The sequence below is a fragment of the Schistocerca cancellata genome, chromosome 1 (genome assembly GCF_023864275.1).
Source record: "Schistocerca cancellata isolate TAMUIC-IGC-003103 chromosome 1, iqSchCanc2.1, whole genome shotgun sequence".
Classification (NCBI taxonomy): Eukaryota; Metazoa; Arthropoda; class Insecta; order Orthoptera; family Acrididae; genus Schistocerca; species Schistocerca cancellata.
In genome coordinates this window covers 119,752,187-119,896,365 of record NC_064626.1, presented here as the reverse complement: position 1 = coordinate 119,896,365, position 144,179 = coordinate 119,752,187, and the positions used below count along the sequence as shown (strand labels likewise).

Genomic DNA, 144,179 nt, shown 5'->3' with positions numbered 1-144,179 from the left:
CGATCTTGCGGGCACTGGAGCACATGAGACATTCTTCCTCTCCTAAATTTCTTGTCTGTTCCGATTCACTCAGTGCCCTTCACTCATTGCAACGTTTGTATCCGGCAGACAAAATTGTCCAGACCATCCAGGATGCCCTCCTCCGACTACAGCGACTGGGGAAGGTTGTAGCTTTTTGCTGGGTTCTGGGGCATGTCGGCATTGCTGGGAATGAAAGGGCAGATCTCGCAGCCAAGGAGGCATGTCTCGATCCACAAGTATCTCAGTGTGCTATCCCCTTGCACGCACTCACCTCGCTGTTGAGCTCACGGGTCATGCGTCGGTGGGAGGATGAGTGGCTGGAAGTGACTGACAATAAGCTCCGTATAGTCAAGCCCACAACGCGTGTGTGGTGTACTTCCTTTCAGCCCCATCGACGGGACGAGGTTCTCCTCACTCGGCTTCGAATAGGCCACAGCCCTATGACGCATGGCTTCCTTCTCCGGCGAGAGGACCCTCCAATGTGTGGTGCTTGTGGCGTCCAGGTCACTGTGCGCCACGTTTTATTGGATTGCGTTTTATTTTCTGACCAGCGGGTCGCGGCTGACTTGCCAGCGGACCTGCCATCTCTTTTAGGCAACACTCGGACGAATGCGGTTTAAGTTTTAAAGTTCTGTGCCCTGTCAAATGTTTTTACAAAGATTTTAGGGAGAGGATTTTAATTTACTCACTGTGTGACAAGCTCGCCCATATTTTATGTAAGTGGCCAGCCAATAACAATTTCCTGTGACATTTTTGTTGCTATGTTTCCCCTTTCCTTAGGTTTTACTTTCTTATGTAGCATTTTCCTTCTTTTCCTGCTTTCTTTGAGTGTGTGCTTTAGTTTTCTTAGGTCTGTCCACATTCGTTCCTTTTAATGTGTGTCAGGGCGCTGATGACCTCGATGTTGAGCGCCCATAAGCCCCAAAACACCACCACACACCATCCAGTGGAGTGAGGGCTACAGCGAGATCAGAGAGAAGCTCTATTCCGTCGCAAAACCTCGGAAGTCGATCGCGGCGACCGACACTTACAAGGTCAGAGCAGAGTGCATAGAGGACCATGCGAAACTCGTGCAACTCTGTGAGACCGAGAAATGGAACTGCTTCACGCAGAGCACGGAGCAGCTGAAGCAGCTGAAGTTCGTCTTTCGTCACCTGCCGCTGAAGATGGAACCGGCGTTCCTTCTGCGGCAGCTGGAGGAACTCGGCTTCCAGACCCGCCACGTCGGCCTGATGAGGTCGCCCAGGACCTACAGGGACATGCCCTTGTTCCTTGTGGCTTTAGTCGACAATGTCGACAACCGGAAAATTTTTGAGGTTGAAAACATTGCCGACTTCGACGTGAAAGTCGAGCCACTCCGCGCGAAAGGCAGACGAGCTCAGTGCTTCAACTGCCAGCGCATGGACCACGTGGCAAAGTTTTGCAGGATGCCTGTGCGCTGCTGCAAGTGCGCCGAGGAGCACCCGTCGCGGGACTGCCCCAAGAAGAAGGAAGACCGACCGACGTGCCGCAACTGTAACGGGGACTGTGGTGTCACCGCCAGACACCACACTTGCTAGGTGGTAGCCTTTAAATCGGCCGCGGTCCATTAGTATACGTCGGACCCGCGTGTCACCACTGTCAGTGATTGCAGACCGAGCGCCACCACACGGCAGGTCTAGAGAGACGTCCTAGCACTCGCCCCAGTTGTACAGCCGACTTTGCTAGAGATGGAACTGACAAATTACGCTCTCATTTGCCGAGACGATAGTTAGCATAGCCTTCAGCTACGTCAATTGCTACGACCTAGCAAGGCGCCAATTATCCTTTGCTATGTATCGTGTGAAGCATGTACCATCAGACCGATGTACACCAATTATGGATTAAAGTTAAGTATTCCAGCAGCAACGTACCTTATTGGCTATATTAATTACATTCTCCTGTTCCAGACCTCACGCCAACCTGCGTGGGCTTAAACGCGTGCCTTTCGGCATCCTCGCATAGTGACTTGGCTGTCTTGCCAAGTCACAACAGGGACCACGTCGCCTGTTACCGGGGATGCGCCGCATTCGAGAGCGGGAAACGCGCCAGCCGCGTAAACGTGAGCCGCAGCTTCGCGGACGTCGCCAAGGGGAAGCCGAGAGGCCACGGCCGCTCGCAGGGGAGGCCGCACCGGCACCGCAGCCGACGCAGCTACCCTCTCCCGCGGCACCGCCTGCAGTCGGGGAGGTTGGCCTGCCGGCGCCCGCGGCTGTAGGGAGGGTTGCCGCCCGCGCAGGGCGTTCCCAGCACGCCGCTCCGCTGCCGACTGCGAGAAACGTCGCGAAGGAGTCCTACCTTCCCGAAACGGCGTAGGAAGACGCCACCGAGCTGGCCGCGCTTCTGCAGTCGCTCAACCAGCTGATGACTCAGCTACCGGTCCTCGTGGGAGCAGTGACGGCGGCCCTCCAGGCCACCGCCGGGAGAAGTCAGCCTTAAAATGGATAACGACCATATTTATGGGTTAACCATTTGCACGTTCGACGCTCGGGGTCTCCACCCCCAGCAGGGCGAATTTCGCCATTTCCTACGGGACGAGGCGGTCGACATCTACCTTGTGCAGGAGACCTTTCTCAAACCCGAGGTCGACGTGCGAGCAGCAAATTTTTGCTGCTACCGAGATGACAGAACCACCCACGGGGGCGGCACTGCCATCTACGTGAAGAAGTCACTGCGCCACCACCGGGTTCAACTGCCGGCGCTCAACGCGCTGGAAGCGACAGGAGTGGCCGTCAACGCCACCGCCGGAAAGATTCTTTTCGTGTCGGTGTATCGGCAGGCTAGCAGACCGCTAGACGAAGCCGACTTCGACGTCCTGCTGTCGATGGAGGGGCGATCTTTCATTGCCGGGGATTTCAATGCGAAACACACCGAATGGAACTCGCGAACTGTTAGCCGCAGCGGACGCCGCCTCTCCCGCACAAAGCGAGGTGGCGCAGTGGTTAGACTCTGGACTCACATTCGGGAGGACTACGGTTCAATCCCGCGTCCGGGCATCCTGATTCAGGTTTTCCGTGATTTCCCTAAATCGCTCCAGGCAAATGCCAGGATGGTTCCTTTGAAAGGGCACGGCCGACTTCCTTCCCCGTCCTTCCCTAATCCAATGAGACTGATGACCTCGCTGTCTGGCCTCTGTCCCCAAAGAACCCAACCCCAACCCCTTTCCCGCGTTGTTCACCGCAACGGCGCGATCACCGTGGGGCCGTTTCACTCCACGAACTTCCCTGCACGGGGACAACCGGAAGTGCTCGATATTGCTCTTCTGAAGGGCATCGGGCATTTCGCGACCACCGAGACGCGTAACGTCCTCTCCTCCGACCACGTACCGGTCATTTTTGGTCTCGACGTGGCCGGAGCTTCTCTTCCAGAGAGCCGTCCGAGCTATCGCAGGCTCGACGCCGAGCGCTTTCTGACGAAAGCCCTCGAACTGCTCGAGGTCGCGCCAAACCCAGCCGTGGTAGGGACAGACGCCGCCCTAGCATTCTTCACCCGAAGAATACTCCGAGCAGCGGAGGAAGCCACGCCGAGACGTCGCCAAGGACCAGAGGCTTCTCGCGACAGCTACCGCGCCCTATCCTGGACGCGATCACCGACAAGAACCGACTGTTTCGTGAATGGCAGCTCACTCGCCAACCAGACACGAAGAGCCGCTTAAACAGCATGAGATGGGAAATTAAGGCATCAGTCGAGCAACACCGGAACCAGGAATGGGAAGACCTTGTGTCTACCCTCAATCCTGAGGATGGCAGTGCACGGAGGGTGGTAAAGCGTAAAGTCCTTCCTACGCCGGCGACAGCGATTACCGCCTTTACAGGTCGGGAACGACTTCGCCAGCGACCCCGACGCGAAAGAAAGCGTCCTGGCTGACGCATTTGCAGCGAACTTCACACCGGTGGCCGACGTCATCGACGACGACCACATACGGCGGGTCCACGAGCAACTACCAACCTTCCACGCCGCAAGGGAGGAAGGCGACGTTATCGAGCCGATAACGGAGGAGGAAGTTGCTGTGCAGCTTCGCTCGCTGAACCCCGATGGCGTCACAAACCTCCTGCCGAAGAACCTTCCGCCGGGCTTGCACCGGCAACTTGCCGATGTTTTCAACGAGATTCTCCGATCAGGTGTCTACCCCTCTGCGTGCAAACACGCGGAGGTCGTGGCCATTCTGAAATCCGGCAAGGACCCACGCCACGCAACGAGCTACCGACCTATCAGCCTACTCCCGACCCTCTGTAAAGTTTTCGAGAGGCTGCACGCGAGAAGACTGATGCGACACGTCACCCAGGAGGGCATCATCCCGGACGAGCAGTTCGTGTTCCGAGAAGAACATGCCACTTCCCACCAGCTCTTGCGGGTGGTAGAACCGGCGATGAGGGCACTGGAAACAAGGGAATTCTTTGGCGCAGTGTTCCTCGACGTCTCCCGAGCGTTTGATTCGGTGTGGCACGACGGTCTCGAGTTCAAACTTTTTGAACAAGGGATACCGACGTCCCACATGACGCTGCTGCGGTCGTATCTGTCCGAACGAACCATCCACGTGAGGGCTGACGACGGTACATCCACAGACCGGCAGATACGTGCAGGGGTGCCGCAGGGGTCGGTTCTCGGCCCCTCGCTGTACTCCCTGTGCACTACCGACGCGCCGAAAGTGGCAGGAGTCGAACTGGCGCTGTATGCTGATGTTACAGCCCTGTTCACTCGCAGCATGAACGCCCAAGTGCTGAGAGACCGCCTCCAACGCGGGTACGACGCCTTTGGCTCGTGGGCAACAAAGTGGCGGCTGAAATTCACGCCACAAAGAGCCAGGCAGTCGTCTTCACCCGAAGACTTCTGCCGCCAGGGCTTACGCCAGTCGAAATCCTGGGAGAACCTATCCCATGGAGTGGGACGGCGAAATACCTAGGGGTTACCCTAGACCGCAGGCTCACCTGGAAGCATCACATCCGTGATGTGAAAGGGAGAGCAATAGGACGCCTTCGCGCCCTGTATCCGCTGCTAAACCCGCAGTCGTCATTGCCACCGCAACAGGGCATCACGCTTTACCCAACATCGGTTCGCCCGCTGTTAGAGTATGCGGCCGTGGTCTGGGGGAAAGCCGCAGATGCTCACATTGTGACTCTGCAGCGGATACAGAACCTCCCCCTGAAGGCTGGTATGCATCTTCCGAGGCGCTTCTTGACGCTCCAACTCCACGAGGTCACCGGGATCCTGCCTCTCTGAGACAGGTTCCGCGCCATCGCCAGGAAGTTCTACGAGAAGACGGGACGCTCCCGCAACCGGCTCATCCTTGGACTGGGCCAACAACCTCATCACAGGCTAACCACGCGTTGGCCTGACCTGCTGAGGGATTAAGTTTTACTAATCCCTCAACAGAGTGTGTCTTTCTCTTTTTCGGGTTACACCAGCTAGGACCAATCAACAAGAGTGGTAATATATCTTTCTCTCTTTTACAGGAACCGCAGGAATGACAAATTTTGTCTAAACTGCACCACCTCGAGCCAAGGATAGGCTCGTCTTTTCAGCGTCAGCGTAAACTGCGGCGACACTCAGACATCTCGCAGGTCGTTTCGCCCTACATACAATAGGCGAAACTCGACCAACGTCAGTTGTTACGCCTATTGTACGAACCACTCAGAGTTCAGGGAAGTGCAGCCGCCAGCCGGAAGTGCCGTGTACCGCGTTCTAATATGCTTGTCTCCCACAGGCCACCCAGGGAAGTAATCCAACATGTTTAGAAATCAAGTGAAAAGTATTTTTTTGAGCTCTCAGTACAAATACTCTCATTACAATAAACTTATTTGGCCTGTTACTACCGTGCAATGGCATAGAAGATAAATAAAATTGATGAAAATGAGAGGAGACATGCAAAAGAGGGCATGGAACCTCTCATGTTCACAAGTGTATAGAAAACAGAAAGCGGCCACCTTCTTGTAGCGCTCTTAGTTGAATATTTCCTCACCATTTGACCTATCGTGTCAACGCCACCTTTAGTCCCACTGTGATATAAATTTGTAGTTTTTTTTTTTCTTAGTGTCAGTAGGTGAACCAATTGCAGCGTTATAATGTTGAGATGATAAAAACAGCAGGTTTATTTTGGGTTTTTCACGGGGGATATAAGAAACAATTGTGATTGGATTATTTTCAGTACTTGTATTACTGAAAGTAAATTTACTAGAATATAATTCTCGTCTTAAGATATCTTTCAGTTCTTGACGTATATGTTTCCTATTAGTTTGTATGTTCCCACGAGACTTAGCTTGTGATTCCTCCATAGATTTGCGGCCAAATCAATTGAAGCGTAATATCTGTCGGTGGTGAGATTTCGCCCTGAATTATGTATAGGAACCACCAGGCGTTTGATCACAGCTGCAGCGGAATTTGATTGTTGTGTACGATCGTTTCTTTTCCCAGCATAAGGCTCCATGCTGATGACATATCTGGCTTTAGTGTCTGTGAGCTACCGTATTTACCAGGTTTTTGCTTCATGAAGACCTTGAAGGAGCACCTGCCTCGGAACAGTGACAACATTTCATCAATAACAGCGTGCATCCCAATAGAATAATATTTTGGCAGTAATTCATTCATTTTAAAAAACTTCTCGTATTGCAACAAACTTTCACGTTTGCTGCGATCGCTTCACGACTCTCTGTCATCAAATCTTACTATTTTACTAAGTGTTTGGAATCTGGTTCGGCTCATGGGAGGCAGTATAAACAAACCTTCCTGAAGTATAGGACCATAAATCTGTAACAGATGGCTTACTGCCGTTTTGCTTCCCCATAATAATAAGTAGACCTGTATATGCCAAGAATTCAAATCTGTTGTCTTTGGTATTTTCTGCCTCAGTGCCTCTTCATTGGTATGCTTTAGAATTATGTTGACAATTTCTGGAGACAAAAACTTTTCAAATGATTCTCTTATTGTTCCTACTTTACCTTTGTCTCCTATGCCTTCTCTTTCTGTCACTATGTTTCGCGCTACTCGTCTTATAATTTTAGGAGGTTTGGAGCTATAAATTTTTTCCAGTGCTTGTAACATACAGGATATTTCAAAATGAACATACCGGTTTTAAGGCGTGGTAACATTTATTACGTTCAACTTACTGTAAATAATACACCAAATGAAAGAGCAACTGAAACAGTTTTGTTTGTATACCTGTGCGTAATGGGAAGAGATTGGCATGACAGAGTGACTGAAAAACGTGTTGAACGAGTGCGAGTCTTTCACACATAGCCCAGAGAAATATCCCCGCAGAAAGTTTATGGGCCCCTCTTTTTCGGTGAATCAACTGTAACTGGTGTTTCTTATCTTGATGAGCTACAGCTATGGCCCGTGCCTCAATGGGAAGAAGCTGAACACATCTTTATTTGGGAGCAAGATAGTGCGGTCTCACTGGCATAACTCAGTACGCGACTGGTTAAACGACGTTGTATCCGACTGGTGGATTGGGTGCAAGGTGCCGGATGACACAGCATTTTATGCACGACCTCCACGTTCACACACGATCATGTGTATGTGTCTCCGATACCAGCTGATCTATCCGACTTTAGAAACAGTGTTATTTGCAGCAGTTACTCCTCATACATTGATCAAGGTTTCGGAACAACTCGCCTATCGACTTGATGTGTGATCAGTGTTCACACTGAATAATTTGTAAGAAAAACTTTTTGTGTTTCTCTTTCGTTTAGTGTAGTATTTTTAACTGTAAGGTGAGCTTAATATGTGCTACAAAGCCTTAAAACCCGCATACTCATTCTGAAACACCCTGTACTTGTCACTAACCTCGCAAGCTGCGTCGTCATCAGCTTCAGGTGCCTATAGTTCATCTTTAGCGTCTGTAGGTACTCTATCACGGGCCACATCCTCGTGCACAACACATTCCTTTTCAAGTTCACTCACTAATCGTCAGTTTCGTCAAATTCAATTTGAAAATCTGTAGATTCTTCCAAAACATGTGATATTTCTCTGTCAATAAGTGACTGTCGACACATTTTCAATCACAGCTGTGTCTAACACTGGACTAAGTGCCACTGAACAGAAAAAAATAAAGAAGCAAAGAGAAATGAATCATTGTTGAGGCCATTGTTGCTGTCAACTCAGAGAAATATAATGTCCATGTGTTCTAAAGTCACGTAATGCTATTATTTGTGGAGTAAGACGACCGTTGTGGGAAGTCGCATCTAATATCGGTGGAGGGAGGGGGGGGGGGGAGGGGGACGGGGACGGACGCACTTTATAACCATCTCCCTTAAACTTAAATTTTCCAATTAAGCTTAAAGGAAAAATGTAAAACAATCATAGAATCCACAAAAAGACTTCGTTAAAGAAAATAAATATTTTTTTACAACATTTAAAAAAGTAAAGTACCTGAGTAGATTTCAATATTTTCAGAAGGTGGGCATAAAGAACCCCTCCCCCACCCCCACTTGGTATTGCGAGAGTTCCTTGTTGTTGTGGTCTTCAGTCCTGAGACTGGTTTGATGCAGCTCTCCATGCTAATCTACCCTGTGCAAGCTTCTTCATCTCCCAATATGTACTGCAGCCTACATCCTTCTGATCTGTTTAGTGTATTCATCTCTTGGTCTCCCTCTACGATTTTTACACTCCACGCTGCCCTCCAATACTAAATTGGTGATCCCTTGATGCCTCAGAACATGTCCTACCAACCGATCCCTTCTTCTTGTCAAGTTGTGCCACAAACTCCTCTTCTCCCCAATCCTATTCAATACTTCCTCATTAGTTATGTGATCTACCCATCTAATCTTCAGCATTCTTCTGTAGCACCACATTTCGAAGGCCTCTATTCTCTTCTTGTCCAAACTATTTATCGTCCATGATTCACTTCAATACAAATACTTTCAGAAACGACTTCCTGACATTTAAATCTATACTTGATGTTAACAAATTTCTCTTCTTCCTTGCCATTGCCAGTCTACATTTTATATTCTCTCTACTTCGACCATCATCAGTTATTTTGCTCCCCAAATAGCAAAACTCCTTTACTACTTTAAGTGTTTCATTTTCTAATCTAATTCCCTCAGCATCACCTGACTTAATTCGACTACATTCCATTATCCTTGTTTTGCTTTTGTTGATGTTCATCTTATATCCTCCCTTCAAGACCCTGTCCATTCCGTTCATCTGCTCCTTTGCTGTCTCTGCCACAATTACAATGTCATCGGCGAACCTCAAGGTTTTTATTTCTTCTCCATGGATTTTAAAACCTACTCCGAATTTTTCTTTTGTTTCCTTTACTGTTTGCTCAATATACAGATTGAATAACATGGGGGAGAGGCTACAACCCTGTCTCACTCCCTTCCCAACCACTGCTTCCCTTTCATGTCCCTCGACTCTTATAACTGCCATCTGGTTTCTGTACAAATTGTAAATAGCCTTTCGCTCCTTATATTTTACCCCTGCCACCTTCAGAATTTGAAAGAGATTATTCCAGTCAACATTGTCAAAAGCTTTCTCCAAGTCTACAAATGCTAGAAACGTAGGTTTGCCGTTTCTTAATCTAGCTTCTAAGATAAGTTGTAGGGTCAGTATTGCCTCACGTGTTCCCATATTTCTACGGAATCCAAACTGATCTTCCCCGAGGTCAGCTTCTACCAGTTTTTCCATTCTTCTGTACAGAATTCGCGTTAGTATTTTGCAGCCGTGACTTATTAAACTGATAGTTCGCTAATTTTCACATTTGTCAACACCTGCTTCCTTTGGGATTGGAATTATTATATTCTTCTTTAAGTCTGAGGGTATTTCGCCTGTCTCATACATCTTGCTCACCAGATGGTAGAGTTTTGTCAGGACTGGCTCTCCCAAGGCTGTCAGTAGTTCTAATGGAAAGTTGTCTACTCCTGGGGTCTTGTTTCGACTTAGGTCTTTCAGTGCTCTATCAAATTCTTCACGCAGTATCATATCTCCCATTTCATCTTCATCTACATCCTCTTCCATTTCTATAATATTGTCCTCAAGAACATCGCCCTTGTATAGTCCCTCTATATACTCCTTCCACCTTTTTGCTTTCCCTTCTTTGCTTAGAACTGGGTTTCCATCTGAACCCTCGATATTCATACAAGTGGTTCTCTTTTCTCCAAAGGTCTCTTTAATTTTCCTGTAGGCAGTATCTATCTTACCCCTAGTGAGGTAAGCCTCTACATCCTTACATTTGCTCTCTAGCCATGCCTGCTTAGCCATTTTGCACTTCCTGTCACTCTCATTTTTGAGACGTTTGTATTCCTTTTTGCCTGCTTCATTTACTGCATTTTTATATTTTCTCCTTTCATCGATTAAATTCAGTATTTCTTCTGTCACCCAAGGATTTCTACTAGCCCTCGTTTTTTTACCTACTTGATCCTTTGCTGCCTTCACCACTTCATCCCCCAAAGCTATCCATTCTTCTTCTACTGTATTTCTTTCCCCCATTCTTGTCAATTGCTCCTTTATGCTCTTCCTGAAACTCTCTACAACCTCTGGTTCTTTCAGTTTATCCAGGTCCCATCTCCTCAAATTCCCACCTTTTTGCAGTTTCTTCAGTTTTAATCTACAGTTCATAACCAATAGATTGTGGTCAGAGTCCACATCTGCCCCTGGAAATGTCTTACAATTTAAAACCTGGTTCCTAAATCTCTGTCTTATCATTATATAATCTATCTGATATCTTCTAGTATCTCCAGGGTTCTTCCATGTATACAACCTTCTTTCATGATTCTTGAACCAAGTGTTAGCTATGATTAAGTTATGCTCTGCGCAAAATTCTACCAGGCGGCTTCCTCTTTCATTTCTTAGCCCCAATCCATATTCACCTACTATGCCGGCCGAAGTGGCCGTGCGGTTAAAGGAATCGCAACACCGCTACGGTCGCAGGTTCGAATCCTGCCTCGGGCATGGATGTTTGTGATGTCCTTAGGTTAGTTAGGTTTAACTAGTTCTAAGTTCTAGGGGACTAATGACCTCAGCAGTTGAGTCCCATAGTGCTCAGAGCCATTTGAACCATTTAGAGCCACCTACTATGCTTCCTTCTCTCCCTTTACCTACTCTCGAATTCCAATCACCCATGATTATTAAATTTTCGTCTCCCTTCACTACCTGAATAATTTCTTTTATCTCATCATACATTTCATCAATTTCTTCGTCATCTGCAGAGCTAGTTGGCATATAAACTTGTAGAATTGTTGTAGGCGTGGGCTTCGTGTCTATCTTGGCCACAATAATGCGTTCACTATGTTGTTTGTAGTAGCTTACCCGAACTCCTATTTTTTTTATTCATTATTAAACCTACTCCTGCATTACCCCTATTTGATTTTGTATTTATAACCCTGTATTCACCTGACCAAAAGTCTTGTTCCTCCTGCAACCGCACTTCGCTAATTCCCACTATATCTAACTTTAACCTATCCATTTCCCTTTTTAAATTTTCTAACCTACCTGCCCGATTAAGGGATCTGACATTCCACGCTCCGACCCGTAGAACGCCAGTTTTCTTTCTCCTGATAACGACGTCCTCCTGAGTAGTCCCCGCCCGGACTAACCCTCCGTTAATCGCTCGAATATTCGTGACATAGTCACTCACGCGGATGACTAGTGGCACCCACAAAGCAAGCGGTCTACTTGTACACTTTGAACTGTCTTTATGACTGGTTTTATTATTTTTTATTAAATCTAAATACAATACATTTAATATTTGTAGACAGTATAGTATATTCTAACGTTTGAAATAATTTGACCATTCGAAGAACAATATATTCAGCTGAATTACTGACATTACATGGTCCCTCTTGTTGCTTACCGACGTACGGCTCTAAATTCAAAGTGTAAGCTGTTTTTACATCATCCAAAGCAAACACTTTTAACCCATACTTTGCTAGGAATATATTGCCCGAACGGGCAGTTTTCTCTAAATGCCAAAAGCTATTCGTCATTAGTAAGATATTCACTAGGTGAAAAATATTTTTGGCATTTGTTCGTGAATAGTTCAAGTACCTCTGTGATAGCTATGGTAGCAGCCAACTTGTCAATCTCTCTGCAAACACCTCTATCACGGATATTATCAAACCACCGACATCTTAACAGAAATCTGACTCGGTATTCATATATGCATAAATAACATGATTTCTATTACATTATTTACAGCTTTTTCAGGGTTTTCATATTAACTTTTGAAATGTGGGCTTTTTAAAACTGCCATTTTGTGAAAATCTGTAGCAGAATTGTTTCTGAAGATTCCTAGTGCTTTTTTGTATTTGCAAAGTGGACGAGTGACTAAAGATCTTAGAGCCACAAACACTTGCCTCCATTAACTGGACCAGAAAATAGCACGCAACGCAAACAATATGCACCGTTCTGTTGTTGGCTACAGACTAGCCTAGAGTATTCCTTTAGCCAATCAGAACGAAACTTTCTTTTTTGTCCATCTTCTGTCTGCTCCGGATATTCATAATTACGAGGCTGTTCTGAAGACTCCATCAGATGTTTATACTTTTCCTCATCACTGAGTACTTTTCCTACCACATAACAAATATCCAAAGATTTTTCAGCGCAAGCAGTTGATGTACAAGCCACTTCCACTGACACAGGTTCCGGTTCTGTAACAACAGCAAACAAAAACTACAACTTACCTAACCTAACCTATATATATATATATATATATATATATATATATATATATATATATATATATATACCGGTATAATTAAACAGATTAACTTGTACTATGGATATATAATTAAACTATTGGCATGTTTGATTTTTATAGATTTTTGCAGCTAATAAATTGTTTTTTCACGTTTAATTCACAAATCCCGTAAACTGTGAGGCAGTGGTGTCGTGAACTTACGTCTGGTATCCTTGGTTAGATTCGTCTTCTTCCGCCATAAGTATTTATCTCTTGACCATGTGTATGACACATTAGTTCTTTATCGGACTTCCTCTTCCGATGTACGCCGCTTGTTGACGTGGCACTGAGATAATGCGCGGAAGAAAGGAAAACTATCGTGGTTTTTCACAAGAACGAACTTTCAGACTTAGTATATTCATAGGATTATTATTCAGACAACACATTGATTCACAAGAACAACGCCTTCTCGCCACGAGAACTACAGACAGAGCCCCTCTAATGAATGACAAAAAAAAACTGAATGAAATTTTTAGCATTTGATATTCGCCTTCCGGCGTAGCAAAATATATGTTTATCGACGCTTACAACGGCCGCGCTAATGATTATTATCATTGGTTTTAAATTTTTGTCATAGCTTGTTGGGGTTTTTCCTTATGTACGTATACATAGGCCAGTATCATTTAAGGGTTTAAAATAAAACTCATTAATACGAAGCTTTTCTTCTATTATGGGACAAACTTGAAATCAGCTAGTCCCTGTAACAATTACATGCAAACTAACCTATTCGACCAAATGTATGAAACAGCTGATTTTTCGCTATTTTGAAGTTGGTCCCACAGTAAACGTTGTTCTTATTGATGAGTGCATTAACCCATTAAAAGATTATTTACCGATTTTAGGTGAATAACGCGGTATAAAAGTATGAAATTCGCGGCAACACCTGCATTCGCACGAAGAAAGTTAGTTTGAAAATAACATGTTCTTGTTCTGAGTATAACTAAGATTTTCTCAATTCATTAATCTTATTTTCGAACTAATATCCTAGATATGTTTTGGGATCTAAGTGGTTAATTTTCTTTGTATAGCATATGTAGGGGCAAAAACTTTTTATTAATGATTCTGTTAGCACAACTTAGTTATTTAACAGCTTACACGGATCCTCTGTTTTGGGTTCAAAATGTTATTAACCAGATGCAAATTTGAAAGAATCATCTTGGAAAATATTTAAATACGCCTAACTGGATTAATCAGAAAACACTGAATAAAGCATTTCTGCAGTGTAACAGTTGTCTTTGATTCGCGTTATTTCAATGTGCGTTCCAAGCTCTAACCGCTGGTCTGTAGTTCTTGTTACCGCAGGTTCTACGGAGAAGCATCGCGTTATCACATGAGCGTGGAATTTTAAGGGGTTCTGCTCCTTTGACAGTCTGGTAAAAATCACTATTCAACTGTTGGCGAGTTGAAGAACGCAAAAATCCAATTATATGTTTCCCTAACTAAAAAGTCCAGATTTCCTGGAGCGTATCACTTGCAGCAGAAGTAGCAAGTTGAACTGAACTCTTGCACAAATCAGTTTATTTAAGTGATGACATGACATGATCGAACAATGCGTGGAAACAATTACTGCAAGGGAACTCTGAGCTTGATTCACTTCTGAGTACTCTTTCACGGTTTTGAAAGGTACTTTCTTTTTACGTGACTGTGGCTTATTGCGGCAGAACACGCTAACAAAATACTACGGCAAAATTTACAATATGCTCTTGTCTCATCGCCTTGAATTCTTTCTAGCCAGTCTATAAATTTACTATCGCGTAGCGATTCTACACGAAATTTCTGGGTATACTGTCCCTTTACTTTACATATGTTTAGCACAAAAACAATAGCAAGTGATTTAAGAGACACCACATTACCACTAGCACTACAGGTATGCACTGTGCATGCAATTGCAGATTTATTGATCCTAAAGCGCATAACACTGCGGCCACAAAACCACACGGAAACGATGACAAAATACCGTGTATTATTAATTCTTAGGTGATATAATTTTAAGAGGTACTAGACATTAGCTAATTGTTTTTGCTGTATGTAGAATGGCTCAAGTGATTTCAAAAAATAATTTTACCACAAACCACCCAAATCATTTTAAAATCCACCATACTCCGCACCAGCCAGTAGATACAAAATCTGCACACTAGACAGGTACTCAAAACCACCAAATTCGGTGGGAAAAATCACTAACTTCGCAATAGTTATCCAGAGTTCAGACCACAGCCACCCACACCACACTGACCGAAAGATCAACAAATTCAACCCAATAAAAAAAATTAAAAAAAATATAAACTAACGAACATCTACTTGTCTACGTTTCGATGTCATTTTTTTGAAAATCTGACAAATACAAACAAAAAGCACAATTAAAAACCATTTGAACAGCGCATTCTATTGTGTCTGATTCGACAAACCATACGACAATTCACCATGTGTACAGCAGTGCGGCCCGCGCAGTCGCAAACCGCACACTCGTATCGGGCGGGCGGGTGGCGTTTTGTTGGGATTGTTTGGGGGAAGAGACCAAACTGCGAGGTCATCGGTCTCATTGGATTAGGGAAGGACGGGGAAGGAAATCGGCCGTGCCCTTTCAAAGGAACCATCCCGGCATTTGCCTGGAGCGATTTAGGGAAGTCACGGAAAACCTAAATCAGGATAGCCGGACGCGGGATTGAACCGTCGTCCTCCAGAATGCGAGTCCAGTGTGCTAACCACTGAGGGCGGTGGCGGTGGCAGTTGTGTGCGTGTATGTACCTGCCTACCGAATGGGTGGCGCGCGATTTAAAAACTAGCCACATAAGCACCTTCGTGGAGAAATGTAGAATTTGAAAACATACTACACCTACTTATAATGGATTACTTAACAAGAGATGAAAATTGTCTGTAGATAGTATAGAACTAAGACAGTAGGATAATATCAAGTTTTATTTGACATTTATCACGGGTGCAATCAGATGATTCTGAGGGGGGGGGGGGGGGGAGAGACTTGATCCTCTTACCACCCCCCAGTCCTGAATCCGCTGCTGTGCACGTGTATGTGAGTGTAACTCTTAAACAGCTTCTGAATCGATTGATCGATCGAAATGGGACTCACAGCATTTGAAAGGTATTTACTAAACTTAGGTTTCTTGAAAATTTCAACAAATCGATGGAGTAAGTTTTGAAAAAATACAAAAATGAAAATTAAAAGAATAATTTTTTAAAAATATCTTTCAAACGGCTCAGCTGATTGACTCCCAAATCTAATCAGCACTTAATGCCCCTAATCAGATCAAAATCGGTTGATTCGGACAAACGTTATCGCCCTTCAAGAATTTTCAAAAAAGTGGTTTTTCGAAGTAAATTTAAGATATCCTGAACAACTGACTTTTTTGTAAGGACACTATTTATAGTACTAAAGATACCGCGTCTAACGCCGTCAAAATCGGTTAATTCAGTTAGAAGATATTGCTACAAAGGTTTTCACAAAAGTGCCTCTTCAAAATAGCTTTCAAGTATATTTTTGAGGAGACATTACTTTTTTATACGAAGAAAACATCGACTGCCACAATTCAGTTAATCGATCGGTAAATATTGTTTTTTTTTAATTAAAAAGCGGTATTATTATTTTCCGAGCTCAAGGAGCTCGAAAACGAACAAAAAATTTCCAATTTTTGAGCTCGAAAATAGCGGGAAGCTTCAGAGGTTTTAAATTTTTTTCTGTTTCATTTCTCTCTATGAACTATTTTACATGCAGGTCGTAAACCAAGGAATAGTAGGTAGAGTAGAGCGTCCGCACAGGCTAGGGCGCGGCTGGCAAACGCCATCTCGGCTACATGGCCAGTCCGATCCTGTATAAAGTTACTTGTTGCACTGGAGAGCCAAAGAAACTGGTACATCTGCCTAATACCGTGTAGGGCCCCAGCGAGCGAGCGGAAGTGCCGCAACATGACGTGCATGGACTCGACTAATGTCTGAAGCAGTGCTGGAGGGAACTGACACCATGAATCCTGCAGGGCCGTTCATAAATCCGTAAGAGTACGAGGGGGTGGAGATCTCTTCTGAGCAGCACGTTACAAGGCATCCCAGATATGCTCAATAATGTTCATGTCTGGGGAGTCTGGTGGCTAGCGGAAGTGCTTAAACTCAGAAGAGTGTTCCTGGAGCCACTCTGTAGCAATTCTGGACGTGTGGGGTGTCGCATTGTCCTGCAGGAATTGTCCAAGTCCGCCGGAATGCACAATGGACATGAGTGGATCCAGGTGATTAGACAGGATGCTTATGTACGTGTCACCTGTCAGAGTCGTATCTGGACATATAAGGGGTCCAATATCACTCCAACTGACCATGCTCCACACCATTATAGAGCCACAACCAGCTTGAACATTCCGCTGCTGATGGTCCATGGATTCATGAGCTTGTCTCCACACCCATACACGTCCATCCGCCGGATGCAATTTGAAACGAGACTCCAGTCATCACACTCCAATGTCGGTGCTGACGAGCCCAGGCGAGGCGTAAAGCTTTGTGTCGTGCAGTCATCAAAGGTAAACGAGTAGGCCCTTGGCTCCGAAAGTCCGTATTGATGATGTTTCGTTAAATGGTTCACACGCTGAAACTTGTTGATGGCCCAGCATTGAAATCTGCAGCAATTTGCGGCAAGGTTGTACTTCTGTCACGTTGAATGATTCCTTTCAGTCTTCGTTGGTTCGTTCTTACAGGATCTTTTTCCGGTTGCAACGATGTCGGAGATTTTATGTTTTATCGGATTCCTGATATTCTCACTTGTGATATTGTCGTACAGTTTTTTAGCGCTGTAAACTGAAATTTTTCTGTTTTGAGTTCGCTCTGAGAGGTTAGCTTCAACGCTTAATCGCAGTCGTGAGTACTTCTCACTTAAGTACAGTCGTCCGGTCCCGTGAACTGCGTTTGGGAGGCGGGAAAAACACGAAAAAACCATTATCTAGCTCTAGTTTCTGCATTTAGTACTACATATTTACTCTTCAGTTATACAGAAATGGTAATATATGTACAAAATATTGTTTTGGTGCTGTGGAAAAGGCCTATTCATATTGCACTCGAAATTCTGATCAATATTTACAGTGGCACATATCGAAATACACTGAAGAGCCAAGGAAAATGGTACACCTACCTAACATCGTGTAGGTCCCCCGCGAGCATGGATTCATGAGCTTGTCTCCATACCCATACATGTCCATCAGCCGGATGCAATTTGAAACTAGACTCGTCCGACCAGGCAACATGTTTCCAGTCACAACAGTCTGATGGTTCAAATGGCTCTGACCACTATGGGGCTTAACATCAGTCCCCCAGAACTTAGAAGTACTTAACAACAGTCTGATGTGTGGGAATCTTTTGACACTTCGAAATTAAACACATATCAAGTTTGTATTTGCCACACACTTCTTTATTTCAAACATATTGCTCTTATCAAATTAACTGTAGCAACTATTAGACAAAGTTCCAAAATTTGCTTAACCAACTTTCATTAAATAAAACAATATTTATAAAATTATTATTAATAAAATATAACTGCCATAACTAAACCTCACATACTGTTTTTCGTGTAATTCACAACATTACTCTAAAACTACTTCCATAACAAATGGGGTGCATTAAGTCCAACAAATATAGATCTTTCAAAATTTGCCTAGCCAACTTTCACATAATTAAAACAATACTCATAAAACCACAATTAATCAAATCACAAACATGCTTCACTTAACATAGAAACTGGTTTTCATGTAACTCAGGATCCAGCAAAGAACATTAATCCAATTAAGTCCAATAAGCTCAGATCTTTCCAAAATTGGTCTTAAAATTTCTGACAATTTAACAATATTATAATACATTCAATATAATAATAACATATGAAATCGCCTTAACATGGGTCCATCCCAAGTTTATGATAAATTGGTTATGGAAGCGAGCAATCCGAAAGGTTCTAACAGATGCAGGAGATGCACGGACCAGAAGGTGAAATAAAAATATAGTCAACTTTGATCAACAAGTAACCTTGCGGAAAACCACAATGCTCCACCGGCAAGATGGAAATGCCGCACGTTAACAACGTAACTATAGACACCGAGCCAGGTCCTTAATTTTCACTCTTCCACCGTAATACCCTGATCGGAGCTTGCGCGCGTCGACCACCGCCAATTATCTGGAACATAAACACGTCAGTGGCAGACAACATTCTGACACAACAGATACACAAGGATATTAACCCAACAGTTATCAATAAACTTTAATTCTACGTGGCAGAAATGAACCTTAGGAGACTTAACATATGTGACAGTGGCTCTTAAGATTTGATTAGGCAACCTCTAAAACAACAAATAAAATAATAAAATAGAAAAGGAATTAGGGAAAATATTTCGGCCCGCTTCTGAACGCCAGGCACAAACTTACGTACCACTTGGTATGCATTAAATACGGCTTCATGCTTATTGATTGTGCGCCACTAGCACTCCCTTTAACTACCGTCAACATATCAGGCAGCAAGATCAAGGGTAACTGAAACAGCCAAGTTAGTTTTCAGTGCACAGGGGTATCCAATTATCATAAACAGAGCCCATGGATGAACACTTCAACGGCTCCATTTCATTGACTTTGAATCACATGCAGGAGACAAGAAGGAAATGTGTCTTTCACATATCCAAGAAACCCCAATCACCGCCTGCACCTCTGTCACATAGAATGATTCTCTTCAGGCATCGTTGACCCTGTTCTTTCAGGATCTTTTACCAGTCACGGCGATGTCGGAGATTTGATGTTTTACGAGATTCCCAATATTCACGGTACACTCGTGAAATTGTCGCACGGGAAAATCCACACTTCATCGCTACCTCGGAGAAGCTGTGTCCCATCGCTCTTGCGCCGACTGTAACACCACGTTCAGGTTCACTTAAATCTTGATAACCTGCCATTGACCGGCCGAGGTGGCCGAGCGATTCTAGGCGCTACAGTCTGGAACCGTGCGACCGCTAGGTCGCAGGTTCGAATCTTGCCTCAGGCATGGATGTGTGTGATGTCCTTAGGTTAGCTAGGTTTCAGTAGTTCTAAGTTCTAGGGGACTGATGACCTCAGAAGTCCCATAGTGCTCAGAGCCATTTGAACCATAACCTGCCATTTTAGCAGCAGTAACCGATCTAATAACTGCGGCGCCAGGCACTTGTATGATACAGGTGTTGCCGACCACAGGGCCGTATTCTGCCCATTTACATATCTCTGTATTTGAATACGCATGCCTATACCAGTTTCTTTGGCGCTTCAGTGTATTTAAGTGTAGTTCCTTACTTGAAACTTGGTTGTTGAAGGTTACTGATGAACAGGTACTATCAGTGTTAAAATTAATGAGTATTCTCGACAGTGAATTACACAGAAAAAAATCTGCAAAACTGAAAGAGACCACATTTTGCGTCACCTCTCACACTCTGCAGACACACCTTACTTGAACGTTCCAAACATATTGGGACCGTGCACTTGCGAAACAAACAGCTTGTCTTACTCTTACTTTTTGGTGGACAAATGCGACATATCTTCCTTCTATCCAAGCAAGTTTGTTGTTTCATTTCCTAGATTCAACCAACAGAAAATCTCAGCTCTAGTGGAAGGTGTTTGTTCTCTATTCTTTCGCGCAGTGAAGGTTTGATCAGTTCTTTCGCCAGAGCTGTATAAAGTTCATTCTAATAAGTACAGTTAGCACTCATAACAAGAACACGGAAAAACACAGTCATGCGCCAGCGTCGTGTACGGCAGCTTGAACAATATTTACCACTCTTTTCAATCTACAGTATCAACACTGCCCTTTGTGTTGTCATAGGGGGCTATAGTTACAGATTTTTCATTTTCCCCATCATCTTCTACAGAGTGATCCAGTGTTGATATTATAATTACTGATCTTCCTTTTCTTAGATGCGTGGGAAATCAGCGTGATGTGTTTGGTAAATGCGTACAGCATTGTTCCAACTTAACATCCACGGGAAGGCAACAAAGACGCCGAAATTCTCTTACGGTCCTTTCAGATTGTTCCCAGTATGGTTAAACCATTTTTCCGTAGTACGTCTGCAAGTTCTATTGACACATACCATGTATCTGCGTTAATTTTTCGATTGCTATGTGCTATTGGCTTGCACAGTCAGAGGACAGCCTGAGTGGGAACGGCGTATTTGTTCTCGTCTGGCGTTAAGTCCTGGTCCATCGGAACCTTTTCCTAAGTAGAGACAGGTGTCGAAGACATAATTACTCTTACAACCGGCGAGGCATTGAAGCTTCAGGTCGTACTTCGCCTGTTTAGATGGAATATAAATTCTGAACTTACAGCGTCCTCTAAAGCCGATTCGCATTTCATCAATTGTAGCATTAGCCCCAAGAATATAGAACTGCTGTGAATTTTTATTGAAAATATATAGAATGTTTGTTATACACTACTGGCCATTAAAAGAAGATGACGTGCTACAGACGCTAAATTTAACTGAGAAGAAGAAGATGCTGTGATATGCAAATGATTAGCTTTTCAGAGCATTCACACAAGGTTGGCGCCGGTGGCGACACCTACAACGTGCTGACATGAGGAAAGTTTCCAACCGATTTCTCATACACAAACAGCAGTTGACCGGCGTTGCCTGGTGAAACGTTGTTGTGATGCCTCGTGTAGGGAGGAGAAATGCGTACCATCACGTTTCCGACTTTGATAAAGGTCGGATTGTAGCCTATCGCGATTGCGGTTTATCGTATCGCGACATTGCTGCTCGCGTTGGACGAGATCCAATGACTGTTAGCAGAATATGGAATCGGTGGGTTCAGAAGGGTAATACGGAACGCCGTGCTGGATCCCAACGGCCTCGTGTCACTTGCAGTCGAGATAACAGGCATCTTATCCGCATGGCTGTAACGGATCGTGCAGCCACGTCTCGATCCCTGAGTCAACAGATGGGAACGTTTGCAAGACAACAACCATCTGCACGAACAGTTCGACGACGTTTGCAGCAGCATGGACTATCAGCTCGGAGACCATGACTGCGGTTACCCTTGACGCTGCCGGCCGGAGTAGCCGAGCGGTCCTAGGCGCTACAGTCTGGAACCGCACGACCGCTACGATCGCAGGTTCGAATCCTGCCTCTGGCATGGATGTGTGTGCTGTCCTTAGGTTAGTTAGGTTTAAGTAGTTCTAAGTTCTAGGGGACTGATGACCTCAGAAGTTAAGTCCCATAGTGCTCAGAGCCATCTGAACCCTTGACGCTGCATCACAGACAGGAGCGCCTGCGATGGTGTACTGAACGACGAACCTGGGTGCACGAATGGCAAAACGTCACTTTTTCGGATGAATCCAGGTTATGTTTACAGCATCATGATGGTCGCATCCATGTTTGGCGACACCGCGATGAATGCACATTGGAAGCGTGTATTCGTTATCGCCATACTGGCGTATCACCCGGCGTGATGGTATGGGGTGCCATTGGTTACACGTCTCGGTCACCTCTTGTTCGCATTGACGGCACTTGGAACAGTGGACGCTACATTTCAGATGTGTTACGACCTGTGGCTCTTCCCTTCATTCGATACCTGCGAAACCCTGCATTTCAGCAGGATAATGCATGACCGCATGTTGCAGGCTCTGTATGGGCCTTTCTGGATACAGAAAATGTTCGACTGCTGCCCTGGCCAGCACATTCTCCAGATCTCTCACCAATTGAAAACGTCTGGTCAGTGGTGGCCGAGGAACTGGCTCGTCACAATGGGTCAGTCACTACTCTTGATGAACTGTGGTATCGCGTTGAAGCTGCATGGGCAGCTGTATGTGTACACGCCATCCAAGCTCTGTTTGACTCAATGCGCAGGCGTATCAAGGCCGTTGTTACGGCCGGAGGTGGTTGTTCTGGGTATTGATTTTTCAGGATCCATGCACCCAAATTGCGTGAAAATGTAATCACATGTCAGTTCTAGTATAATATATTTGTCCAATGAATACCCGTTTATCACCTGCACTTCTTCTTGGTGTAGCAATTTTAATGGCCAGTAGCGTAGCAACTGCAGGATCAGAAAGCTTACGTAACTCCTTGTCGTCAAGGTTGCAATACCTCAGGCAGTTGAGAATTGCAGCAAAGCTTGCTGATGAAGGTGATACGGAAAATATCACGGCCAATCGCATCGGCACAAAAGAGAGAACGTATGTCTTCGTTACTCGCGTTGATTACAGTAGTGTAGATTAGAAGGCCGATACAACTCTTCACTTCAGACATTGTACAGGGTCCGACTTGTGTTCTCTGCGTATTCCTGCACTTTCTTCGAATTTTTTCAAGTTTTTTATTTGCCCATGTGAGTAAGCATCACTGACAATGTAGCTCCAAGCGGTGAGTGGGTTGACCTGTGATTGTGTTCTGAAATAGTATCGAAGTGTTGGTATCATCAATATATTACGAGCTGCAATTCTGATATTCCTGTTTCGTTCTACTACCGACCACCTGGACCTTGCTATAGAAGTATTTCTAGCACGTTCCTCATCTTCTCGCTTTCTGATTCTCCTTCAACCGTTTCCTCGACACTTTCACGCTCGCCAGACACGCTGGATTCCGTATCATGTTCACTGTGAATAAAATCACCATCCCCTACGGCAGAAAATTCAAAGCCGGATATGTCACTCCCTACTTCATCGATAATTCTTGAAAGCCTTTCTTTAAATTACGGATCGTCTGCTCTCACATACGATGGACCAGGTTTACCTGACACAGTTCCAGAGTTATTGTCACCCCCAATGCGAAGAACTAAGCAAACAAACAAACTCAACGAACAAGAATAATATTGTCCGTCATCGACTTACGCCAAAACAGTCGTGCGATTCCCTGAACGTTGTTCGAGCGAAACGAGAGCAAAAATAGCACTTTCGATAATGGCTACCATTGCAACAAGCAGCAGACTGCTAGTATGGAAGCTGCTGGGCTTTTCGGATACATTGTGCATCACGAGGCTGCACATCGTTCAGTCATTGGGCACTTAAAATCGCTGTAGGCAGAGAATCTCGCATTACAGTCATACCTCGCGGCGGCCGCTTCCAGCATTGTTCCGCATTACACATGGACAAACAGTACTTGTGAAGTGGCTCTCCGTGTTCGTGTGTAATCTTCAGCCGAGCTGTAGCTGGCGGCCGACGTAGCAACGCTCTTGCAGTGACAGACGTCAACTATCAAGTAATTTTAATCGGACTATTGCGTTTTTGTTCGAATACGGAGAACGGAAGCACCGTTCCAGCTCACGTTATTTGTTACGACTATTCGAGGCACTTTCATTTGTTTATAAATTGGAATTTTGATTTGTTGGTTCAAAACTTGGATGTCGAGGAGAGAGACTTAATTGTGTGTAGTTGTACGACCTTGTTTCTTTTCTCTTGTCTATTACAGCCATAAAGTGCTAGGTAAGGCTTCTCGATTCGATTGTAATTGTCTTTAATTGTATCTTTATTTACACTTACAGCGTTTTTCTTCATGTAGTGTCGCATTTCTCTATCCTACATGATTTTACAATGAAATGAGCATACTTAAATGCATATCGCGTTTTCGGTTTTTCCACTTTTCTTTCCAATTATCAGTTATTCCCTATTATTTCCCTTACTTTCTTTTGTGCGACACCGGGACATTGCGCTAATCTCAATAGTTAGCCACTCGTGCAGTATAAGGTCGTAAAAACGGTTGGACAACTCGCATGTGATTGTATCCGTGCATTCTGAATCTAATGACTGAATCTTGATTAGAGAAATAACGCTTCGAACATAGAAAAACCCGTATAAATAAATATTATTTTCTTCCGTGAAACTGAAGGTAGCGAGATTTTGAAAGAAATGCGTAGTTCATTGCAACTGACACTATAGAAAATCTCAAAAATTTCGAGCAGCTGTCGCTAATGTTGGTCAGCCTGGTACACTCTGCTTGGTACAGTCACTGTGGCGTTGTGATGACAGTTGTGTCATGTGAAGTATCAATGATGGGTGACGCATAGATTTGTTTGTGTTGTTTGCACAGTAGCCTGTGATGTTCTTACATGTGATTTTGTGAGTGTTTACCATTACTTTATGACGTGCAGTTGAAATTCTCTGTTAAGAATGGCGCAATTAAATATTTTAAACAGCGTTATAAACTGCAATACTTCTGTGCTGAACATTGATGAAGCATGCCTCGTCGTGAATTCTGCAGCGGAGAACAACATTCAGCTTTGGGCTCAATCTGAAGAATGTGTTTCGGTAAGATAAAAGTATTAAACAACATTACTTCACATATACTCTTGAACGACAGAAAACCGTTTGAGTTAAATTACAAAATTGTTCGCTGCATGCTGTGGATGCCACATTGTGCCTTGATTAAACTGTTGCTGAGTCATCACCACCTCGTAAATAATGCTATGAAGAACAACAGTAGCAACTGCGCAGTGAAAGACAAACGGGCTTTTGTTCACTATTTGACAAAACAAACACAAACGAATATTTATCTTGTGCAGCACAAGAAAAACAAAAGTGTCAGGTTCTAACTATCACTGTTATAATTTCGAAGTACCTTACCCACTCAAGAAAAACGAAAGCTTAAAAGAATAATGTTATTTCATTTCAAATATAGCTAACTGTGAGCTATCCAGAAATACAATATTGTAAATACGCTATTATTTGATGCTTAAAAAAATGTGCCAATAGAACTTAAAATTATCGAAGAATCAAATAGCTCAAATGCCTCAATTCAAATGAAAACTTTTGGGATACTGGTATAGGAGAGAACTTATTAAACTTGCACAGAAAATTGTAATATAAATAATTGTAAAATAGAGACAAACTAATTGTGACATGGTTACAGATGTTTTTATCAACCCAAAGGTTGATCTCTACACCACAGTGCCTTACTGGACATAGCTGTATTGGGGATAGTATCTCTCACCTTCCTCTGACCTTTAAACTGACTTATTCACCCAGTTATAGAGATATTTCCAGTTTAATGTGGATTCCAGAACACTGTGCAATTCGCCAGTTTCCACATAACAACCACTGCTAGCAGTGAAAAAAGTAATAAGTGACTGATTAAAATTCTACAGGGATTGAATTCATGACCCTCAGATTTGTAGTTTGACACAAAATCACTGCTACCCTGAGACTGACTGGAAATACTTGTTCATCAATAAGAGAGATATTCTGTTTATGTTGGTAGTTGAGAAGACAATTGATATTAAAGGATTCCTATTCAGTTATATATTCCTGTGGATTATAAACAAGATCTCTGCCAGCGCATTGTCCACTTATGACAACATATTGTTGTACCTAGATGAGATGTAGAAGAAGGCACAAGCATGTAAACTTTATTAGGTAATGAAAAATGCTGCTGTCCAGTTAGGTATTTGAATGTTGATGGCTTCACTTCTTTTATATCATTTGTTTACATTAGCCAGTAGGGTGATTGGTATGACAAGGCTGGGTGAGAAAAGGTTGTTAAGTCAGCCATCCTACATGTTTTGTGTGTATCACCAATCAGAGTTCTCTTCAGTACCTACCTCATTAGATTTGATATTTGTTTCCTGCATGATGTGTCGGGGTTGCTAATACAAAATTTAATCTGTCATTTAACACTACTAAACTATAAGCCAGTGTTGGGCTGGAAAAAATGAATCTTCTAAGAACTAGCACACAAGCGTCAGTTTCACATTTGTGACAACCGAGGAGATCAACCAGGGAAGATTCCGTATCCAGTCCTGACATTTGCTTCATGTTGTTGTTGTTGTTGTTGTTGTCTTCAGTCCTGAGACTGGTTTGATGCAGCTCTCCATGCTACTCTATCCTGTGCAAGCTTCTTCATCTCCCAGTACCTACTGCAACCTACATCCTTCTGAATCTGCTTAGTATATTCATCTCTTGGTCTCCCCCTGCGATTTTCACCCTCCACGCTGCCTTCCAATACTAAATTGGTGATCCCTTGATGCCTCAGAACATGTCCTACCAACCGATCCCTTCTTCTGGTCAAGTTGTGCCACAAACTTATCTTCTCCCCAATCCTATTCAATACTTCCTCATTAGTTATGTGATCTACCCATCTAATCTTCAGCATTCTTCTGTAGCACCACATTTCAAAAGCTTCTATTCTCTTCTTGTCCAACTATTTACCGTCCATGTTTCACTTCCATACATGGCTACACTCCATACAAATACTTTCAGAAATGACTTCCTGACACTTAAATCTATACTCGATGTTAACAAATTTCTCTTCTTCAGAAACGCTTTCCTTGCCATTGCCAGTCTACATTTTATATCCTCTCTACTTCGACCATCATCAGTTATTTTGCTCCCCAAATAGCAAAACTCCTTTACTACTTTAAGTGTCTCATTTCCTAATCTAATACCCTCAACATCACCCGACTTAATTCGACTACATTCCATTATCCTCGTTTTGCTTTTGTTGATGTTCATCTTATATCCTCCCTTCAAGACACCATCCATTCCGTTCAACTGCTCTTCCAAGTCCTTTGCTGTCTCTGACAGACTTACAATGTCATCGGCGAACCTCAAAGTTTTTATTTCTTCTCCATGGATTTTAATACCTACTCCAAAATTTTCTTTTGTTTCCTTTACTGCTTGCTCAATATACAGATTGAATAACATTGGGGAGAGGCTACAACCCTGTCTCACTCCCTTCCCAACCGCTGCTTCCCTCTCATGCCCCTCGACTCTTATAACTGCCATCTGGTTTCTGTACAAATTGTAAATAGCCTTTTGCTCCCTGTATTTTACCCCTGCCACCTTCAGAATTTGAAAGAGAGTATTCCAGTCAACATTGTCAAAAGCTTTCTCTAAGTCTACAAATGCTAGAAACGTAGGTTTGCCTTTCCTTAATCTTTCTTCTAAGATAAGTCGTAAGGTCAGTATTGCCTCACGTGTTCCAGTATTTCTACGGAATCCAAACTGATCTTCCCCGAGGTCGGCTTCTACTAGTTTTTCCATTCGTCTGTAAAGAATTTGTGTTAGTATTTTGCAGCTGTGGCTTATTAAACTGATTGTTCGGTAATTTTCACATCTGTCAACACCTGCTTTCTTTGGGATTGGAATTATTACATTCTTCTTGAAGTCTGAGGGTATTTCGCCTGTTTCATACATCTTGCTCACCAGATGGTAGAGTTTTGTCAGGACTGGCTCTCCCAAGGCCGTCAGTAGTTCCAATGGAATGTTGTCTACTCCGGGGTCCTTGTTTCGACTCAGGTCTTTCAGTGCTCTGTCAAACTCTTCACGCAGTATAGTATCTCCCATTTCATCTTCATCTACATCCTCTTCCATTTCCATAATATTGTCCTCAAGTACATCGCCCTTGTATAGACCCTCTATATACTCCTTCCACCTTTCTGCTTTCCCTTCTTTGCTTAGAACTGGGTTTCCATCTGAGCTCTTGATGTTCATACAAGTGGTTCTCTTATCTCCAAAGGTCTCTTTAATTTTCCTGTTGGCAGTATCTATCTTACCCCTAGTGAGATAAGCCTCTACATCCTTACATTTGTCCTCTAGCCATCCCTGCTTAGCCATTCTGCACTTCCTGTCGATCTCATTTTTGAGACGTTTGTATTCCTTTTTGCCTGCTTCATTTACTGCATTTTTATATTTTCTCCTTTCATCAATTAAATTCAATATTTCTTCTGTTACCCAAGGATTTCTACTAGCCCTCGTCTTTTTATCTACTTGATACTTTGCTGCCTTCACCACTTCATCCCTCAAAGCTACCCATTCTTCTTCTACAGTATTTCTTTCCCCCATTCCTTTCAATTGTTCCCTTATGCTCTCCTTGAAACTCTGTACAACCTCTGGTTCTTTCAGTTTATCCAGGTCCCATCTCCTTAAATTCCCACCTTTTTGCAGTTTCTTCAGTTTTAATCTACAGATCATAACCAGTAGATTGTGGTCAGAGTCCACATCTGCCCCTGGAAATGTCTTACAATTTAAAACCTGGTTCCTAAATCTCTGTCTTACCATTATATAATCTATCTGATACCTTTTAGTATCTCCAGGGTTCTTCCATGTATACAACCTTCTATCATGATTCTTAAACCAAGTGTTAGCTATGATTAAGTTGTGCTCTGTGCAAAATTCTACCAGGCGGCTTCCTCTCTCATTTCTTAGCCCCAATCCATATTCACCTACTACGTTTCCTTCTCTCCCTTTTCCTACACTCGAATTCCAGTCACCCATGACTATTAAATTTTCATCTCCCTTCACTATCTGAATAATTTCTTTTATTTCATCATACATTTCTACAATTTCTTCGTCATCTGCAGAGCTAGTTGGCATATAAACTTGTACTACTGTAGTAGGTGTGGGCTTTGTATCTATCTTGGCCACAATAATGCGTTCACTGTGCTGTTTGTAGTAGCTTACCCGCATTCCCATTTTCCTATTCATTATTATACCTACTCCTGCATTACCCCTATTTGACTTTGTGTTTATAACCCTGTAGTCACCTGACCAGAAGTCTTGTTCCTCCTGCCACCGAACTTCACTAATTCCCACTATATCTAACTTTAACCTATCCATTTCCCTTTTTAAATTTTCTAACCTACCTGCCCGATTAAGGGATCTGACATTCCACGCTTCGATCTGTAGAACGCCAGTTTTCTTTCTCCTGATAATGACGTCCTCTTGAGTAGTCCCCGCCCGGAGATCCGAATGGGGGACTATTTTACCTCCGGAATATTTTACCCAAGAAGATGCCATCATCATTTAATCATACAGTAAAGCTGCATGCCCTCGGGAAAAATTACGGCCATAGTTTCCCCTTGCTTTCAGCCGTTCGCAGTACCAGCACAGCAAGGCCGTTTTGGTTATTGTTACAAGGCCAGATCAGTCAATCATCCAGACTGTTGCCCCTGCAACTACTGAAAAGGCTGCTGCCCCTCTTCAGGAACCACACGTTTGTCTGGCCTCTCAACAGATACCCCTCCGTTGTGGTTGTACCTACGGTACGGCTATCTGTATCGCTGAGGCACGCAAGCCTCCCCACCAACGGCAAGGTCCATAGTTCATGGGGGGGGGGGGGGGGGTGTTAATAGCCATAAAGAAAATATTTTGTTGAGTCACATAGAGGAGAAAAAAATATGGATTGCTGCTCTCTGAGCCAAATTGCATGCAGTATTCTGAGTCACTTTGCTTCCTCCTTGACTAAATGTATTATGGGTAAGCCAGAGATCGTTGTTGTTGTTGTTGTTTTGGTGGTGGTGGTGTGGTCTTCAGTACAAAGACTAGTTTGATACATCTCTCAATGGTAATCTGTCCAATTTTAAACCTCACTGCATAACTACCACCACCTACATTCATTTGAACTTGCTTACTGTATTCAAGCCTTGTTCCCCCTCTGCAGTTTGCACCACCACACACTTCCGTGCATTACCAAACTCTGTATATCTTGATGCCTTAGGATGTGCCCCATTATTCAGTCACTTTTTTTAGTCATGTTGTACCGTAAATTTCCCTTTTCCCCATTCCGGTTCAGTATCTCATCATTTGTTTTTGATATACCCATCTAATCTTCATCATTTATTTGTAGCACCACATTTCAAAATCTTCTATCTTCTACTTGCCTGAATTGTCCATTGCCTGCATTTCTCTTCCATATGAGGGTACACTCCAGACAAATGCCTTCAGGAAAGACTTCCTAATACTTACATGTACATTAGATGTTAACAAATTCCTGGTTTGCAGAAGTGCTTTTCGTGCTATTGTACCGAGCGAGGTGGCGCAGTGGTTAGACACTGGACTTGCATTCAGGAGGACGATGGTTCAATCCCACGTCCGACCATCCTGATTTAGGTTTTCCGTGATTTCCCTAAATCGCTCCAGGCAAATGCCGGGATGGTTCCTTTCAAAGGACACAGCCGACTTCCTTCCCCGTCCTTCCCTAATCTGATGAGACCGATGACCTCGCTGTCTGGTCTGCTTCCCCAAAACAACCCAACCCAACCAACATGCTATTTGTCAGTCTGCGTTCTGTATCTGACTGCTTTAGCTATCATCAGTTACTTTGCTGTCAAAATAGCAAAACTCGTCTATTACTTTTTGTGTCTCATTTCCTAATCCAATTTCCTCACCATCACCCAACTTACTTCTGCTACATGTCATTATTCTTGTTTTAATTTTATTGATCTTCATCTTATTATCTCTTTTCAGGACACTGTCTGTTTCATTGAAGTGCCCTCCCAAGTTCGTCACCATCTCTAACTCTGACTGTGGGATATAGTAGGGTTATCAGAAGTGAGCCTAAGAATTATGGCCAATAGAATTAAAGTTGGGGCCTTTTTGTTTTATTGGAGAGAGACAGAGCATGGAGGAAATTTACTTGTTTATTAAAAAACAAGGAATTTAAAAATAGTACTACAGATATTGAAGAAAGTTCAGATCAACTAGCAAGTATTTTGTTAACAATAAACAACAGTTTCTATGTAAATCATTCAGGTCTGCTCCAATATGTTTTGTGATAGGGAAGTAGAAGACCTCAATAAAGAGTTGAAGAAACAGATAAATGGCACAAAATCCTATTATGTAATGATGATGTAGAATTTTTGTTCTATAATAGGATTAATACTGATGACCAGCTCTTCAGTGAGAAAAATCAGTTGTGTTATCAAAACTGACAGGGGTCATTAGTAGAGTGTACAGCAACATGCAGGCTATGTTCTCAACATATTTTCCCAGATGAAACCACACTGAAAGTGGTCATGACCGGGACTAAATGCGATTAAAAATGGAACTGACTATATTTTATCAAAAAATAAAGCAATTATATGTGATGTGGCAGTCCTTCGCCACTGTAGAATTTCAATTGATTATAGCACAGAAATGTGCGTAGTGAAAACAGATACAAAGCTGGGAACAACCTAACTTTGCAGACAGGAAATTTCAAATTATTTTTATGGGAATTTATTTAGCAAGATTGAGATATGCAAGATACGTATGATAGCATATTCATGATCTCATACACACACATATGAAAGGGGTTATTATTTATTGGAAGTAGCAAAATTTGTTACAGGAAAACAGAAGAACAAAGATGTCAGCTAAAAAACGTAGGTATTGAAGAGAACAAGAGTTTAAAGGGAAAAATAGTAGGAAATTGGTAAAATGTGCTGGATAACCAAATTGTCTTTGAGGGAATGTGAGAATATACAACAAAAATTTGGCAAAACAAACATGTGAAAACTTGTGTTGCCTTGACAGAATATATTAACGGTTAACACTTATGTTTATGCCTGGAGGTGGTGATCTATAAAACTAATGCCTAATAAACCTTAAACGAAGTCCACAATTTAAATAAATGACAACTAACAGTACAATCAAATATGAAAACATATCTAGACTGAAATAACTACAACACACACACACACACACACACACACACACACACACACACACCATGATACCCATCTCGAAAATTGCTACATATGAACTTCAACTATCAACTACTGAACCAAACCACAAAATCATAAAAAGACCACTCCAACATGAATTTTGATACCCACATCCCAGAGAAAATTTTTACTTAAACAAACACACTACACTTCTTACACTGAAGAAAACAAGAACAGAAAAACATACTTACCATCCATATTCTGGTGACAAAGAAATCACACATACACACTAAAACGAAAAACAAAATAACAATTACTGAACCAGGAACCTCCAAATATTGTCATGCTGATGCCACCACATCGACTCATCCATGGTGTGAGAAGCAGTGTCTTCATTCATGAGGCCATATAACTAGAGAAATTTAATTATAACAGCCATATTGTTGCCCATAGCAGCAACTAACGAACAAGTAGTAGATTTTGCATCTGATCTGTACCCAGTATCAAACAAAAACACAAAAATTAAATCTCAGATTATTAACAGTACAACAATCTAACGATTCCAAAAGTAATAGCCAATAACTAATGACATCAAAGAAACTTGCTGACAGGCCAACAAAAACAAACTCCCAAAACACCAAATAGCACACAAGTTAAGCTCACTACTGTACTAACATAGCTCACAAACAATTTAGTAACACAAACATCCCTGGATAGAGTGTGCAGCCACTTGCTCCACCTCGCCATCTGCAAACACAATCCATTTCAAAGATGCCCTGCCACAGTAATGTCACACAACACAGTTACATCACAGGTTAATGCCCCAACAGATTGTCATGGAGTTTTTGTCCTTGTATGCAGGAAAATTTGAATAACACACAGCATTTTTCCATTGTTAACAAAGCGTGCTACTAAAAATTAATTTTATTTGCTAATTAAGTGTTATAAAGAAAATATTTCACTGTATAGTCTGCAACAAATATATTGGCTATTGTACACCTGCGCAAGGACTGGCTAATAGTATGGTATGACAAAAATCTTGATTGCTGCCATAATCTTCCAATACTGGCAATATTATCTTGACGTAGTCTTTCCTCACTGTTTCACAGATTCCTTTATGAAGCAGAGCTTTCAAGGATGGCAAAATGAGTCAGGTTATACATTAACAGCAGAGACCCCCTGCGGGTTCGGGGGTTAGAATAGGCCCGCGGTATTCCTGCCTGTCGTAAGAGGCGACTAAAAGGAGTCTCACATGTTTCGGCCTTATGTGATGGTCCCCTCTCGGGTTTGACCTCCATCTTTCTAAATTATTCCGAAGAGCGAGCCAATTGGGGAAGGGCGCCTTACATGGTGCACTGTATCCGTCGTGCAATTAGACCTTTAGCCGGCTTTCACGTCGTTGCAATGGTGTCCCGCTCATTTTCGATCTTTAGGGCGGGGATACGTCCCTGGGTGCGATTACCACGCTGCCCTCTGCAGTGTTTCTTTTAACTGCGACGACGACCTTGGACAGTTTTGCACCTAAGATCCAGCACGGTAGCCAGTCCGTTGTGGTGGGGCCGCCATGTACTCTCTTGGTTGTAGCCCCCTGACAACACAGGGATCGCTCTACTGATGCCTGCGCCGTTAACTCCCCACGTATGCCAAGGAGTAGATGCCTATCCTCCTGGGGTATCAGGACTCCCGGCAACGGCCATCCTGCCAGGTGGCCTTTGCTGTGGCTGGGTGGCGCCCGTGGGGAGGGCCCTTGGTCGGAGTAGGTGGCATCAGGGCGGATAACCCGCAATGAAGCGTGGTACATCATCTCTCGCTGGCGGCCAGCCGCCAGCAGTCTCTAAGCGTTCTCGGGCTCAATTTAATGCTCAGAAGTACGATCCGAAAACGTTCCCCTCCCTGGCCACGCCGTGGGAAGAGCGTAAGTCCCAGGATGGAGGTAACAGTTATTCGCCCCGATTCTTAGTTTGCACGAGAGCTGATGGGGAGTCTTTTCTCTCCACAAAGCCTCAGTTCTTCGTCGAGCATTTAGAGGACAAGTTTGGGGAGGTGGAGGGCTTGTCTAAAATGCGCTCTGGCTCAGTACTGATACAAACGGCATCCTCCGCCCAGTCACGCAGGTTACTTGCTTGTGACAAGTTGGGGGATGTTAACGTTACTATTACTCCACATAAGAGTTTAAATGTGGTCCAGGGTGTTATTTTCCATAGGGACCTCCTTTTGCAGTCTGATGACGAGCTGCGCGCCAACTTAGAACGTAGAGGTGTTCATTTCGTCCGGCGCGTTCATCGGGGTCCGAGGGACAATCAGGTTGCTACCGGTGCCTTCATCTTGGCCTTCGAGGGTGATACGTTACCGGAAAAGGTCAAGGTGATGGTCTACCGATGTGACGTCAAGCCCTATATCCCTCCCCCGATGCGGTGCTTCAAGTGCTGGAAGTTCGGCCATATGTCTTCCCGCTGCACTTCCAGCCTCACATGTCGAGATTGCGGACGCCCATCTCATCCCGATACTCCATGTGCCCCGCCTCCCATCTGCGTCAACTGCGGGGAGCACCATTCACCTTGCTCGCCAGACTGCAGAATATTCCAGAAAGAGCGCAAAATCATGGAATATAAGACCCTGGACCGACTGACTTATACTGAGGCCAAACGGAAATACGACTGATTACATCCAATGCGAATGACAACTTCCTACGCCGCTGCTACAACACCTGTGCTAGCCCCATCAGTTTCGCGCCTTCCGGCCGGATCGACGAGTGGTACAACTCCTCCTGCCCCCTTGCCAGTGGGGGGCTCTACCCACCGGGTTGCTCCTGTGCCACCTACCTCAGGAGCAACACCATCCCCCCCATCGGGGACGTCGGTCCCCGCTTCTAAGCCGGAGAAGTGTCCAACTTCTTCGGCTTCTCACGCTCGCAAGGGGTCCCTTGGGTCCCTCCCTTCCCAGGTTTCCACCGGCGGGAAGGCTGACGATCGACAGTGGCGTAAGTGCCCACAATCTGCAGGTCGAAGGGCTTCCCGATCCTCCTCAGTCCCGGAGACTGAATCGGTGAAGCCCTCCCAGCCAGTTAAACCCAAGGAGCAGCATGAGAAATCAAAGAAGAGCAGCTCTAAGCCCAAGGAACGCGCGGTGGTAGCCACCCCATCGCAACCTTCTCGCTCTGCGTCTGAGGACGAGATGGAGATTCTGGCGTCCGCTGAGGACCTCGATCTCGCCGGTCCCTCAGACGCCGTGAATAGCAATAGCACTAGCACGGGTGCTCAATCGGAGGCAGCAGGTGACCCAGCGGCGTAATCTGCCGTCCCAGTCCCGGCACGCCTTTCTCAGCCATGGACAAAACCATCCTCCAGTGGAACTGCAGCGGTTTTTTCCACCATCTAGCTGAGCTCCGCCAACTTATCAGCCTTCACCCTTTCCTCTGCATTGCTCTGCAGGAAACTTGGTTTCCAGCAATGCGCACCCCCGCCCTCCGTGGCTATCAGGGTTATTATAAGAACCGAGCAGCTTATGAAAGGGTGTCTGGTGGCGTCTGCATCTATGTCCTTAACTCTCTTCACAGCAAGTCTGTCCCTCTACAAACAGCTTTAGAGGCTGTCGCTGTTAGGGTGTGGACGCCGCAGGCTCTTACCGTCTGCAGTCTTTACCTTCCACCGGAGGGTGATGTCGCGCAGCATGTCCTGGCTGCACTGATAGCCCAATTGCCGCCACCTTTCTTATTACTGGGCGACTTTAACGCCAATAACCCTCTGTGGGGTGGGTCAGTGGCAACAGGTCGAGGCGCCACCGTTGAGCATTTACTGTCGCAGCTCGATCTCTCGATTTTGAATGATGGTGCCTCCACACACTTCAGTGTGGCGCATGGCACCTACTCCGCCATTGACCTTTCAATCTGTAGCCCTAGCCTCTTACCATCTGTCCACTGGAGTGTGCATGACGACCTGTGTGGTAGTGACCACTTTCCGATTTTTCTGTCACTACCACAGCGTCACTCTTCTGGGCGCCCTAGCAGATGGGCTATGAATAAGGCTGACTGGGACTTGTTCTCCTCCACTGCCGCTATTGAGCCTCTCTCAACTGATGCCATTGATGCGGTGGTTACATCGGTCACCGCCGGCATCGTCACTGCCGCCGAGTCTGCCATTCCCCGTTCTTCTGGGTGCCCTCGGCGGAGGGCTGTGCCTTGGTGGTCGCCTGAGATCGCTGAAGCGATTAAAGATCGCCGGCGGGCGCCCCAGCGTCACAAGCGACATCCCTCCATGGACCACCTTATCGCCTTCAAACGGCTGCGTGCGCGGGCCCGCCTCCTTATCCGCCAAGGCAAGAAGGAGTGCTGGGAGCGGTATGTGTCCACCATTGGACTCCATGTCACTCCATCGCAGGTCTGGGCCAAGATTCGACGGGTCTTTGGCTATCGGACCCCTGCCAGCGTCCCTGCGCTCTCACTGAATGGAGCAGTTTGTACTGACTCCGACGTCATTGCAAACCGCTTAGCAGAGCATTTTGCTATGAGTTCCGCTTCTGCGACTTACCCCCAGGCCTTCCGCTCCATTAAAGAGCGGATGGAACGTCGGAGCCTTTCTTTTCGCACCAACGCTTCTGAACCCTACAACGCTCCATTCAGAGAGTGGGAATTTCAGAGTGCCCTTGCCGCTTGCCCTGATACCGCTCCCGGGCCAGATCGCATCCACTGTCAGATGCTGCAACACCTTTCAGTGGACTGCAAGCGACGCCTCCTCGACCTTTACAACCGTCTCTGGGTCGAGGGTGAGTTTCCGTCGCAATGGCGGGAAAGTATTGTCATCCCCATTTTGAAACCTGGAAAGAACCCTCTGGAGGTGGACAGCTACCGTCCCATTAGTCTCACCAACGTTCTTTGCAAGTTGCTTGAACGGATGGTGAGCCGGCGCTTAAATTGGGTGCTGGAGTCTCGGGGCCTTCTGGCTCCGTCTCAGGGTGGGTTCCGTAAAGGCCGCTCCGCCACCGACAATCTGGTGAGCCTTGAGTCGGCCATCCGTACAGCCTTTGCCCGCCGTCAGCACCTGGTCGCTGTCTTTTTCGACATGCGGAAGGCGTACGATACGACATGGCGTCATCACATCCTTTCTACGCTTCATGGATGGGGTCTTCGGGGCCCTCTGCCGATCTTTATCAGAAATTTTCTGTCGTATCGTACCTTCCGCGTGCAAGTCGCGGCCTCGTATAGTTCCTCCCTCGTCCAGGAGAACGGGGTACCCCAGGGCTCTGTCCTCAGTGTCTGCCTGTTTTTAATTGCAATAACGGTCTCGCTGCGGCAGTAGGAAATTCTGTCTCCGCTTCCCTGTATGCTGACGACTTCTGTCTTTACTATAGTTCTATTAGCATTGCAGCAGCTGAACGTCAGCTACAGGGCACAAGGCGCAGTCTTGGGCTGTAGCGCGTGGTTTTCAGTTTTCGGCTGCCAAGACCCGTGTTATGCATTTCTGCCGGCACCGAACGGTCCATCCTGAGCCGCGGCTTTATCTTGCCGACGAACTTCTTGCTGTGGTGGAGACCCACAGGTTTTTGGGTGTCCTTTTTGATGCCCGGTTGACTTGGCTGCCTCATATCAGGCAGCTTAAACAAGCGTGTTGGCGGCATCTCAACGCCCTGCGTTGTTTGAGCCACACCCGCTGGGGCGCCGACCGATCTACCCTGTTGCGGCTCTACCAGGCGTTAATCCAGTCTCGCCTGGATTATGGGTGCCTAGCTTATGGCTCAGCATCCCCATCTGCGTTGCGGGTGCTGGACCCAATTCTCCACAGCGGGATACGCCTTGCCACTGGTGCTTTCTGCACCAGTCCTGTGGACAGCGTCCTAGTGGAGGCAGGTGTACCTCCACTGCGGTTCCGACGCCAACGTTTGCTGGCCGCTTATGCTGCCTATGTTTTTAGCTTGCCCGGGCATCCAAATTATCGTGTCCTGTTCCCGCAGTCAGTCGCCCATCTGCCAGACCGTCGGCCCCGGTCGGGTTGTCCGATCGCCGTACGCATCAAGGAGCTTCTCTGCGGGCTTGGGTTTTTCCCAGTTCCACCTCCTTTCCGGGCGCCTCTGCGTACACCCCCGTGGTGTGTTCCTCGCCCTTGCCTTCGGCTCGACTTGGCACAGGGCTCGAAGGACTCGGTCTCTCCAGAGGCCTTCCACCGCCGCTTTTATTCCATCCTGGCCACGTATCAGGGCTCTGGAATTGTTTACACCGACGGTTCGATGGTTGCTGGTCATGTCGGGTATGCGCTAACTCTAGAGGACCATTCCGAACAACGGTCCTTGGCGGCTGGCTGCAGCGTTTACACTGCTGAGCTAGTCGCCATCTTTCGTGCCCTAGAGTATATCCGCTCCTGCTCAGGTGAGTCCTTCGTTATCTGTAGCGATTCCCTGAGCGGTTTACGAGCTCTCGACCAGTGTTTTCCTCGTTCTCGTCTGGTGATGGCTATCCATGAGTCCCTGCATACTCTTGCGCGTTGCGGCCGCTCTGTGGTCTTTGTGTGGACCCCCGGTCATGTCGGTATCCCGGGCAATGAACATGCTGACCGCCTGGCGAAAGAGGCCACGAGTAAACAGTCTCTGGACGTTGGCCTCCCAGAGACTGATTTGCGGGCAGTCCTCCACCGAAAAGTTTTTGCGCTTTGGGACGCTGAATGGCGCAATCGGATCATGCCCAATAAACTCCGTGCCATCAAGGAGACGACGACTGTGTGGCGGTCATCCCTGCGAGCCAACTGCAGGGACTCTGTCGTCCTTTGTCGGCTCCGCATTGGCCACTCCCACCTGACACACAGTTATTTACTGCGCCGGGAGGACCCTCCTGTATGTCGCTGCGGGGCGGCTTTGACAGTGGCCCACATTTTGTTGGCCTGCCCCCTTTTAGCTGTGGTCAGGCAGACATTTGCGCTGCCTGATACGCTCCCTGCCCTCTTATGTGATGACCCTGGTATGGCTGCCTTAGTTTTCCGTTTTATTCGGGCAGGGGGTTTTTATTATTTACTCTGAGTGTTTGTTCTGTTCTTTTGTGTTGATTCTGGCCATTGGCCTACGATTTTACGCTGAGTTTTTAATGTGTTCTCGGTGGTTGGCTTTTCCTTTTTATCTCTATGGTCGGCCAACCACTGTCACACTCTGTGTGATTTTAATTTGTTTCGTCTGATCTTTGTAGGAGTATTTCTTGTCCCGTGTCGTCTGACGTCTTTCCTGTTGTTCGTTTTTTATTCTCTTTGGGTGGTTTTACTTTTTTTTTGGAAAAAGGGACCGATGACCGTCGCAGTCTGGTCTCTTTAATCCCCCCCAAACCAACCAACCAACCAACCATTAACAGCAGAGCAGTCACAGCAGGCAATTTTTTTTAAGTATGCTAACGACAAATGGTGACTAGTGCTAACCCAATCACAGTTACAGGCATAGGAATTACTTCTAGATTACTATATACTGGGAGAAAAGCATGTACCTGAAAAATACCAGTGTCACTTTTTATATCTAATACTGCATATTAAGTATTTGTGTAACTGTACTGAGTTCAGACACCACTGAGGGCTATGTACAGTACATAATGGAAAAATTTAGTAAATGTTTAGCATGAAAATTAGTGTTTGCCAGGATTTATGTCCTCAAGTCTAAATATCCAGAGAGATTTTAGATGTGGCTACAATACGTTATTTGACCTTCTTGTAAGAGGTAAACAAATTCGATGACTGTCACATTCCTAGCACCGATAATCAGGTCACTAATGTTACAGAAGTTATTCTTACAGCCGTGGAACGTTCAATACCTTGCACCTCCGATTTGCCCCATCGCCCCCCAGCTCCTTGGTGGAATGAGGCATGCCATGACACAATATGGGAGTGGAGACATGCTCTTCGTGTTTTCTGCCACCATCCTACTTTGTCCAACTGTATCTGCTATAAGCAGTTACATATGTGTTGCCATCGCATCATCCGTGATAGCAAGAAGGCCAGCTGGGACTTCTGTACTAGCTCTTTTAACACCTTCACTCCCTCCTCAGAAGTTTGGAGTTGAATTACAGGGTTATCTGGCACACCTAGTTTCTCCCCGATATCTGGTCTCACTGTTCCATTGGGTCAACACTTTGCTGAGATTTAGACCTCTTCAAATTACCCGCCAGCGTTTCTCCCGAAGAAACGTGCAGCGGAAGTGCGACCTCTTGTTTTCTCCTCTCAAAATAGCGAAAGCGGGAACTCCAGCACATACTCTCTTCTTCTGGCTCTTCTGCCCCAGGACCGGATGGTGTCCACATCCAAATGCTGATGCATTTATCATGCCATAGTCTGCGCTACCTCCTTCGCCTTTATAATTGAATTTGGACTTTTCCCGGAAGATTGTGGGAAGCAATCGTCGTTCCTGTTCCCAAACCTGGAAAGTACAAACATCCCTCTAGCTATCGCCCCATATCTGTCACAAGTAGTGTATGTAAGGTCTTGGAACATATGGTGAATTGCCGTTTAGCCTGGTGGCTGCAGTCCCGAAGCCTTTTAACACCTGCCCAATGCAGTTTCCGAAAGCATCGTTCTGCAGTTGACCATCTTGTTGCTCTCTGCATTTATTTTATGAACAATTTTCTCAGGAAACGCCAAACGCTAGCAATATTTTTTGATCTGGAGAGAGCATACGATACCTGTTGGAGGACAGGCATCCTCTGCACACTGTTCTCTTGAGGCTTTCGAGTCGGCTACCCCCCCTTTTTTTTTTGTACATTTAAAGTGCAGATTAACACTACTGTCCCCCGTATTTTCTCCCAAGAAAATGGGGTGCCCCAGGGCTCCGAGCTAAGTGTTGTCCTGTTTGCTATCACCATAAATCCAATTATGGATTGTCTCCTTCCCGATGTCTCGGGCTCCCTCTTTGTCGACGATTTTCTCATCTATTACAGCTCTCAATGGACCTGCCTTCTTGAATGACGTCTTCAAGGATGTCTCGATCGCCTCCGCTCTTGGAGCATCGAAACCGGCTTCCGATTTTCTCCCAGTAAGACCATCTCTTTAAATTTTTGGCATTGTACAGAGTTTCCTCTGCCTTCCCTACATCTAGGCCCTGTTAACCTTCCATTCGTGGAAATAATTAAATTCGTGGGACTTATGTTTTACAGAAAACTGTGCTGGTCCTCCCACGTTTCCTGTCTTCCTGCTCGCTGTCTGCAATCCATCAACACCCTCTGTGTTCCTCCTGGGGAGCAGACCGAGTGATTCTTCTCCGCCTATATCGTGCCTTAGTGCACTCAAAATTGGACTATGGAAGCATAGTTTACTCCTCTGCACGGCCGTCTATTCTTCGGCATCTTGACTCTGTTCACCACTGTGGATTGCATTTAGTATCTGGAGCTTTCTACACCAGCCCCATGGAAAGCCTTTATGCTGAGACTGCTGAACTTCTGCTGTCCAATTGGCGAGCTGTCCTTCTGAGCCGTTACACTAGCCATCTGCCTTCAATGCCTGCTAATCTGGCCCATGACCTTTTTTTCGATGCCTCCTTGGATTTAGGGTATGCAGGCCGCCCTTCCTCTCTACTACCACCGGGAGTCCACTTGCATCAACTGCTACATCCTCTTTCCTTCCACTTTCCTAAAACTATCTTGACAACTGAGGGTACAGCACCACCTTGGTTCCACCCCCAGACCTGCCTGCTCCGTGACCTTTGTCAGCTTCCCAAGGATGGTACCCCTTTCTCTTGTTTATCATCGGGCATTTGGTGTTGAGAGTGCCTGTATTGTTGGCAACACCCCTAATAGATTTCAGCTTTCCGACCAGTGTTCGGTTTTTACTGCGGAGCTTTACGCTGTTCTCCAGGGTGTCCAATACATCCGTCGCCATCAGCAGATACAGTATATTATATGCTCAGATTAACTCAGCTCTCTCCTCAGCCTCCAAGCTCTTTACCATGTCCACCCTCTGGTCCACCAGATTCAGGACTGCCTCCACATGGGGGGCGTCTCTGTGGCATTCCTCTGGATCCCAGGACACGTTGGTATCCGTGGAAACGAGGCGGCCGATATAGCGGCCAAGGCTGCAGTCTCTCTTCCTCAGCCTGCTGTTCATATGGTTCCCTTCACCGATCTGCAGAGTGTTTTATGTCGTCGTGTTGCTTTTTTATGGCATGCGCATTGGTCTACACTTCCCGATAATAAATTGTGGGACATGAAAGCTCTTCCCTGTGCTTAGACCTCTTCCTCCCAAACTCGTCATCGGGAGGAGGTAATTTTAACTAGACTCCAGATAGGGCACTGTCTTTTTAGCCATCAACATCTTTTAAGTGGCAATCCGCCCCTGCTTTGTCCCCACTGCTCTCAACTGTGGATGGTGAGACACATTTTACTTCAGTGCCCCTATTTTACTCTGCTACACGCCTGTTTACAGCTGTCACCTGATATATCTTCCATTTTAGCAGATGACACGCACTCAGCCGATCACCTTCTCCAGTTTATCAGTGTCAGTGAGATGACGTCGGTCATACGAAGCTCTTTTTGGGAAAAACAACCCCCCCCCCCCCCCCCCCTCCTTCTATAGTGGTTTTCTAAGCTCTCCTTCTGTTTTTCAGTTTCCCACTTTTTGAGTTTCGCTCCCATTGGTAGCAGTTTTGCGCCCTAAAACCATAAGAAAAAGGTACTAAATATTTAAACTGCTTGAATGGTACCTTACCTTGGTACTAGACCTCTTCCATCTCCTCCCACTACTAAATATTTTGTTGTACTTATATTTATTCTAAGCCCACTTTGTTCAAGTCCATCCAGTAACTACTTTATCATAAATTTGACATACCCTCCACTTTGAGCTATAGTACTTGATCATTGGCAAATTATGAGTAGACAGTTTCATGCTGGAGAGGAATACTCATATCTCCGATTGGCTGATTCCACTGCTCCAATATATAGCCTACGTATTTTAAACAGAGTTAGCAACATGTTGTAGCCCTGCCTTTGTCCTGTCGGTGTTTGAATGGGCCTTTAAACTTTCCCCATGCGCTTCTTCTGAAGTCACAAATATTGTATGTGCTTCATGACCCTTAGAATATACCCTCTCACTTATTTTTCTAAGGCTAAAAATATGATCCCTGCAAGATTGCCCAGCTGTGAAACCTGCTTGGTCCCTTAACATCTTTCCCCTTGATCTCATTTCCCAACCTGTTTTTTAGTACAGTGTTAAAACATCTGCTGATAGATGCCATAGTACTAATTCCCCACAATTGCTTGGGTGCTTCTTGTTTCCTTTTTTGTAGGTAGCACATATGTGTGGGGTCGACAGAAGCGTCCGATCCCACGCGTCGGCTTTGACCTGTGACGTGTGGGTGCTGTCGTGTGTGACGTCATGATGGCGCGGAGTTTGGTGTGTGAGTGTGGCGTGTTTGTAGATGTCGTCGTGTTGTGGTTTGTTGTGCTCTGGTAGTATGTTCAGGGTTTTCGTTTGTGTGGTGTAATGGGCTCAGTTTGCTTTTGCTCATTATCCAGAATTTTTAGTGTGTCGGCTGTGTTTGTTGTGGAACTCGTTTTAATGAGTTAACGATTTTGTGCGAAGGTTAATTTAGTGTTGTTCACTGTACATCGTGTGGTAATTTTAGTAAAATTAATCGGTTGTGTTTTTGTTCAGGAATGGATGTGATGGAAAAAATTAACAGCGTGCAGGTCAAGGGAAGTGTTCGATCCCAATGTGTGGTTGTGTGCATATTGGTATCGGGAGATGTTTTTGAGCTATATAGGCCAAGGCCAATGGAAGTGTTTGATCCTAATTTATGGGGTCAGGAGCTGCTGTTGAGCTATATAGGTCAAGGGAAGTGTCCGATTCCAGATGATATTGTATTTAATGGTATTTGGGGAGTCTTGTGATGTCGGTTTTTTCGTCGTTTTGTGTGGTTTTGTATGGAGGTGGGTGTCTAAATTTGTTTATATTTAGTTTGCCCCCCACCCAAAAACACCCCATTTCCCGCGCTTGTCCCGTTAGTGTCATTAGGCTTTTGTGGAAAGTGTGTGTGTTTGTTTTTCGATGTATTTTTGTCCTCATCATGTGTATGTACCGACTTTATATGCGCCATATTGGAATCGTGGTTTATGGTCGTTTCCGCCATATTTGTGACGTCATGGGTCAAAGCAGACGGACGGGATTGTATGCTTCTGTATTTCCTATGTGTGATACACACCACTCTCTCGAAAATAATCAGTTTTTAAAAATATAAGTAATTGAGTAGAAAAGAATGTACTCACCAAGCAGCAGCAGGAGAACACATATATAAAAGGTATTACAGTTTGCAAACTTTCGAAGCCAGTGGCTCCTTCTGGCAGAAGAGTTGGAAGGGAAGGAAGAGGGGGAAGGAAAAGACTGCCGAAGTTCAAGAAAAGAGGTAGAGCTAGCTTAAGTCACCCAGAAAACCCTGGTCATTGTGACTTTTGCGATGTTTACCCCGTTTCCTAAACCTCATCAGTTCTTTTCCTTCAACCCTCTTCTTTCCCCTTCAATCTTTCTCCCAGAAAACTGGCTCTGAAAGTTTGCGAACTGTAATACCTTTTGTAAGTGTGTTCTCCTACTGCTTCTGCTTCGTGAGTAGATTCTTTACCTATCCAATTACTTATATTTACACCACTCTGTTGACATTTCCTCTCCTGATTGAACAATTTACTTATAAGTCTCAGCATTTGAGGTGTTCTATATTTTCAGAATTCTGTCACAACTCCTGCCAGTGCATTTGCCTTTCCATTTCTTGCTTTTTTTCAATACCTCTTTTACTCCTTTAATATGGGCTCTGTATTACTTAGCTTACTGCTTTCGTTATAGACTTCTATCACCTGGTTCCTTTTTCTTTCTACCAGAAGTTCTTCATAGTGCTTTTCCCACTGTCCAAGAAATATAGGTCATTTTGTAGGTGTGGGACTGCTAGCCATTTTGAACTTCCACACCTCTGCTGATGTCCTACATCCAAACAAATGCTCTATTACCCCACATACTCTTTCCCATGCCTCTTCCCTACACTTTATTGTTGGTTTTGTAGCTCTAAGCATTGTACCTATCCAAGTCCTCTTCATAAAATGTATTTGCAACTGTGAATCATGACAACCATCAGCTGTGGAATGGTATGATGACAATTAAAATTTGTGCTGGACCGAGACGAGAACCCGGATTTCCCGCTTATCGCAAGCGGACGCCTTATCATTTGGCTATCCATGCATGACTCATGGCGAGACGCAAACTTTCATGTGTCATCAATGATGTGTCTACAACCTGGACTTGTACATCCATTATGTATATTCCTGTACAGGTCATGCATGCATTTCCATAGGAACTGTACATCATAATCAGAATAACACAGGCACTGCAATATCGTATTCCAAGTCCTCTTTATTCCCTGAAGTTCACCATTTGTGACATAGTTTCTTCTTTTCCTCAGTCACCTTCAACAACTCCATGGTCATCACTCCATTCTTACTCTTTTTCCCTTTCCCTTTCTGAAGCTGCCCCCCTGGCGTCCTTAACAGACTGTTTGAGGAAACATTATACACTGGTGTCCAAAACAAAAATTTTGTAAGTTTGCATTTATTTTGCCACTAAACAGTATAAACAGGTGATAGCAAAGTAGAAACAATGTAAAGAATACAAAATGTAAACAACTGCAATATGCATAATGGTAGACAAAAATGCTCTTAATTTTTTTCAGCTTAATGGATTTGCACACTCATTTCGACAACTGGTTAATGTGCTCAGTATGGGGTGTGACCACCTCTGGCAGCAGTACAGGCTTGATGACAATGGAGCATGCTGTGAATGGTGTCATCGGTCTCTTGTTGAGGCAGGAATTCCCATTCATCATGTAGAGCGGCTCGCAGTCTTGAAGAGTGGTTGGTGGATGCTGATGTGATGCAAGCAGTCTCCGTAGTGCATCCCAGACATTCTCTATTGGATTCAAATTGGGAGAATGAGCAGGCCAAGCTATGCGTGCGGTATCTTCCATTTTCAAGAAAACATCAACCACCCGTACAGCATTATCGTCCATCAAAACGAAGTCTGGGCCCACGGCTTCTCTCAACATCTGCAAATGAGGTCCCAAGATCTTGTCACAATACATGACAGCAGTTGAACCTTGCTGTTCCCCTGTACAATTTCTTGAAGGTCGGTTTGAGTGGTCAATGTAAATCCTGCCCATATAATTAGGGATCCTCCTCGATATCGGTCTCTTTTTCACAATGTTTGGGTTTTGAAATCTTGTTCCACATTCCCTCCATATGCGAGTCCATTGAGAATCACTATCCAGACTAAATCGGGATTCATCTGTGAACACAGCCTTGGTTCACTGTTTGACCACGCAGGTGTCATGTTGATGACTTCACACTATACGTTCCCTTCTGTGAAAATGCCTCAGAAGTAGACATACAGCAGGTCTCCAATAATAAAGGCTACTCTGCTGAAGCCTTCTGCACACCATTTGCATCGATAAAACACGTCCAGTTGATGTTGCGAGCTCACATGACAGTTGCCGTTGCAGTACTAAGGCGTTACTGTTGTGGCCTTACAGCCAAATAATGGTCCTCTCTTCTGAAGTGACATGTGGTCGGCTCTGCTTTGGTCTTCGGAATACAGTTTCGGTTTGTATACACTGTCATCACATACAAGAAACAACAAAACGATTCGCACTAAGCCCTTGGGCCACATCAGTTTGTGAGTGTCCTGCTTCCTTTCTTTCTGTGGTCCTCCACTGCAGAGTGTCTGGTAGGCATCTTCTCAGTCCTATACTGCACCATGTGTGACTGTACACAGTGATTGTGGATGTGGGGCTACCCAGCAAACACTACTTTGTTTCATAGGTGCCCTGATGTCATCATTGGCATGGGTGTCTGTTGACTGGAATGTCATCATTCAGGCAGAAAACAATTGTACAGACATCTGGTTGACAGTTTGTATGATTATATCGTGAATTAGATGCAAGTCAGGGAAATTGTAGTTTGTTGCTTTAATTTTGGACACCAGTCTTGTTATTGATGCTTCAGTCCTCCACTACTGTATCCAGTTTGTGATTTAATCTTTGCTGATACAGACTTTTCACACTTTTTTCTTGTAATAGATGTATCATAATTTGGCGTCCTCTGGGGTTGTACTTCCAACCTCATTAACCTTCTTTGCCTGTTTTGTCTTGATCTTAATTGAAAAAGCAGTTTTTAAAGTAATAATCAGAGACACGCTGTTCCTGTTTCTGGCCTTATATCTTGTACTTTAATCTCCCATGGTCTTTGCACTATTACACAGTCTATAACTGATTTGAGGTTCCTTGATGGCTTAACCCAGATGTATTTATGAATTCCTTTGCACTGAAATTGACCATTTCTGTACTTTACAGGAGTTAATAAACCTCCTACTGTTGTTATTCTCTATATCCTCCCCCCACAGACCATGAATGTCCTCAAGTAATCTTTTTCCAATTTGTCCATTTAAGTCTCCCATCATTACGAATTCACGTCTATCTGGACATTCATCGACCACTTCTTGTAAGTCATTGAAAAAGTCTTTTTTTCTTCTTCTCAGGGGCAACTTAATTAAGCCAATACACCCCCCATTAATTCCAGTTTTATTCCATGAATTTTTATTTTTACACTTATTATTCTTGCATTCACTTTCTTCTAGTTAATTATTCCTTGTTTGCATTTTCTTCTTGTAAGAACTATTGCCAATGATTTTGCTCTTTCAGTTTTTTCCACTCCTCTCCACTCCAATACAGAATATAGTCTCAAATCACTTCTTTTCCTTTTTACATAATATTTGATAAAGTGAACATCCACAAGTGAATAAAAGTCTGCTTTAGTTGCCAATAATTTCTTAATTTATTCTACGGTCAGTTTTGAGGCATAAAGCTTCAGCTTCAGGTGCCACCAAATAATTTTGGGAACATAACTGTGTATTGATTAAGTCAGTCTGTCATGGGGCTCACACAAATGTCAAACAAATGCGTGATAGTCGGGACAGTATGACATGGAAGTGAGTAGTGCCTGCACTAGTCACTTCTGCATTGTGCTGTCCACGTGGTCACTGTGGTTATTGGTCCTCTGCTCCCATGTGTCTTTTTGACTTAGGTGTGACACCTGTCTTTTTGACTTAGGTGTGACTCCCAATGACTAGCTGACTCAGTTGCCACACATTTATGTTCCCATAATTATTTAGTGGCTTTATGCTTTGAAATCAGCTGAATAAAATATCTTTCTTTTTTCAGTACTTCCATATAATTCTCAAGTATTCCTTCCTATACATGTTAATTCCACATTCCATAAATCAGAATCATTGCTCTTAATCAGAGTCGATGCCTTTTAATTCATCCAGTTTCCTTTCATTTTCTTTGGAAAACATAGCAGAACCTGTTTTAACCTAGAGGACCTGGATTTTTTTTTTTTTTTTTTTTGTTTTGTTTTTTTTTCTCGCGGTGGACTCCCCAAGGGCTTCTACTTTTGGGTCACCTCCCCCACCCCACCACCCTATGTTGTTATGTGAAGAAAGGAGAGCTTGGGATTGGATAAGGAAAAGATGGAACAGTGTGACACACTCTGTGTCCGGCTCCTCTGATAGAGGCCTGTCCAGCATAGGAAACCATGTCTGGTATGACACATTTGTAGGATTTGTCAACCTGAAAAAAAACATTTGATAGTGTAAAATGGCGCAAGATGTTTGAGATTCTGAGAAAAGTAGGGATGAGGTATAGGGAAAGATGAGTAATATATAATATGTACAAGAACCAGGAGGGGACAGTAAGAGTGGGAGACCAAGAACGAAGGGCTCAGGTTAAAAATGTATAAGACTGGGATGCAGTCTTTCACCTGTACTGTTTAATCTACACATTGAAGAAGCAATGATAAAAATCAAAGATTGATTCAAGTGTGAGATTAAAATTCATGGTCAAAGGGTATCAATGATAAGATTCACTGATGACATAGCTATCCTTAATAGAAGTGAAGAAGACTTACGGGATCAGTTGAGAGTAATGGTTACAGAATATTGATTGAGAATAAACTGAAGAAAGGCAAATGCAATGAGAAGTAGCAGAAACAAGTACAGCGAGAAACTTAGCATAAGAATTGGGGATCACAAAGTAGACGAAGTCAAGGAATTGTGCTATTTAAGAAGCAAAATAACTCATGATGGATGGTTCAAGGAGGACATAAAAAATAGACTAGCACTGGCAAAAATCACGTTCCTGACCAAGAGGAGTATACTAGTATCGTTTGTAGACTTTAATGTGCGGAAAAAGTTTCTGAGAGTGTGTGTTTGGAGCAGAACATTGCATGGTAGTGAAAGATGGACTGTTTGCTGTTAAGACACCAGGAGATGACTTCCATTGTATTATAGGAATCTTTAGAACATAAAAACTGTAGGAGAAGACAGAGATTGGATTGCATCCAGCAAATAATTGTGGATATAGATAGAAAGTGTTTCTCTGAGATGAAAAGGCTGGCATAGGAGGGGAACTCGGGGCAGGGGGCACATCAAATCTGTCAGAAGACAGTTGAAGGGGGGGGGGGGGGGGGGCAGAGGGAACCATACTTGTATGATCAGCACAAACATAGTTTCTGAAAAGTCCTCCAAAGTTCCCAGTACATCAATTGTGTGGCCCAAAGAGAGGAGCATTCCAAATGCTGAATCTTGTGCCATTCCAGTGTTTAAAGTTTCCCTACTCTGAATTCTAATACATTATCATTTAGTTTCCCCAGCAGAATTTTATGATCTAACAGTCAAAGGTCATGGAAAGATCACAGAAGGGCTAACAGAGCAATTTGTGTTTGTTTCGTTCTATTGGAATTGAATTTGTGAGACTGCACATTATATTCTCAGTCGACAAGTCTTTACAGAACCCAAACTGTGCTATTGTTAAAAGGCTATACTCAGAAAGATTGTTCAGCATTCTGTTGGAAACTACTTTCTCAAAATTTTTGAGAACAGAGTAAAAATTGAGATTGGTCTCTAATTAGAAGTCGGTTGCTTGTCTCTACTTTTGTATATTGGTGTTACTACTACTTACTTCAGTCTCCCAATAAATAGACGTTGACTCTTGGAAATTAGTTGTGTATGTAACTTCTTACTGTAAACATTGAGATTTAGATCATGCTGTGTAATGGACAATGCATTAGTCACACCTCTGTATGATTGCCCCAGTCTGTTGATCGACACCTGTATGCCTACATTTACACTTTCTATGGAACGTTTCATCCAGGGCATGTAATATCACTCAAAGAGTGGCATAATACTCACATTTGTGTGAGGACCTTTCCATTGTGTGTGTGTGATGCCATCCTTAAATTGAAAGTCTTCAGATTTTTTACTTGTTCAACTTTCTCAAGTACCATTTCATTTCGGTTTCATAGAATGAACATTAGCTCTCTTCTTTTATAAATATGTGTTACGGTTTTTTCTTTTATTTTTTCTTTTTTTTTTTTTATGTGGTCTAATCCTTGTGAATTTCCTCACTGAAGATGGGTGGAACAAAATTTATATCTGTCTGTTGCCCACAGATAAGGAAAGACTGTCACCCATGAAACAGTCCCAAGTGCCTTCTCTCATGTCCACAATGCTTGCAAAATATTTGTTTTGCGATGTTTCTTGGCAGACACACTGATGTCCATCTTAGGAAGCAAGTAATCTGATTTATAGGGAAATTCTCGTCATTAGCCAGCAGTGATTGAGTTTTGATTCTGCATAATAAATTAATTTTTTTCTGTCAGTGCACTGTTGCTAACATTGGTGTGCTTTTAAAACTTCATACATACCGGTAGCACTTCCTGTTGAACTGTTGTCATATGTGTGGATCAAATTGCTCCCAGTTTTCTTTACACAGGAAGCCATTTCATTGTGGCTTGTTGACTGGACTACCACCATGATATTTTAAGTTCAACACAAAGCATGGTGGCATATTGGTTAAGACACTAGACTTACACTAAGGAGGAACAGAGTGAAATCCTTGTCCAGCCATCATGAGTTAGATTTTCCATTGTTTCCCTAAATTATGTATTGCAAACACTGGGGTGATTCCTTAAAAGAACAATGGCCATTTTCTTTTCTTTCCTTGTTCAACTGAGACAAAACTGCATCTCTAATGACCTCAGCATCAGTGAGATGTTAAACTCTGATCTCTCCTTTTTACTTCAGGAATCTCATCTATGAGGGTCGCTACAAAAGAAATGCACACTATTTTTTTTAAAGCCATCTTTTGTTCTGCATGTTTCAAAGTTTTACAGTGTGTAGATACATCCTTAGGAACAATATTTTCATTTCTCCACATAATTTCCATCCCTCTCAACTGCCTTACGCCATCTTGGACAAGCATCTGTATACACACACGGTAAAATTCTGGACCAACCTGTTGGAGCCACTGTTTGGCAGCGTGCACTAGGGAGTCATCATCTTCAAACCTTCTTCCGCGAAGAGAGTACCTCAGTTTCCCAAGGAGATGATAGTCACATGGAGCCAGGTCAGGACTGTAAGGCGGGTGTTTCAGTGTTGTCCATCCGAGTTTTGTGATCGCTTCCATGGTTTTTTGACTGACATGTGGCCATGCATTGTCATGCAACATCAAAACATCCTGTTTTTGCTGATGTGGTCGAACATGATCAGACGAGCTTGAAGTTTCTTCAGTGTCATCACATATGCATCAGGATTTATGGTGGTTCCACTTGGCATGATGTCCACAAGCAATAGTCCTTTGGAAAGCGAAAAACACAGTAGCCATAACTTTTCCAGCAGAAGGTGTGGTTTTGAATTTTTTTTCCTTGGGTGAATTTGCATGATGCCACTCCATTGATTGCCTCTTCGTCTCTGGTGAAAAATGATGGAGCCATGTCTCATCACCTGTCACAGTTCTTCCAAGAAATTCATCTCCACCATTATCGTACTGCTCCAAAAGTTTGCTGCTTACCATTTTTCTTGTTTCTTTGTGAGCCTCTGTCAACATCCTGGGAACCTACCTAGCACAAACCTTTTTTAACGCCAACACTTTCGGTATTCTGCAAACACTTCCTTCCCCTATCCCAACGTAGTGTGACGATTCGTTCACTGTGATGCGTCTGTCAGCAGTCACCAATTCGTTAACTCTCTGCACATTGTCTGGAGTTGTGTGAAGTACGAGGCCTGCTGCTGCGAGGATAATCCTCAATATTGCCATGCCTGCTTTCATCACGTAACCTGCTTGCCCACCGACTAACTATACTGCGATCAACAGCAGCATCTCCATACACCTTTTTCAACCTCTTCTGGATGTTTCCCACTGTCTCGTTTTCACAGCACAGGAATTCTATGACAGTGCGTTGCCTCTGATGAACGTCAAGTGTAGCAGCCACCATGAAGACATGCTGTGATGGCCCCACTCACGGGAACAGGTTGAACTAAGTTTGAAAACAAGTGGGAAGGATGTATCTACACACTGTAAAACTTTCACACATGCAGAATGAAAACTGTATTTTTACAAAAATAGTGTGCATTTCCTTTGGAGTGACCATCGTAGGATGTAATGATTACGATGTGCTTCTAAAGGTGTATAATTCTCACTTGTATTTTTTGAAAGGAAGATGGACTCATTGTGAAAAAGTAGTTGTTTTGGTATTAAGGTCTTCAGAAAAAGATTATTGTTGATTTCTGTATGTTTTTTCTGTATGTGTTTTGATTTCCACCTTTCAATACTTCATGCATTCTAAATAATATTTTTTCATAGGACAGCAATTACGGAATAGTATGAAATTATTCTTACCGCCATGAAGACAGTGAAAAGTAAGTAGATTAGATGAGATTCAGTTTTCGTTCCATAGACCCAAAAAATGAGGAGATTCTCGTGGGTGTGGAACATGTCAGAAAGTATAACATGAAAAACATAAAACATCTGACTATAATACTCACTACTGTTATCATTTGTCAAGAGATTGTCAAAATAGGTGAATACAATACAGTAAACTGGAACAGCTTATATTTACAGAATTAATACGCTGTCAGAATGAAACATTATTATGCACTATTAATAAATTTATCAAACGTAAAATAGCTAATCTTGACTCTTGTGACCAAGTGCTGTCGAAACTGAAACCTGACAGACATTTTTACTTAAACTGGCCTAACAGTCTCTGTTGCAATATTCATTCATAGAGTAGAAGTAGTTGCTTATTAAAAAGTCTTTCAAACTCAGTTTAAGCTGTTCTTTTTCTGAAACCAAGTGTTTCACTTATAGTGAAATAGACTTACTTCTTTGAGCAGCTGAGCTGTATAGCCAGTCTATGCCATCTTATTGTCTATCTGGATATTACATTCAGAGTGTGACCAAGTCCGTTGAAGTCTGTTTAACAACTTGCCATGCATTACACTAAAGTCTCACTAATATGGCCCTCAGTAGTCCGGCCTCTCAGTAAGCCGGCACACATCCAGCCTCTAGTCATTCAACCTGAAATGGTGCCTACAGTAATGAAATTTCGTCTGCAACAGTGTTCAACATTCCTGTACACTTCGAAATTGTGGCTTTCCTTACAGGTCATTGTCATGGCTTCTAAAGGGAAACACATTATGCTAGACCTCAAGCACAAACTCAGAATTGGATATAAACTGAACTGAGATTCTTCGCAGGAAACCATTGTTGCTGGCAACGGTGTTGGATGAGCAACTATTTACGACCAAACTTCAGCATAAAAGAGGTAATCATAACGTCACAGGAAAGCTATGATCTAACTGATGAAGAAGAGGACATAGGGGGAGAGAACATGAGAATATCTCAAACTGCTGGTGCTGAAGTTAGAGACATCTTCCTGGAGTACATTGACCAACAATCAGAAACGTGGCAGTAACTATGAAATGCTCTTAAAGCCCATTGTGTGATAAAGCACACTACCATCACGTATCATCATGGTGACAACTAAAACTTTGGGACATATTTAATAGTGAATGACAGGTGATACTAACATGCATGTACACACTCAAGGACTAAGTTTTCTGTAAAAATGGATGTATCATTTGATTTGATAAAGTACAATCCCTATGTGTTTATACAAAATTTTAGACACACTCAACAATCTGGCACTTCCACTAAACCGGCACCCATATGTGCGAGGATTGGCCTATTTAGCAAGAGTCTAGTGTATTTTTAAAACTGAGCAAGAGGCATAGGTAAACTGTTAAATACTGAATAATTTGTCTTGTTTTCTAAAGCATCATTTGTGCACTATATTGTGGTTGCGCTAATCATGGTATGTATACCACCTACTACACACAGATCGACATTAACCTTCTCGTTTAGACAAGTGCAGAACATCCACATGCAAAAATGAAATCCTCTGGAATGTTGTTTATTTCACCCCTTCATAACCCAGTGTTAAACCACTACCTACTCTCTTGCTGAGACTCTGGTTCCTGTTGCTATGGTAAAGTCTTGCTAAACAAATAGCTTACCTGTCTTGTTATAGCATTATGCTTTTACGGAAAACATGCAAATGCAAAGGTTAACAACTAGGATAGATTGGTACTAACCACAAAGAGGTGGTGTTGAAAGGCAGACAGCTTCATTCAAATGTAGACTATTTGGTCAGTGTCAGCGTGCGCACAAGCACGCGCTTGTTGTCGTCTGTGAGTGCTGTTTCTTGATATGATGAAGGATTGGTCATAAAAGCTGAAAATATCCAACAATCTACATTTGAATGTGGCTGTGTGATGCTGAACACCTTCTCTATTTAAGGAACAGCAATCTCTCTTAATTCATATTGTTATTGTTATTTATTCTGGATATTCTATTGTTTGATAAGCAAAGATTAATGTGTATTGCATAGTTCATTTATAATTTTATCATGCAACTGAATGTAGACTTTTCTATAGTCAAACAAATGGTGATGCTGAACTCGCAAGGTCTTTAAAATTTAATTAATCCTTACTGCATTTAAGAATGTCTTAGAAATGTAAAAGAAATCATACTTATGTTCTTTTCTTTTCAGTGTGACTATCAGCCTTGGTACACAGTTGGGGCATTAGAAAATGCTTCATTTACAGTGAAAACAACATTTCCTCTTTTATTGCGTTACTCTTTCAATGCCTCCAAATGGTGTTTGTAAGTACAAATATTTCTGCCATACTAGTAGTTTTCTCCATGTAGGAGATTGCTGACTGTCTTAATTTGAATGGTCTGGATGCAACTATTGCAGGAGGAATGTTACATTCAAAGAGTATGGTGTATATGGGTGGAATATATCTGATGATGCTTGCAGTGACTTATACATTATAAAGAAGCCTGACTCACAGTTTCTTCGTATGTATATATGATACAAATGATTCAGTAGTGTGAAATATTTTCATATTTGCATCATAACTGTTTGTCTAAATATGTTATGTAAAGTTATTAAATTATGTTTCTATTCTCTTTCATAATTTTTATTTTCATAGTTTTTATTCAGTCATGGTTCAGTTATTTTTATTTCTTACAGCACTCATTGTGGCTGTCTGTTTGCTGCTGCTTCTTAGTATAATATCTTACGCATCAGCTACAGTTGTGGAATCAGGATGGTTTACAAACCTATGGAGGAGGAATCTCTCCTTCACAGAGCTAGAAAATGTTAGTATGAAAACTATTTATCAATTATTTGTGTACATTTTTACTTTACTGAGTAGCATTGTAATTGTAGAAAATGATCTTTTAGAAAAAAAAGTGAAAGGTATTAAACACATTGTTATCTTTTTGTTTGCTGCTGACATTGGAGGTATATGCCCTACATCCTGAAAAGTTCAAATGCTGTGTGTAATGAAACAGTTTCCTTCATTGGAAGCTGTGTTTGCATTTAGAATCAAAGAACTATTTTTGTCTTGCTCATATATATGATAGCCTGAATAATCAAGATATCAGTGTAAAAGGACCACATCTTTTCCTTTCATTTGTGCCTTTAATGACAGCTTCCTATATGTAAACTACAACACTGCTTCAAAAATTTCTGTGAACCTGTACAATGGAGGAATATTAAATGATAATGTCCTATGTGAAATTAATTTCATTCCCAAGTCCCTGTATCATCTCTCTTCTCATTCAACATTTCGTGAATTGTTCTTAATGTGTTATTTATTTCCTTCTTTTCAACTATCTGTCAGCACACTGTTTGTTGTGTGATTTTTGCCATTACATTCATTTAAATAACTATTCATTTTCACGATATTTTACCCCACTGAAGTATTTGACATTTTGTTAGAGCTGTATTATGCCCCTGTTGTAGTGTATTAAGCTATTGCAGTCCTGTTGTGTATGTTGTAATGCACCCATGCATCCTGCCAGGCATTTCCCAGGAGGAAATGGAAAGACAAGATAGAATGTGAAGTTGTTGAAGTCATATTTGCTTGTTTACTGATAGCTAAAGTGTTGATTCACTGAATCTTGCTCTAGACATACTAAAAACCACTTACTAATGCGATGATTGACTGAAAGTTGATCTAGACATACTAAAAATCGTGTACTATACATGAAAATGCTGAGCCCATAGTAACTTCATTTAATTTACCGAAAGAGCAATCTGTTATTTTGACTGTTGTATAGGATGTTAGGCATAGATGGTGTCAGTTAGCACAGTTAGTTTCAGCTAGGTCGTATTGTAGACGTGCTGGATGTTGGCTAATCCTTCGGAGATAGTATTTTACTTGCAGCATTTCAAGCCAAACTGAGGTAATGTGTGGAGAGGGAAAGATTATAATGATGTAGGAAAGATTAGTAACTTCTGTGTGATCTTCTTTCACATGTCTAATGCTCTTTGAAACAAGTTTTCATTCCTTACATTAGTATACCCTACAAGTAAACAGCTGTCTATCTTGTTTGAAAATTAATGTTTAATCCCATTTACGGGCTCGTAAGCAGCCACTTACCATATTTACAATGTTGTTCAACAGTCTTCTGCTTGTTTTGGTTCCTTTCCTTGACTGTGTGTGTGTGTGTGTGTGTGTGTGTGTGTGTGTGTGTGTGTGTGTGTTTTTTTCAAGCCTCATTTGCTCCTGCTTAACTGTCACTTCCCCAGTTCCTTAAGTGTATCTTATAAGCACACTGTAGAAAAGAATTTACCAAGACCAGAAGACATCACGCTAGTACTATGTAACACCACCCCTGGCCTTCAAAATGTTTTCTAATTGGTAAGGAAGAGGGTTGTCAAGTTTCTTTAGATACGTCATTTTTCAGTTGAAGTCACTCATTTATAATTATGCCCTGTAGAGCTAGGAAATTGCTGAGATATTGATTGTTACATTTCACTTGCTGTTCCAAATAGAGCCAGATTTTTTATATTGGGTTAAGGTTGGTTGATTTAGTGAGTCAGTCAAGGTGCAGTAGGATGCTTAAGTGTTCATTGAACCAGGAACATGTGCTTGCACACCTATGAACACACATTTTGTCATTTTGGAAGATGGGTGTGTCAACAAATACTCATTGTGAAGATGTTGAAGAAAGGGCAACTTTTTGTGGCTGAGAAAATACACATTCACAGTGACCTAAATGAGTTGGAGCGGGTCATAGAACAAAAACATTTCCAAAGCATCTCAGAATCACCTTCAGTCTTGAACTACCTCCACACATTGTGAGTTAATTGTCTCATTGGGCCATCAGTACAATCAGTGTCTTACATAATTAAAAAACAGGACAAATTGATGGCTTTTCAGACAACACCCCATGCTTCCATTCACTCACTGCCCAGTTTTTGTGTTGTTAGGCCCATTGAAGACTTGTAACTGTATGTGTAGCTTTCAGCAATGGTCTGACTCCCTGTACATTGCATGGTATTGCCTTTGCTTTGTTTGCTCACAAACTACTTGAGATGGCCCTGAATTCACTGCAGTAGCAATTCTTGTTGAGTTTGAACTGTGACTAATACACCATTCTTATAGACATGTTGGACAGTTCACATTGATAAGCCAACAAATTAGTTAATTTCATTCACATTGTGGCCATGGGCACATTCAAACACAATAGCTCCTTACTATCATTCTGTCACGTCTCCACAGTTATCAATCTTAATGTTTTGATTCCATGTAATTGATTGTCATGTACACACGCTTTTCACCGTCAAGATGTATGCTAGTGTTGTAGTGGTGAGAGTCACGTGACCGGCTGAGTGAGGTGGCACAGTTGTTAGCGCACTGCCTAACAAGGGCATGACCGACTTCCTTCCCCATCGTTCCCTAATGTGATGGGACCAATTACTTCGCTATTCGGTCCCCTCCCTGAAAACCAACCACCCAACCAATCAACCAGCCAAGTTACATGACCACCTCCTACCAGTTCTGCACCATCTGTTGTGCTCCAGAGTATGCATTGTACTGTTTCAAGGTGGAGATTAATATTTAATTGCACAAACTTCATTTTAAACTGCCTCTTGTATATTCTCTGATATATATTTCACCATCAACAAAGCAACCGGTTTAAGTACAACCAGTTCATGCACTTTATTACCTGCAAGTGTTTTGTGCATTTCGTACACTCTCTATTTGAACAGTCATTTTCTCATTTAATCATTGAATGTTGGTGAGTTGGTATCTGCACATTCGTGACAACATCACTTCGCTATACAGTTGGCACTCACACTTCATGGGCTGACATTGGCTCAGTGATAGCCAGGGAAAAAGAACTCCATGGAAGGGAAATGAACTTGCCATGTGAATCGATCTGTAGGAAGCAGATAGACTGAACCCTCATAGAGATCAGCATGGGAAGAATTCAGTGCACAGCTGGTACATATGACTAACAGCACTCTGCACAACACACAGCATGATACATTAGCTGAGGTCCATGGTGGTTGAACTCTAAATAAGTGCTAGCCCGCCTGTCCTGCTGCCACCTGCAGCAGGTCTGCCCATACTACGTTGTCGTGTGCACCCTCCCATGGCAGGCTTCTGCACTGTTCGCACCAGCTTGGCTGCCTCCATCGTGCGTCTGCTGGGAGAGATAGTAACTCCCTCCCCTCTGAAAAGGCCACATAGAGCCGGAAGAGACTAGCCTTGGGCCGAGACCACCAACACAGAACTGGAGAAGTCCCTGGAAAAGCTGGCAGTGGACCAATCGTGCAGAGAGTTAACTCCGACGACACTGGCCTCACCCAAATGGGCATGGGTGCTGTGGCAGTGGGAGTCCACTGGTAGCAGTGGAAATTATGGCACCTCCATCGATGATGGGGTGGGGAGGCAGAGGAAGAGGAGGAGGAGGGTGGATCCAAATCCATGAGCTCCAGATTGGCAGGCACAAGTGTGGGCTCCATTGGGAGCTGCTGTTGTTGGTGACAGGAGACAGCAGAGAACATGGAGCGACAACATGAAAGCATGTCGCTGTGAGCAGGAGCGCTCACCTGGAACAATGTCATGACCCAACCTGCAGACCAGGAGACTACTGTAGTGATGTTCCAACAGGTTGTAGGTGGAGCTGATTGGCATGGCGGGTCAGTTGCTCCCACCAACATCAACCACAAACCACTTCCAACCTTTGTTGCTCACCATGACACCCAGCAGCCAACCCTGCCACCTGTCAAAAGACTGGGCACAAATGGCAGCTCTGGGAGGAAAACAGAGCGGTCCACAGTTGGTATGCGACTCAGGGTGCAGGAAACCCAGGAGAGCCTGCAGCTGGCATCTGTGCAAATGTGCTGCTAGACTGCCCCCTCAACTGGCATTGCACAGTATGTAGCCAGAAAGCTCAACAATGCATAATCACGTCAAGCGACGGACACAGATATCTTCATTTGGGCTTTAAATGTAAGCACAAAGTACTCCACCTCCAAGTTAGAAATGGGTGAAATTGAGTGGTGATCAGATGTTGTATACCACCGCAAACGGAACAGTCCTCAAACTGCTGTGACACAAACTGCCAACTGTTGTTGATACCAGGGCCCTTGGAAATCCCTCAATGGCAAGAGTAACCAGCAGTGAGTGAACTGTGGCAGTCAATGCTGTGCACATAGCAGCTGGAGTATGTGAGGATGCAATGCCAGGGGGATGACAACATGGCAGCATCGTTTGTCTGTGACGGTATGAACCCCCAGGGCAATGTTGAGCCAATCATGGAAAAGGGAAAATGGACACTACACTGGGCCTACACCTGAAGAAATGTACTCCAGCCAAACCAACTTGACTGCTGAAATGATACTCTGGAAAAGCAGGTCAGGGTCCATGGGGGTCACGACTTCACGTGTCGTCAACAGAAAGTTTGACAGATTTTGCTGCAAGGTCTCATCCAGTGCGAACACAAGAGTTCTCGACTGATTGAACTCTGGATTGGGCTCCATCGGCAGCTGTGATGGCACTTCGGCATTGACCCCTTGGGAAGTGGCAAGGTAATGAATGTTGTCACAGTAGATACTGAGAAAGAGGGCCTAGTGCAGCAACCAGTGGATAGTCATATCCAGCTGCTTATAATGAGGGGTCAAATAATAAACCAATGATTAGTGAGCAGTGATGAGCAGGATCTTCACCCCATACTCAAGATGTGGAAATCCTTAAGCCCGAAAATAATAGCTAGCGCCTCCTCTTCCACCTGTGAATAATTATACTGTGCGGCAGAAAGTGTCTTTGATGCTTTGAAGAAACTTTTAATAGCTAAGATTGCACTCAGTAGTAGTTATTCCTGATGACCAGTTTCATTTGTTAAGACTGTCAACTTCTGATCTTTCAAAAAGTTGGTGTTATAAGTGCTGCTCCATTATGACTGTATCACACATGTCATGTCAACATTATAGTTGATAGTATATGTGAGGTTATCAAAAAGTAATGAAAATTTTCGTTTTCTGTATTTATTCATCATCAACTTTGTCGTCTTCAAAGTAATCCCCCTCAGATATAATACCCTTGTGCAGTGCTTTTTCCAGTCTTGGAAGTGCTTCTGGAACTCATTTTTCATTATAGTGTTCAGCTCCATCAATGATTTTGTTACTATGTCATTAATGGTGGCAAAATGTCATCTTTCCATGGTTCCCATCAGTCTTGGAAATAGAAAGAAGTCGCAGGGGGTCATGTTCGACAAATATGGTGGCTGAGGCAGATTAACAGTCTTGTTTTTGCCAAAAAATCATGAACCATTGAGGTGTGAGGGGAGCATTATAGTGCTGCAATTTCCATTACTGGTTTTGCCACAGTTCTGGGTCATTCCATGTCAGTTCAACCATGGGCTCCAGCTCATAGTCTCAGGTTTAACTGAAATTAAGTACACTAATTCTACCATGTGTGGACCACTCATGTACAAAGTATCAGTTTCCCCTGCCAGTTAGTTCCAGAATTATGACTTGTGAAAGAAGGTGGTGTGGCCCGGAAATTGCAACCTGCATCTAGCAATCTATCTTGAGACCCAAATTCAGGTCTTAATAACTTTGGAACTATTCCACACAGTCCAGTGAAATTTTTACAACCCAGTAACATCCATTTAGAGAACACACTCCATGAATCAAAACGCCAACAACATATTTCTGAGGGAAAATAAAAAATTCCAAAATGTGATTTAAAAAAATGTAATACATTAAAAGGTATTTATTGTAGGTGCCCTCTGTGCCAAATATAATTCACTCAAAAAGGGTATAAATTTTTTGTGGTAAGCTTAATGTGCCCTAAACACACACAGAACTCATCATGCCCATATCAGTCACAAAAACTGAGTTACATGCACACGAAAATACAAAAATTTGAAAAATTACCTGAAAAACATGGATTTTCTAAGTGTGGTAGCACAAAAGGGACAAGTGGTATCCAAGCCAAATTTTACACACTGTGTAAGTAGACCATAATGATATATATCTCAGAATTTCAGCATGTTATTGCAAGACATTTGTGTACAATGGAAGTTTACAGATGTATTTGGTTTGGGGTTTAAGGGCGCTCAACTACTGAGGTCATTAGTGAGATGTATTTGGTGATGTGGCCATTGTTCCACAACACAATTTTGTAAAAACATATCGTAAACTGTTCTGCCTCTTCTTATTCTCTCCCACAACTGTTTAATCACTAAGCAACAACATATAGACAGATTAACACAACCTATCATTAATGTTTACTGCACCTTAACTGCTAAAAACCAGTTGATTCTGCTTCGAAAAGTAGTTCTCCCTCGCTTTAGCTAGTATACTCTGTACATTGAGCGGCAAATTGTACTGTCTTCCTGACACTGTGGTAGGAACTGGAACTGTCGTAAGAATATGTTCAAAAGGAATTCAACACCTGTCTGCCAAACATGGCCAATGAAATGATCTCGCTGGTCCTGCTGGTGCCATGAAGTTCACAAATACATCACCTTCTGGTTCACAGCACTCTGAAACATATCCTAAATACCATTTGTCATCATAAACAGCGATAACATAGCAACCTGGTTGTATGTTGCTGTTTTTGCTTCTGAATCCTGAGTCAGACACACTGTGAAGACACATGTTGTGCATGAACCTATAGTTATAACCGGACAATCTACTCATCTGCACATTGTCAGAGTCCGCTGGAGAGAAGTGATGATGGCTCCTTGTGCCTGCAACAGGGTGTTCTAGTCTGCGTTTTAGCAACTCTTCGACTGATTTCACCTCATCTTGCGAAACATAGAATGATTATTTGCCAGAGATATTTTTCTGTACCCAGGTAAATAATTGAAGAGGTGTTAGAATGTGACCTTCTGTAGGGTGCTGCAGACTAGCTCGTGATGCCATGCACTTAATGGTAGCACCAATACAATCACATACATTTTTACCATGACTTGTTGCGAAAAAATTCCATTCTGCATGAATCTGAAAATCATGGTAATGCATGCATAAATTTTTGAGATTTTCACAGTTTCTTTACTGACTAGCTGCCCCATCACTGAAGTATTTCGCAAAATGTTGCAATGGCATCATGAATTAAACAGTCTCTAAAAACGCACAGGTTCATGACAGACACATCACCTGATTCACCTCTATAATAAATAGCAAATGGCTGGAGAGTTGCTTTACTGTTGTCCCAATGATATCCTTGGATGGCATCTTGAACTATAAATGTATAATTTTCAGAAAAGTCTAGTATTACTATAATTTCATCTTGTTTCAAATTATCCTTACAAAACTGGAAATAAGGCGATTGTGCTGTTGCTGTGAAGTTGTGTGTGGTCAGTTTGTCTGTTTTTTTGACAACACATTTCAACAAAATCTTCCACTGTATTTTGCTTTGTTTCAAGACTTGCGCATCCACGTGTGTCCATTGTTTATAAGAAAAAAGTTCATCATCATCATCCATAAAGAGTTCACCATACAGTTTGTTATTCATGTGTTCTGCAAGATTTGCCTTACCAGGACACTTTTCACACCTGTGTATCAGGCACTGGTAGGAACTGATGTCACACACTAGCAGCTTTATTGCACCTTTATAACCCAAACCAGAATCCTTTATAGCAGCAAACATCAGTTTAGTATTTTTATGGGTCTCACATACACAAACATTGTGTGTGCCCCTTGCACTTACAGGCACAACCCATTTTGACCGAAGATTGGTAATGGGATACTTTCCTTTGAATTCTACATATAGTTCTGATATGTTGCATAGCAACAGTCTTTTTTGCATCTGTACACATACATTTCCATTTTCACCATTACATAGTCTTTTTTTTCCAGGCATTATTCGGCTGTAGCCATTATTTTCATAAAACTCCGACACTAGCACCTTTATTTCTGAACTCAGTTGCTTACCCTGAGCCTGCTGAAATTGTGGAAGCACTCCTTGGGTTGCTTTTATTTTCCTAGCTTGCTTTACCATATATGTAGAAACATTGAATTTCTTTGCAGTGTAAACACCTGGAAGGTGCAAGGCTAAGAATAGCTACTTTTTTTCTGGCGTTTCAAATCGTGCACAATTTTGTCCAAATCAGAGCATTTCTGGCATGATTTCTGTTCCTTTGAAGCAGATAGTTCTTCCTCTGCCACCATTAGTGTGTCAGCTACTTTGTGTTCTAATTCCATTTGAGCTTCTTGTAGTTTTCTTCTACCATAGCTAGTCCTGTCTCTTTTCCCAACTTTGTGTGTCTTCATGGGAGACAAACCAAGAGCAGTCACTGAAGTATTTAATTGCTCATCCGCTGTGGTTGTAGGTGGCTGATACTCTTCGTCACTGTCACGTAAATTATCAGAATATTCTTCATTTTTTAGCAGTGTAACACACCTGGAACATAACTTTTGTCCTGGCTTCATGTTAAGTCCCATGCACTGATACACTTTCAATACTGATTTTATATCAATTTCTCTGAGGCTACACTTCACTGTCTTCTTATGAATCCAAAATGGATCAAAACAACTTCTTTGTAGGAAAGAATACTTATCCAGAAACACTTTCATATGATGATAACAAACACTAAAGTTTCCTGGAACTGTACTTCTTGTGCCCACAGGTTGTATCCCGCATCTCCATAGCAACAAATCGTGGTCCGATTCATCCAGATCATGCAGTACAAAGCGAATGCCACATTTTGTTCAATATGTTGTTTTATGACATTCAGATGCTTTTGCTCTACCAACACTGCAACTTGTTTGAACAAAAGCACCACTAGTACACTCTTCTGCCTCCATACTGACTTTCCACAACAGTACTGACCAGTCTGAACTAGAATCTTAAAAACATGAATAACCTGTAATTGTTGCTTGTTTCCTTTGTTGTTCCTGCCTAACAATGACTCATTCTGTCCCTGAAAACTACCATTGTTTAACTTTCTGTTGCCTAATGGTTCCCAACAATTTTTGCAGCTTGAACTGAAACAAGCTGTCTGCATCATCACTATTACTTGCTAAATTGTGTTAAAAGAAACGTAACCAAATACATCTCTGTCAACTTTTATTGTACACAAATACCTTGCAATAACAAGTTGAAATTTTGCCACATATTATATTATGATCTACTTATACAGTGTTTGAAATTTGGCTTGTATATCACTTGTCCCTTTTGTGCTACCACACTTAGAAAATCCGTGTTTTTCAGGTAATTTTTCAAATTTTTGTATTTTCGTGTGCATGTAACTCTGTTTGTATGACTGATTACATTTTTTTAAATCACATTTTGGAATTTTTTATTTTCCCTCAGAAATATGTTGTTGGTGTTTTGATTCATGGAGTGTGCTCTCTAGGTGGATGTTACTGAGTTTTAAAAATTTCACTGGACTGTGCAGAATAGTTCCAAAGTTGTTAAGACCTGAAGTTGGGTCTCAAGATAGATTGCCAGATGCGGGTTGCAATTTCCGGGTCACGCCACCTTCTTTCACAACCCATAATTCTGGAACTAATTGGCTGGAGAACTTAAAATTTTGTACATGAGTGTTCCACACTTGGTAGCATTGGTGTGCTAAATTTCAGCCAAATCTGAGACTATCAGCTGGAACATTTTCTCAAATTGGTTAATTGACATGGAATGACCCTTCTGGATGTTTTATTTGGGGTGCTAGTACACCCCTAAGGCAGGAACTCGTGATGCTTAAGCCCACTGTAATCAATGAAAACAATGAGGAGAACCTACAAATGTGATTGAACTTGTCAAATGGTTTTTGGTTGTGGCTCTTCAAGCAGTTTCCATTGGGTCTATTGAACCTTGGTTTCGATGTCGTACCCATATAACCATACAGCCATGTTTTGTCACCTGTTATAACCTTCTTTAGAAGTTCTGGATCACTGTCGACTTCATTCAGCAATTCCTGATTGATGTCTACACAATGTCATTTCTGGTGGAAAGTGACCAGTTTCAAAATAAACTTTTCTCCTACAAGTTTCATGTCCGAAACATCTGAAAAAATTGCTTGACATGAGCCAAAGGATATGCCAGCGTCATCAACAATGTCTCTGATCATAATTTGGCACTTTTCCAGAACCATTTTCTTTACTACTTCCACAGTGTCATCAGTAATTGGTGTGGTAGTACATTCAGGGTAGTCATCACCTTCAATGAATTCTCGACACTTTTTGAAACATTTATACCCCATTTTTCAAGCAAAATTTGATACAAATTTTTTGAGCTATCTTTTCCAAAAAACTCATAAACACGCTCATAAACACACACAACCTTTTTGAACAGCTGAAAATGCAAACACACATTAGGAACAGGTGTACCAACCACATAAAAAAAAGAAAAACACCCTTTAAAAATCAGAGGTATAAAGCCTGTAAAATTAAAAATTCCCATTACTTTTTGATCAAACCTCATAGCACATTCCACATAGGTTTGTTAAAAACAAAAACAGATTTGTCACCAACAAAAAAGTATACTGTTAAAAAAACACCTTACCTAACAAGTGATGTCCACGCACATGCATTCCACTGATGCTTGTTCAGATGTTGAATTGTGCAGCAGTGCAGATTTGTGCACACTTTTACATTTACAGAACAAGTTAAATGTAGCAGGGATTCACATTCTTTGAAGTACAGAGTTCAACTGTTTTTATTGTTAACAAACCCATGTGGAATGTGTTATATACTATCCACTAGAATGTCAATATGGCATGTGTGATACAGCCATAATGGAATAGGATGTATAACAAGTTTTTTGAAGTTCAGAAAATGACAGTCTTAACTGTTGAAACTGGTCATCAGGAATAAATAGTATTTAAAGTGATCTTGATTGTTAAAGGTTTCTTTGAAGCCAATACAGATCACCTTCCAGTCTGTAATTAATCAGAAATTTCAATCATCTTTGATGCATAAGTAATGGGCTGTTCGGTGCTATCTGGGTTCTGATGGGACAGGATGGTACCAAGGCCATACTCAGACACATCACAGGCCACAGTTGAAGGTTTACCAAGTGTAATGGAAGCCAGACAGGGAGCGGAGCACAAACACTGCTTGAGAGATTGAAAAGCTCATTTACAGTCTGCAGACCGGACAAATGTACAGCCCTTCTGGTGAAGCCAGTTAAGAGGACTGCAGACATGCATGGCCTTGGGAATGAACTGAGCATAATACAAAATCTTTCCCAAAGAAGACTGGAGTTCCTTAAGGTTCATGGATGCTGGTAGGTTGACAATGGCTGAGATATGCTTGTCTGTGGGGACTAGACCATTTTTACTAGGCACATGACCCAAAAAATACAGGTTCAGGGTGAAAATCTGCACATCTCCGGCTTGCCATGAAGACCATTCTGCAGGTCTTGGAAAAAAAAAAAACTGACTAAAAAGTTTTGTAAATGCTGCTCCTGAGCAGAGCCTGTTACCCAGAAGTCATCCAGATAATTGACGCAACAAGGAATGTCCTGGACTGCAGATACCATCGGTAAATTCCCGGCACAGAAAATAATCGAAATGGCAAGTGATGAAACTGGTAAAACCCAAAAGAGATATTGAGGCCCGGGAAAGTCCAAGAAACTGTGTCTAGTGGCAACTGCAAGATGATGCAGGAAAAATAATGCGCCCCCTCACCACACCCCTTCGCATTAATAACTTTAACAACCTTGCCTGCTGTGGAATGGGTTACAAATCTTTGATACATTAGGCATTGACCATTTGTTTAAAATTATCACAGTGGAGCATGACACTGTTGGGCTTCTGAATCGCCATCAAAGGAGTGGCCCATTGGTGTGATGGAGTAGGAGAAATGACTCACTGGTCCAGCCAACACTGCAACTCAGCCTTACCTTGTCACACGTGATGATGAAAATGGGGTGGGGCACAAAAACTGGGTACCACAAATGACGTAAGAGAAACATGTGCCTCAAAATTTTCTGCTCGGTCCAAAGTGCTCTGTTGTAGGTTATAGGACTGCTGTAAGGAGTCCAAATCCTGAAAAGATGTGGGTTGAGTCACTAAATGCACTTTGTCAATGATCTGGAAGCAAAAAACAGATGATGTGTTGAGCCCAAAAATGTTTTGTGGCAATGGTGAATTGACTACTGCCAAGGCAAGTTGTCAGTCCACATTCTTATAATGCACAGAAATGGACATTTGCCTCCGCAAAGCAATACGCTGTTCACTATAAGCAACCTTATGGAGCGGCTGTTGTAACTTGGGACATCCCAATAGCCTGTACATATCTGAGTTAGATGGCTGAGTGTTGCTTCTGTGTGTACCTGAAATTTTATCACTACCAATGTTAGCATAATACCCCGAGGGAATGTGTGCGGGGTGTCAGAGGCAACCCTAGAGTCCACATTAAATGTTTGGACATCTGAAGACTGACTACAGCCCTTGGAGTGTCACAAACATTTGCCCAATGACCGATCCACTCGCACACCTCACATGGTGCCTGCAGGTGTGGGCAATCTCTGCGAATGTGCAACAAATGACAATCGGAGCAGGACCGGTTGCTCACCCAACAGGAGGAAGAAGAACCATGCCAAGGACCCAAAACACGGCTGCTGGTGGGAATTACGACACTGCGAGTGGCACAAACTCGATAAGCTCAGTACAGGTGAGGACAGGCAGCACCGAAATGGCATTGCACCAGGACACGTGGCGACTCAGAAGTTGGTGAGGCTATTTGTGATATTATTCATGGCTCCAGGGTTTTGTTAACATGCACACCCAATTGTGCCACTTCCAATTATCAGGAAGGAAGCCCTTGCCACCACCGTAAGTTCATGTGTATCACAATTTGGGCAACGTCGGCTAAAGAAGGGTCAGTCAAGGTCAACACCTTAGTTTGCACCTCGTGGTCGGGAGTAAACCTGACAGTCAAGTCCTGAATTAGTGGGCCTGCTTAAGAAGTACCACATTTGGGATACTCAAAACGACACTTGTGTGAGAGGCCATGTAAATCTGTTATCCAGGCTGCATACAGCTGCCTGGGGTGCTTGTGGTGCTGGTTAAACTGCAACTGCATCGCCGCCGCCGCCGCCGCCGCCACCACCACCACCACCACCACCACCACCACCACCCACCACCACCACCACCACATCACATGGGTTTGACGACCAAAATATTGCGTAAGCAACTGACAAAGCTCACCAAAGGAAAGTTTTTCAGGCTCATTGGATGGCTTAAAATTGTGGAGAACTTTGTATAAGCCTGCATTGCTGGGCAACAATAAGGCAGCCATATATACTGGATGTTCAATACAGTTTACCTGGATGTACAGTAGGTAATTCTCCCATCTTCCCATCGAGTCATTGAAACCAGCAAACGGAGTCAGGGGTGGCACATGGTACAATAGACACATGCGTCTCCCCCCCCCCACCCCCACCCCCCCCCCTACCCCATACTCAACCAGCCTGCATTGTGGTTTACCTGCATCTGCACCTGCTCCTGTTGCTGCTGCTGGTTCTTCTGTAGTTGCAACTATGCCTGCCAGCACTGCAGAAATGTCAGCCCCATGGTGGCCCTAGTAAAGGGAAAAGAAAATATAGGGGGATGGGGGGTCACATGCATAAGAATGTCCTTTATCACCACGTTAAAATCTTCACAGGCATGACAATGCCACTTCACTACATAGTTGGCATAGATACTTTATGGACCGAAGGTGGCTCGATGATAGCCAGGGAACAGAACCCTGTGAGAGGGAAATGAACTCACATAGTGAGTCGATCTACGAGGAAGCAGGCAGTTTGAACCTGTGTAGAGATAAGGATAGGAAAAAGTCGGCATGTGGCTGGTGTGGACAATTAACAGCTATGCACTTGGCACAACACGTGACGTATGATAGACTAGGTGATGTCTGTGGTGGTCAAACTCTTAAGTAAGCTCTGGCCCACCCGGCATACTGCAGTATGCAGGCAAACACCTCTGCCAGCAGATCTGTTCATACCGTGTGTCACAAGCACCCTCCGTGGCAAGATTCCACACTACTATGCTGTGCTGTCCACGCCAGCTCGCCTGCCTCCATCATGATGTCTGCTTGCGTGGATATTAAAGGTGAGGTAGTGCTACAGCTCTCGGGCATCATATTGAAATTTGTTCTGTTTCACTACATTACCATGAAAAACAAAACAAAACAAAAAAAGTGTGCAAATACATTTGATGCCATAACCATTTCCATTCTGAACTGTTCACTGTCTCATTTCAAAAAGAAAATGTTACTTTTTCTTAACAGTATCTCACTGTATGTGTTTATGTTGTTCTAATAGAAATTTTGCAAATATCATTTTGAATCACCATGAAATAGTAAGTCTCTTGGATTAAAAATGGGTTATAAATTATATCTGCAACTTGGATGTATGTGTGGGATGGTCTAAGAGGTTTTTTTAAATTTTGTTTAGGACCTTGGTAGCCCAAACCCTGGTGATGCACCTCCAATCATAAGAAATGAGGTACTGCAAATAATCCGTCGACAGAATAGGGTTGCATCTGTAGACATCTTCCGAGGGTAAGTGAATATTCTTCACATCACTAACTAAAGAAATAAACTTTCATGCTACTATACACGCACTGCAAAGTAATTATTTGTTTAAAAAGATGAAAAATTACAGTCATTGGTAAAAGTGTTATAACCTTAAAATCACCAATAATTGCGTGGATATTCAAACACACTCACTTAGAAACAATAGCTGGTTACATGATAACAACTCGGTATCTCTTATTCGACTGCCGTGCTGTGACATGCGGCTGGCGCCGTTCGTAGCTAGGTGGCGCTCCCGCGCTCAGCCGAGTTGCGGAGCGCCTCTATCGCCATTTGCGCGTACTGTCGTGGTGGCACTGTTAAATGTCGTGGCACCGTCACAACACTTCCCCCCCGCCCCCCCCCCCCCTTGAAAAAAAAAAAAAAAAAAAAAAAAAAAAAAAGAACACTCACTTCCTTGGAGACATGGACAGTGCGGAGACATCCATGGCCTCTTGTGAGGCCCCGAGAAGATCCCGCGGAGAGACATGAGAGTATGGTCGAAAATGTCCAGGACAGAAGCTCGTGTATGGAACGTGCCTCTGGACGAGATGATGGGTGAAAACTCCGGAGCAGCATCCATAGGTGTCGTGGACCTGGGGGTGTGCTCCAGTGAGATGGGTCCCGGAGAAGGTGGCGTCGAGACTGGGGCCGGTTCCGGTGTACTCGGAAATGGTAGTGACGGCGGCTGCATCAACACGTACGGTAGATCGGCAGCAGCGACAGGACTGGCTTCTCGGGCTGGTGGAGGCGAAGGAAGGGGCGGTGGCACCGGCGTGGCCACCACTCGTGGGCGCATCTGGTCATAATGGCGAACAACCATGCCGTCGTCCGTACGTATTTCACAAAGCCGGCGGCTGCGAAGAGCCTTGACCACTCCTGGAATCCATTTAGGGCAAGATCCATACCCTCGTACCCACACGTCGGCACCCACCGAGTATTTTCCCGCACTAGGGGACACAGCACAAGGCCTGACAGGGTGAAGCAGGTGCTGTAGAGCGTGCGGTTGGCGGCCATGCAAGAATTCAGCAGGGCTGCGATCACCCAGAGGCGTGAAGCGATAAGGACTCAGAAATTGCAGCAGAGCGTCATCTGTGGAAAAATCACTAAGGAATTTTTTCATCTGGCTTTTGAAAGTGCGGACAAGGTGCTCGACTTCCCCATTCGATTGCGGATGGAAGGGCGGTGCTGTAACATGATGAATCCCTTGTCCAGTGCAAAAATCATGGAAAGCCTGCGAAGAGAACTGAGGGCCATTGTCCGTGATGATCGTGGATGGAATACCTTCTAGCACAAAGATTTTGGACAAAGCCAGCGTCGTTGCCGCAGTGGTGGGCGACGGACATCGAACAACAAACAAAACTTCGAGAAGGCGTCAATCAACAGTAGCCAATAAGTACAGAGGAAGGGGCCGGCAAAGTCAGCGTGCACCCATTCCCATGGCTGCGCCAGATCAGGCCACGGAGAGGGCATTGTACGAGGTGCAGCCAGTTGTTGAGCACACTGACCACACGCAGCAACCATGTGGGCGATGCCCGAATCAATACCGGGCCAATAAACGTGCCTGCAGGTCTACATCTACATCTCATCTACATTTATACTCCGCAAGCCACCCAACGGTGTGTGGCGGAGGGCACTTTACGTGCCACTGTCATTATCTCCCTTTCCTGTTCCAGTCGCGTATGGTTCGCGGGAAGAACGACTGTCTGAAAGCCTCTGTGCGCGCTCTAATCTCTCTAATTTTACATTCGTGATCTCCTCGGGAGGTATAAGTAGGGGGAAGCAATATATTCGATACCTCATCCAGAAACGCACCCTCTCGAAACCTGGCGAGCAAGCTACACCGCGATGCAGAGCGCCACTCTTGCAGAGTCTGCCACTTGAGTTTGTTAAACATCTCCGTAACGCTATCACGGTTACCAAATAACCCTGTGACGAAACGCGCCGCTCTTCTTTGGATCTTCTCTATCTCCTCCGTCAACCCGATCTGGTACGGATCCCACACTGATGAGCAATACTCAAGTATAGGTCGAACGAGTGTTTTGTAAGCCACCTCCTTTGTTGATGGACTACATTTTCTAAGGACTCTCCCAATGAATCTCAACCTGGTACCTGCCTTACCAACAATTAATTTTATATGATCATTCCACTTCAAATCGTTCCGCACGCATACTCCCAGATATTTTACAGAAGTAACTGCTACCAGTGTTTGTTCCGCTATCATATAATCATACAATAAAGGATCCTTCTTTCTATGTATTCGCAATACATTACATTTGTCTATGTTAAGGGTCATTTGCCACTCCCTGCACCAAGTGCCTATCCGCTGCAGATCTTCCTGCATTTCGCTACAATTTTCTAATGCTGCAACTTCTCTGTATACTACAGCATCATCCGCGAAAAGCCGCATGGAACTTCCGACACTATCTACTAGGTCATTTATATATATTGTGAAAAGCAATGGTCCCATAACACTCCCCTGTGGCACGCCAGAGGTTACTTTAACGTCTGTAGATGTCTCTCCATTGAGAACAACATGCTGTGTTCTGTTTGCTAAAAACTCTTCAATCCAGCCACACAGCTGGTCTGATATTCCGTAGGCTCTTACTTTGTTTATCAGGCGACAGTGCGGAACTGTATCGAACGCCTTCCGGAAGTCAAGGAAAATGGCATCTACCTGGGAGCCTGTATCTAATATTTTCTGGGTCTCATGAACAAATAAAGCGAGTTGGGTTTCACACGATCGCTGTTTCCGGAATCCATGTTGATTCCTACATAGTAGATTCTGAGTTTCCAAAAACGACATGATACTCGAGCAAAAGACATGTTCTAAAATTCTACAACAGATCGACGTCAGAGAGATAGGTCTATAGTTTTGCGCATCTGCTCGACGACCCTTCTTGAAGACTGGGACTACCTGTGCTCTTTTCCAATCATTTGGAACCTTCTGTTCCTCTAGAGACTTGCGGTACACGGCTGTTAGAAGGGGGGCAAGTTCTTTCGCGTACTCTGTGTAGAATCGAATTGGTATCCCGTCAGGTCCAGTGGACTTTCCTCTGTTGAGTGATTCCAGTTGCTTTTCTATTCCTTGGACACTTATTTCAATGTCAGCCATTTTTTCGTTGGTGCGAGGATTTAGAGAAGGAACTGCAGTGCGGTCTTCCTCTGTGAAACAGCTTTGGAAAAAGGTGTTTAGTATTTCAGCTTTACGCTTGTCATCCTCTGTTTCAATGCCATCATCATCCCGGAGTGTCTGGACATGATGTTTCGAGCCACTTACTGATTTAACGTAAGACCAGAACTTCCTAGGATTTTCTGTCAAGTCGGTACCTAGTATTTTACTTTCGAATTCACTGAACGCTTCACGCATAGCCCTCCTTACGCTAACTTTGACATCGTTTAGCTTCTGTTTGTCTGAGAGGTTTTGGCTGCGTTTAAACTTGGAGTGAAGCTCTCTTTGCTTTCGCAGTAGTTTCCTAACTTTGTTGTTGTACCACGGTGGGTTTTTCCCGTCCCTCACAGTTTTGCTCGGCACGTACCTGTCTAAAACGCATTTTACGATTGCCTTGAACTTTTTCCATAAACACTCAACATTGTCAGTGTCGGAACAGAAATTTTCGTTTTGATCTGTTAGGTAGTCTGAAATCTGCCTTCTATTACTCTTGCTAAACAGATAAACCTTCCTCCCTTTTTTTATATTCCTATTAACTTCCATATTCAGGGATGCTGCAACGGCCTTATGATCACTGATTCCCTGTTCTGCACTTACAGAGTCGAAAAGTTCGGATCTGTTTGTTATCAGTAGGTCCAATATGTTATCTCCACGAGTCGGTTCTCTGTTTAATTGCTCGAGGTAATTTTCGGATAGTGCACTCAGTATAATGTCAGGTCAGGGACTTAGTCCGAGAAATCCCCCAATGGCCTTCATGCAACAGTTTGAGAACAACTTTGCGAAGAGAGGCTGGCACCACGACCCGTGGAGATGCGCCATCCGTGGCCAGAAGAACAACACCATCATGAACAGACAGACGAAGGCGCAAGGCATGGTAGTTGCAAAGGGGATCCGATGCCCGGCCCTTGGTCCTGTCCGGCCAACCCCGTTGAACAAAACCGATCACCTGACGCAGGACCGGGTCCCACACAGTAGCCGACGCGACCTGTGAACCTGTAAGTGGAAACCCTCGACTGCATGACATTCTTCCTCATCAATGTGGAAACAGAGTAGTTCATCGTGATTGAAAACCGGGTCGGGGCCCATCGGCAATCACGACAATGTGTCAGCGTTGGCGTGCTGGGCCGTGGGGCGATAGTGAATCTCATAGTGAAAACGAGACAAGTATACGGCCCAACATTGCAGGCGGTGAGCTGCCTTATCTGGAAGCGACGCCGATGGGCTGAACAGAGAGACCAGCGGCTTGTGGTCGGTGATGAGGTGAAACTTAGAACCATACAAAAAAACGCTGAACTTTTTTAGAGCATAAATGACAGCAAGCGCCTCCTTTTCGATTTGAGAGTAACGCCGTTGCGCATCGTTGAGGGTCTTGGAAGCATAGGCGATGGGTCGTTCCGACCCATCCTCATATCAATGGGCGAGAACAGCCCCTAGGCCATACTGTGACGCATCAGTCGCCAGAACCAAGTGCTGACCCAGACGGAATGTGGCAAGACAAGATACCGACTGCAAATGAGCCTTCAGGCGGACAAAAGCCTGCTCACACTCGTCGGACCAACAGAAAGGGACATTCTTGCGTAACAGCTGATGCAGAGGATGAGCTACCGCCGCCGCGGATGGAATGAATTTGTGATAACAAGCAATCTTGCCTAGAAACGTCTGAAGTTCTTTGACCATAGACCGCCGGGGTAGAGCATTAATGGCCGCAACGTGCTGGACGTATACCCTCACAGGACAAGTGGAAACCAAGATACACAATGGAGGGTTGGAAGAACTGTGACTTGTCCAGATTGCATTTCAACCCCGCCGAATGCGAAACCCGAAACAGTGAATGCAAATTGCGAAGGTGCTCCTCAGTGGAGGCCCCCGTGACAACAATGTCATCCAGATAGTTTATGCAGCTGGGAACGGAAGCCATGAGCTGTTCCAAAAACCGCTGAAAAATGGCCGGCGTGCTAGCGATGCCAAATGGTAACTGCTGGTACTGATACAACCCACAAGGAGTGTTGATGACGAGAAATTCCTTGGAAGAAGCATCCAACGGCAACTGATGGTACGCCTCCGATAAGTCAAGTTTGGAAAAGAACTGGCCCCCAGCGAGCTAGGTAAATAACTCCTCAGGACAGGGAAGAGGATAAGTGTCAATGAGGCTCTGAGCATTGATGGTGGCTTTAAAATCACCACACAATCGCAGACTCCCGTTTGGTTTAGAAACCACCACAATGGGCGATGCCCATTCGCTGGAGGTAACAGGAAGGAGAATCCCTGAAGCTGTTAACCTGTCTATCTCAGACTTGACAGGTGCACGCAACGCCACCGGAATAGCGTGTGCCCGGAAAAACTTAGGGCGATCTGTAGGTTTAAGAGTAATGTGGGCTTCAAAATCCTTGACACGACCCAGACCAGCAGAGAACATGGACGAAAATTCAGAACACAATCCATCCAGCTGTTGATACAGAATATCCTCAGATATGAGGTGCACATCATCATCAATGGAGAACCCGAACAACTGGAAAGCATCATAACTGAACAGGTTTTCAGTGCCCGTATGATCCACCACATAAAACGTGAGAGGCCTAACAACAGACTTGTAGGCAGTGGAAGCATCAAACTGGCCAATGATAGGAATTTTCTGTTTATTATAAGTTCTCAGATTTCGTGTAACTGGAGACAAGGGAGGGGAGCCCAACTCCAAATACGTGCAAGAATTAATGAGAGTTACTGCAGAGCCAGTGTCCACTTGCATGCGAATGTCTTTATCCAGAACACGAACAGTAACAAACAACTTATTTGTTTGACAAAGCACACAGTTAACATCCATGTCAGATGCCTCGTCCTCGTCGACAGGAACTTTAGGGGACTGACACACAGAAGCAATGTGGCCTTTTTTCCTACATGAATTACATGTGGCCCAACATTTTGGACACGCGGCCCTGTCATGCTGTACGAAACAACGTGGATGAGAAGGAAGTGCGGAACGAACCTGCTTCTGTGTTTGCTGTTTTCGCTGCGAGCGTTGTGGCCCAACGCGACGTTGTTTACACGAGTGAACCGCCGCCACATCTTCGTTCTCCTTTGTAACAGGCAAATTGTCTGTGTCGAAAGTTGACTGTACACAGGGTGTATACGACCTGGGACAACCGGGAAATCCGGGAAAAACCCGGGAATTTTTTCATCTGGGAGAAAACCGGGAAAAACCTGGGAATTTTTCGGAATTCCGGGAATTTTTCATTGTTTTAGCTTTCTGTTAAATTTTTGTAATTTTGGTTGCAGAATTGATTCTCTAGCTAAGAATGGTATTGTATCCTGGCTACTGGAGAACTGCAGCAATAAAATATAAACGAGAGGGAAAAAAATAAAACTTTAGTGGCAAAGGAAATGTGCAATTTAGGACAATAAACACCGTGCACGCACAAGTGTTTGCAGATAGCAAAAATATGTCAAAGGCCGTAGTGCGCAGGCTGTAATTCTAAGTAACAATAAACTACTTGCTATGAGCATGACGTAATAACTGTTCACATTAGGTTCGTTTGACCAGTTGCCAGCGGTCTGTTGCGCATGCGCATTTGACTCGCGTATAAGCAGTACCTTCTCCCGCTTCCTGCTACTTGAAGTTTGGCTGTTAGCTGTATCGGTAGTAGCAGCAAGCAGCCAGATGCAAACGAGAAAAATTTTTCTCGCGCGCCCTAGCTGCCAGATTCGCGCGTGCACAGAGTTGTCAGAGTTGTAGTGGGGAAGGGGTTAGTCCTACGTAACCCGTGTTTACATTAAGTGATTTCGATGCTTCTCTTCGTGTACAGCTCCCACGTCAAATGAAAACAAAACAGATTTCTGTGGCCGGAAGCTATCAAGTGAATTAAAATACATTCACATAATTACGGAGGGCAAAAATATATTATTAATTTCAGTTTCTGATTTTATTTTCTTTCCAAGTTAGTAGCAGTCAAGCATTAATCGCCTTGCAGAAGAATGAAGTTATTTTTGCAAGTTTGCTAAAGAAATTCCGCTGAGGCAATCATTTTATTTGAAACGAAGTGTTTCATTCTACAGTATTGGCTAGTTCCCACTGTTTGCTGAATTTCAAGTGCACGTTATCATCTTCTGCCATGTATGGCATTACGCCATAATAAAGAACCAAAGATGAGATTGTAGAGTACTGGTACTCCAAGTAAATTTACATCCCAAAAACCACACTGAAAAGCTTAATATCAGATGGGACCTACTTCATTGTGAATCTGGAAAAAGCCAGTTTGCACTTCAAGCCGAATTATGCATTTTAGTATGGTTTACGAAATTTCGATGCTCGTTGGAGTATCCTCTGATGCCCTGTTTCTTTTATGGTGCAATGTAAGCTCTCTTAGTGCTTTATACACACGAACATGCGGGCTTCCTACACCACTGCAGTTGCACACCCACAATAATGCGTTTTCTGGAGCTCTCTGGCAACTGGTAAATCGAACCTATTTCTAACAGTATTGTGAACGGTGGTTAGAAAAGCATTACTTTCAAAGGAAATTTCTTTTCACGCACAATGAATTATGTTACGTGTGAGAAAGTGGGATGGATATCTAAATCACAGAGCGTTCGAAACTGAACAGTTTGAGACCAGCCACTTACAAGAATTTCGAGCCGAGGCATTTATGTCATAATTTTAAATTTGCTGGCACATTTGTGTGATGTATCTTAAAGTATAACACACGCAAAAAAAGATAAATATTACATGTGAAAGTTTAACTTCTATTGTAGCGTGTTAATCTTAGAGAGCAATATTATATGTGAAAGCTTAGCTTTTCTTGTAGATATACGGTACTGTATACATTAATGTAAACCGTTAACTTTTCCTCTTGTGTGTTCGCGCTATGTAACCAGTAATCTTGCTTTGGCTGACTATAACACGTGTCCTATGCTATGAATAGCTGCTGTCATCGGCTGGCGAGATCCTTGTGGCTCACTTACAAAAGGACATCGCAACCTCGGTTGCAACGTTCCGGAAACTAACGCGCTGTGTTTGGTGAAATTCGAATTTATACTTTCGTAATATGAGTTTTATTAAAAGTCTCTCCAAAACTTCTCTGCTCCCCCCCCCTTCCCCCCCCCCCCCCCTGCCCCCCACAGCTGCACTTTCTGACTCCTCACAAAATACCTCCCAGGATGATGGATTTGCTAGCTTAATATCAAGATTGTCTTTGGCAAGGGCTCTGATATTTTGCTCATTGTCGTTTCCTTCTGGCAAAGTTGAATAGTCTTCTTACCTTCTTCTTTAGCAATTCCAGATTATTGATCAACCAATCTACATTCCTGTTTGTGCACTTCTTGGTGACTGGATAGTTTTTTAAGTATGAGTTTACAGTGGCAGACATCACTTCATCTGCCATTTTCTCAAGGTGCATGGGATTTCTTACCAAAGTTTTAACTTCAGATAAGTGTGAGTATAAGTCTTCGCTATATGAGTCCAAGTCTATTTTTCTAAGATTCCTATAGACCATGGTCAGTTTAACACCCATTTCTAATGCAAACTTTATATATAAGGGGCATTCAAAAAGAAACGAGCTGGAGACATAATTGTAGAAACCAGTTCCTGTATGTTAAAAATATTGACTCTTGATGTTGAGACACTTGTCCCACTGTGTCACAAGGCGGTGAATGACTGTCTCATGAAATTCCTGGGGCTGCGATGTTAACCAGTTCCCCACGTACAGCTGGACATCTTCGTCCGAGGTGAATCGTTTGCCCCTTTTTAAGGGAACCAAAAATAACGTAATCACAGGGAGAGTGGTCCGGACTGTTTGGAGGGTGGCTGAGAACATCCCATTTGAATTTCTGCTGGAATGTCACGACTGTGTTAGCCATATGAGGCTTTGCAGTGTCGTAGAGCAGAATGACGTCATGGGTGAAATTGCCTGGTTGTTTTGATTTGATCACTTGGCGAAAGGTGGTCAAGGCTAGCGAGTAAAGCTAGGCATTCACTGTTGTCTCATGCTACAGGAAGTGAATCATTTTTGGTCCCCTTAAAAAAGTTCTGAGGGGCAAACGATTCACCTTGGACGACAATGTCCAGCTGTATGAATGAAACTGGTTAACATCACAGCCCCGGGAATTTTATGGGACAGCCATTCATCGCCTTGCGTCACAGTGGGATAAGTGTCTTAACAACCAGGGTCAATACATCTAACGTACAGGTACGGCTTTCTGTAATTATGCCTCCGGCTCGTTTATTTTTGAACTCCCCTTATAGATGTCATCAGATTAGGATGGCTCCATTACCATTTACCATTGTTAGTCATAACTATCAATTAAGGTGGACCCAAAAGTTATATCAGTCATGTCTTCCCTTCTTTCATAAAGGACGATCAAAAAGTTTCCATTTTAGGCTGTTGCTACAGCATAAATGCCATGTAACACAACTCTGTTGGTGACATAGAAGCACCATCAAGTAGGCAAGGGTTTAGTGTGGCATTCATGTTTTTCTGCGGGCATGTGGTAAAAGTGGAAGTGTGAACTATGGTGACATTATTACCAAATGTGTTCCAACAGGATCTTCTACTGTTACTCATTTTGTGGCTGCTGAAGGACAAACAGTGGTCGACATCCATCAGAGAATGAAGAAAGTGTATGGGGCGGCACGTCTGTCGAAAAGCACTGTTTTGGAATGGTGTGCCAAGTTCCATGCTGGTCATTGTTCAGCAAAAGGCACCAGTTGATCTGGGAGACCAACCTCATTCATTATGCACAGTTGGAAGACAGCCAAGTGCTGTCCTATAATCCTAATCTGTTCATGTAATTATCACACCATTAGTCCCTCAAAGAGGCCATGAAGGGTTGACGATTCATGTTGGATGATGGAGTGCAGCAGGCATTTACAGACTTTTTTAAGCAGCAAGACATTGTGTTTTACCAAATGATATCTTCAACCTGGTGTGTTGGTGAGATGATTGCTTCAATGCTCATGACAATTTTCCCTTATTGGCATCTGCCAGTGGCTGCCTACAAGTCTCCTCAATTCCTGGAAAGGAGGAGAACTGATCTCGTAAGAAAGGAAGGTACGTTGAAACTAGTACAAATACCCTTGTGCTTCCTTCACCACGCTGTTTGATCCTTATAGTCATTAAGTCCCCAGAACAAAAATTTGGTGTTGGCATGAATAAAATTCTATTTTTGACATAGAAGTATGTTCTAGGTTTTTTTTAGATTTCTAGCCCAACTTACTTCCAGTTCCTCAGAGGCCTGATAACACCCCCTGTACATAAATAGGGTTCCTGGATCAAGACTGCATCCACCTTGTGCCTTCGCAGAAGGTGACTCACGGTAGCAATTGCTCACTTACTGTGTTGCAGTTTCATCTGCAATACTTCCTGCTGCCAACATACCACCACGATCACTTCCGATGTACTTGATTACCCTGACAGTAACCTACAAGAATTGTAAATACAATTTTAGGTCCTGCTCATACATTGCCTTTGGGTTTTCCTCACTGACTTCCACCACCAGGGTCTGGCTGTCTGATACAATCTTACTAACTTTATCCTAACCCACAACTACTTCTCATTTGATGATAAAGTATATAAACAAATACATGTTACAGCCATGGGCACCTTCATGGCACCCATCTGTGCCAGCCTTTTTATGGGCCATCTACAGGAGACCTTCCTAGCCTCCCAAAACACCAAACTCCTAGTGTGTTTCAGGTTTGTTGATGATTTGGACTCAGGGCCAAGACACCCTATCTTCACTCCTTCACAATCTCAACATTTTCTGTCCCATTCGCTTAATGTGGTCCTCCTCAACCCAGCATGCCACCTTCCTAGATTTTGACCTCGTCCTCTCTGATAGCTCCATCCACACCAGTGTCCACATTAAATCCACCAACCACCAAAAGTACCTGCATTTTGACAGCTGTCACCCATTTCACACCAAAAAATCCCTCCCATGTAGGCTGGCAACCTGGGGACGACATATCTGCTGTGACTAAACCACTCTTGCTGAGTATCCTAAGGGTCTCACGAAGGCCTCCACAGACAGACACTATCCCCCATACCTAGTCTGCAAGCAGATCTCTTGTGCCATTTCCCCTTGTGTCCCCAATTCTCCCAGCACGTCAAGAACCAATCCACAAAGGAATGTCTCCTTCATCACCAGTCCCACACCGGACTGTAACAACTGAACCACATCCTTCATCAGGGCTTTTATTACCTATCATCATGCCATAACCCTGCAGGGGGGTCCACAACTCTTTTGTGGATACGTGCATAGCGAGCACGGGACCCCGAGCTAATGTGGCCCTCCTTCCTTTCCGAGCTGCATACCCTCCTTTTCCGCATCCTTCCCTATCCCCCATCTTCGCCGCCCCCCCCTCCCCTCACCTCTGGCTCTTTCCTTCCCCTTCTCCCACTCTGGGAGTATGGTTTGTGCCTACGTCCGGAGACGGACGCTCGTAAATGTAACGCATTCTTCGCCTTCTCTGCTTGTATGTCTTTATCCTTCCTTTGTCCTTCTCTTTTCCTTACCTCTTCTCTTTACCCTTTTCTCCACTGCGGCATTTGAGACCTCTCTTCTTTCCTTTCCCTTTCTTTGTTTTTCCCTTTCTCTTTCTTCCTCCCTGTGCGTGTCTGAAGGCCGACCCATGCATTTTCGTGCATAGCCGGTGACGGGGTAACACATAATTCCCCGCCCCGGGTAGACAGGTAGGACACGTACGTACCCCCTGGTAACGGCCAGGCCCAGGGAGGGGTGATTACCCGAGCTGATACCTTCCGAAAGTGCCGATTGGTCCCTCCGTCCGTTTGTCGGGAGGTGTGACCTGAGGTGTGAACAATCACCTAAGGTGGGAGTGCCCCAGAGAGGGCCCCCACAAGGCAGGAGCACGCCATCGGAGACGCCGGTAATCATGGGGGATTCTTCCGCAATGTTTTCCTCACCTTCCACTATGTCTGCTCACAAGCGTAAGTTCACTGAGTCTCAGCCACAGACAGTTCTTCCATCGTTGCCACAGTTCCTTGTTGTTTCTCGGTCTGACGAAGGTCACGACTTCTCCATGGTCAGCCCTTTCATTATTCACAAAGGTGTCAACGCAATTGCAGGTCCTGTAAAGTCTTGTTCCAGATTACGGAATGGCACTTTGTTGTTAGAAACAGTCAGTGCCCTCCAGGCACAAAAATTGCTGCGTACTTAACTGCTCCACACCTTCCCTGTCCGGGTTGAAGCGCACCGCACTTTAAATTCCTCACGTGGAGTCGTTTATACACGCTCCTTCGATGGATTGTCTGACGAGGAAATTCAGCACTACCTGTTCAGACAGGTAGTGCTGTTCATAGAGTTATGAAAAGGGTTGACACGAACATTGTTCCAACCCGTACTGTCTTCTTGACATTTGACAGAGTTCAACTCCCATCGAAAATAAAAGCGGGCTATGAAATAATTTCCGTTCGCCCCTAAGTCCCAAATCCTACGCGTTGCTATCGGTGCCAGCGGTTCAATCACACCAGCGAGTCCTGTTCCAACCCGGCCAAATGTGTTACGTGTGGCAAGGATGCCCATGAGGGTGCTTGTCCACCTCCATCCCCTCGTTGCATCAACTGTATGGGTGACCACGCTGCTTCCTCTCGAGATTGCCCCATTTTTAAAGACGAAAAGCTCATTCAGGAAATCAGAGTGAAGGAAAAGGTGTCGACCTTTGCTGCTCGAAAATTATTCGCAAGTCGAAAGCCCACTGTGCCTCAGACAGGAAAATACAGCACTGTCCTTGCCTCTCCTCGGCCAACAAATGAGGCGGCCACGCAGACTTGTGATCTCACCTTTAGTGACACGGTCGTCAGATCGGCCAGCGCAAAGATTGCCCGTTCAACCTCCCTACTTTCGCCTGCTCAATCTATGGCTCACCCGTCATCGGGTTCTGCTAAATCTCGATCCCAAAAGCCAGACACCCGGACTTCCAAAAAAGAGCATACTCGTGAAGATTTTTTATGTACCCTAACTTCACAACCATTGGTTCCTCCTTCATCTAAACATCATGTTTCCAAGAAAGCTAATAAGAAACCCAGTTCCTCTCCTTCTCCGCCATGGCATGTCTCATCTACAGCACCACCTGGTGGTAACTGCCCTCGGCCGTCTTCTGTGTCGCCGAGGCGCACTGCTGGCGGCCGTTCAACTGGCCGATCGCTGGTGGCAGGAGCTGCTCCTGAACAACCTATGGATCAGGATCTTTTGCCTTCGGCTGAGTGCCGTTCCACGCTGTCGGTCGCAAGCTCTGAGCAGTCGTTGAGTTGACGGCAACCTTGGTCACATTCTTCCATTTTCTGTCCAACCTATGTCCATTATCCATTGGAATATCTGCGGCATTCGAGCCAATCGGGATGAATTGACGATCCTACTCGCCGGTCATCTTCTGTCTTCAGGAAACAAAGCTGCGTCACCATGACTGCTTTGTTTTCCCCCATTTTCAGGCAGTCCGATTTGATCTCACCTCTGTTGAAGGCACTCCAGCACATGAAGGACTCATGATTCTTCTCCATGATACTCTCCATTATCACCCAATCCCCTTAAACACTTCCTTCCAAGCAGTCGCTGTTCGTCTTTCCCTTTCTGGATACACCTTATCTCTTTGTACAGTATACGTTCCATCGTCCACATCAGTGGCACGAGCTGATCTCCTTCATCTTCTTGGTCAGCTTCCACCCCCCTATTTGCTGGTTGGGGACTTCAATGCCCACCACCAGCTTTGGGGATCTCCACATCCATGTCCGCGTGGCTCACTATTTCTAGACGTCTTCCACCAAGCGGATCTTGTTTGCGTCAACACTGGGGACCCTACCTTTTTGTCTGCCTTCACGACAAATTTCTCTCATTTGGACCTTTCGGTCGGTACTGTTCTGCTAGCTCGGCGCTTCGAATGGTTCGCCCTTGCTGATACACACTCGAGTGACCACTTTCCATGTGTCCTTCGATTGCAGCCACAACTGCCATATATGCGCCCGAGACGCTGGAAGTTTGCACTTTTTTCGTCTCTAGCGACATTCGATGACCGTCACTTTCCTAGCGTTGACGATGAGGTCACTCATGTTACAGACGTTATTCTTACAGCTGCAGAACGTTCAATACCATGCACCTCCGAATTGCTCCGGTGCCCCCCCGTTCCTTGGTGGAACGAGGCATGCCGTGACTCAATACATGAGCGGCGATGTGCTCTTCGCGTTTTCCGCCACCATCCTACTTTGGCCAACTGTATCTGCTATAAGCAGTCCCGTGCGCGATGCCGTCGCGTCATCCGCGATAGCAAGAAGGCAAGCTGGAAATTCTTTACTAGCTCATTTAACACCTTCTGACAGTTATCTGGCGCGCCTAGTTTCTCCCTGGTCTCTGGGCTCACTGTCGCGCGTGATATGTTAGTGGACCCCGTCACAATTTCTAACTCATTGGGTCAACACTTTGCTGAGATTTCGAGCTCTTCAAATTACCCGCCAGCGTTTCTCCCGAAGAAACGTCCAGCGGAAGTGCAACCTCTTGCTTTCTCCTCTCAAAATCGCGAAAGCTATAATACTGTTTTCTCCATGCGGGAACTCCAACATGCACTCTCTTCTTCTTGCTCCTCCGCCCCAGGACTGGAAGGTATCCACATCCAAATGTTGCTGCATTTATCAACCCATAGTCTGCGTTACCTCCTTCGCCTTTATAATCGAATTTGGACCGACAGTACTTTTCCCAGACGATGGCGGGAAGCTATCATCGTTCCTGTTCCGAAACCTGGAAAGGACAAACATCTCCCCTCTAGCTATCGCCCCATTTCTCTCACGAGTAGTGTCTCTAAGGTTTTGGAGCGTATGGTGAATTGCCCTTTAGCCTGGTGACTGGAGTTCCGCAGTCTTTTAACATCTGCCCAATGCGGTTTCTGAAAGCATCGTTCTGCAGTTGACCATCTTGTTGCTCTCTTCACTTATATCATGAACAATTTTCTCCGGAAACGCCAAACAGTAGCAATATTTTTTGATCTGGAGAGAGCAGACGATACCTGTTGGAGGACAGGCATCCTCCGCACACTGTTCTCTTGGGGCTTTCGAGGTCGGCTGCCACTATTTCTTCGCGAATTTATGGCAGAGTGCACATTTCGAGTGCGGGTGAACACTACTCTCTCCCGTACTTTTTCCCAAGAAAACGGGGTACCCCAGGGCTCAGTGCTAAGTGCTGTACTGTTTGCCATTGCAATAAATCCAATTATGGACTGACTGCTTCCCGATGTCTCAGGCTCCCTCTTTGTGGACGATTTTGCGATCTACTACAGTGCTCAACGGACCAGCCTTCTTGAACGACGTCTTCAAGGCTGTCTTGATCGCCTCCACTCTTGGAGCATCGAAACAGCCTTCCGCTTTTCTCTCAGTAAGACCGTTTGTGTTAATTTTTGGCGTCGTACGGAGTTTCTTCCACCCTCCTTACATCTAGGACCTGTCAACCTTCCGTTTTCGGACATCGCTAAATTCTTGGGTCTTATGTTTGACAGAAAACTGTGCTGGTCCTCCCATGTTTCCTATCTTTCGGCTCGCTGTCTGCGATCCCTCAACACCCTCCATGTCCAGAATGGTACCTCCTGGGGAGCAGATCGAGTGGTCCTTCTCCGCCTCTATCGCGCCTTAGTGCGCTCGAAATTGGACTATGGAAGCATAGTTTACTCCTCTGCTCGGTCGTCTATTCTTTGTCGTCTCGACTCTATCCACCACCTTGGATTATGTTTAGTGTCTGGAGCTTTTTACACCAGCCCTGGGGAAAGCCTTTATGATGAGACTGCTGAACCTTCGCTGTCCAATCGGTGAGCAGTCCTTCTGAGTCGTTATGCTAGCCATCTGTCTTCCATGCCTGCTAATCCGTCCCATGACTTTTTTTCGACGCCTCCTTGGATGTAGGGTATGCAGGCCGCCCTTCCTCCCTACTACCACCGTGAGTCCGCTTCCGTCAACTGCTCCATTCTCTTTCCTTCCGCTTTCCTAAAATCTTCTTGACAATTGGGGTACAGCACCGCCTTGGCTCCGTCCCCGGACCTGCCTGCTCCGTGATCTTTGTCAATTTCCATAGGATGGTACCCCTTCACTTGTTTATCGTCTGGCATTTTCTGCTCTATGTGCACAAATGAAGGAAGTCACATTTATTTACACTGATGGCTCGAAAACATTGTTAGATGTAGGGAGTGCCTATGTTGTTGGTGACACCCCAAACCGATTTCGGCTTCCCGACCAGTGTTCGGTTTATACTGCGGAGCTTTACGCTGTTCTCCAGGCTGTCCAATACATCCGCCGCCATCAGCGGATACAGTATGTTATCTGTTCAGATTCTCTCAGCTCTCTCCTCAGTCTCCAAGCTCTCTACCCTGTCCACCCTCTGGTCCACCGGATTCAGGACCTTTTGTGCTTGTGCCACTTGGGGTGCGTCTCGATGGCGTTCCTCTGGCTCCCAGGACACGTTGGTATCTGTGGAAATGAGGCGGCCGATATAGCGGCCAAGGCTGCAGTCGCTCTTCTTCGGCCAGCTATTCGGTCGATTCCCTTCGCCGATCTATGGAGTGTTTTATGTTGTCGTGTTGTTCTTTTATGGCACGCACATTGGTCGACACTTCCCCATAATAAATTGCGGGATGTGAAAGCTCTTCCCTGTGCTTGGACCTCTTCATCCCGAACGCGTCGTTGGGAGGAGGTAATTTTAACTAGACTCCGGATAGGGCACCGTCTTTTTAGCCATCAACATCTTTTAAGCGGCAATCCTCCTTCACTCTGTCCCCACTGCTCTCAGCTGTGGACGGTAAGACACCTTTTAATTGAGTGCCCCTATTTTACTCCATTAAGTGTCCGTCTACAGCTGTCGCCTGATATATCGTCCATTTTAGCAGATGACACGTGCTCGGCCAATCGCGTTCTCGAGTTTATTAGTGCCAGTGAGATGACGTCAGTCATTTGAAGCTCTTTTTGGGAACAGCCAACCCCTTTCTGTAGTGGTTTTTTAAGCTTTCCTTCTGCTTTTAGTTTCTCCAATTTTTGAGTTTCGTTCCCATTGCTGCTGGTTTCCATTTTCGTTTTTTACTGTTTCCTAAGTCACAGACTGGGCGCTAATGACCATAGCAGTTTTGTGCCCCCCCCCCCCTCCCCCCCCCCCCCCCCAAAAAAAAAAAAAAAAAAAATCATGCCATGAAATTAGGAACATCCTAGCTGAGATACTTCCCATCTCTCCTAAAGTGATGTTCTGTTACCCAACCAACCTCAACAACATGCTAGTCCATCCCTATGCTACTCCCAATCCCACCCCCTTACCACAAGGATCATATCCCTGTGGAACACCCACATGCAAAATCTGCCCAATCCACCCACCCAGTATTTCCTATTCTTGTCAATTATTCAAAATGACAGTCACAATCACATTATTTATTTTGCCGCCAACTGGTTTCAACCCGCGATGGGGTCATCTTCAGGGCAATTTATACTGTAAAGTTATAATATTAGTAAGTAATCATGTACATAATCTACAAGCAATTAGTCAAAGTTACAGATTTTTATACCCATTTGGTCACTGGCTAGAGTTGTCGCACTGCCTGTACTTGGTCGGTAACTATGCATGATTGGCTCTCTGCATGAGCTTAAATAATGGCCAACAACATTTGGGCAGACGGTAACGCCCTCTACGGTGACCAACGGTAGTTACATGCGTAAGCAAGAAATCGTAAATTTTAGAATTTGTTCCAGTTGTAATATAAAACATAATAAATATAACTAATTAAACCTCAAGAAATTTACAATTATTTAAAATTCAGGTAACCGTTGTCCCATTCATTTTTCACATCATTTGTGGATAGAGCAGAGCCCTCTATCTTTTGTGGTAGGGACGCTGTTGCCACGGGCGATAGTATATATCAAGCACCCCCTAGCCTGTGTGGTTGGGATGCTGTCATCATGGTAGCCACTTCGTATAAGTCTGCTGCTGTAATACCATCTTTGCGCGGCATTCGTTGTTATGGTAACAGCATACCATAACCATTATTCTGCCATGTTGTTGTTAATCCATGTGGTCTTCTGCGGCGGCATTATCTTTGCACAGCATGTGTTATCGTGGTGTGTTCTGACTGCTATCCATAAGAGTTGTTCCTAGTAATTAGTAAAAAACTTCAAAACCAGTGTATTCTCTGTTATAAAATTAACATATTAGAGAAAAAGTATATCAAGTGCTCCTTAGCCTATTTGGCTAGGATACTGTCGTCATAGTAGCCTCCTTGTACGTGTCGTCTGCTGTAGCATTCGATACCGTAGCATCGGTGTACCACAATCCTCCCTTCATCATGCTGCCGTCAATCCACATAAGTCGTCGTATTATGGGTGCTCATCGACAAAGTTGTTTCTCAATTATATATTAATATTTTAGGACTTATATAAGGAAATATTTAAATTTTGTTGGTCTTCATTATAAAATTAAATTTTTTTTTAATGTTGGTTGGCTATCTCTCAGACTTCTAATGCTATGTGGCAAATGACAAAAGATTTTTTTGGCAGCATAATTCACCCCTTTCTGTGCCCAGGACAGATTTAACCCAGAATAGTGAAGATCATCCTTTCTTCTAGTGCTGTAGCCATGCACATCACTGTTAGTTTTGAACTGGGATGGGTTATTAGTAATAATAAATTTCATAAGTGAGTATATATATTGTGAAGGTGCTGTGAATATCCAGAGTTCCTTAAATAAATGTCTCCAAGGTGATCTACACCTACATCTACATCCATACTCCGCAAGCCACCTGATGGTGTGTGGCGGAGTGTACCCTGAGTACCTGTATCGGTTCTCCCTTCTATTCCAGTCTTGTATTGTTCGTGGAAAGGAGGATTGTCGGTATGCTTCTGTGTGGGCTCTAATCTCTCTGATTTTATCCTCATGGTCTCTTCGCGAGATACACGTAGGAGGGAGCAATATACTGCTTGACTCTTCGGTGAAGGTATGTTCTCGAAACTTTAACAAAAGCCCGTACTGAGCTACTAAGCGTCTCTCCTGCAGAGTCTTCCACTGGAGTTTATCTGTCATCTCCGTAACGCTTTCGCGATTACTAAATGATCCTGTAACAAAGCACGCTGCTCTCCGTTGGCTCTTCTCTATCTCTTCTATCAACCCTATCTGGTATGGATCCCACACTGCTGAGCAGTATTCAAGCAGTGGGCGATCTTGGGAGGGCTCCAGATATTATTCTGATTACAAGCTTTTGTGCAATGAATACCTTTTCTCTTAATGATAAATTAGTACAAAATATGATGCCATATGAAAGCAGTGAATGAAAATAGGCATAGTAGGCTAATTTACCGATAAGTTGATCACCAAAATATGCAATAACACTACTAGCATAAGTAGCTGAACCTAACCTTTTCAGCAGATCATCAATGTGTTTCTTCCATTTCAGTTTCTCATCAATGCACGCACCCAGAAATTTTGAATTTTCCACCTTAGCAACAGACTTCTGTTCATAGTCTATGTTTATCAATGGTGTTATGCCATTTAATGTACAGAATTGTGTATACAGTGCTTTCTCAAAATGTAGTGAGAGTCCATTTGCGGAGAACCATTTAGCGCTATCATAGGGGAAGCAATGGAAGATGGTGTTGCGGGAGAATATATGCTCAGTAGTAGAAAAGAGAGAGGAGATATATTATTTGTGTTCTGCATTAAGTTTCAGCTAGTAATAGTGTGCCACTGTTTAAAAATCACTTAAGGAAAGAGTGTACTTGGTAAGGCCTGGTGACGTGGGAAGATACCAGCTGGATTACATCATGGTGAGACCGAGATTCTGAAATCAGATATTGAATTGTGAGGTGCAGATTTAGAATCAGACTCAACTAAGAAATGAGTAACAGTAGGTTGAAGTTCGAGAGAATCACCGGGGAAAATCAATGTGGAAAGTTGTGGGAGCCAAAGTACTGAAGAATGATGAGATGTGTTTTAAGTTCTCTAAGGTTGTAGATACTGTGTTGATGAGTACCACAGTGGGCATTTCAGCTGAAGAGGAGAGGATGTCTCTGAAAAGGCAATCACAGAAGTTGGACTTGTGATGACCTACCCCATAGGAAAAATAATTCTCAAAATCTGAACTGTGAAGTCACACTAAATTCTAGTTGTAAAACCAAACTATTTGTCACACTACTCCATTTCACAATCCCACTTTATTTATGAACTGAAAAACCGAATATTTACGATGATGATGATGATGATGATGTTTGGTTTGTGGGGCGCTCAACTGCGTGGTTATCAGCGCCCGTACAATTACCCAATCTTTGCTCAGTCCAATTTCGTCACTTTCCTGGATGATGATGAAATGATGAGGACAACACAAACACCCAGTCATCTCGAGGCAGGTGAAAATCCCTGACCCCGCCGGAAATCGAACCCGGGACCCCGTGCCCGGGAAGCGAGAACGCTACCGCGAGACCACGAGCGGCGGACAATATTTACGAGAAACTGCTCTGAAAATAACCTGAGTCAACAAAGTTGTGTATGTACCCTCCAAAACTTCAAAAATGTCAAAGACAATATCTGATAGAATTTAGAAAAGGTGACAAAATTATATGAATCACATACAACACAGTTAATAATTATATGAACACTGTGGGGATTCACCGTACATTTACTTACTTTTGAGTATAACCAGCATCTCTAAATATTATGACTCGAAGCAATACAATGTCAAAGCTTTTAATACTGCTTAAACATTTCCCATGTGTTTTGACAACTGAAGTATATGATTCGCACTCATGGCAGGAAGTGCATCAATGGTAGCAGCTTTTATGTTATTGGTCTGATCTCAGACAATTGTGGCGGTCACCGTAATTTACGCACACAGCTGTATTTCACGACAAAATACTCTTATTAGTCACTATCACATTGCTGTACTCACAACATTACATAAAATCACCTAAAATAATGTGACTGCAATAATTTTGACATGCAAGGAGAAATAGTTCTAATGAGAGGAAGTAGTTTATATTTACTGGTGTTTCAACAATGACTACTGTGCAACTGTTACTTCACTAATGGTACTTTTATTGTCCATAGCAGAAAACAAACATAAACAAGCAAAGAATTGATTCGAATAGAGTCTATAATTCTACTACTTTTAATAGAGAAAGGAAGTGTTTAGATCAGGGGATAGTGTTCGGTGAAATATCTTAACCTTTCATTGCATACAAAGCGTTGCACTGGGCAGCACGTCGTCGCTGGGTTATTATGTTGTGAGCAGGATACAGGCAGTTGGCCACTTATTAAACTTCTCTGGTGAAATGCGAACAAAGTTTCTGCACAGCTGTATCAGTAACGCAGTAGTGATTAACAGATCACAAGATGCTGGTATGCGACCGTTGTTGACATGTCCCCCCTTGCAAAGCACATTACGTAGACAGCATTCATTTCTATGCTTTGTGCACTGTCCATGATGCTTTCGTCTGTAACTACACAGTTTGTCACATTCATGTACCTGTAGCCACAAATACATAGTTCATAGAATTGTTCTTTTACGTGAAGCACCCCCTTAAATAATGTCCACTCCGTTCTCGCAGTTCAAACTTCTGCAATGTCATTGAAAGTCAGACATACTGCACATTTCATTAAAGTTTCCACTTTCATGGTTTGATAGAATGCAAAAGACAACAGTTCCACCACCCGAATATCAGTGCCAGCAAAATGCATTCGCATAAAAGCGCTGTTAGTGTCAGTCACAACGAAGTCTTGTTAGCGGCACTTTCACTATCTGGTTTATTTGCTCCTAAAGTTCGCTGGCGATGGCATTCCGTACTGCAGTGCTGAAGCAAATTGAAATTCTCGTAGTTCGGTATCACTGTCCATACAATTCCGGGTGCTTTTCATAAAATTGCAGTATCATTTTCCTGCGCATGCTTCATAGATGCATCGTCCACCATACTTTCTACTACACATCCTCTGTTCAACTGTCGATATCACTATCACTGTCCCCTTTCTACAGATGCTATATCATTATCATAAATTTCATAAATCTTTATAAATGTTCTTGACTGCATTTTTTACAATTAGTAATATACCAAAAAGAAATTTACAAACATTTCCACAGTTACAAAGGAAGAAACATATTTATCCATTGGCAAATGAAATAATTAAAATTACATCTTTACATTTAAAAACCACAATAGTACATTACATCATCATAATTACATATGCTGGCAGGAACAAAAGAAAAAAGTAGAAAATGAAAGAAAATCATGGCAAAAAATTTTATTTGCGTAATTAGCAATGCCTTCACAAACTGACAAATATAGCTACAAGAAAGGTGGCGGTGAAGGAAGGTTGCAAGAGGAATTTCATTATTAAACATAGAGTAGAGAGTGAATGAGTGATATAATACACTGAAGCTCTAACTGCAAGGGAGAGAAACTGTCTGCTGACATAATGGGAGAAGAAATGAAAGTTGATTTGGAAGACACAGGGGATCCAGTATTACAACCAGTTTGACAAAGCTGTGTAAGACTTGCAATCAAATATTGCAGAAGGCATAGATATCATTTCTTTGGAAATTCTGAAATCATTAGGGCAAAATGCAACCAATTGAAAATTGAAGTTCTTGTGTGTATCTACAAGACTGGAAACACACCATCAAACATTCAGAAAAATATCATCCACACAGTTCCAAAGATAGCAAATACACATAAGCACAATAGTTATCAGACTAACAGCTCCTGTGTCCAAGTTATTGTCAAGAATAATGTACAGGAGACTGGAAAAGGAAATTGTGGGTCTGTTGAAGATTAGGTTGCCTTTTGGAAAGGTAAAGGCACCAGAGGGGCTGGTTTGATGTGATTGATAATGGAAGCAAGACTGAATACAAAAATAAATAAATAAACATTCATAGGATTTGTTGACCTGGAAAAACCATTCAGTATGTAAAGTGCTCAAGATGTTCCAAATTCTGAGAAAATTAGGAGCAAGCTCTACAGGAAAGAGAGACAACACATAATACGTATAAGAGCCAAGAAGAAACAATAAAAATGGAAGATGAAGAATGAAGTACTCGGGTTAAAAAGGGCATAAGACAGAGATGCAGCCTTTCTCTCTTATTATTCAACCTGTAATGTGAAGAAGCAACATCAGGAATAAAAGATAAGTTCAGGAGTGGCATTAAAATTCAAGGTTGTAGAATACCAATGATATGATTCACTGATAATGTTACTATCCTCAGTGGAAGTGAGAAAGAATTACAAGGCACACTGAATAGAATGAACAGTCTACTGCGCACAGAATATGGATTCAGAGTAAACTGAAGAAAGACAAAAGTAATGACGAGCAACAGAAAGGAGATTTGTGATAAAGTTAGCATCAAAACTGGGGACCACAAAATAAACAAACTGAAGAAATTGTTCTACCTTGGCAATAAAATGATGAATGAAGCAAGGGGAATATGAAAACTAGACTGGCATAAAGAAATAGAGAATTCTTGGCCAAAAGAAGTCTATTAGAATCAAAAATTGGCTTTAATTCGAGGAAGAAACCTCTGAGAATGTATGTCTGGAGCACAGCATTGTTTGGGAGTGAATCATGGACTGTGGGAAAACTGGGGAAGAAGAGAATTGGAACATTTGGCACGAGGTGCTATAGAAGGATACTGAAAATTAGGTGGACTGGTAAACATCAGAAACATTCAAGATTGTGATAGGTGTCAAACAGGGGGATGCTTTCTCATGTGTTCTGTTTAGTGTCATCTTACAGAAAGCAATAAGGGAATTTAGGCAATGGGAGTGGGCTGGAGTACAGGTGGATGGCAGTTTAAGTTGTATTGTATAGGCACATGATATAGTCCTACAACTACGCACAGAAGGTTGGGCTAAAGGTGAATCAAGACAAAATGGTGTTAATGCAGTTAGGAAGATGACAATAGCAAGAATTTCTTGAGGTAGATGGCATGAGGTTCAAGAGAGTTCACCAATTTAGATATTTGAAATCTTGGTTTACCAGTGACAGCAGTATAAAAATGGACATCAAGGAATGTGGATATGAAATGCATGTATTCCCTGAGGGAGACACTCAGTTCAGAATAAGTATCATTGAACAGTAAGGTAAGAATACATAACAAAGTGTTATGACTAGGAGTCATTTATGGGTCATAAACATGGAGCATGACTAAATGAGATAAAGAAAAACTATTAAGAAGAGATATGAGGAAGATATGGGGACTGATCTCTGATAAAGGAGAATGGAAGAAGAGAAGGAAGCCTGAGGAAATTTATCTCTGAATAAACAGCCAACAATCCTACAGAAGCTGAAGAGCAAAAGAATCCAGTTGGTGGGCCATGTAGCCTGTATGCTATAAGAAAGACAGGTTAAGAAGGTACTTGAGGGGAAACCAAACACTGTATGCTCCATATGATGACAGAGTCAGTGCTGGATGGATTATCTGGTGAAGGACCTGGTGACCCTAGGGACTGAAGGCACCTGGAGGAAATTGAGCACAACACAGAAAGGAGTTAAGGCAGTTTGTGGAAGCAGGATGTGGTCTGCAGGGCCTATCATCACTGAACATGTATGTATGATAAGATAAAAAATGGGGGAATTTGCCCTTGGATGGACGAGAATAGAAAAATGTGGAACAAAAAGGGATAAGATGATAGGACATGTGCTAAGACAACATGGAATAAGTTCTATTTTACTGGAGGAAGATGTAGAGTATCAAAACTGCATGGAAAGACAGAGATTGGAATGTATCCACCAAATAATTGAGGATGTTGGGTAAAAGAGCTAGTCCGAGATGAAGAGGTTGGCACAGGAGAGTGCACCAAACCAGACTGATGACAGAAAGAGCAACCTATTAAATGGGATTTGCTCTGTAGATGCACTGCACTTTTATAGAACTCTTCCAACACATATGTCTTCCATTTGTCTTCCGTGATATTCATGTTACGTGACCCGCTCATTAGATATTGGTTATTACTATTACTCCTCCATACTTAGACAGTGTGACATACTCCAGATGTTCATCACTAAATTTGTAATTGGATACTGTTGTGTTCTTTCTCTTTGTTACTGTCATTATCTTGCAATTAACCTCACTTACAGGAACCAACATTTGCTACATGTAGTGGAAATTTTCTCTAAGTCTTTCTGTATTTCCTTATGCTCATCCAACAATAATACTCTCCCTGTCTGAGAAGTGGCATAGCGTGTACCGTTTCAGTGTCACCTGTGGTGGAGAAACCTTTCCCAGAAGTTTTCATCTGAAGAATATAGCGAGATGCCAGCTGTTCAAGTTGTATTGTGGAGGTGCTCTTATAACAACCAGCCTGAATACTCAGAAATTTCACCAGCCCTGGTCCACTGTCTATTGCACAAAACAATCATCTGCCTCTCTAATAACAATTAGGATTGGAAAGGTAGAGTTCATAAATAACTGTCAGACCCAAGTCAGGGGTAAAGGAGCAGTGGGATGAGCATTACCTCGGAAGGATTTACAGATGACGCATAACATTTATTGATAGGAAACTGCATTTGAGTGGGGTGGTGGTGGTGGTGGTGGTGGTGGTGGTGGTGGGGCCAATGGGGGGAAGTGGAGAAGAGGAAGAGATAACACTGGAATTGACACAAATTATAACAAATGTATGTATGCATGTGTGTTCCACATCTCTACCTAAACCATTGGACCAATTTCAGCCTAATTTGGTACACATTTCATTTACTGTCTGGAAAGAATCACTGGGCGTTAGAACCATCTGTCTGTCAAAGGTGCAGGAGTGGGTGTGAAAAAGCAGTGTAACCCACGATGCGAGAATATTCATGCTTTAGCTACCCGGTATTTGAGAATGAGAGCACTTAGAGATGTGTAAAAGACTATACAAATAATTCCAAATCTTTACAAAACTTTTTCTGACTGACAACCCCACAAAGTGATAAAAGCAAGAAAAAGTTGTCACTTACTACAGTTTTGCTGTTCGTGCAGTAAAACTGCCACATCAAGCAAGGCATTTTAATTTATTACTTCTTTACTGCTAAATGTATTCATGACACATTTTTCAGACAGTATTCACATATGCCACTAAATGTACCAAAAAAATTAAATCAGTGTAAGTCCCTTAGTTCAGGAGGTAAGACGTCATAAACATTGAATGCATGAGAAACTACCACATCATGCAAGACATTTAAATTTATTATTTCATCACTACTGACTATGAGCAACATTTTTCACATACAGTATCCAAATTTTCCACTGAATATATCTACAAAAGTTGTATCATTGTATGACGCACAGATCAGAAGATACGATACAAATACTGAGATATGTGAAAAACTGCAGGACTTTTTAATTTACTATGTTTTTGCTACTAACTCTGTTCACAACACTCTTCACAGCCAGTGTTCACATATGCCACTGAATGTATGTAGAAAGATACATCATTTTACAACACACATTTCAGAAGGTATGTCATTATAAACGTTGAGCTGTGTGAAAATGAAACTGCAGGGGGAATTCACTATAGATACAGGTGAAATATGTGTTCAAATATGCATGAAATATGTTAAATATGAGTGAAATATATTTCACGTGTGCATATGCATACAGTGCCTTAGGTAAAAAGCTCTCCCGAAATCCATGGAAAGATTTCAGTCAAGTTTGGTACTCTGTAGGCATAAGAACCTTTAGCCTCCTATTGGGGTGAGTGTAATAACATGGAGAGAGAAAGGAGGACAAGGAGATGGACAGGCAGCAAGAGGGAAGGACGGGATAGGCACAGATAGGAGGAGGAGGGGGAGGAGGAGTAGAAGAAGATGGACAGACAGAGAGGAGAGGAGGAGATGGACCTAGGCAGGTGGAGGAAGAGACAGACAGAGAGATGGGGAGGAGAAGATGAATAAACATAGGGAGAGGAGGAAATGGACAGAGAAAGGGAAGGGGTGGAGATGGATAGAGAGAGGGGAAAAGGTGGACATGGACACAGGAAGGAAAGGTGAGGAGATGAACAGAAGCAGGGGGAGGAGGAGGTGATGGGCAGAGAGAAGGGGCGGAGGAGTGGACAGAATGCTAAGAGGGGGGGAGGAAGGGGGGAGATGAGCAACATGTCTGTTACGGTGTAAAGCCAAGTGCTGGCATGCCAGTCTGGAATGAAAGAGAAGAGACAGCTGTGAGAAGAAGTCAGCCAATAGCACGCTGACTGACCGTTCTCCAGGTTGACAATGTGACAGTAGTGGCCTCTATGTGAAGAGGACATAAGTACTGCGTCCAACTGGTCGTAGCTCAATTGAAGAGTAGTTTCAAGATTAGCAAGTTCTATAGCATCATCGGCACTAGTTACCGTGCTGTACGTTCTATGTAGCTCAAACATGGAATTCTTGCTTATTTTGTATGTTGCCCTTTGCTTGTGACACATCTGTGTAACACAAAGTTAAGTATTGAATTTTTTTATTTTGTAGTAAAACTTGAAACTAATTAATATGATTTGTTGAATTGTTGTTTATCGGCCTGAGAAATCAGGTTTCCTAGACACCCCATATTTGACGACTGGGCTAGATTTAACAATGTCGCTGCACTCAGAAATCGTATACTCTGCCATTCTGTAGTGCACTGCCTTTCTTGATCAATCCATGATAACAGATGTACATGCACTTCAATTCATTGGTTGTTCTCTGATAACATGTGACATTGACTTCACACATCACCTGACAAGCCTCCCCTGTCAATGTGTATTGCCTACCTTCGTTTAAAGTTGTTTATCTTCCAAATGGGGCATTTCTGGACATAGGTTTATTACCAAATATTGCTGTCCTGAGTCCCCTTCACTACACGTACAACTGTGTAATAGGAATTGTGAATACCCTATAGTATACCAGGACAGGTGAAACATAGTGAGTAATCATAACGCTTGTTACTGAACTTGTAGAGGTATTACCAGAAAACAGTTTTTCATGCCAAGATGGTTATTGGCATTGAATGGAAGACAGATTCATTGTAAATGTTACCTATTCATACATTTCAAAATAGAACACATAACTCAAAAGTTCTTGTGATTTTTTTGGTCTGTTATGTGTGTATGTGTCACATATCATTGTCTACAAGAGAGGATTCCTTTCGTAATTTTGCTTGATAATATAGCGTGATGGGCCTGTTATGGTAACACAAACATTGATGGTTCGGTTGTAATGATATGTTCTTATCTATATTAGCTCATTAGGGGGGGGGGGGGGGGGGGAAGGTAGAGAGAGGTGGGGGCAGGAGAGAGTATGATCAATATTAGAATAATAATAATAAAAATATGTTGATTTCAGTATTTTACAAATTTATTCTTTTTTTTATTTTCAGCTTATGCCTAGCACTGATGATATTTGTCAACTATGGAGGAGGCCACTACTGGTTTTTCAAGCATTCCGTATGGAACGGTCTCACAGTAGCAGACCTTGTATTCCCATGGTATGTTTATCTGTTTTTTATAGTTACATAAAACCATTTTTATTAATTCTGCAGTATAGTGTTTTGGTATTACTATCAAAGTCATAAGCTTCGGCAGACAAATTGTGGTCTTCCATTGTTCCTGTGAATGATCTAAGGGAACATTCAAATGGTATATGATGTACTGTTTGCTGCTCTTCACTGCAGTCACATTCAGGAGGCCACTTCCATCCCCGTTGGTGCAGCAGTACCCCATATCTGCCCCAGTCAGTTCTGATTTGATTCAGTGTACACCAGTGTCGTCAGGGTAGATGAAAACCTGCTGGTCGCTCTCAAGGAATGTGAATTTATTGCTTCAAGGAAGTGTGTTCCAGCCATTGAATGTTCCAGGCATCTTGCATGTTGAAAGGACTGTCCTATAGGTAGATTGCTGTGCACCATGATGATTTTTGAGACCTCTGTCACAGGAGTTCTGATAATGAAATTTCTGAATGAAATGGTAATTCTGGGTTGTTTTTTATTCTTGGCCACACATTCAGAAATGATTGTGGTCTTCTTAGAGATGGCAGTGGAATATTATTAAGAACCAGTAGCCAGTGTGCATTCGTAGAATGAGTACATCCTGTAATGAGATCCATGCATTGCTTGATTGAGCTGTGTGTCAATTACTTTAGTGTGAGCACTGTTTAGCCATTTGGAACAGCAGTATTCTGCAACTGAGTATGAAAGAGCTGAAGTTGATGACAGGGTCACCCCAACTTCTGAAAATCATGGACTGTCAGTGAATTTCAAACGTGTCAGGGAAATGTTTTGGAAATCTGGGGTGAGGGGGGGATGGAAAAATCTGTTTTAGACTTAATAGATGAAATGGTTTGTTATGGAGTCACCACACATGTTGCTGACTGGACACAGCCTATTAGCTGCTGGGTGTTGTGCACCTCCTCCCTACTCCATCCTTCCTACTGCTTCTCCCCTCCCCACCAGTAGCCCTCAGCTTGCAGTCAGTGCAGCCATCATTGCTTGCTATTAGCGGAGCTGCTGCCGGTGATAACAGGAGGGAGGTGTGAGTAGTGGGTTGTTTGAATCTCTCAGTATTCACACAAGTGAGCCATTTCCCGTATTAATCACCATGGTCTCAGTCCAAAAGCACACTGTCAGTGACTCATGATTATGGAAGTGAATAACTGGCCACACATGAGCAGATTTCTGCGATGGGTCAAAACTGCAGGCCATTTCTCTGGGTATCTCTGATGAATCGCACCCACCGAGCTTAGGTCCATCATTTACCACTAATGTGCAGGCGCCATCTGTCAAATGTAGTCTCTCCGATCTGCCCACGGGCTGGGTCTGTTCATGTGTGGTGTAAATTGACAGATTTTCATGATGTATCAACAAACCCAGGACTGCAGTGCTTGCTTTACTGGCATGAGGCCATGAGCAGTGAATTTCAGGAGTTGCGGCTGTGTCTCACCGCATGTACTTTGTACTGTGCAACATTTGATAGGCATTTTATTTATTGCAGTGCGTTTTTGCACTTTGAAAGTAATTTATACACTCTAAAAATAAGACACAAAAAACAACACAGCAAAAAGGAAATTGGTAGACATGATGTATATGTGCAAACAAACATTTGATTACAATTTCAGAAATATTGGAAAAGAGCTTCACAAACTGAGCAAGTCAGTAATGCATTGGTCCATCTCTGGCCCATATGCAAGCAGTTATTCGGCTTGGCAGTGATTGACAGAGTTGTTAGATGTCCTCCTGAGGAATAATGTACCAAATGTTCTCCAATTGGTGTGTTAGACTTCAAAATCACAATATAGTTGGAGGGTCCTGGCCATAATGCCCTGAAATTTCTCAATTGGGAAGAGATCTGGTGACCTTGCTGGCCAAAGTAGGGTTTGGCAAGCACAAAAACAAGCAACAGGAAATCTCTCCGTGCATGGGTGGGCATTGTCTTGCTGAAATGTAAAAGAATGCATAGAAGAGCATCGACATAGCTCTGTGCTTTAAGGATGCTGCAGATGACAATCACAGGGGTCCTGCTATGAGAAGTAATGGGACCTCAGGCCATCACTCCTGGTTATCAGGTCATTTGGTGGGTGACTGTCAGTTTGGTATCCCACTGCTGTCTGGTGTGTCACCAGACAAAGGGTAGTAGACATACTTACATCTGTGAAAAGATCTGTGCGCAAAGCGTATAACTACCGGTGCCGTACCTTAGCAAAAGATCTGGCAAAGAACCTGAGGAAATTCTCGTCCTCTGTAAAGTTGCTAAGTGGGTGTAAGACTTCCATGTAGTCACTAATTGACCCATCTGGTGTAGCAATTGAAGATAGCAAAAGGAAAGTTGAAGTTTTAAGTTTTGTGTTTACGAAATTGTTCATGCAAGAGAATCGTACAGACATACTGTCATTTAACCGTCGAACAGGCTCTCATATGGACAACATAGTACTAAGTATCTCTGTTGTAGAGCGGTCACGGGGTTGCAGAGGACGAAAGCACAGCGGGACCGAACAGGAGCTGCCCGTGCACAAACAAAACAACCAGGAAAGGATGTACAAGAATGACGACGGATGACCAAGCAAGACCTTACGAACAACAACATGCAAGAAGCAATGGGGTCACAAGCGAAAACCTCACAATTCCACCCGTACACGGAAACAAAGTAAAGTAAACATGCTGTCTGTAGGCGCTCAGTACTGGAGTAGGGAAACAACTGAAAGAGTTGAAGACAAGTAAGTTGCCTGGTCTGGATGGAATCCCAATTTGGTTTTACAAGCAGTACTTTATGGCTCTGGCCCCTTTCTTAGCTTGCAAATATTGTGAATTACTCACCCTGTGCAAAGTCCCAAGTGATTTGAGCAAAGCACAGGTGACTCCTGTATGTGAGAACAGTGAAAGAGCGGACCTGCAGCTGCAGAATTGCAGACTGGTATCCATAGCATTGCTTTGCTGCAGAATCCTTGAACATATACTCAATTTGAATATGATGGATTTTCTTGAGACTGAGAAGCTTATGTCCATGAGTCACCACGGATTTGGAGGGCATCGCTCATGTGAGGCTCAGCTTGCCCTTTTCTCATGTGGTATGCTACAGGCTATGGATTGGGAGCAGCAGGCAGATTCTGTATTTCTAGGTTTTTGGGGGGCAATTGACATAGTTCCCACTGTGGACTGTTTGGGATTTGGGGGGGGGGGGGGGGGGGCAGATATTGAATGGATTCATGATTCATGGATGTGCCAGTGTCTCTGGGGGCTTCTTAGGTAATGGAATCCGGTATGTTGTCCTCGACGGCAGGTGTTCTTCAGAGACTACGGTATGATAAGGGGTGCCTCAAGGAGGTGTGATGGGGCCACTATTATTTTCTGTGTACATTGGTGATTTGGCGGACAGGTGAGCATGGTGGTCTGCAGTTTTTTGGTGATGATGCGCTATGGTGTGCAGGAAGGTGTCAAAAGTTGAGTGACTGTAGAAAGGTGTGGAATGATTTGGACAAGGTTTTTGGTTGGTGTGATGAATGGCAGCTGGTTTTAAATGTGGAATGGTGGATGAGTAGGAGAGCAAACCCATAATGTTCAGATGCAACCTTGGTAGTGTCCTGTTGGTACAGGCATGCCGTTTGGATGTCTGGGTGTAGTGTTGCAGGGCAACATGGAGTGGGGTGAGCATGCGAGGATTGTGATAGAGATGGTGGAATGGTCAAGTTCAGTTTATTGGGAGAGTTTTGGGAGTGTGTGGTTCATGTGTAAAGAAGACCACATGTGGGACACTACTGTGAGCAGACTACTAGATTTGTTACCGGTAGGTCCGAACAGCACATAATTGCTACAGAGATCCTTCGGGAACTCAGATGAGTGTCCCTGGAGTGACGGTAACATCCTTCTTGAGAAACACTGTTGGAGAATATGGAGAACTGTGACTTGAAGCTGACTGGAGAATGATTTTGTTGCTGCCAACATTTCACAGAAGCACTTTGAAGTTATGAGAAAGTAGGGCTCATACAGTAGCATATAAACAGTTGTTTTTCCATCACTCAATTTCTGAGTGGAACAGGAAAGGAAACGACTAGCAATGGTACATGTCCAGTAATGGTATGTGATACCTTCTGCCACACACCATGCTTGTGGCTTGCGGAGTATACATGTAGATGTACACACATCTTCAGCCTGGAATTTCATTGACTGGAGTAGAACTGTCTCTAGTGATGAGCCCTGCTTCAAATTGAGCCCTGATGACCATTGAAAAAGTGTCTGGAGGTGCCCCAGACAGTGGTAGGATACCAGCTTGGCTGTCGATCACCATTCGGCAATAATTAGCAGTAATGGTTTGCGGTGCCATTTCATAGCAAGACATCTTTGATTGTCCTCTGCTTTGCCCCTACAGCACAGTGGTATGTCGACGATATTTTACATACCATTTTGTTGTCCTCCATGCCAAGCCATCCTGCACTTACATTTCAGCAAGATAATGCCCACCTCATATGGTGAGAGCTTAGACTCCTTTTGTTTGTGCTTGCCAAACCCTACCTTGGCCAGCAAGGTCACCAGTTCTCTCCCCAATTGAGAACTTTTGGGGCATTTGTGCAGGGCCCTGCAACCAGCTCAGGATTATGATGATTTAACAGACCAATTGGACAGAATTTGGCATGATATTCCTCAGGTGGACATCCAACAACTCTGTCAATCAATTCAGAGCCAAATAACTGATTGCATAGTGGGCAGAGATGGACAAACTTGTTCTTGAGGTGCTTAATTTGTGAAGCTTTTGTTTTGTCTCTAAAAGTACATCAGATCTACCAATTTCTGTTCCATACAGATAATTCCTTCGTAATGCTTCGTGTCTTTTCTCTTAGAGTGTATATTCAAGAGAGAGTGATGCTAGGAAGAAAGCTTTGGCAGTCCTGGTGGTTTGTGTGCTATGTACTCATAATTTTCTTGAGAGAAAAATTGTGCAATATGTGTAAAACAAAGGACATAACACAGTGGGTAATAGCCTACAATAATGAACATAAAAGAAGCAACATTTTATTGGTGCTCACTATATTATTGGTTTATACAACTCTTTTACGCTTTTTTGAATAGGCCTACATATTTCTAATCTTTCTCCTTAAGTTATTGAAAGTATTTTAAATCCATCTTTGTAACTACAAGAAAATGCGTATATTTGTCACCAAATAAAATACCATAGTGGTCTGTAGTTAAACATATTTACAATCTGGCTTACTTTCTGAATCTAAAAACAGTTCGTGACGAGTGGTTGATTTTACTTGCGATATGTTATGTCCGATTTTCAGTCGGATCAGGAAACACCATCTATTTGCATGTTTTAAAGTATTCTCTCATTTGGCAATGTTGCTTCTAGTACGATAGTTGCAAAGATGAGTTTAAAATATCTTCACTTATTATAAAGCAGTTATGGACAATGTATATTGAGCAAGCAGTAAAGGAAACAAAAGAAAAATTCGGAGTAGGTATTAAAATCCATGGAGAAGAAATAAAAACGTTGAGATTCGCCGATGACATTGTAATTCTGTCAGAGACAGCAAAGGACTTGGAAGAGCAGTTGAACGGAATGGATAGTGTCTTGAAGGGAGGATATAAGATGAACATCAACAAAAGCAAAACGAGGATAATGGAATGTAGTCGAATTAAGTCGGGTGATGCTGAGGGTATTAGATTAGGAAATGAGACACTTAAAGTAGTAAAGGAGTTTTGCTATTTGGGGAGCAAAATAACTGATGATGGTCGAAGTAGGGAGGATATAAAATGTAGACTGGCAATGGCAAGGAAAGCGTTTCTGAAGAAGAGAAATTTGTTAACATCGAGTATAGATTTAAGTGTCAGTATGGAGTGTAGCCATGTATGGAAGCGAAACATGGACGGTAAATAGTTTGGACAAGAAGAGAATAGAAGCTTTCGAAATGTGGTGCTACAGAAGAATGCTGAAGATTAGATGGGTAGATCACATAACTAATGAGGAAGTATTGAATAGGATTGGGGAGAAGATAAGTTTGTGGCACAACTTGACCAGAAGAAGGGATCGGTTGGTAGGACATGTTCTGAGGCATCAAGGGATCACCAATTTAGTATTGGAGGGCAGCGTGGAGGGTAAAAATCGTAGGGGGAGACCAAGAGATGAATACACTAAGCAGATTCAGAAAGATGTAGGTTGCAGTAGGTACTGGGAGATGAAGAAGCTTGCACAGGATAGAGTAGCATGGAGAGCTGCATCAAACCAGTCTCAGGACTGAAGACCACAACAACAACAATGGACAATGTGGTCAGACACATGACACATTATCTTGCGTGTAAAGTTCATACATCCTGTATAGGAGAAGGAGCAAAAACTTCAAAGTTCAAGTCAACTTGTTAATAAACACCGAAATGCTTTAAAAAAAAATTCTTTTATTTACAAAATTTTCCTGTTTACTTACCCATCAGATCATAAATCCTGTAAGGAGAGAATAACGTGCTGTTCATTCTAATTTAGAGTTAGTAATATGTTCAGAAATATAGAAGTCCTCACATTTTTTGTCAACTTAACCTGTTAACTTACCCCACAGATCTCAGAATTTGACAGGGAAAAAAGCTAAAACTTTATTTGGAAATTGAGGAATTGTCAGGAGGGAATATCACTTCAGGAAACTTGTGGCAACCCTGGATGATCTGGGGACAGTTGTGGTGGCACCTCATACAGTTCCTGTTAAGTTTTCGCTACTGTGGTGGTGGTGGTAGTGGTGGTGGTAGTAGTAGTAGTACTGCTGGCAATAAAAATTGTTGTTTTCAGTGTTGTTAGTATTAATTAGGGGGAGAATCTCATACTCACAACTGTTGGTCGGTCCCCTGTCATACTGGGGCTGAGTGACATCCTCATCATTTTTAACCTTTCCCAGTGCATCCCTTTGTTCTCCACTAGAAAGTAACTGGTTCCAAAAGCTACAATAGTGTGTATACTTTTATATGTGTCTATCAGCAGTACTGATATTTCTTCTGAAGGTAGGTACTGGCCAGCAATTCTGTCTCATAATTATATACTTTTATTGAGAGAATTTTCTTTTTTATACTATATACACCTTAGGTCACTTCGTGCCTGTTATCAGACTGCTGTAACACACCTTGAAGGTGATATGTTATCAGTGTGATCAGCAATGCCATGAAATAGTGAAACATAATTGGATAGACAAAAAAAATCTACTCACCAAGAGGTCACTCGTGAGAGTTAACGAAATGTCCAAACTTTCACAATCAGCGACCCATTCTTCTAGCAACAGGGTTGAGGGAGAAGAAAGAGGGATCAAGGAAAATGACTGACAAGGTTTAAGAAATGGGGAGGATTACAGAAAAGTCACCCAAAACCTGTCCTTCTCATCCCATCCAGTAAGTCTCCCCTGATCCACAATTATGGTTGACTTTTCCATAATTCTTACAATTTCTTAAACCTTGTCAGTCATTTTCCTTGATCCCCCTTTCTTTCCCTTCAACCCTGCTGCTGAAGGAGGAACCACTGGTTCTAAAAACTTGCAAATTTAATTAACTTTTATGTGTTTTCTCCTGCTTTACAGTAATGTCATTTAAATATCTGGGCATAATGTTGTAAAGCAATGTCAGATGGAATGAACGTGTGAGGGTTGGAGTAGGAAAGGCAAATGGTAGACTTCAGTTTATTAGGAGAATTCTAAAAAAAAAAAAGTGGTTCATTTATAAAGGAGGCCACATATAGAATGCTAGTGCGGTCTATTCTTCAGTACTCCTCAAGTGTTTGGGATGCTTACCAGATTGCATTAAAGGAAAACATTGAAGCAATTCAAAGGTGGGCAGCTAGATTTGTTACTGGTAGGTTCGAGCAACACACAGGTGTTTTGGAGATGCTTTGGGAACTCAAATGGGAATCCATGGAAGGACGTCAACACTCTTTCCAAGGAACACTATTGAGAAAATTGAGAGAACTGCCATTTGAAGCTGACTGCAGAATAATTCTGTTGCCTCCAGCATACATTGCTTGTAAGGACCATGAATATAAGATACAAGAAATTAGGGCTTGTATGGAGGCATATAGACAGTCATTTTTCCCTGATTGTATTTGTGAGTGGAACAGGAAAGGAAATAACTTGTATTAGTATGTGGTATCCTCCGCAACACGTCGTTAGGTGGACTGCAATGTATCAGTGTAGATGCAGATTTTCGGAAATCGATAATTTTTATTGAGGTATAAAATAATGAATGGCACAGTAATAGGCTCTCCAGTTGCACAAACCATAGTAAACTACTACTCAAAAGTCCCTCTGCATGGATGGATTAAGTTTTGTATGGTTTGTGTGTTTCCTATAAAGCAGTTAAGATTAATGCTAGGGAGTGGTTCCTTCAAAAAGGACAAGGCTGATTTCTTTCCATGTCCTAGTCAGATCTATAATTCTCATGTATAATGACTGTGTCATCAATGAAATTTTAAACCCTGATCTTTCTTCCTTCATTCTTTCTTTTCACATTAATTCACAGTGCCAACATTATTTAGTGTTAAATACAAATACCATGAGAGCACATTTAGGAATAACAGTGACTACTTAAGAAAATACAAAAATCTATATTTGGTAGGCACCTGACATGCAAGCACAAAGAAAAATATGTGGCTTTTCTGCCCATTCCTCATATGAATTCAGTTGAAGATTTATGCTTATAACACAGCAGACTACAAAGACCCTAACAATTACTACTCTCTTTACAGCTCTTAATCAAAAACACTTATCGTTATCCAAGAAATGATTCACAATCATCTTGGAAGTATGTGTGCAACAGTATAGACATATAATTTCCATTGTTTGATTTTCCATTGTTTGAGTATAGCTACTCAGAAATTTAACATATGTGGGATGCTATATTAAACAGCACTTCCTAAGATGCAAAAGTGGATATGCAGATGAACGGAAGTCAGATTGTGTATATGTGCGCTGATACAGAGATTGTAAGAACAACAGGCACTATTGCCTGAAACTAGATTAAGAGTTTCAAGTTTATGTAGAAATTCAATTATTTGCAGCTTGTAAGTGTGATTTGGCATACAATGAATTATAATTTGTCTGAAATGAAAAGATTCAAGTGAGAAACAAATGTTTCTTTAATCTGTGAAATACAGTGCTCTCTCTCTCTCTCTCTCTCTCTCTCTCTCTCTCTCTCTCTCTCTGTCTGTGTGTGTGTGTGTGTGTGTGTGTGTGTGTGTGTGTGTGTGTGCGCGCGCGTGCGCGTGTGTGTGTGCGTGCATGCATGCACGTGAGAGAGAGAGAGAGAGAGAGAGAGAGAGAGAGAGAGAGAGAGAGAGAGTGAGTGGTAATGAAAACATACATCCTTTCTACAGTTCAGTGCAATAAAATAAGAGTATTTGAAACCGTTTTCTGTCGACAGGTTTATGTGGATAATGGGTTTGAGCTTGGCGATATCTCTGCGCACACAATTGCGCTCCAGTAAACCGAGGCTCCATGTCCTCGGACACGTGTTACGTAGATCACTTTTCCTTATTGCCTTAGGAGTGATTCTGAATTCATGTGGCAACCATGGTACAAAACCTGATGTAAAGACCCTGCGGCTGCCTGGAGTGTTGCAGAGGCTTGGTGTCTGCTACATGGTGATTGGCACAATAGAGAGTTTGCTAATGTCACGAGAAGGGGCATTCAGGTAACTCACCACATATATTTACAAGTTTCTAGAATACTTTTCCAGGCTAGAATTTTGATCTACATTTTGTGATGTTTATTACGTAATATACCAATGAATTAATGAACTACAGAGACTTTATTGCTTGTGTACATAAGAAATACTCATCACTGTTAGTGTTGTATATATAACATAAAAGTTTCTTTTGTTGTCAATGATATTTTGCAGTTTTATGATTTTTCTGTTGAAATGGTAATCAAAAATGATCTTTACTAATGATGACATCTATGTCTGAGAGGAAAATAAGTTTTCAAATAGTGTACAAATAAGAAAAACTAATTTTCCACGGGGACATGATATCTTGGAGAAGCAAGGGGTCCACTTTACATGTCGTGTACATTGAGGCTTGCCAGACAACAACAACCAGAGCATTCATCCTCACTTTTGAGGGGGGATTTGCTTCCAGAGAAAGTCAAAATCATAGTAATCCGTTGTGATGTAAAACTATATTTTCCATCTCCAATGTGGTGCTTTCAGTGACAATGCTTCAGGCATATGTGTTCCCATTGCATGAACAACCCAATTTGTGTGGACTGTTTTTGGCCATTTCATGAAAACTCAACATGTGGGGAACCATCGTGGAGAACCATCTTTCTGTCTATTGCTGAGACAGTCATCTTCCTCATTCTCTGAAGTATCCTACACTAATTAAGGAATGTAAAACTAAGGGATATTAGGTCTTCGGTTGCCTCTCATGTTTTGAAACTCAGAAAAGGTATGTTCAGTTGGATCCTGTCCCAGTTGTATAAACTTTTGCCATTACTTCACCAGGTCATCGGCGGCATCTTGAGTATGTACTCCATTCATTGCCTCAATGTTTACCTATCATAGCTAAAATCTCCCTTCTTGTGGTTCCTGCAGCACCGTCTTTGGGGACCTCAACTGTCTGCTTCTGACTGGAGAAGGTGCATCTTTCCCTGGCATCTGCTAGTGACAGGGGTCCATTTAGGGAATCCTCTCTCTGTAAATCTATGCACCAGCAGGCCGGTACCATCCAGTAGTTGAAGGGAGCACGAACTGTGGGTCCTAGAGCTGCACGCTCACCTTCAGTTCCTACCCTCTCAGTGGATAAGCCCTTGTGAGAGTCCTAACCCTTTAAAGTAGCTAAGGAGAAAAATAAATCTTGTAAGAAGGCTACTCCTGTGACCCCACACCTTTGGACACAGAAGCAGTGTTTTTCAATGTTATTTCCCTCTCACCAGTGGCAGACAGTGATCATGGAGTGGTCCCTTCACACTTACCCAGGATGCACTTAATGTGTTAATTCAGTGGAACAGCATTGAATGTTACTGTCACCCACTAGAAATATAACAGTTATTGTCCTTCTGGTCTCTGCTGCTCTCCAGTAAATCCATTTCACTGATGACCATTCTCCATCCATTTCATATTACTGTGCCTTCTGTAAGAACCATACTGGAGGCATCTGTACATTGTTCAGACGCATGTCGTCAGTGGATGGATTCCCTCCCATACACCATTGAAATCAATGGCAGTGCTATCATAAATGATCTCCAGGCATCATAATTTGCAATGTTTGTTTACCACTGGGTGGGGCACGTAACATACCTTGAGATGGCCACAGTAATCTGAGAACCCCTCCCTCCTCCATCTCCTGCTTGATTATTTCAGTCACCCCCTCTGGGGGAATTCAACATTGTTCTTTAGAAGTCTTCTGATTGACCAACTGTTTTTCAATCCTGATCTGCATTTCCTCACCGATGGTACACCTACTCAGTTCAGTGCCACACCTTTTTTAGGCATCGATCTTGTTGTATACAACTTCGTACACAACGGTAAGGAGAGGTGGGCTACAGATTGGTGCAATACTATTGTCACAGGAAAACTGGCCAGGAGCAGAAATGATTGGTGAACAAGTTAACACAGTAAACAGATTTACTTAACTTGTATTTTTCCAAGCATTCAAAAACTCATTACAAATAATGCAGCAAGAAATAAGAGTCCAACTATCACATTGTCGACAAGGAAGAGACTCACTGTACTAAGTGTGAACGAAGGTGTTGTAACGAAGAGGCTCCAAGTGCAAGTGGATTGAGCAGCTGCCACCGGCCGTCCTATATTGCTGTGGCAGAGGGCACTTGTGGTCTAGGCTGCTAGAGGTGTGGGGCAGCAGGTGCACACCATTGGGTGTGCCAGATCCCGCACAGCTGCTGTCAGTGTCAGACAGAAAGTTGCAGTTCCATTGCCAACTGTGACACCCATGGGGTGGTATCGATGCCTAACACCACAGACCTTACGATCTCTTCCCCCAATTTCGTGGCTTTACTACTTTGCTCACTGTATGAAAATCTTTGTGGCAGTCATTACTTCCCAGTAGTTCTGTCATTTCCTTTCCACCACCCAGTGATCCAGTTACCAAACAATGTGTTCTCTGAAGAGCCATTTGGCAGCTGTATGTCTCTGTCATCACCTTCGCCCCATCTTCATCTAATCGTATCAACAAGGTTGTTAGAGTCTTGTAGCACAATTACAGCCCCAGGCCCTGTTTCAACGCACAATCAGATGAGCCAACAACTGAATGTGGCTCATAGATTCAATCTACTCAGGGTCTTCAACTGAATTGTGCCATGAATTGTTTTGCAGAGGGTCAGTAGTGCCATCATCACAATGCTTAAAGCAGGGAAACCTCAGTGTCCATTGACAGGTATTTACCATTTAGTGTCACCACTGCATTCTGCAAACTGCTTGAAATGATGCTAGTGTGATGGTGAAGCTGGGTTCTCAAATCATGGGGCCTTTTGTCCCCCTATCAGGGTGTTTACTGGGAAGTACCTCAGTACGATCCAGAACTGACTATCTGGTTAGATGAAACAGCAATCTGACAGACTTTTTCTAAATACTAACATCTCACTGCAGTCTTTCCTGTCCCAAATATCACATTTTTCTTACCCTCCATGACTGGGGGCTTTCAAGGCTCTGTACCGATTTTTATTTCCCAGTTTTACGTCACCAATCATTTTGGGTAGCAGTTGGCATGTCGCTCAGCTACCCACAGGTCCAAGAGAATGGCATCCCTCAGGGCTCTGTACTGGGTGTTACACCTTTCCTTATCACCATAAATTGGTTAGTGATGTCCGTTGGATCAGTAGAAAATACTGGGTTGTAATTTTACTAGTTTTTGCGTTTGCTGTAGCTCTCGATCAGTATCAAAGGCCAAATGCCAGCTCCAAGGCGCTGTCCAAAGGGCCCTGCCCTAGACCCTTTCCCATGCTTAGCTACCCAGAATGAAAAGCTTACCCAATATTCATCAGCTTAAGAATAGCTGCATGTAGAAGCTAAACACTCTCTGATTCTTTGCTTATTGCTCTTGGGTTGTTGTCACGCTATTCTACTTTGTATTTACTGGGTTCTGCTTTCATCTGAACTGGATTGGTTGCCAAGCTAAGACCCAGTGGCACTTTTCGCTTTGAAATTATTGGCCCCATCACATCATCATGGAGTAAGATTGGCCACTGAAACCAGCTGAACTCGTCCCATAGACAGTCTCATCTGTGTATTGTAAAACTTTCACCTTTTCCCAGTATATCCTATGTAGTTCATAGGTGTAGATATCAAATAGAATAGGTGCCAAAACAGACCATTGCTGTGCAACCCCCAACTCATAGTTTGTGGTCCTGTTGTATGTCATTCATGTATAACTAGCAGCATCCATTCAGACAAAAAAGGTGCCAAGTGTTCTGCAAATGTGCGGGGTATATGTTGTTCAGTTTTGTGGTTAGTACTGGAAATACTACATCATTGTAGGGGTTGCTTGGGTCCAGCAACAGAACTAGTAGATAGTTGTTTTGGCTAAAACAGAACTGTTTATCACTAACTATATGTATGAGGACATCTTCAGTACGTTTCCTTTTGTGAAAACCCACCTAACTACTAGGGAATAGTTCATGGCATTCAAATGACTGCTCTTGCTGGAATTTGACCAGTTTTTCCAGCACTTTGTAGGGGCGTTATAGTAACGCTATTTGTCTGTATGACGCCACCGTTACAGACAAGATTGGCAATAGACCTAAGGCACCGAGTCTGGAATCTTCCTAGTTTGAGCACAAGTATCATTAAGGGGGCTTACTCTTGTGATGCTCAAACCAAATTTTATTATAAGTAGCTGGTAGGTATTATTGTCCTTCATATGGCAGAAATGATAGCATATTGTAATGTAAGTTATCTGAGGTAATCTGTTCCATAACACAATTTGTAGACATTGAGTTCTAATGATGCAATATCGAGCGTTTTTAAAGCTCTTCACAGTACACTTGACATTCTAGTACCTTAGTTGTAGAGTTGCACAGGTTTTTCCAATTGTTGTCGTTTATTTATTATTTTTTTTTTAAATCTTGGTTTTCTCTTGTATTTTTTGCAGGTTAATGTAGTTTTGTTGGGTATTATGCCTCATATATTTCCCCAGTTTTTGCACGGTTCAGATATTTGATACGCCACCACACAAGAATAGCAGGCACACCAAGGTTGTACTTTTCTTTGGCAATTGGATAGTTGTGTCACATGAGGTGATGCAAAGCTTAGGTCTATTGCCAATCTTGTCTGTAATGGTGGAGTTATTCTTGTGGGAGTCTGTCATTCAGCAGCACTCAGTTTTTGTCTTCTAGAATAGTCATTAATAGCTCACCATTGCAATTCTCACAGTCATATCCCCATGATGTGTGATAAGCTGTACAGTCCCTCACAAGCAGTGGATAGCCAAATTGTACTAGTGGTATAATATCAGTGCCTGATCTGTATATAGTATATTCTGGTTGGATTCTGAAGTTTGTGTAGCTTGTATGTCTTTGTTGCTGCAGTTAAGTTTAAGAATATTGTAAAGAATATTTTCAAACAATGGAAAATGTAACAAAATTATGAGAAGGAAAATTGCCACTCACCATACAGTGGAGATGCTGAGTCGCAGTTAAGCACAGCAAAAAGACTCACAGTTAAAGCTTTTGGCTATTAAGGCCTTTGTCAATAATACACACACACACACACACACACACACACACACACACACACACACACGAATGACTGCAGTCTCAGGCAACTGAAACCACACTGCAAGCAGCAGCACCAGTGCATGATGGGAGTGGTGACTGGAAAAGGGGGGTAGGGGTGGGGATAGTGTGGTGGGAGTGGCAGACAGTGAAGTGTTGCAGGTTAGACGAATTGTGTTGTTTATGTCTAAATTTGCAGATCGCCATTCTTGGATAACTTATAGCCCACTGCATTTTATAATTTTAACTCCCCACGAGGCTTTATATTTACTCCTGGAGTAAAATTTTATCTTCCAATTATACAGTTTCTTGGCTTTTGGCTTTACAGACAACCATGTTTGTCTTTTATGTTGTTTAAAATGATGATGAAGAACTTATCATCCTTAGTTTTGGTGTATACAAACAGCTGTTTTTTTTCCAAAGTGTGTATACCTTATTATTAGCTTTTTTTCAATACTATGTGGATGTAAACTTGATTGGAAATTCTACATAACAGTATTGCAGAATATGAATAAAAAATATAAGTTTTAAAATCATCACATAGCAAGATATGAGGGTACTTCAAAGTGTAGAGTCTCTAAACAAATATTATGCAGAGGTCTGCTTTCTTATTTTGCGTTCCTTATCTGGACAGGGTTGAGTTGTTTGGGGGAAGAGACCAAACTGTGAGGTCATCGCTCTCATTGGATTAGGGAAGGATGGCGAAGGAAGTCGGCCATGCCTTTTCAAAGGAACCATTCCGGCAATTGCCTGGAGTGATTTAGGGAAATCACCGAAAACCTAAATCAGGATGGCCGGACGCGGGATTGAACAGTCGTCCTCTCGAATGCGAGTCCAGTGTGCTAATCACTGCACCACCGCGCTCATTACTGAACATGGAAAAAGAGTATTTTCATCCAGGAAAATTTTGTTTATTTTTGACCAGGAAATCTGGGGATTTTTTTAATATATTCTGTTTGACAATGCTGTGTTAAACTATTTTCTTTTCAGCCATTGATCAAAGTAACACTTGTATGTCAGTATAGATTTAATAAAAAATGATACGTAAATCCTTCTTGATTCCTTATGATGATCTTCAGAAGAAGTTATTTTCCCAGATGCAGATAACTGATGAAGATATTTGTAATTTCCCTTTCGCCCTGTAACAACAGTTTTATTGGTCCTACATTTGCCAGTCTTTTTATTAGGTTTCATTTTAGTCTTGCAAACTGGTTTCAACAAACAAATTTGGATAATAAACAAATGCATTATAATAATGGTGTCTTTCCCTTGTAGGTATGGACGCTACATAGTACTGTCAGATATTATAGAATCCTGGTGTCAGTGGCTGGTGGTGATAGCTTTGGCTACGGGCCATGTTGCTATCTCACTAGCTTTACCTGTTCCTGGCTGCCCGCGGGGCTACTTGGGACCTGGTGGATGGCACATGCATGGACAATACGCCAACTGCACTGGTGGAGCTGCCGGTTACATTGATCGCCTCATCCTCACTCCACAGCACATGTACAAGAACCCTACATGCAAGTCCATTTACCACAATGATCAAGTGTATGACCCGGAAGGTTAGTACAGCTTGCAGCAATCATATCAACAGAAAAGTGTGATACTTAATGTTTTATGTTCAGCTTCACATTCAGAAGAATATACACACCTGTATCATGCACATTGTGAGTTCTGCAAGTTCATCTGTCAGACTTAGCTTTGTTGATCTGTTTATTAGACTGAGCTGTTTTGAATATCGTTGTGTAGTAGTTGACAATGAACCCCGTTGCTCAATCAGTTTCTGCCTGCGGTGTAGCCGCGCGGTCTAAGGCGTCTTGCCATGGTTCACGTGGCTCCCTCTGTCGAAGGTTCGAGTCCGCCCTCAGGCTCGAATGTGTGTGTTGTCCTTAGTTTAAGTTCGAGTAAGTAGTGTGTAAGGCTAGGGACTGATGACCTCAGCAGTTTGGTCCCATGCAACGTACCCCAAATTTCCAAATTTTAATCAGTTTCTTGTGCTAAAGAAGTCATTCATCAAGTCACACAAAATGTGTGTAGATAGAATTTTATTTTACTTTCAGAATATCTGCCAGTAGTGAAAATTCTGTAACTACTCATAATAATTTTTTCCTCACCAATGAACCACCAATAATGGAAAAAGAGTAAATATATAAAACAGTTTATTTCTTTGTTTGACTTAGCAGGAACATAAGCTATCCACTTCTTCTCCTCCTCCTCCTCCTCCTCCTTCTTCTTCTTCTTCCTTTGCTTGGCCCATTTCTTCAGAGGATTGGTGGTGTAGTATGGGCAATGTAAGTGTCAGGTGGTTGACGGATGCCATTACTGATGCCACCATTTCCCCTGAGATGGAATTTGTGTACCCCATCTGTTTGCGTCAAGAATAAATCTCATGTTCAAGTGGGAGGACATTTCCTAGATATCTGCATAGTGTGTGTCTGGCACTGGACATTGGTACCAGCTTAGTGTTTACCTAGTTGTATGTGGAAACTGCGTAAAAACCACATCCAGGCTGGCTGGCTCCCCAGCCTTCACCATTAATCTACAAGGCAGATTTGATTCAGGCAGGCTCACTTCTCTGTATCGCAGAAGCTCCGTGTTAATGCTTCAGGTTGTCCAGGCTGTTTCATAAGCTACCCACTATCCTTATATTAACTGGAAAATATAAATGAAGAAATGAGTAAAAGGGTTGAACTTCTGTGCAAGTAAACATTTTTCTTTGCTTTTCTAGTTATTATTTTTATTTTCTTATGCTGTTCTGATGATTATTTCTCTTACATAACGATATGGTGAAAAGAACAGTTTCTACTCACCATGTAGCAGAGATGATGTGTTGCAGATAGGCACAACGAAAAGACTGTCAGAAAGTAAGCTTTCAGTCAACAAGGCCTTCAATGCAAATAGATAGCATACACACACACTCACATAAACACATCTGAAACACACATGACCACAGTCTCTGTCCACAGAGATTGTCTTATTCCCAAGCTCTTGTTTTTCATCCAGAAAATTTGTCTTTACAATGTACACACTTCCTTTAATATCAGTTAATTTTATAGTAATTCAGCAGAACTTTACTGTAACTGTGTTGTCCATAGCATTTGCATCCACTTCCGCTTCCAAGTTCTCACACTATCTCACACTCTACCATCACTCCTGTTTGTTTTTCCTCCTCGTCCTCCTCCTCCTCTTCCTCTTCCTCTCCCTCCATTCCCATCACCGTCACCACCACCACCACCACCACCACCACCACCACCAAGACAAGATCCCTACATAATGCATAATAATCCTTGCTCAGTTTGACAGTACAGAATGTGCTTTCTTGATAATTTTGTGTTCTTTGATTGTGTCAATAGCTTTTCATATTTGACAATATTACTCTCTTTAGTAATGCAAAATAGTAAATGTTATATGAAATTGCTGACTTTGATGTCCACTACAACTTCAACCACCTAAAGTTGTGTATTTGAGACTTACCACAGTAGTGCCATGCTAAGAATACTGGACTCGCATGAGAGAGGATGGCTGTTTGGATCCCCTTTTGGCCAACAAGGTTTTCCTAAATCACTTATGGTACACACCATGATGGTTCCTTTGAACAAGACATAGCAGATTACCATTCTTATCCTTTCCCAATCTGAGTTAGCGTTCCACTGTAAATGATACGATTGTCAATAAGACATTAAGCCATTATCTTCCTTCCTAACTGTTTTTTAAATTGTGAAACATAAGTGCTATGTCTGATATGTAATTTCTTCGTAGAGGCTGCTGTGATGGGATCATGTAGAGTGTAATGTCATGTCAATGTGGTTTTGATGGCAATGAGAGAGAGAGAGAGAGAGAGAGAGAGCAGTTGAAGGATGAAACCCAATCATAGTAAAGAGTCTGCTCCTCTCAAATAGCACTGAGGTGGCTTCCAAATTCAAGAATACAAAATTATCAAGATAGCACATTCTGCTTTCCAGAAATTTATTAAATGATCATTCCATTTTCCACCTTGGCTGTATTATGTTACAGTTGTTTATTTCACATGATCAGCTGATTTCAGTGATATGCCATTTTCACGTGTTGTAGAGGGCTTTGATAATGAATTCAGTGATGCATAGGATGCTGATTGGAAACATCACATTGCTATCCATCCTCCTGAAGTTGAGAATGTTCTTGTAATAAAGTTGCTGTGTCCATAAGAATTCAAATGGCCTACCACTGAGTGAAGCACCATTGCTGCAGTGTGTTTGTCTTGACTACAGTCAGTTGTGTTCAGTAATACTGAAATTAATTATTTACATTTCTGCAAAGTAACATTCCACCAACAGATGAAACATACTGATGTTCACAATCCATGGTGATGTGGAGTGAAGATAGACTGTTACTAATTACTAATAATTATGTGTGCAAGTTGCTGTCATTCCACAATTTTATTTTTGTCTTTGCAGGTATACTTGGAACCTTGACATCAATTCTGATGGTGTACCTAGGAGTTCATGCTGGTAGAATCCTGCAATGTTATAACTACACCTTTATGAGAATCTCCCGCTGGTTGTCATGGGGAGTGGTTACTGTGAGTCCACAAAGTCTATTGTAAAAATAATAGTCTGTCCATCCATCTAACTGTCTATCAGGTTATCATTTATATATGTCTGTTCAAAGTTAGTTTAGTAGCACAGTGTAGGCCAGTGCCCATTAGTCTGTGAGTTGGCAACAGTGAACTCAGATGCATCTGACACAGCAACAGTTGTGGAAGAAACAGTGGTTATTATCTGTTTCTAGGCATGCAGACTGACTATCTTTGCAAGGGAAAAGAAAAGAATGTAAGGAAGAATTCTGACAATATTATGAAAAGAATAGATTGCTACATACCATAGAGTGGAGACAATGAGTCACAGACAAGCACAACAGAATGACTGCTAAACAAGTAAGCTTTTGGCCAAAAGGGGTGCTTCTAAAGTAAATCACACACACACACACACACACACACACACACACACACACACACACACATTCATGCAAGGACAACTCGCACAAACATGACCATTGTCTCTGGCTGCCAAGGCTGGACTGTGAGCAACTGTGTGTAACAGGAGAAGCAGTCTGGTTGGTGTGGGTAAGGAGGAGGCTGGGGTTGGGAATGGGAGACATGGTGGTGACAGGGTAGGGCAGTTAGACAGATATCAGGGAGGGGGAGGGGTAAGAGGAGTGAAAAAGGAGAGAAGTAAAAAGACTGTGGATGTGTTGTTGGAATAGGCTGTGTTGGAGTGGGAGCAAGGAAGGGGTTAGTTCAGTAAACGACAGTCACTAGTGATCAGCTACTGGGTGGTCCAGCTGTCTCTTGGCCACAGTTTGTCAGTGACCACTTGTGCAGACAAACAGCTTGTGGGTTGTCATGCCCATGTAGATAAGCGCAGTGGCTGCAGCTTAGCTTGTAGATCACATGACTATTTTCACAGATAGCCCTGCCTTTGATGGAATAGGTGATGCTTGTGCCTGGACTGGAGAAGGTGGTGATGGGAGGATCTATGGGACAGGTCTTGCCTGCAGCACTATTACAGGGATATGGGCCATGAGCCAAGGGATTGAGAGCAGGTTTGGAGGAGGGATGGACAGGAACATTGTGTAGGTTCGGTGGGCAGGGGAATACCACTGTGAGAGAGGTGCGAAGGATAGTGGGCAGGGCATTCATCATTTCAGGGCACAGTGAGATGTAATACCCTACCCACTAACCTACCCACCCCTCCCACTGCCCACTGAACCTACATAATTTTGCTGTCCATCCCTACTCTACCCCTGCTTCCATCCCCTTTCATCATGGCTCATGTCCATGTAGTGGAGCTAGATGCAAGTTCTGACCCATACACCCTCCCACCACCACTTACTCCAGTCCAATCACAAGCATCACCTATCCCTTCAAAGGTAGGGCTACCTGTGAAACAATCTACAAACTAAGGAACAACCACTCTACTGCATTTTATGGGACATGACAACCAACAAGCTGTCTGCCTGCATGAATGGTCACTTGCACGCTGTGGCCAGGATACAGCTAGACAATCCAGTTGCTGAGCATGCTACCCAACATGGAGTTCTTCACTTCAGTGACTGTTCACAGCTTGTTACATATGGATCCTTTCAACCAATAAGAGCTTTTCGGAATTGGACAGATGGGAACTCTCCCTGCAATATATCCTATGTTCCCATAACCCTCCTGGACTCAACCTTCATTAGTCACTAGCCTTCGCCCACCTATCCCCTTCTGCACTCCTACTCTAGCATTACACAGCCTTCTATCCCACCAATACTCCACAGTCTTGTTACTTCTCTCATTCTCTGCTCCACTCGCCTGTCTGCAGTTCCTTGCAGTCCAGCACTGGTGGCCAGTGACATTGGTCATGTATATTTGAATTGTCCTTTAATGTGTGTGTGTGTGTGTGTGTGTGTGTGTGTGTGTGTGTGTGTGTGTGTTTAGAACAAGGTACTTTGGACCAGAAGCTTACTTTTTTAGCAGCCTTCTTTTGTACCTGTCTGAGCTCAACAACTCCACTATGTGGTGAGTAGCAATCTGTCCTTTTCATAATATTGTCATTATTCCATCCCGGATTTTCTAAGGAAGAATTATGTATTAATTAAATCACAGCAATGTTAATTATACACTTCATTTTGAGATTAAATTTGCATAGTGAATTATAGGCTAAGAGTCAACTAATAACACCTGTTAGATTCATTTATCTTGTGTATTTTATCAATTATTCATGAAAATAATGTTCCATTGAAAAAATTACACAGGGCATATTAGCTGGAATCCTCTGTCATTTCTCGAAAGAAGATGGAATCATCCCAGTCAATAAGAATCTCTGGTCCCTGTCATATGTGCTGGCAACTGCAAGCATGGCTTTCCTTCTGCTTAGCATATTGTACTTTGTGGCAGACTGTCATCGCTGGTGGAGTGGAGCTCCATTCATATATGCAGGTAAATTAATACTCATTTAAAGATATATACTTGCTGAAAATATTTTTAGTACCATACGCATATACTGGATACATTCAAATAATCTATGCACAATAATTTGAGGTGAGAGTGAGACAAGGGTGGGGGCAGGAAGTGTGTCAGTCACCACATATACCATACATTCAAATAATCTGTGCACCGTAATTTGAAAGGGGGGGGGGGGGGGGGGGGGGAGAGGACAAATTGTCTTTGTGCGTGTGTGAGGGGGGAGGAGGGGGAGGGGAGGGGTGCATGCATATGTCATCCATTGCCCAAATTGCTGTTTAAGTGCAGGTTTGAATGGCTGATACACACACACACACACACACACACACACACACACACACACACACACCTAGTGGTTGTAGGGATGGTTGTTAGACCTCCAGGGATAATACCCAAGGCAGCTTGCCCTTGTTATAGCTTGTCTCGCACTTCCTCAGTTGTACGTCCATGGAAGCAGTCGAGCACTGACATGTTACATAAATTTGGTAACGCACACAATGTGACATTGCCAAACGTGTCACCCATCAACAAGATCATTCCATCCATCCTTTCGGATTTGCTCTCACCAATATGACTTTCAGTGATGTTTTCGGAATAGTATTCCTTTTAAATATCACATAAAATGGTAGCTTTTGTGCATTGCCAGTTACACACATCACTGTACACCTATGCTTCTTATTGCTGGCAGCTCATATCAGGAGGCTGGATTCTCCTTTCGATCCGTGTTAGCAGCATCCATATTGTCGCATCTCATCTTTATAACCGCAGAGCCATTTTTCGAGGTCCATATGCTTGGCCACAAAATGCATGTTGATTACCGTTTGTTTCTCTTGGAGCTGTGGGCCTCCACTCCCGCCACCCTCCCCCCTCCCTCCCTGCCCCCTCCCCCCTTCCTGGTAAATACAACTCTCGCTCACATTTTACTTTCTTCTCACTGCATGGGTTCCAAGGTTCTGTGCTTCTTCAATAATTTTAAGTTTTTCTTTAGCTGTGAATGAGTGTTAATGAGGACGTATAGTCATTATTAAGAAGGTAACTTCTAACAAATTTATTTCTAATTTGCTACTGATGCATCACAGGCCAAACAATGCTGTAATATAAAGAGATATATTGTTGGAGGTGGAGTGGTTCCAACACTATTGCAGTTAATCCGCACACCACCACATCTGTCCACCTGCCGTAGTCCTGTTAAAACATCCATTTCATGTTGTGGACTATTGAAAAGCTGGAAATTTGCCCTACCCAGTGGAAACTATACTGTGTGAAAAGGACTACTGACTCCACCTGAGTTGTACATGAACTGCACGCAGCAAAAGAAATCATGGCAAGTGACAAAATGTATTTGGTATGCCACATCAGTAACAGCTTGCTCCACTGAAAATTATAATTTTGGGGAATACAAAATCTATAGAGTTGCCACAAATGTGCAGGAAAGATGACAGGTGGGTAAAGAAATATTCCTTACTCCACGTTTTCTGAGCATAATGAAGTGGAAAAAGAGACAGACTGAGTTGGGCATGAACTACATGTGGTGAAACCTCTTAGTGGAGTAGGTTTTATAACTCCCAGGTAGTACAGACACACTATTGGATAGGAATTATTTGAGGAATTGAAAGCTATGCTGGAAAGCTAGCGGCACAAATGTTGATTCAGATACAGCCCCATTTATCTCAACACAACCAATAGAACAGTGCCTACTAGTTGCCCATTAATGAGAGTTTTGCCTCATCTGCTGTCCACTTCACCAGAACATAGCACACATTTAGGATGAAGTTTTTTAAATAAACCATTCTTATGGTATGGGCAGTTTAGCCACAATTCTCATTTGCTATGACACACAACATTCTAGTGTTCACCATGCAATGATCGCTGAAGCATGCAGAAAAATGTTTACAGAAGGCTGGTGCCCCAGCTCAGCTTCATTGCTATCCTTTGGCAATGTAGAAATGTTCCAGTTCATTATGGAGCGATCAACTTCAAAAGTACATGATGAATTACTGGACAACTGCACTCCTCACAAATAGGATTTTACTTTAATTTGCAGAAAGTTTTTTGCATATCATCACCTAAAGCTAAAATGATATGAGCATAATGGAAAGAGATTAGTTCAGTTGAGCTGGAGTACTAACGAATGAGAGTACATAAATTCACATTTATTTTTATGGTTGGAGGAATACTCCCAGTGCCCAAATGCATAGAGATGAGGAAATGTGTTTATTAGAGAAACATTCATATAATGCCTGTCCATACTGAAGTGATTGGTGGATAAGATGAAGAGCCCAGTTATGACTCAGGATCTGAATCCTACAGATGTGTGAGACAGATGAACTGAGTTCATGAGCTGCCACCTATGACTGTTACAGACTTCCTGACAGCTTTTTGTCAGAAAATGTGATTAACAAGCAATAGCATTCTTGTCTTGACCAACACAGAAAGCATGCTATGCACATAATAAGAATATGTGTCATCTAAGAGCAAGTGTATCATTTTGCTGCTATGGAAGGGAATTTACAGCTCAGTAACTTTTCCTGACATGTCTATCTTCACTTTCATAACTTTTCTAATTACATGTTTTGGAACTGCTTTACGCCAAATGGCTTCTGATTGAGCTATAGGTGAGAAACACTCGTTCGCTCTTCTTTGGATCTTCTCTATCTCCTCCGTCAACCCGATCTGGTGCGGATCCCACACTGATGAGCAATACTCAAGTATAGGTCGAACAAGTGTTTCGTAAGCCACCTCCTTTGTTGATGGACTATATTTTCTAAGGACTCTCCCAATGAATCTCAACCTGGTACCTGCCTTACCTACAATTAATTTTATATGATCATTCCACTTCAAATCGTTCCGTCCGCATACTCCCAGATATTTTACAGAAGTAACTGCTACCAGTGTTTGTTCCGCTATCATATAATCATACAATAAAGGATCCTTCTTTGTATGTATTCGCAATACATTATATTTGTCTATGTTAAGGGTCAGTTGCCACTCCCTGCACCAAGTGCCTATCCGCTGCAGATCTTCCTGCATTTCGCTTCAATTTTCTAATGCTGCAACTTCTCTGTATACTACAGCATCATCCGCGAAAAGCCGCATGGTACTTCCGACACTATCTACTAGGTCATTTACATATATTGTGAAAAGCAAAGGTCCCATAACACTCCCCTGTGGCACACCAGAGTCTACTTTAATGTCTGTAGACGTCTCTCCATTGATAACAACATGCTGTATTCTGTTTGCTAAAAACTCTTCAATCCAGCCACACAGCTGGTCTGATATTCCGTAGGCTCTTACTTTGTTTATCAGGCGACAGTGCGGAACTGTATCGAACGCCTTCCGGAAGTCAAGGAAAATAGCATCTACCTGGGAGCCTGTATCTAATATTTTCTGGGTCTCATGAACAAATAAAGCGAGTTGGGTCTCACATGATTGCTGTTTCCGGAATCCATGTTGATTCCTACAGAGTAGATTCTGGGTTTCCAAAAACGACATGATACGCGAGCAAAAAACATGTTCTAAAATTCTACAACAGATCGACGTCAGAGATACAGGTCTATAGTTTTGCGCATCTGCTCGACGACCCTTCTTGAAGACTGGGACTACCTGTGCTCTTTTCGACTCATTTGGAACCTTCCGTTCCTCTAGAGACTTGCGGTACATGGCTGTTAAAAGGGGGGCAAGTTCTTTCACGTACTCTGTGTAGAATCGAATTGGTATCCCGTCATGTCCAGTGGACTTTCTCTGTTGAGTGATTCCAGTTGCTTTTCTATAACTTGGACACTTATCTCAATGTCAGCCATTTTTGCGTTTGTACGAGGATTTAGAGAAGGAACTGCAGTGCGGTCTTCCTCTGTGAAACAGCTTTGGAAAAAGGTGTTTAGTATTTTGACTTTACATGTGTCATCCTCTGTTTCAATGCCATCATCATCCCGGAGTGCCTGGATATGCTGTTTCGAGCCACTTACTGATTTAACGTAAGACCAGAACTTCCAAGGATTTTCCTTCAAGTCGGTACATAGAATTTTACTTTCGAATTCACTGAACACTTCACGCATAGCCCTCCTTACACTAACTTTGACATCGTTCAGCTTCTGTTTGTCTTAGAGGTTTTGGCTGTGTTTAAACTCGGAGTGAAGCTCTCTTTGCTTTCGCAGTAGTTTCCTAACTTTGTTGTTGAACCACGGTGGGTTTTTCCTGTCCCTCACAGTTTTATTCGGCACGTACCTGTCTAAAACGCATTTTACGATTTCCTTGAACTTTTTCCATAAACACTCAACATTGTCAGTGTTGGAACAGAAATTTTCGTTTTGATCTGTCAGGTAGTCTGAAATCTGCCTTCTATTACTCTTGCTAAACAGATAAACCTTCCTCCCTTCTTTTATATTCCTATTAACTTCCATATTCAGGGATGCTGCAACGGCCTTATGATCACGGATTCCCTGTTCTGCACTTACAGAGTCGAAAAGTTCGGATCTGTTTGTTATCAGTAGGTCCAAGATGTTATCTCCATGAGTCGGTTCTCTGTTTAATTGCTCGAGGTAATTTTCGGATAGTGCACTCAGTATAATATCATTCGATGCTCTGTCCCTACCACCCATCCTAAACATCTGAGTGTCCCAGTCTATATCTGGTAAATTGAAATCTCCACCTAAGACTATAACATGCTGAGAAAATTTTTGTGAAATGTATTCCAAATTTTCTCTCAGTTGTTCTGCTACTGCTGCTGAGTTGGAAGGTCGGTAAAAGGAGCCAATTATTAACCTAGCTCGGTTGTTGAGTGTAACCTCCACCCATAATAATTCATAAGAACTATCCACTTCTACTTCACTACAGAATATTAAAGCTTAATAAGGGGTGATATTTAGTAACAAAAGTAATGACTAAGAAATACTTTGTAACAGGCTCGTAGGTTTTGACAGTACTGAATAACCCAGTACAATATTTATTTGTTGTTTGTAAAGCTGTAAACACAACACAGTTTCATAAAATGTCTTTTTGATTATTAAAAGAATAGAGGAATCATTTGAAAAAGTGTTTTTCTTCTTTTTATATGAAAAAATCCTGAAATCAGTGAAGCATCGGTGTATTGGGATACTTACTAGCAGATGCAGATATCAACAGTCATGCCTGCAAATACTGCATTCAAAAGTACGAAGACAGACATGGATCATCAATGAACTCTCAACTTTAGCTATGATGTATTGTGCACAGCCCTGAAGCACACGGCATCAAAGAATTACAGAATGAAAATGGGGAGCTCATAATATGACAACATATAAATCACCATCTCAGTCTAAACCCATAATGGCTTATACCATGCGCTTGATGTGTGGCCCTATGTTTCCCATCCCATGCAGTCTTCAGAGTGTTAGCACTATGAACATATGGCCAAAGTGTAGAAGAGAGAAACTATATGTGGCAAGTATGACAAGCCACACAAGGCAAGAATGTTGCTTGCTGCGCCAAACAAATATGTAAATTGTTTTAACAACATGTAAATTGTTTTAACTATCAGCTTGTTTTAATCAGATACTGTAAGGGATTCATCAAAGCTAAAAAAAATGTAATGGTTTCAAAATAAATACCTACTTCTGAAGCCTATAAAATTTATCAGGCTCAAAAATCACCAGTTTGCTGCAACTAGTGACATGTCACCATATCATGACCAAAGCATCACATGATGTTGCAGTACATTGCCAGAAATGCTGAAGAAGTTATCTTCGACCTTTCTTCATATATGAAGCAGGACAGTTTTTTTATCTCAGGGAAGAGAGCCATTTTAATTTCCATTCTAAATGTTATAACTTCAAGTTGAACAAATATATTTCAAGGAAGACGCAATACATGAAAGTCACAGATCAAGTAAACAGAGTAAGACGTGTGTACACTTTAACAGTCAAATCATAACTGAGTCCAAGTCTAGAGGGCACTGGCTGGCTGGCCACTTAGGTGGCGCTGCTGCTGCATGGCTGGCAGACAGCGCCGCATGTAGAGGACGCGCGTAACTGTGCAGCGGCACTTTGAAAAACAGGCAAGTCACAACACTTTTCCCCCCTTTTGAAGTTTTTGCACAGGTCTTGATGCAGGTGGCCTGTAGATTTCTAACGTCCATAGGTGTAGTTTGACTGGCCGTAAAGTCTCGAGGAGGAGGCTTCACGTACGAACAGAAGTGTCTCCGATGATAACGGGTCGAGATGACAGGAGACGTGGGGGTCGAATCTGCTGGGGCCCCATGCACCAATCTGCCCGTTGCAGCAAGTCCGGTTGTTGTAACAGGAGACATGGGCGATGTGTCCGCACCCGTAGGAGAAGGAGGCGAGTAGAGTTTCTCGGACATATGATGGTCATCTGGTTCCTGCATGGGCACGTCTCCTGGTGGCGACAGTTCTTGCGCTGGCACTGATATGATGGTGAGAGGACTGCGTTGTGAGTAATGAGAGATTCCAGTATACTGAGCGTCAGGTAGAGCCAAAGGTGGTGTAGCGGCATCTGTAACAGGCATTGCTGGCACACGAGGCCGAAGCTGGTCCGAATAATGCACTGCAACACCCGTGTCCGTCTGGATTTCATACAGGCATTGGCCATGGTAACATAAGATGCGGCCAGGACTCCATTTTGGCCGCCTGTCATATCCCCGTACCCATACAAGGTCATCAGTGGTGAACCAGCCAAGCGCAGGCCCGCGGCAGTGAGGTGGAAGGCCACAGAAGTAGCGTGCGGGGCTGTCGGCCATGTAAGAGCTCAGCCGTGCTGTGGTCGCCCATGGGGGTGAAACGGTAAGAAGCCAGAAATTGGATAAGCGTATCATCAGCAGATGAAGTCAGGAGCTTCCTCATCTGAGCCTTAAATGTGCGGACCAGTCATTCAGCCTCATTTGAGCCTTAAATGTGCGGACCAGTCGTTCAGCCTCACCGTTTGACTGTGGATGGAACGGAGGGGCCGTGACATGCATGTCGCCGTGACGGGCACAAAAATCCACAAAATCGGAAGAGGCAAATTGCGGACCATTATCAGTAACAAGAGTAGAGGGAAGGCCTTCCAAAGAGAAAATGCGAGCTAGAGCATTGGTGGTTGCCGCGATGGTAGGCAACGTGCAATGGACAATGAAAGGAAAGTTAGAGTAGGCGTCAATAACGAGAAGCCAATAAGTACCTAAAAAAGGTCCCGCAAAGTCAGCATGAATATGCTCCCAGGGCTTCTCAGGCGAAGGCCACGGTGACAAAAATGACTTCGGGGCGGCGGCCTGTCACGCACAAGTGCCGCAGGCAGCGACTATGTGTGCGATTTCAGAGTCGATGCCGGGCCAGTACACATGACGGCACGCCAGAGATTTTGTGCGAGACACACCCCAGTGCCCTTGGTGAAGGAGGCACAAGACTGAAGCATGCAAAGACGCAGGTACCACAACACACAGCGAAGCATTTTTGGTGGAAAGGAAGATAACACCATCCCTAGCCGTGAGGCGGTAACACAAAACGTAGTAGTTCGCAATGGGTTAGAAGTCTTAGCAGACGGACGATCTGGCCAACCCTTCTGAATGCAGCGTAAAACCCGGGAGAGGGTAGGGTCAGAACCCGTAGCAGCCGCCAGCTGGTCCCCGGTGATGGGGAACCTGTCCACAACCTGCTGCTCGGCAACATCCAGGTGGAAATACAAAAGTTCGTCCCTATCGAATGCCAGATCAAGGCCCATGGGAAGGCGAGACAGTTCATCAGCATTCGTATGTTGAGCCGTCGGCCGGAAATGAATCTCATAATTGAAACGAGACAAGTAAACAGCCCAACTTTGGAGGCGGTGTGCAGCCTTGTTGGGAAGTGACGTTGATGGATGAAACAAGGAAACAAGTGGTTTGTGATCCATCACAAGATGAAATTTGGATCCATAGAGAAAAACACCAAACTTATGAAGAGCATAAATAATGGCCAAAGCTTCTTTTTTCAATTTGAGAATACTTTTGTTGGGCATCCGTGAGCGTTTTGGAGCCATAAGCAATGGGTTGTTCAGAACCGTCAGAAAAACGGTGCGCAAGGACTGCACCGACCCCGTATTGAGAGGCGTCCGTGGCAAGAACAAGATGTTGGCCAAGTTGATAAATAGCCAGGCACGGGGCCTGTTTCAGCATGGTCTTCAATTTCTGGAAAGCCGCATTGCATGACATGGACCAGTGAAAAGGCATGTTTTTATGCAACAGGCGATGCAACGGCTGAGCCACTGAAGCAACAGATAGTAAAAGCTTGTGATAGTATGCTATTTTCCCCAAGAAGGCCTGCAGTTCCTTAACAGATGTAGGGCGAGGAAGGGCATCGATCGCAGCAACAGTGTGTTGAAGCGGACGAATACCATCCCGAGAGAGTTGAAACCCCAAGTATGTGATAGATGCCTCAAAAAATTTTGATTTCTGAAGATTACATTGAAGACCGGCAGTCTGTAAGACATGAAAAAGTGTGTGGAGATTTTGAAGATGTTCGATAGTGGTGGAGCCAGTGACAACAATGTTGTCCTGGTAATTTATACACCCAGGGACAGTGAGCAATAATTGTTCCAAGAATCACTGAAAGAGAACAGGGGTGCTGGCAACCCCGAATGGCAATTGTTGGTATTGATAGAGGCCGAAAGGCGTGTTAAGGACCAGAAACTGCCAGGAAGCAGCGTTGAGAGGAGGTTGATAAGCTTCTGACAGGTTAAGTTTAGAAAAGTACTGGCCTCCAGCAAGTTTAGTGAACAATTCTGCAGGTCGAGGCATAGGGTAAGTGTTGATAAGGCATTGAGCATTTACAGTGGCTTTGAAATCTCCACAGAAATGAATATCACCATTTGGCTTAGCAATGACGACGACAGGAGAGGACCACTCACTGGAAGTGACAGGAAGCAAGACCCCTGAAGCAGTGAGACAATCCAGCTCCCGTTTGACCTGATCATGAAGGGCCACAGGGATGGGCCGAGCCTGAAAAAATGTAGGCCGAGCAGTGGGTTTGAATGTGATATGAGCTTCAAAGTCGTTTGCACGGCCTAACCCAGGAGAAAAAAGGGATGAAAATGTCGTCAACAAGGAATCCAATTAAGCATAAGGAATAGCATCAGAGACGATATTGACAGAGTCATCTATGGAGAACCCAAAAACGCAAAAGGCATCGAAACCAAAAAGATTCTCCATGTTACTATGGTCGACCATAAATATGGGAACAGTGCGAACGACAGATTTGTAAGATACCTCAGCATCAAATTGTCCCAAGAGAGAAATCTTCTGTTTATTGTAAGACAGTAATTGCCTAGTGACAGGTGACAGGATTGGAGAACCCAACTGAAGATACATCTGAGAATTGATGATAGTGGCAGCAGAACCAGTATCCACCTGCATGTGAACATCTCGACCAAGTATTTGGACAGTGAGGAATAACTTCCTTGAAAGGGAAGAAGTACAATTGACAGACAATACAGAATCAGGATCAGCGTCATCTTCATTAACATCATGTATGCGGTCGGATTTGCAAACGGATGACATATGACCCTTTTTTTTTTTTGCATTTGTGACACACGGCCCAATGTTGTGGACAATCTTTTCATGAATGTTTCGTAAATCACCGCGGACATGAAGGAAGTTGCCGTGGGTTTTGCTGCAGTTTCTTAGAGGTTTGTTTATGGTTAGGCCGAGGCTGCGCTTGGGAGCGTACTGCGGCCACGTCGGCCGGCGGGGACACGCCACACGCTTCGTCAACATCGCACAGAGGTTGTATTTCCTCGACATCGCCCCATGGCTCTATTTGCACTCCAGCGGCGTGATAAATTTCAAAAGACTGAGTGAGTGATGGATAGGACTTCATCTAGAGTCGGATTTGCCAACTGAAGGGCACGTTGCCTAACTTCTTTGTTGGGCGCTGACCGTATAATAGCATCCCGTACCATGGAATCAGCGTAGGATTCTTTAGGAACGTCAGTAACAAATTGAGACTTTCGACTAGGGCCATGAAGTTCAGCCACCCAAGCATGATAGGATTGGTTTGATTGTTTTTGACAACGATAAAAGACAACACGAGAGGCTACCACATGTGTTTGCTTATGAAAATAGATGGACAAAAGTGAGCACATTTCAGCAAAAGACAAAGACGCAGAATCTTTCAAAGGAGACAATTGCGACAACAACCGATACATTTGAGGTGAAATCCATGAAAGGAACAGAGACTTACATGTTTGTTCATCCGCGACATGAAATGCCAAGAAGTGCTGTCGAAGTCGTTTTTTGTAATCAGACCATTCTTCCACCACCTCGTCGTAAGGAGGAAAAGGAGGTAGAGACAACGATGAGAGACGACCTGCATTGGATGCCGTGACGAAATCACGAATTGCAGATGTGAGAAGCATTTGCTGTTCAATGAGACCTTGCAGTAGTTGCTCTAAAGTAGCCATGGAAACCTGTGGGTCAATGATGAAAAAGAAAAATTCACTACCTCGTCGCCAATTGTTATGTCAAGTTGAACAAATATATTTCTAGGATGACACAACATGTGTAAGTCACAGATCAAGTAAACAAAGTAAGACGAGTGTACACTGTAACAGTCAAATCAGCACTGAGTCCAAGTCTAGCGGCCGCTGCATGGCTGGCCACTTAGGGGGCGCGGCTGCTGCATGGCTGGCAGACAGCACTACATGCAGAGGATGCACGTAACTGCGCGGTGGCACTTTGAAAGATCAGCGAGTCACAACACTAAAACTTGGAAAGTATCAAATGTGCCAAGTAATTGTAGTAGTTTGATTTTTAATACCTTCATTTGTCTTCAATACCACTATATAAAGACAAGTTGTTGTTTAAAGTTTTTACCAAAACTCTCTAAATTACAAAGTTTAGCACAGTATTCTGATAAACATTTGGACGGATAGGGGCTGTATATTTTTTCTAATATGTATAAATTATAAATATATCTCATATAACAGGGAAAAGTTGTTAGCAAAAATCTGAGAAAGTTTGTGACTGATTTACTTAAAATTTTTATTCAATGCTTTGATAAATGTCAAACGGAAATAGGCTATATATTTTCTAATATATATTTTAACTAAAATTGTGCACACAACTTTGTGCTATTTTACTGCAATCAGTATTAAAAGAAAACAGAAATATTGTATTAATGGCTTGCTGACTTCTGATTAGAATACTACTATAGAATCTAAACCTTCCAAAACTTTGTAATCCTACCCATCTTCAGATTAAATCTAGGCGAAATTCTGTCATAGAAGCTACTATCCTCACAGATCTAGCAGCACATATGTCCACTCCTTTAATTTCCCTCCTTCAGCAACTACCACCTCCCTTCCTCGTCCTTGGGAATTTTAATGCCCATCATTCCTTGTGGGACAGTGCTGCTTTGCCTAGTCGGGGTCTCGTACACAGTTTCTGGCGGACCATCACCTGTGCTACCTTAATGATGGTACCACTACACATTTCAGTCCTGATTATGCCACTTCCTCTACCATAGATCTTTCAGTCACTTCCTCTCCCCTTCTCCCTTCATTACATTAGTCACTACGTGATGACCTCTGCGATAGTGATTACTTTCCATCGAGTCTCTCATTCCCTTCCCACACCCCACTGGGCTATCAATCAGTATATATCTCATATCTCCCAGGTCTTGTGTAAACCCCCCCCCCCTCCCCCCCTTTGTCAGTTGTATTGATGAAGTTGTTTGTCATATGTCCGATAGAGTTATTTGTGCTGCCGGCATTGCCGTCCCACACAACAGGCCCCTTTTGCTGCTGGTGGCCAGTCCTGTGGTGGAGCAAGGCCATTGCTATCACCATCTGTGATTGGTATCGGGCCTTGCAGTGTATTAAGTGAGATCCTTTCTCCACCAGGCATATTACCTTCAAACATCTTCATGCCAAAGTCCATTACTTAATCAAATAGAGCAAGTTGGGTGTAGAGAACAATTTGTCTCTTACCTAGGGTCTTCTGTTCCTTTGTCACAGCTATAGGCTGTGCTCCACACCTTGCAAGGTTGCCAGAGGCAGTCTTCCATCCCGGATCTTTCTGTTTCGGGTGGCCTTTGTTTCGGGTGGCCTTTGTACAGAACCATCAGTTCTCACAGAACACATTGCCAACAATGCGTTTTGTAATGGCATCAGCCTCAGCCTCCTATCCAGGTGCTGTCCTCCTCCAGAAATGGGCTGAAGCTTCCCACTTATGTTTTACCCCTTGTCAGACGAATCGTACAATAAACATTCTAATGAATGGGAACTTCCATACAAAAGCAGCTGCTTCAACACCTCAGTCCTCCACATTGGTAATATCTCCTCCAGATATTTAACCATATTTGATTCCAAGATGTTTCTCCCCCTAAGTGGAGGAACAGTATTGTGGCTCCTGTCCTAAAGCCCGGTAAGAAGCTATCACCCCTTGATAGTTACAGGCCGATCAGTCTGACCAATGTCCTCCGCAAGTTAGTTGAACAGATGGTAGCTCATCAGCTCTGTTTGGTCCTCAAATTTAGGGACCTCTTGTCTCTTTGCCAGTCTAACTTTTGGGAGGGACGGTCTCCAGTCGATCATCTGCATCAATTGGAAACTGCAATATGACAGGCCTTTTCCCCAGATTGGCATCTTATCACAGTTTTCTTCAATCTTTGTAAGGCCTGCGACATGACTGTGCTATCAAATCTTTCTAACTCTCCATGAGTGGGGCCTTTAGGGTACCTTTCTGATTTTTATTTTCCAGTTCCTGACCCAGTGGTCATTCCAGGTTCAGGTTGGCAATGTTCTCAGATCTCCACAGTCCCAGGAGAATGGCGTTCCACAGGGATCCATATTAAGTGCTTTTCTTCTCATCGCTGTTAATGGACTTTGTGGTCTGTGTTGGACTGTTGATCACTCCTGCTCTGTATGTGGATGATGCTGTATCTGCGCTAGTTCATATTAAATGGCTTCTGCAAACCAACAGCTGCGGGTGCGGTCTGGCGCACTTCCACATGGACACTTTTGCATGGTTTTTAATTGTCCCCCCCTTTAATCGTGCGTGGTGCATTTCTGTCTCCATACTATGATCCATCCTGAACCAGAACTGTACTTTCTCTGTTTCTTGGGCCTTAGTTTTGTCCCATCTGGACTATTGCTATCAAGCTTATGGCTCAGCTGCGCCTTCCACACTGCTCCTCTTGGACATAGTTCGCAATCGTGGTATCTGTTTGGCCAAAGATGCCCTTTACAAAAGCACTGTTGATAGTCTTCTAGTTGACACTGGGACCTCACCCCCACCCTCTTCTGGTTCAGTGGTCTCAGCTCTTGGTTTCCTGTGTCATCGCTGGCTGCTCTTTCCCTGCTCACACATCCTATTCTATTCTTTTTGTGGCTTCGAGATGTTGCCTACCTGCTGCCCGCCCTTGGGTGGGTTTATCAGTTGGACTCTGCCACACTTCTCTTCGCTGTGATTTCCACCTTCCCTCCTCTTTCCCCTTTTCCTCATATTCTCTCCCACCTGGATATCCTAGGTAATGAGCTTATCAAGTGACTTATTGGGGGGAGGGGGCAGCCTCCTCCCAATCTTTTGCTCTATATTTGTTACAGAGTGATGCATTCTAATGATGAAAAAGGTTGGATATCTGTGCCATAATACAGGGTGTATCAAAAAGAATCATCTGATTTAGCATGTCTATATTTCTGAAACTAATAAACATCTACAATGAATTTTGTTTTTTGATGAATGGGAAACTCCCTTGAGATACACAGCATATGCCAATGCAGTATTCAAGTTGTCCCCACACTGCAGTGAGCTTGTCTTGAGTTACAGCTTCCATAGTTGCTGTTATGCAATGTCTCAGTTCATTCATTTTTGTTGGTAACAAAGGCATATAAACAAATTCTTTTATAAACTCCCCCCCCCCCCCCCCCCCCCCCCAAGGAAGTAATCGCATACAGTCAGGTCCGGTGAACTTGGAGGCCAGTAATGAAGATATGTGCTTCCTGTAAGAGTATTGTTGGCTAAGAAAAATGGACCATATGCTTTTACCCGTGAAACTGCACAAAACACATTAATTTTAGAGAACCCCTCTCATGTTGTAAAAATTCATGTGGTTGTTATGCACCCCATACTCTCGCATCATGACGGTTCACCTTCCTATTTAAATGGAATGTTGCGTCATCACTAAACACAAAGTGTGGAAGAAAACTGTTATCCTGCATCTTTCCAAGAATGAAATTATAGAACTCCAAACATTGTTGCTTGTCACCTTCATGAAGAGCTTGCAGTAGTTGAATTTTGTATGGTTTCATGCATAAATGTTGACAAAACGTGAGCAGGGGCATGTTGAGCCATAGAGCTGCATGGCGAATGGATTTCTGCAGATTCCTTGTGAAACTGTGGCGGATGCGCTCGACATCCATGTCAAGAATAGCCCGGTGATTTGCCTTTACACAAACAACCTGTTTCTCGGAATTGTTCGTGCCGTCACCTAATGCTCTGTGCTGTAGGAACACCATACCTAGTACGAAAGTCTTGCTGAACAGTTATTACTGTCCTGCACTGCACAAAATGTGGAACACACAACATTTTCTGTTGTCCTGGCACCATTTGTGCTAGAACTGAAGTAGGCGCACACTTCTACCTACTGGGAACCATGTAAAACTCAAGAGTTTTCTGTTTCCATCAGTACATTGTTCACACCCATATCTCAAATAACATAATAGTTATGATTTTTTAAAATTGAGTGATTCTTTTTTACACACCCTGTATTATTTAAAAACATAATTAATTAGTTTAAAGTATTTGCATAATCACTTCTTGTATGAGGGAGACTGAAAGAATTTATAACATAAAGATTGAGCATGTTGTGATAGTTGTACATGTTGAATTGCTATTTTTGTGGACCCTTTCAGCTTTATTTTACTGTGAAGTAAAAATAAATTATGTGGTAATCTAACTTCTCATAAAATTCGATACAAGTCCTTGCACTGGAGAAGAACAAAAGGTGAATACTGATGTCATATTAAGTTAAGCAGGAGTTTTCTCTCAGATTTACCACAGTATGATCACTCCAACCTAAAAAGTACTGCTGCAGTGTGTGCATATTAAACAGTTTCAGTAAGAAGAAACATTGATTTGGAGGTGTTGAATTACTTATTTCATATACATGTGATAACTTTTACTTTCACTGTTTTAATTTTTTGACTTCGTAGCATGCCTCATCATGGAAAGGAGCGGTTTGATGTTCTTACCACTTGTTGCTTTATTTGTTTTAGAACTTTATTTTCTTTTTTGCTTGTACCTGTATGACCCATTTGTTTGTATAGTAATTGTAAAATTGACTGGTTGTTTATTTTATTCAGGCATGAATTCATTGGTGCTGTATGTTGGCCATGAGTTGACAAGGCATATGTTTCCATGGAGTTGGAAACCTCTCTACAATAATCATTCTGAGCTATTGGCAATGAACATATGGGGTACTGCTCTGTGGTTAATAATAGCATATTTTATGTATCGCAAAGACTGCTTTGTGACTGTTTGAGAAGTGTTACTAAGAGACTGATTTTATCTGCTATACATGACACACACACGTGATATGAGATGAATACTCAAGGATATATCTTGTACACTATTTATTGTCACTGAGTACTACTAGGTATACAGGAATTGATTATATAGCTGTCTTCATATAGCAGAAGTTGATTTTGATTTATTTTTATTCTTTGTTGAATGAATGGTAATTCATAAATTCTGTTTTGTCAACATAGCATTTGGCAGCTTTTTGTTAGTTATTGTTTTCCAAATAATGTGTAAAAAAACTATCTTAGTTTATATTAATTTTCAGACTGCTGTCACTTGATACTAGTTGTTTTAAGTTACTGTAACACAAAGATTTTATGTTTTACAATTTTAAAGAATCAGTGAGGATTTCATATATATTCCCTGCAAACTATTATGTTACATTTTACATTGAATTATTTCATTATTCAGTTGCTTGGAATTCATGTACTTTGTCCTCATCCAACTCTGCAACTTTTGAAAATACTCTGGTGAGCTTACAATTTATTTTACAAACATGTCTGTGATTATCTTAAAATTTCCTTGTCTTGTCCTTATCCTTTTTAACTTCATAATAATTTTGTGTTGTGTAAAACGTAGTCGTCATTGTCATCCCTGAAAAAGTCCTCTCATATGCAAGAACATTGTGTCCAGCATTTATGTAGTGAAATGAATTTTCCCTGAAAAGCTGTATTTATGATGTTGTGATCCTCTAATATGTATTTTACTCAGTTGTGTCAGTCAATTCAGTACTTCATATAGGAGCAGACAGTCCTGTTACTCTTCATATTGCTGAAAGATTGGGAATTTAACCACTCTGTGTTTTACAGCCACAGTTCATATTCCCATCAGTAATCCTCATATAGTATTCAGTCCACATATGTAACATTTATCACTGAGGTCAGTGGCAATGCTTAGGTCACATAAGAGACAAAGGGTTACTGTCTAAAATAGAAAAAGATAAGTATGTAAATGACAAAAAAAGGACCATGTGGACCTGACCTGGATTAATAAAAGAGATCCAGGTGATCACTGCTGCATCTTCTACGTCATTGTCTTTCCTTAACAGTCACTTCATTTGTCTTATTTTGCATTCCCGAAGCAGCACTGCTGGTCCTTAGGATTAAGGATTTATTGTCCTTTCCTTTGTATTTGACAACTATGAACTATCTGTTTCAGTTTATGTTTCACATTTCATAAAGCATTATTGTCCCTCACGTTTCATGAAGGATTTCCATTAGTAAGTATAATCTGTAGAGCAGGAAGCAAAATGTGAATCCCAATGTCCCATTACCATTTATTATCAACTACATTAAATCTTAAATTTGACTTTAATCTCCCTGTTCTAGGGCTTGTTTTTAGTATACATTATTTATTTAACAAACTTTGAGTATTTTTGCAAAATAGATTGCATTTTATTTGTTATTAATAAGACTGCTCCAGCATTGTTGTTAATTTCAGAAACAGCTAATCATGCATCTTTAGGATTTATTTGCTATCATTAAAAGTACCAGTAAGAAAAAGAATAAAATTTGTGCCTTAAGAGTGTACAAAATTCATAGTGACAGACAATATGCAAGCACTGATTACTTCAACTGATCAGTGAGCTTGCCTCCCAATTTTGTCAGTGTGACATTAGCTGAACATTTGCACTTTGCATGTAATAAAAATCCAACGTGACGTAAGTGAACTTGAATATGCTTCAATTTTAATTCAAGCAAATACTGGCTTAAAATGATCTGAGCTCATGAATTTAAAATTTTATTGTATTTATTGAATAGTTTTCTTTTAAAACATCGGTGTAAAATCAGTTTATCCATAGTAATGTGATTCATGTGTAAAAATATGGCCTTAAGACCTACTATTAATAGTCTTTGATGTGTTTTAATTGGTATCAGCATTGAAAAAAAGATAAAGAACGAAACCACACAGAGAAATAAGTATTTTTTAACTACTTTTATGCTAGATACACCTATTTTTAGATCTCCTTACATTGTAATATTATGTGCATAAATAAAAATAACAGAAATGTTTAAATGTACAGTTATTTTACAAGTGCTCCTAAATTTTAATTTTTTATTGAAACAACCATCAGCTTAAAAAGAATTTTAAATGAAATGGAAATTCACACTGGAGAAAATGCCCAGTTACAGACAGTTTGTGCTGAATATTTGTGACTCTGAAATATTTTTATAAACAATGTATTTATTCATCCCTTTTTAATGATGGGGCATAAAGCTTCCAAAAAAGTGTCAGTGAAACAGACATAAAGAATTATTTGCTTGAGAATAAAAATAGAAGCAAAATGTAAAGGAAAAAACTAAGAAGAAAATAAAATGTAAGTAAACGGAAATGATTCAAACATGGAATTTTACAGTCAAGAAAATAAAAATCAGTGGTACTACAAGAAATGAATAGTATTAACAGATTGTTGGCATTAAAATAACTGCTGGGTTAGTGTTCTTCTAAAGTAAATATAAAAAAAGTAAAATTATTTGTGAACAAAACATAAGCATTGTAGAGCTGCAAACAAATGGTGACAAAATGTGTTACTTTGAATGTCTTAATATAGCCAGCCACCTGTAGTTACAAATAAAATTATTAGTGCTGGACTTCTTCCTTTAAGTTATGGGGCCAGTTGTGAAATAACAAAATAGTGTTGAGTGGATATGTCCCAAATACCAACAAATTTGCATCCAAGAGTGGGCCTACGCCATGTGACTGAGCATCATTCAGTATGCTGTTTCATCATCTGTAACTTAATTCCCAATCTGCATTCAATGTGTTCATATAAAAATCTCAGCTTTATCAAAAGACAGCTTTTGGGCTCCTACAAGCAGACTTAATAGTTAGGTATAGGTAGGTAGGTAGAAATAAATACATGTCTCCATAACTGCCTGAAAATTATTGTTCAGAGTGCTGTAGTGTGAGCTGTATACATCACAAAATGTTGAAACATCGTAGGTATCTTCATTAATTGCTGCACTTGTGGAGTATGCTGAAAAAAATAATAGTTCCAAATATTCTGTTTAACATCAAATCAAGGGGACCTTGCTATATTTTGACTTAAAGATCACATTAAATGGTGGTAAGATAGAGTTTGATATTTTTAGAAAAGAGTCTACCAATGATTTAGTCCCAAATGAAACATCAAGTGGAGTGGCCACGCGGTTTGAGGTGCCAAGTCACGGATCGCGTGGCCCCTCCCACCGGAGGTTCGAGTCCTCCCTGGGGAATGGGTGTGTGTGTTGTTCTTGGCATACATTAGTGTAAGTTACTTAAGTAGTGTGTAGGGACTGATGACTTCAGCAGTTTGGTCACTTAGGAATTAACGCACATTTGAACATTTAACATCAAACCACCAGTTTAAACATTAAATTGCTGCCTTCAGGTCTTTCCTGAATGGATAAATAATTTTCCTCTGACACCAGAGGTATATGAAAGGGAGTTCAGTATAATCAAGTATATTGCCACACGTAATGTATATCCATAGTCTGTGGTTGAGAAACTGAATAAAAAAATACTAGTGGGGAAGGGGAGCACTGAAGGGAATCGCTATGAATCCAGTGGAGAAAAGGAACAAGTATTATAAGATTCTGCATCATGGAGGTCTGTAAAGAAACTGTTGTCAGCTAACATAATTCTGGCAGTTTTCATACCAAAAAATTTGGCATTTGGTTAAGGAACTGTGAGTTTTTCAAAAAGCATTCTTCTCCTGTTCTTGAGTGTCGTATTGAGTGTGATACAAGGTGGATGTGTAAGAGCAGATGTATTGGCCTGACAGATGGGAATTTTCATATGAGATTTAAAGAACACAAAGATCTGACCAATTCCAGGTGATCTTTGATAATGATTTTGACTGACAGCCAGAATCAGCTGTAGCAGGTGAGCAATAATTTATCTGTCTTACACACTGCAGAGAAAGGTCAAATACTCCATGTCCTGGAAGAAATTGAAATCTTAAGAAGTCTTGTTTCCTGTCCTCTTGATAATATTAATTAATGCTGTGACCTGTATCACAAAAATATTTTAGTTAACTACAACATTATTCAGGCAAGTTAAGGTGTGTGTGTAATGTATTAGATGTACAGATTCTCTCCCCTCTTCTGTCCTAATGTCATGATGATTCTGACTTATTTTTGCTGTTACTTCCTACTTTTCCAGTTTAAACTGTTTACCAATCATGTACCTGATAAAGACAGCACCTGTGTTACAGGTTGTGTGCACCCCCAATACTCACGCCTAGTAGATATTTACTGTTGCATAATTTTCCTCTTAGTGTTCCTGGTTAGGTGGAACAGGGGAATGGTTTTTACAGAATTGATGTAATTCCATGTTTTCTCTTCACATATTTATTGCATCTTACATGTTTTATGATTGTGGTAACTTTTGGTGTCCAGTTGTAATGTTGGTATTTAGAATTTTTCCAGCGCCGCCCCCCCCTCCACACCATTTATTCTTCTGACATGGAACTTTTGTTCCATGACAACCTGGGGAGCAAAGGTGACCTCAGTGGGGTTAACTGGTTAACTTGTTTTATTTGTAAGTAACTTCCTTTCTCTCTTTTATTTTATTGAGAAATTTTTAACTGTATATTTCCTTATCCAACAAAAGATTTGAGAATCCCCTCCCATTATCTTGTAACATAATATTTTCATTATTACAGTTTATAACAGATGATGGAACTTTCAGTGTTCCAAAACCGGTCGTATATGCAACAAAAGATTGTTCATTCCGCAACTGTTATGCGGTTTCTTCATTAATACAGAAAGGTAATGCAGTTTTGAAACATGCTGGTGTGCAAATGGAAAGGACTGTCACTTACGCTGGAATCAAGATGGGGTGTGGAGCAAAATAATAAATGCTAAACTTTGTTGCAAATTTACTATATAGAATCCTGAGAGAGATGAGTAAAGGGAAGAAGGAAAATATAGATGAACTTGGGCAGTGGAAAGAGAAGCTGGCTAGCAACTGGGAGAGTATAACATGGTGAGAACACTAGTGGGTGGTAAGAGCATGTTGAGGACATGGGCTAACAGGTCATTGGGATTCAACCACCAACACTGCTGATCGAACTGATCACATTGGAACTGACCCTCCTACTATTCTTTATTTATACACTCTTCCTCTCCTTAATCTCCAGCAATCTCACTGAGCAAGATGACGCATTGGTTAGTCCATAGGACTCATATTTGGGAGGACGTCTGTTCAAATCCCTGATGGCCATCCAGATTGAGGTTTTCTGTGATTTCCCTAAATCGCTCCAGTCAAGTGCCAGGATTGTTCATTTGAAAAGGGTGTGGCTTATTTCCTTTCCCATCCTTTCATAATCTGAGCTGGTGCTCCATTTCCAATGACTGCAGTGTTGATGGGATGTTAAAACACTAGTCTCACTTTCTTTCTTTCTTTCACCAGTCACTGTCCGTTCGTCTCTTGTTCTGTTTCTGTTCCCACTCCATTCCACCCTCCTGTCTTTGGGTCAGTTCCACACTCCCCTCTAAAACTTTTTATGCCTCTCTCTCATTCCAAATAATCCACATCCACACTGTACTATCCTTTCAGTATTTATGTTAACAATCCCCCCACCCTCATTTTACCACACTTCATAGCTAGCTGCTTCTTGTATTTGCACATACATCTGCATTGTCTTTTTTACTGTATACCTTACCTTCCCCATCCCATGTCTTTTTTACATACTCGCCACCCACCATATTCAGGCTATAATGAGATATAAGCAAGAATGGGGCTATATAGAGCAATTACATTGATTTTACTCTATGTGTTTCCATTCTTGTTGCCTCTTTCAATAATGAAGCCATTTCTAATATTTTTGAAGTGCAAAGATTTATAGATTGCAATATTGAGAGGACACATTGTTGTGTGCATTAACTGTCAGGAAAATTCAGAAATTTGTTTCTCAGAGAACAGGCACACATCAGGACCTGCCCAGAGAGTGTCCATGTGCCTCATAGGGAAAAATTAGTAGTGGATTATGATGAAAGGAAGAATGGTTTGTTTGCAAGAGGTGATAAGCAACAAGGAATCACAACTTAGTAGGGCAGTATTCATAGTTATAAGCCATATATAAATTTAATTGTTGGGAAGCATTTTCTGAAAGTATTTGTTTAGAGTTTAGTAGCCTATAATGGAGGTGAAATGTGGACAGTACGAGTAAATAATGTGGACAAGGAGTGAATAGAAGGTTTCAAAATGTGGTGGTACAAAATAATGGTTGAAGTTCGGTGGTAAGATCAGATAACTAATGATGTGATACTGAATTGAATTGCAGAGCATTTCGAGCCTGCCCACATCCCATTCTCATCTCAACAAAACATCACCACTTCATCTCGTCATCTATCACAGTATATTCTTGGAAGATGTGCATTGTCTTGCTTCCAGAACTGCCAGTTAAAATTTTTCATCATTTCGGTCACAGTCTCTCACCAGTCAAACAAGCCTGCAGCTATGCATACTGCCCTACTCCTGCTGATAGACCAGACATCCATTCCTCAGTCAGTGTATTATTTTTAGCTTGGAAACAGAACACTCTGCTTTTGCAGCTGTTGTAGGTTCTGTTTGATACATAAGGACATTTGTGCATACTTCAGGGTAAGTCAATATCAGCTGTGCTTAAGTGTTGCACATAACACATTTTCAGCACTTATACTTTAAATGATGTTTTTATGAACATCAACTGCATTGGAAACAAAAGAGGAATGTCATGAAGAAATGCCATAGAAAAAAAGAGTTTCATTATAAAGATCTTCATCACAGACAGTAGGCATGAACAAAGGTTAGTTTGCTCTGTCTGGGTCTATAACTTACTTCATTCTGTAATACAAAATATTTTGTTCTGAATAAATGTTGCCAGTCATTGGGTAAATAAAGCATCACTCTATGTACAGGCTCTGTCAGCCTCTCATACTCGAATAGCTTGACAATGTGCTGCTTTACTGTTTGTATGTATTTCCTAGGAAATTTGCACTTAATGTCCCATCTTTCACAGATGTTGAATGTTTGCCAAATGATCCTATCTAAAAGCACCATGCCTAAGATGCCATGTAACTCCAACCACCAATCTCATTGATTTTGAGGCATTATAGTGATTCATTTTAGTACTTTACATTGTACAACAAACCTGTATGATTCAATTATGCTTTTAGGAGCTATTTCTAAACTCTGCTCATTATTTTTCTTACTCCTAATAATTAGGTTTGTCATATCCTGAAGAACATCAGTCGATCTCTAAGTGCATAAATGGTGTCATATCTGGCAGCCCAATAAATGGTGTTGTATCTGGCAGCCAGGTGCATTGAATTTAGTGTCCTTTGTATAATATTGCGCATAGTTGTGGAAAAGTTTTTAAATCCTACCACAGTAGCATGCTATGATAAAAAATATTTACTTATTTACAAGTGTTTTGAAATATATGGCTGTTTTAGCATCTACAGTGGCGTTAAGGACTAAATTGTAACTTTATTCTTTCTCACACACATTGTGTACACCACTTACGATAGGTGCTCTGCAATAGTGTCAGCCACAAAATTGGACACATAGCAAAAAATTGTCGCAGTAAAAACAAGGCAAGCAAAAAATCAGTAATTAAAGAAATCAGTTTACAAGGCATTCTTCATGATGCCACTGTCAACTAAAGCTATACACAAAGAGTGGTTTGTCAATTCTGGTGCATCAGCTCACATGTCAAACCATCCATGTGATTTACATTTCGTAGCGTCAGTTCCCAGTTCCCAAGTGGTCATGGCCAACAACAAAAATTTCCCCATTAAAGGGGCAGGTTGCACGCATATTAAAACTGGCAGAGCGAGAGAAAATAAATATTAAGGTGACGGATGTACTTTATGTTCCTCAGCTGAGTACAAATTTACTTTCTGTAAGCAAAATAGTGCAACAGGGGGACTCAGTCATTTTTGACAATAGAGGTTGTCGCATTCGATATAAAGAGAAGAAACTGATAGCTACAGCATCGTTAATCAATGGAATGTATAGAGGCTGGACCAACCAAGTGATTGATCTATGGCACAGAAGATTAGGCCACCTACATTCAGATGTGATGGAAGAATTACGAAACGATTTGGCTAATGGCATCAAATATAAAGGAGCCGTCAACACTCCATGTGTTACCTGCCTAGAAGGTAAGCA

At 42.8% G+C, this 144,179-nt stretch overlaps 1 protein-coding gene across 1 annotated transcript; it reads left to right on the top strand.

Annotated features, from left to right (window-relative positions):
- Positions 1 to 24,641: 24,641 nt before the first annotated feature.
- Positions 24,642 to 137,993, top strand: LOC126166685 (heparan-alpha-glucosaminide N-acetyltransferase-like). The gene is made up of 11 exons (XM_049920421.1): positions 24,642 to 24,938; positions 54,978 to 55,090; positions 55,185 to 55,288; positions 55,464 to 55,591; positions 70,147 to 70,253; positions 98,741 to 98,848; positions 108,230 to 108,499; positions 114,811 to 115,097; positions 117,969 to 118,093; positions 120,310 to 120,493; positions 135,824 to 137,993. Exons 1-11 carry the CDS (start codon positions 24,801 to 24,803, stop codon positions 136,000 to 136,002), a joined length of 1,743 nt encoding a protein of 580 aa, XP_049776378.1. The 5' UTR covers positions 24,642 to 24,800; the 3' UTR covers positions 136,003 to 137,993.
- Positions 137,994 to 144,179: the final 6,186 nt, after the last annotated feature.

Coding starts and splice junctions, on each gene's coding strand:
- LOC126166685 (XM_049920421.1), top strand. CDS start 24,801: ATGGCGCAATTAAATATTTTAAACAGCGTTATAAACTGCAATACTTCT. Junction 55,289..55,463: donor GCCTGACTCACAGTTTCTTC/GTATGTATATAT, acceptor TATTTCTTACAG/CACTCATTGTGGCTGTCTGT. Junction 70,254..98,740: donor TCTGTAGACATCTTCCGAGG/GTAAGTGAATAT, acceptor TTTTATTTTCAG/CTTATGCCTAGCACTGATGA.